Raw genomic sequence first — 133,256 nt, 5'->3', positions numbered from 1 at the left:
CCAGTAAGACATTCAAGATGCTTGGTATTCCCCAAATAATTTTTTGGCGCACAACCTTAACGCTTAACGCTTGACGTGCCGAAATCGCCTACTCCGCTGTTATTCGATGCGGTGTCACACTAGCGAAGGCTCAGTTCAGTGCGAGCGTTTTTCACTGTACCAACATTGCGTGCATCATTAGATGACGCTTGCCTCGAAATTTTATTGCCCCTGGCAATGCGTTCGTTTTTTGCAGGGCTCGAGCCAGCCTTCCTCTTCTTCTTGCTCATCACACACTATGCGAAGCATATTTTACATTTATGACGTGGAAAGAAAAACACACGATACAAATAACGCGAAAAACGAACTGGAAAAACCACACGACGATATCCAAGTTGAATTACCACTGGTGGGGTCCAATCTTAGATCGAAGCGCAGCGAAAGCAAAGTGAACTGGATTGCTCAACAGTCCGACGCCGAATAAAAGTTTGCCTCAGCGAGATCCACTGTTTATATTCTAGGCAAGTATTCCCCTTCATTCTTCTACTTTTCCTTTGTTCACGGAGACTTTAAATCCTACGATTTCCCCTCCGTTGGTCGTCGAAAAGTTGCTCGTTATTGACAGCTCTGTTCGGGAAAGCACACAAATGGACAGAACAAATGTATGAGAAAATAGAAACGCTTCGAGTTTTCATGAAATTTAACCATTTACAAACCAGGGAATTCTAATGTATAGCATATTAAACAAATCTTACGGTATTTCTGATTTGTTTAGTATGTAAATCGCCAAAATCCGTTCGCGGCAAAAATAGTTATTAACGTTAACTTTATTTCATAAAAAACGTGACCTGTTTTCTGATTTGGCACCCTTAATGAAAGACGTAGTTCTACGTCAAAAATGTCCGAAATTTGGCCTTTACATCAGAATACCCGGGGGTCTTCGTAACCACTTGGTTACGCGTTCGCTTACTAAGCGATCGATCGTGAGTTCAAACTCAGGACCCTCAATTGACCATCTTTGTGTTGTTATAGAATAACTACGTCCAAGCAACCATCATCAGCGATGGAGATCGATCCACGGTCGAAATAAGGTCGATTCATCCATACAACTGCTCTGCTCTGCAAGAAACATCGGGCTGCTGTTCTATAAATAACCCAACAATGATCAATATCAACTGTCTCCGCTGTCCGGTCTGCTGAACAATGGAAGAACAGAAAGAATACCCTTACGCCTAAATGGCTACTGCTGTGTAATTTACAATTTATAGAAACATAAACATATGTACATGTACACGATTAAAACTCGGCTCTGTTACAGCTAAAATGCTAATGAGCCTAATAAATAAATAAATGGGATAAAAAAAATCAGAATACCCCTTAAGTTTAATACAAGTTTTGGGCTCTATCCAACGTCCCAAAAACTCATATCAGTAACGCCACTATTTCCAAAACGCCGGAAACAGCCTTCATTTGTTTTTATTACAGCAATTGGTATCCGTGTGCTACACTCGTCTTTGAATTGAAACCAAAAAATTCCCGCAAGTTGTGAAAGCATATTGATCACAAACTTTGGTGTGGTAAAATCATACATTCGATGTACGATCCCAGTGAAGAACCCACGAATGAATGCAGCTTCATTTTCCAGTGCCATCCATTCATTGAGGTTCACTAACCCTTCAGCGAGGAAACTTGTCTACTATTCGTTGTCACAAGAATTATGAATGGGAATGAACAGTCGAATACATTACGAATGTGTGGGTGTGTATGCGTTTCGAGACCGCAGACCAGTTGTTGGTCATTTTGCTACAATCCGCTACAGGACTGGTTTGTACAGAATGAATGTGTGCTGTCAAAAATAACAGAGTGTACGAAACACAACAAGGAGCTATGTTGAATAGTTAACGATAAAGTTTCTAGTATATAGAGGTGAAAAATGCTGTCCTATTTGGTTACCTATTCGCGTCACATCATAGTCATTGGATTGGCCGTGCTGCTGTTTGTGTTTCTTTCCCGCGAGCCCAACGATCGGACCACCGACGAGGAAACTACCCACGTGGAAGGGACCAATGAGAGATTGTTTACGGAGCAGGAACTGACTCAATACGATGGCAGCGAAGGAAGTAAAGGTATCTTTCTCGTAATCCTGGGATATGTGTACGATGTGAGTAGCGGAATCAAACACTATGGTCCTGGTGAGGCGTATAACATGTTCGTTGGTACGTTCTGGTTTGGTACGTTTTGAGCTCGTGTTTCACGAATTGTTATTTATTTTATCAGGTCACGACGCCACAAGAAGCTTTATTACGGGTGAATTCGAAGAGTTCAGTTCCGAGCTGTCCGACGTTTCGTCGCTCACAGGAACGGAACTGATGTCCCTCGTCAAGTGGAAGTCTTTCTATGATAAAACATATCAATACAGGGGGAAACTGATTGGACGCTATTTCGACGAGCGCGGTGACCTGACTGAGTACCATAAATTGGTTCTCGAGAAAGTGGCAATCGCCGAAGCTGAGGACGGTAAACCGAAACAGGAGTATCCGCTGTGTAATGTCGAGTGGAAAGAGGAGACTGGAACAAAGGTTTGGTGTACATCACGAAGTGGCGATGGGCTCGAAAGAGGCTGGGTTGGGAAACCGCGACGATACGTGAAGCAAGAGGACAAGACACCGTTTTGTGTTTGTGTACCTGATGAGGTCGAGAGTGATGCTCTGGAACCATTTGATAACTGTGATCGGGAAGAGGTGGATTGTTATGCGAAAGATAATTCAGAAAAATAAAAATACTATTCAATGTACCGTTCTTTTTTTTTTGCTTGTTTGGTGTGGACAACTGCGTCCATTATTTTATGCCCCATTTTTTCTACTACGATTCACGTTTATCTACTGCTTATTGAAGAAGAAGTAGATTGAAAGCTATAGACGGATTTCGCGCCAATTCGTCTATGGGATTGGCATGACCGTCTCAGGACTTAATGAAACTTTTTTGGCGTAAAAACCTTACCTAATAAGGTTGCTCGGCATTCTTAGTTTTCCGGAAATTTATCTAGATTAACATATGGAAAGGGCCAAATATTTTTTACCAATATTTTCAACTTTTTCAATATTTTATTGAAATTAAGTTTATTTATTTTTTCATTGCAGAAATCCAACCCAAAATAAAAAAAATAAATAATATTTAAAATGTTGAATGGGTGTTTTGCAATGACATTATATTCATTTTTTTTCATCTGATCTTATACCATGTACATGTTAACTTATATTCTAAGAGATACAATCATCATATCTTTCCTATTTTTTCTTTTTATCTAACATTTTGATAATTTTGGGGTCATCTAAAGAATTTGAAAACCTTTTTTTCTGCGATTTTATTCTCATTTGCAGGAATAAAGCAATGAAATTTTTGTGTTTCCGATATTGGTTTCCGCGTGATTGAATAGTTCCTCAAGTTCATTCGCCTTTACATACATTTGTCACTTTGTTTAACTGCCCAATCATAAAGCTCTAGTGTTGTTTGGATTGTGTTTCCAAATCATCAATTTATGAACAAACAACTCTTCTGTTAGAGGACAGCGGAAAAGAAGAAATCGTTTCTCAACAAATAGCTGATGTCAATGAACGATTTTAAAACTAATCGATGAATTTGTGCCGTATTTCGTTGATATAGTAGACAAACTTATAGAGCATGACTTTATTTACAATCAGCAGACTGCTTTTTTGCGAAATAAAAAGGATCTTTGTGATTTTTCAGAGAATTATTCATTCATAATTCAAAATTCGGCACAGGGTTATCACTCGGATAGCTCGCAACTATTCACCCATTTGAAATATACTACAAAAAAAGATAGCTATACAACGTGAGCTTTATAGTTATTTCAGAAGTTTTAACACACGACACTGTGGCTATGCAGTTGTTCATAGAAAAATTGATAGAATTTGTCAGAAAAATAATCGATTTTACTAAAATGACTCTCATGTCCGCTGCATCGGCAGCACACTACAAAAACAAAAAGAATTTCGCCAGTCTGTGTCATTTCAAAACAGTTTACGGACTAGAAGCAGAATGGCATTACTATGCCACCTCCCACGGAAAAGGACCCAGTGAGGAGGGACTCTAAAACGAATGGCAAAGAGAGCAAGTTTTGTCCAAGATTACGGAACACACAGTCCGAACAGCACTAGATCTTTATGATTGGGCAGTTAAACAAAATGACAAATGTATCACGAAATTAAATTTTTGTTACGTATCCAAAGAACAGCACACAATAAAGGCAAGTGAGGAACTATTCAATCACGCGAAAATAATATCGGGAACACAAAAATTTCATTGCTTCATTCCTGTAGATGAAAATAAAAAAAAATTGAACAGATGATGATTGTATCTCTTAGAATATAAGTTAACATGTACATGGTATAAGATAAAATGAATTAAAATGAATTTAATGTCAAAAATGTCATAAGTTTTATTATATTTGGATTGAAATAAAGACCTCTAAAACACTCATTCAACATTTTTATTATTTTTTATTTTGGGTTGGCTTTCTGCGCTGAAAAAAAATTAACTTAATTTCAATAAAATATTGAAAAAGTTTTTGTGAGAAAAAATGTTTTGCCTTAAATATGCACAAGTTGCGATGTATGGAAGAGTTGTAGGGCACATATTTATCTACCATTTCATCAAAATATGAGATGACCGTTTTTAGAAAATCGACTTTAGTTTTTTTCAGTGTAGGATTTAAAAAAAAAATCAGTATTTTTTTCTGAAAATTCAATTATTTTACTAAATTGTACTGTATTGGCGCGAAATCCGTCTATAGCGAGGTAGGTGCCAGTCAGAAATAATCTGTTTGATGAAATTATAAGTCCTGATCGGCGACACAGATCTCCGCTCCTGATGGCCGTAACTCAGATTAGCCCTAACGACGATGGGTAGAGTTTAGTGCCATCTTTGGGCCTCGCTGTCGGTCACATGAGCGGTAGTGGTTCATTATCAAGTTTTATGGTTATGATCGTATGTATGCAGCTTTATTCGGTGGTATTCTACTCTGCAATGGCTTGGGAGCTTTCCTGGTGACCGTAACGGGTACCGTCGGTGGGTTCACATCGAGAAGTATAGTTGAGTCCTCTCTTTGGGATGCTTTTATATCGGCTATTGAAAACATACAGGTAATAAGCATTCACAGGCCACGACAAATTTTGGACACTGTTTCACGCAACGAAACCAGGAATATAAAACATACGAATATTTTTCATGCGCACGTCAAACCACCATAAAGGATATTCTAAGTGTATTAATTATGTAAATCATGAAAGCTACCGAGAGGTACACGGGACTCGTTATGTTTGCGAGAATCTCCCGTTATTTTTTTCGCGGTACCGGTTGGACGTGTGACGGTGGTTTAGTAACGAGTGTTTGATGACCACAGATTGATGTGAAAGGACTCAAAACGACAACCCAAATCTGGCTCGAGAGCATTCTCGGAACGTGGCTCGGGAACGGCGATGTTACTGGTTTTTTTTAATAAAACATATGGGAACCCCTCCGAAATTAGGGGAGTATTTAATATGGCTGGACAAAAAACACAAATTGCGCTTGGGCTAGCCACCAAAATGCCAACTTCATTTACTGATGAATGACGCAATATGTATCCTGCTTCCGCTTGAAAAATAATGACAATTTTAATCTCCCCGTGCATATTTTTATTCCGCCGATATTAAAGGTACTGAGTCCCTTCTATAAGGTTGAATGATGGATGATAAAATAAATTTGGGAATCATTTGAAACAATGCCTTCGAGTGTTTTCGCAGTGAGGCTTCTGTGTTGTTCACATTTGAGCTAGAGTAATTTTTTTTTCCAACAATAGATTTCTCAATGTACAGGGTGGCACATAAGTCACGCAATTTGCACAAAAAAATGTTCGTATAAAAAAAATGTCTCACGATACAAAATCTTTATTCTCGAATAAAAAACAATCGGCCTTATTCTGCGTGGCGTGTGAGGTGAGATGAAAATTGTCACTTATGTCACGCGATTCCACCAGGCGTATGCCGTGAGAAATCTCACTTGAATGAACTCTCACTTTATTCCCGCTCTCAAATATACGTGACGATTGTCACATGAACTGGGATTTCTAGGTGACAATCGTCGACATGTCTTGAGGTGTCGACAGTGCATGAAAACAAATGAAAAAAGGAAGAGGAATAATAAGTGTTTTTTTGGGTCGTATAGAATCGATAGTAATGGTATTATATGTATCAATAAATTCAATTTATCTTCAATTTTCACAGTACGAAAGACAAATTGCAAGTAGTTTGTTTTTTTTGTGAAAGCGGTAGTGAGTCTGTTATTCCTCAATTGGACGAATAAGCACACCGAAATTATTTTCATTTCATGAAATCTATTTATTTTCTCTAAAATATATCTATCATATGGGTTTTGTGTTTCATCTATCTATCCGCGAGTCATCGTCACCGAACTGCATATCCATTTCAGAAGCCGTGGTATATGCCCGAGCCGGAGCCAGAGCAACAATTTAACACTGAGAGTGCAGAGAGCAGCAGCAACTACGACCAAAACAAACAAAAATGCTAAACTTTACAGGATGCAATCAACTGTTTCACCAAATCTAAATCAAATACCTGCAAATTCGGCAGAATGTCCTGATACACTAACAACAGGCCAGGTTAAATCAGATCTATAGATACGGTACTGACTGCAGCAAAACAAATATCTGACCTCTCTGAGCGAAACAAATAAAATTTTGGGATGCCAGATGTTTTTTCTCAAATATATGCGATAAAAATCTGAAATATTTGTAAATATGTGCTAATGTCTGACATACTGACCAGCTTCGTTTATCATATGGAATCAATAATGTTTTGTCACTATTTTAAATAGCCTGCAGCAGGAATAAAAGGTTGTGATAAAAGTTAAATGTCTGCAAATTCGTGAACACATGTGCGAATGTGGCATCTCTGATCAGATTTGGCAACCAGCAGAATGAACGCCTTGTCACTTGCTGTTCATCCTCTCACATACATCAAAAGAACCTCTCACGGCATCCGAAACGACTGTAGGAATAGAGTGAGGAGAGTTGCGTGATGGTGATGTGACAATTGTCATCTCACCTCACACGCCGCGTAGAATCAGGCCAAATATAAAGTCGACAACTGAACCACTTAGGAACCAACACGCTCGATAGTTGCAGCGCGATCGTTATTTTTTACCTTCGGAGAGCGTTGCGTGACTTATGTGCCACCCTGTATATAGAGAAGAGCCAGAAATAGTTTATGAAATATTGCGTAATTTGAAGCATTATACTTCATAACCTACATATATAATATTATTATAATATTATTTACTTACATATATAATAGGTCATTTACGAGATCTGATGAAAAAGTATCGGGACTGTTGAATCCACAAGTTCGGTCATTTTGAATGTTCAATTAATTTTGAAAGCACGTGTTTTGGCTCGTTTCCGATTTTTTTGAGTATTCCAGTTCAACAGCTTACATTGGAATGATTGACCGATGGGTCCTTGCGAAAACAGCTTCTCAGTAATGTTAATGTGATGCTTTTCTTGGTCAAAATTATGTAATTATGCTACGAATTTTGCGGCGATACCTCTCAGGCTCAAATCATTGGCTAAAATTGAATGGCTCTAGCCAATCGATATGTTCAGGTCCTCAGCAGCTTCTCTAGCTGTGATTTGACGTTTGGGCAATACTATTCTCTTCACTTCACCCGTCCGGCACGTTTTTAGTCGTTCACATTTTCTCGGCTCTCTAAGAATATTTTGTACCACCGATAAGCATTGCTTCAGGCCAAGGTATCTTCACCATATGCCACAGACTACCTTCGGAATGCGTCCGTGTACTTGATTCCACAGAAAAATCATACAAATTCGTTTGATTCATTTGAATTCTAATCCAAATTTACAGAACATCCAAAATGCCAGAAATTGTCGGCATAGATGAGAGACATGAATACCAACAGGACATGGATTCCGAACAGTACTCCAGTTCGTTTCGAGCCTCCAACCAATCTGGTATCGTCACATACAGGAACATTGCCTCAAGGTACCCCCTGTCTTCTGCAACTCATAAATGCGCTGAACAACAACATGCAGTGAGAAGTGAGAACTTCTCTAATGTGAACATTCAACTTTTGATTTATTACCAGAACGTCGGAGGTATGAATAGTTCCATCGCCGATTACTATCTTGCCTGTTCTGATGCCTCTTATGATGTTTACGCCTTCACTGAAACGTGGCTCAGCAATAGTACACTATCACAACAAATTTTTGGCTGAGAATAGTAGTAAGCTCTCCGGTGGCGGAGTCATGCTGGCCATCAACTCCAAGATCAGATCTTGTGAATTATTCCCACCTGGTGGTCGAACTGTGGAACAAATTTGGGTAGTTCTTTATTCGAACATTCGTTCAATATACGTTGGTGTAGTTTACATTCCTCCTGATCGCACTAATGATGCAGCGGTGATAGATCAGCATGTTTCTTCACTTCGATGGATAACACAGCAAATGGAATTTGTTGACTACGTCCTCTTGCTTGGAGATTTCAATTTGCCCGGTATCAGCTGGTCTTTATGCTCAGCCAACTATTTGTATCCTGTTTATTCGCGTTCGACTATGACTTGTTTAAGCGAGCGTCTACTATATAGTTTCAGTACGACCGGCTTGTACCAAAAGAATGAAATTTTCAATTATAATAATCGCATCCTCGATTTATGCCTAATAAGTTCAGAGATCGTTCACAACACGGTAGTAACTCGTGCACCAGCTCCATTGGTGAAACTATATCGTCATTATCCACCTCTTCTGATTTCAATGCTCGTTTGTCTAGCTTTTTAGTAGCTATTGTTTCCTTAGTCTTTGGCCACCATACTAATGAGGCATAGGTTATCCTAGGCCGCACAATGGCAGTGTGGACCCACATAATCATTTTTGGTTTAAGACCCCATGTCTTCCCATCATTTTAGAACAATGCTGGCCTTACTGATAATTGAATCTAAGTGTGCGTGCAGTCTAGCATCAAGGATTACGCCAAGATTAACTGAAACTGAAATTAAAACGCTGCATTTTATTTCCTCTCCTTCAAGATGTAGAGACCGCAGATGCAGTTTTTTTTTTTCTCCTTTTGGTGAAAGGAACAATTGTTGTTTTTGACAGGTTTATGCTCAGACCTTCTTTGATTGTGTAAGGTTTTAGGCCATCTGCATCCTGCTCGATATCACATCGTCGAACTTGCCACGTACCATTATCGTCAGATCGTCAGCAAAACCCACGGTGACGAAACCATTTGCCTCCGAACTTATCAGAAAGTCGTCAACCACCAGTGACTAAAGGAGAGGTGATAGAACCCCTTCCTTGTGGGCAACCTTTCGTTGCAATCACAGATGTCGACGACCCGCCCAGCTCCGAGGTGATTTGTCTATTTGTTAGCATGCCTTTGATCCATTCGACTATGCAGTCATCGAAATATCTTCTTCTCATAGCCTGTGCCATTGATACATAAGAAGCATTATCGAAAGCCCCCTCGATATCAAGAAACGCACATAATGCAGTTTGTTTTGACGAAAGAGATTTTTCAATTTTCGTCACAAGCATGTGTAACGCCGTGATTGTGGATTTGCCTGATTGATAGGCAAACTAGTATTTAGATAAAGGACATTTGGACATGAACACCGACTTTATGTATTCATGTAGTACTTTCTCCATAGTTTTCAACAGTATTGATGATAAACTTATTGGTCTGAATGATTTTAGAAGTGATTTATCACGTTTCGCAGCTTTTGGAATGAAGACCACTTTAACGAGTCTCCATGTGGAAGGAAGGCTCTAGTATCAGACTTGCCTTCAAAATCTCGAATAGAGATGGAATAAGCTTAGATTCTCCTTTTTGAATCGCCGGCGTCCTTTTTGAGTGAACCTAGCCCGTTCGAGTGGTCTTTTGCAAGAGTCTTGCAACGATCGGGGTACTTTCAATGCTTCAGTTATTCACCCAGGATTTTCGTTTAGATCATCTCAGTTCTCTGTTATATTCATGTGTAACTTAATACTGCCGCTGGGAATCACCCAATGCACCCGGAGCACGAATGCACGTCTTACCTTGATGGCTGTTTGACTCTCTCGCTTACGAGAGCTGTGGTTGTGAAAGTTGATCGAGTTCAAGGCGGCATATAATGTAGAGGGGTATATGAGACGGCACGTCTTGTCTCACATAATTCGGTTAGGGCGCTCCTGTATTGATACCAATCTGAATTAATTTTAGTTCTGTTGAACAGTTTCTGCACTGTTTTGCGAAGCCGCTCAAGCCTTTTGTTCCACCAAGGAACTTTTCTTGTCGAAGAAACTCTCTTTAGTGGACAAACTATCGACAGAAACTATCATTTGTACCGTTGTACCGTTGTTACTTCACAATTATTCCTTTATTATTTGTGTTTTTTTTTAAACAGAGGTCTTGTTAGACAGTACTCAAAATTGAACGTTCACGTTAAAATCTGTTGGTTGCCCTATTATAATTTAGTCGTTATTTGATTATCGCTTTCTAATGCAACGACGCGCAAACAAAAACAAACCAAGCCTTCGACTTCGTCACTCTTTTTTTTTGCCTAATTCTAATCTAGCTCTTCTTTAATTCCCTGCGCTGACTGGGATGCCGCAGACCGTGGGTGGCTTCCCCCGGCCGGCTCCTCGTCAAACTCATCATCTAAACCCTGAAAGAATTGATTCAGTAAATCTCCGAAAATCCCACCCATTCCTTCGCTCTGTGGCCGCTGGGGCTGACTGGCGCCAAAAAATATCATACCAATTTTCTGGAGATACTTTTCGTAGGACGGATCTCGTTCAAGCGATACCTTGTAAAGCTCACAAAGCGTCCGAAACACTACCAGCTTTCGCTGGTTGGTTTCGATTGCTTGCAGCAGAAAAAAGATAAAATTTAGAAGCGGCGTTATGAAAGGCGGTTCACTGCTTGCTATCTTCGGATGATATTTTGTATAGGTAGCAAAAGTTTCCGCTGCAGTTGAAGTTTCTTTGAGACACAACTGTTGCAGGATAACCTGCGCTATGAACAAATCGATCTCCGATGGAAATCCCTTGGTCTGACTCAACTGGATCAACATGTGACCACAACCGCTGCCGTCCTTCGAGAGCAGAAAATGATGCCTCGCCTGAGCTAAATTGTCCTCGTTCCACATGATCTGCGCAATCAGCTTATGCATCAACGGGTGACCGACCTGTGAGTTCGATACGCTGGCGCTCCATTTTACAGCCTTCACCTACAAATAGACCGCTGCTCAAGCATAACCAACTTTCGAAGGCCACAGGTTACACTTACCAGGAGCGCTTCCCTCTCAACAACGTTTGGTTGAATTTTGCTCAGCAGAAGAGCTATCTTTTGCATCCACTTCTCGGCATCGTCCACAACATTACTCTTCTCCAGCGTATCGACAATGAGCAGCCCAAGATCGGCTCCACTTGTGTGCTGCTCGTGAGTCAGCAGGGTGAGAGCGCCTTTGTACAGCAGATTCAACAATTCCTCGTATTTTTTCTGCGACAGATACCGGAAGTAAAGCGTGCGATACATCTGGTGGGCTTCGTAATACTTCCCGGACTCTATCGAGGTTTCCAGCTTTGCGAGCACACGGGCAACTCCCCGAGCGGTGCCCGGAACGGTTCCCGTTCCCGCTGTGGTGGATGACTGGTTTGTTGATGTAGCCATGGTTGCTTTCTTCCTCAGCCGGAGGATTTGATCGATAATCGATTTTCCCTTTTCGCTCGGACAATATTGTCAATCGAGGAGCCAATTCGAGATAATCGAATTGCGCTGGAAATCGTGGTTTCCTCACCGCATGGAGCTGGACGTGATGTTACGCGTAGAAATGGGGCAGCTGAACCAGAATTGGAATATATATTTCCTAGGATTGATTGAGAACTTTCGAGAGTACCAATTTTGTGATGTAGAAACGTAGACCTTCTCGTGTGACACATGTAATTTGCGTTGATTGTTTGAGCTTCGTCCTACGTAGGCGTGAAGTGGAAACGGTAATGAATTTTAGAAAGAATAAACACACATTCGAAATTAAAATCATGAATGAAAAACAACTTGTTTGCATCAAATATATATTCTATTTAACAGAGTAACTTATTATCTGCAATTTTCATAAAAAACCTTGAACGAAAATTGTGTCTGATGACAATTTTTTATTATAGTAATGAGCTTTTAGTGGATAAATTAGAAAATTCTTAGTAGAATGGTTGAGTAAAGTCTGAATTTTGTATTCTGAGTGTTCAAAGAAAACAACATAATAATTTTTATTCACGCTTTAACAATTTAAATCCGTCTTCGGACACGCTAATCTGATAGAAAATATCTTCATGCACGTTAACTCGAAACTTTTGTAGATGACGACACAGTACCTTCCATATCGCGAAAATTTGTGCAATGGCTCAGAAGAAGGTGTTCCTTTGACATTCAATGTGCCGACATTCGGTATTTTGGAATAGTATCCTACACGATTAGTTCATTTTATTTGGTTTAAATTTTCGCAGCTACATAAGGGGAGCTCTGGTGAAGAGGACTGTCGTTTTTCTAGTCACTTATGCCGGATTTACAATCATCCACAATGAGCGCGATTTTTTTTTCTTCAATAGCGATTTTCATTCGTCAACCAATCAGAGCGCGAAATCACCCATGACCAGGGATGGTAAAAAATCACATTCAACGATCAATGAATAAGTATATCCCTCAGGTATATGACACGATAATCGCTATCTCACTCTACCTACCGTCACCGCCTATCTCACTATCCCTCTGCTGTGAAAGTTCATCATCGACATCACGATATGTCAGATGGTGGTAAATTCAGGGGTATGACTAAAACGTCAAATCCCTCATATTGCCAGTGTACCCAATATTGCTGCGGTTCACTGACATTTTGGTTCTGTCAATTACTGTTGTTTACAACTCGGTCAGGTAATATAGTCGAATAGTTGCTAACATTAAAACCCATGTTAAATGTGAACACCTCCATGTGAAACCGAAATAGCTCATGCAGTTAGAAAAAAAAAGCAGCGCATTGTTCTTTATTTTTACTATCTCCGTGATTTCAACGATTTCAATCCTTGCAAATGATATGTTGGTAAACAAATGACGCCATATTCATTTTGATTTTGGGTAGCCTATATTCAATTGATGTCTAACCCCTGGGTAAATTGGTAAATCGCGATGACGTCGACGTCTGGTGGCGACTTCAAGTTAGAGCCATAATTTGGGTCCCAAAATCGTTAGTGTAATCTCTACCAGATTAGAAGACACGGAGCCGGTTTTCAAATTGAATGAAAATTTTCACATTATGTTATTTAATTATTAGAAACACGTATTTCTGACTTTCATTCATCCATATGGTCATACAATTCCAACATTGTTGCTGATTTTTTTCTCTATAATATAAAGTTGTCTTCATAAACAATTTTCGTATGAGACTTTTTCCCCACCTGCAAACAAAAATGTTTTTAATTTAAACAGAATACTAATTTGATATGGAAAAGCTAATTTTCATTCATAATTTTAATTTTGAAAACGTTCACTACGACTGAAAATCAGCTGTTCTTTGACGCTCCCCTAAACTAGTAAACGAAGCTCACTGCCGTCAACACGGATCGCTGTTTTGAAGAAAACAAATACTTCTGACGTGTGAGATGTTGGCACCAAAAACATGGCGGGTGCCATACGGCTGATATCCCTCTAGTCGGATGTTTTTAAATCACCCCCAGCAGGCGAGACTCTTTTATTCTTCATATGTACACAGAGAGAATACTTGGAACGGTGAGCTACCAAGATCTCAAAAAAGCAATATGAAAGCGGAATCCCCACTGCTTGCACTCTCGAAGCATTACTTCTACTACTGAAGTTTTATCGTGAGTGCAAGCCACAAACGATTAATCCCATTCCATAGAGCGGATGATGAGTTCTTGATCGGAAAGTGTAACAAGAGACGATCAACTGAAATCTTACGACACTCATCGAGGGATTTTTAGTTCTCTATTGGCGATCTAACGTACAAATCTACACCTAGGCGGCGCTGCGGTGAAAGTGATGATGGTTTTAAATTTTGCCATGTGAGCTTATGGAAGGTTTGTAGCTTTTTCCATAAATTACAATGTTATAATCATAAAAGATTATTTGATTGCGATGAGTTTGTAAGAAATTTAATTCTGCGCAATTTTATATATAACATGTTATTTATTTACCTCTTTCAGTAGTGAAAACTATAAAAATGTTGACAATGGTTGATTTAAAGAAGGAAATTCGAGAGCACAATCAAACACAAGTAGAAAAATGCACGATTCCTGCATGTGAGAACTACCTAGGAAAGCCCGGAAGTAAAATATACGTGACTTGTTTTTGAGTTTTAGGTTATATTAGCATCATTTTCTTAATTCAAAAACAAAATCCAGATATCTCACCGATCGTTTACGTTTTGCGTTAGATCGCCAATTGCACAGACCGCAGTGAGTGGCTGACTCAGTCTCGTGTCGATTTTATTTTGCTGTCGTCTCCCGCCCGATAAACAGCAGACGGGTAATGGATGCAATTGATTAATTTTATTACCAGCAGATTTGGGCGAATCTCATCCCGCCCAAAATCGTTTTTAGATTCCAATAATTCTGAACATTCACATTTCTCTCCAAATAATTTTTCCAATAGTAATTCAATTAGTGACATCACGAAACACCTTTCGAATTCGATTGAATTTCAGACCCTTTTTTATTTTGTAGATAAAACGGATCACATATTTGATTAATTCAATTCTGTGTGGTTACGTTCTTCATTGCGAATAAATGTAATGAAATAGTATGGACGTATGATATTCATGTATCGTGGACTTCCGACATATGTGGCAGTAGATTTATCGAACGACTAATGTTTTTTTATATCCCTTCAAACTTGTTGCATCTCTCAAGTGTACATACTGCTTTGACCGCAGATTTGCATGGTTGAATCTGGTTAATGTCAGGTATTCAGTCTTCATATTGTCGAATGAATACTGTTGGAACAATAGGTATCGCAGCAAATGATTATCAACATCCTACCTTATCATCAAACGGTATGCGAATAATTTCAGTGAACTGACGGCATTGGAATATATGCTTTGTGAGGACCACACAATTATTATCAGAGCAAATAAACGTCCGACTGGAGTCATGAACATCAATTCCATGTGCCCAAGATAAATTTATCCTTTGAAGGTCATTAACCTTTTAAAGATGATCAGATGGAATATATTCCAATGTCGTCTGGAATAACCTGTCCAACACCTTATGATCGTAATATTGTTTTTGCTATTATTCTGATGTTTCATAACACGGCACTCTATTGATTATTCGCCGAAAATGAATAAAAAATATCCTTGAAGTTAGCCTACGGTTTTAGTAGCAGTGCAATATGGTGAGCCAGTCTCAGGATAAGAAAACATTTAAAAATAAAGCTTTTTTTTTGAATGAATCAATAGTAAAACAAAACGTCAAAAAATTTCTCAGCTTTGTGATAGCAGATAATCATTATCCATTTGAGTTGTATGAGTATTTCATCCCCCCACAAACTGTGGATAGTCTATCTGCATACAAATTATGTAGAGTTCCACAATCCAAAAAAAATTATGAGCAAATATTTACGTGCTTACACAAAAAACACATGTTGACATATTTGCGCTAATTTATGTTTTTTGATTAATTCAAGGTAATCAAGGTCTTTTCTAGACACCAGTTTACTCGGCCCCGAAAAAATTGGTTTGTATTTGGGCTGGCGGAAAAATATATCTCGCAAGACCACGTGTTCGATGTCTTAATAGCCTTGGCCAATAACGCATTTACATTTACTCATAAAATTAGTGATTTGAGGGGGATTATTGTTTGTAGTCTCTTGATTAATTTAAACACCATCTGAGAAATCCTCTGTGAAACATGAAACATTAAAGTCGTTCTATCTGCTGTAGCGCATTTTTTTATTTTACCCAGATTCATCGAAGTAAACGCGCTCGGAAAGGAAAATTGAACGCCCGGACGAGAGAGCGAGAATCGTTAAGCGTACGTCATAGAGACACTCATTCCCATGGAGCAAATTCTTGTTAGGAGTTGAAAACAAAACGAGGAAGAAAAGTAACTCAATTATTCGAACTAGTTTCAGCGGGGTTCTGGCAACCCTATCCCATCCAATGCAAATTGAGCGTAGGTAGCATAAAACAGGGCTCGCGCTTAGGGGGCTCACGTATTGTTTAATGTTTGGAGTCATATATGTTAATATTTGATTACGTTGGATAGTCTCCTTTGGCAAGCGATGTTTGGATACTCATCCGGAAGCTTTCTTGACGATTTGCAATTAATATCACAGCTGAAGAAACGCGCGGAGCATTTCATTTTTAATTTTAGGTTATGATTTCTATGCTCATAATTTTCTATGGTGGCTACTAAAAGGCGGCCATCTTAGCAATCCCTTGAGTTTCAGTCTAGCAATGCTTTGGTCAACTCAGAGTTACCAAGAGAAAATCATTTGGTTATGATGGGTGAGGATTAATAGTTAGTCGCAGTTTGCACAGATTGCGATCTGTGCAGTTAGCGATTAATCGTAAATCACATCATGCTCCCTTGTTTTCCATCCTTGCCCATGACAGTGCGAAAAAAGATAGAACTCTCCAAGCTTTGGCTGCAAAAATCGCGTTGCTTTGACAGGGGGTACTACATACATCAGACAGGTGGAACAAAGTATGCTAGATGGGTGGAACGATATATCGAAATAAATGTTCAGCTCTATACATATGAAACGCTTCATCAAGTGAGAGCTGAGTCGTTCACCTATTTCAAGCGTATTGCTGCATAATAATTATTAGTTTTACACATTTTTGTTAATATTCGATTGAATTTGTTAGTTTGTCAATTATTAATTATCTGGAATTTTATACTTACACTAGCTGACCCGGCAAACTTCCCTCCCAAAATTTGTTTTTCGTTATCAATACCTCCAAACATTCACGTTTTCTTACTAAGCGCAAGTTCATGAGTCCAATTCTCTATCGCATCTCTATCGCATTGGGCTCGCAGCAAACAATCTTTGTGATTGTGGCGATGGCTACCACGACATCGAGCATGTTGTCTGGTCGTGTATCCGGTTCCATGCTGCTCGCTCTCAGCTCTCTAGAGCACTGAGAGCACAAGGCAGACAATCGGATATCCCCGTCCGGGATATCTTAGGTAGCCGGGATCCTGATCTTCTGCTTCATCTATACCTGTTCCTCAGAAACGCCGATGTCAACGTTTAATGATGTTTCCTTCGTTGTGTCTCCGTTTCACATCCCTCCTATCCGATCGATAAACTTTTACTTAGTCGCGGCAATACATACACACACTCTTTACAGATGCACGGGCCGAAGGTTGTGCAGTCCACTGATCATTCAACAAGAGCCAAAGGTTGTACTGCTCATGACAACTCTACACGAGCTGATGTTTGCGCCGGCTAGTGACCATTCTATCCAGGATTCCTCGAGTCGAGAAAGACGCACCACGCTAGATATGGGGTACAGAATAGGGGGGCGTTGCTGATTAATGGTCAGCTGCATCCCAATAGGAAATATCCCGTGTCGGGCACACGTACAGAGCATCGAAGACTGCAACATACCAATTATGAGAACACTAACCTCTAGCCAACCGAGAGTAATCGGTTACATATTACTAACATAGTTGTAAGCAAACATTGTCGAAATATTGAACTCCCGGCCCCGTTAGGCTGACGCCATATGAGCCTTAATCTATCTTATATCTATCTATCTATATATATAAAAATGGAGTGATGTCTGTCTGTCTGTCTGATTCTTATAGACTCGGAAACTACTGAACCGATCGACATGAAAATTGGTATGTAGGGGTTTTTGGGGCCGGGGAAGGTTTTCGTGATATATTGAGACCCCTCCCCCCTCTCTAAGGGGGGCTGCCATACAAATGAAACACAATTTTTTGCATTACTCGGAAATTAATCAATCAAATGAAACCAAAGTTGGCATGTGAAAGTTTTAGGGTGCAATAAATGTTTCTATGATGGTTAGACAGTCCTTCCCCCACTCAAAGGGGGGGCTGCCATACAAATGAAACACAAATTTCTGCATTACTCGAGAATTAATCAAGCAAATGAAACCAAATTTGGCATGTGGAGGTTTTAGGATGCAATAAATGTTTCTATGGTGTTAAGATACTCCTTCCCCCTCTCTTAGAGGGGGCTGCCGTACAAATGAAACACAAATTTTTGCATTACCCGAGAATTAATCAATCAAATTAAACCAAATTAGGCATATGGAAACTTTAGGGTGCAATGAATGTTTCTATGGTGGTTGGATACCCCTCCCCCCTCTCTTAGGGGTGGCTGCCATACAATAAAACACAAATTTCTGCATTACTCGAGAATTAATCAAGTAAATGGGTGGGACGAAGTTTGCCGGGTTAGCTAGTAAAATATATATTTTGGTTAAAAACAAAAGATGAGTCCAATCGCAGAACTGTTCATTGATTGATCTTCTAATCGACCCCGTTGAATTTACCTTGTATGGCAGCCCCCCTAAAAGAGGGGGGTAGGAGTATCTAACCACCGCAAAAACACTTATTGCACCCTAAAACCTTCACATGCCTAATTTGGTTTCGTTTGTGTGATTAATTCTCGAGTAATGCAGAAATTTGTGTTTCATTTGTATGGCAAATAGAATCGAGGTTTTCGCATTTTATACGTTTTTAGATGTAGACAATGTATCCTTCGATCGACATTATATATGATTTTGATATGATAGAATATGCCAAGTTATGCGATTTAATGTTTGCTGGGAAGTTCTTCTTCTTCTTCTTCTTAAATAGCACTAACGTTCCTAGAGGAACTTCGTCGTCTCAACGTAGTATTACTTGCGTCATTTTTACTTGTACTTAGTTGAGATTTCTATGCCAAATGACACGCCTTGAGTGGCAAGCTCTAGAATACACGCGAATACACAGTGCAAGTCGGAGAAAATTTATTTGAAGAAAAATTCCCCTAACCAGAACGGGAATCGAACTTGAACCCCCGGCATGTTAGGTGTGACGCTGGACCACGGGAGCACGTGGGAAGTTATACAATTTAATGTTTGCTGGGTGGCCTCACTATTTTCGAAGCGTGTACCCAGGAAACTTTAAATAGTATAACCTTTGGAAATGCTAGGTTGCATAGAAATTCGTATCAAATTACAATCGTATAGAATATCAATCAATATTCTATTCATTTTATATAGCATTGTCGGATCAAATCGCATATCAATGTAAAAAGCATCGTGTATCATTATATACGGCTTTATATGCGTATAAAATATGGCATATGCGTATATCGCATCCACTTTTGCGTATATATGCCAGTTATATGCATCATATATTATCCAAACGTGTCTTGGATGTATGTATGTCACCTCTAATTATGGCTATTCATACGATTTAATGTTTGCTGGGTACATACTCTTAGATTACAGAATTTCCATGGAGTATCATCACCGTTACAGGTCACATTTTAGCGCATGGGAAAGCTCCTATTCAGTAAATGCACTGAATACACGCCACGCAGAAAGTTGGCGTAAACATATCACTGCTCTAAAGACTATTGAGATACACATAGGAAAAATCAAAATCGATGAACCCATGATTTCTGGTCATGTTAAGATTATTGAGGATGCGATTACCAGTGATATCAAAGATTGTGTAACTCATATTAATCTCGTCTCTGTATTCTGTAATACTTATGACAGACATACAACTGTACTAGCGTTGTACTTCGAAAATTGTATGTCTGTCACCATGTACAGCGCTAGAACCATGCAAGCAACTCAGTACAATCGCTGTACCTGTACCGACCTATTTTACCGCTGTACATGGTTACAGTTGTACTGTGCGCAGCGCCATAGACTGTTGGTGGTGGGTAGCATGAACAAACCGAATCAAAGCACTTGGTAAACGTTCTTTTCATTGATTTTCTCATAAGTTAATAACTCATATTGGAGGCTTTTTTGTAGCGTTTGATAGTTTAGACGTTAAATAAAAACCTTTTTCATTGAAATATGTGGTGAAAATTGGGAAAATCTCTTATTGTCAGTTTGACATACGGTACAATGTAAAACCAAAGTATGTCTGTCATGGTACGATGGTACCTGTACAACGCTGTACACGTACAACGCAAGTACAGCTGTATGTCTGTCCCTGGTATAACCCGTTACCCGACTCTATGGCTCACCTTAAGATAAAAGAAGAGTTTACACACCATCATGGTAGTTATTGGAACGCATTCTAATGCGAATACTAAGAAAATTCTAACGCAAGTGAAAATGTAAGAAATTCGACATTGTTTTTTATAGCCCACTAGCTGACCCGGCAAACTTCGTCAAACCCAAAATTTATTTTTCGATATCACATTCACGTTTTCTTACTAAGCGCACGTTCATGGGTCCAACCGAAGAACTGTTCATTGATTGATCTTCTAGTCTCCCCTTTAAAATTACCTTTTACTATGAAATTTCTAGTACTTCTATCAAAACTGGTCATTATAATATCAGATTATTTTCAGACACAATTCTCGTTCAAGATTTTTCAACCACTTATTTGCAAGTGGTTCTGCGTTTCTCCGTTACATGGAATAAATGTTTGATACAGAAAATATGATAGAATAAAGACAGCCCTAAATCGGACAATTCCTTTCTCGAGTTTTGCTCTTATCAACACATTCGGCGATCCCTTTTTTTTTTTAACAAAGATCAGTTTCGTTAGCGCAAGCATCAAATGAACTAATAACGCTTGTCAATATGTAACTGCAGAACATATGCGAATTGAATTTTCCGAATTTTCCCCTTTTCCATCAGAGTTTTCCGAAAAAATTCTATTGTCATGTTTAGTTGGAATAAGTTTGGATGAAATATGTGTATTATTTTTACGAGACCCTCTCTTCATTCCAGAGGAGCGAGGAGTGTCATACCATCATAGAAACATTTCTCGTACCCAAAAACCCTCACATCCCAAATTTGGCTCGATTTGCTTGATAAGTTCTCGAGTTATGCAGAAATTTGTATTTCATTTGTATGATAGCCTCCCCTTAGAGAGGGGGAGGAGTGTCGGTCCACCATAGAAACGTTTATCGATCCCTAAAACCTCTATATGTCAAGTTTGATTCCATTTGCTTGATCAGTTCTTGAGTTAATCAAACCCACCCCCTTTTTTGAGAGGAGGAGGAGTGTCAAAACCATAGAAACAGTTATTGCACCCTAAAACCGACAGCTGCCAAATTTGGCTCGATTTGCTTGATCAATTCTCGAGTAATGCAGAAATTTGTTTTTCTTTTGTATGACAGCCCCCCCTTAGGGAGGGGGGTGGAGAGTCTAACCATCATAGAAACATTCGGCCTTATTCTGCGTGGCGTGTGAGGTGAGATGACAATTGTCACTTATGTCACGCGATTCCACCAGGCGTATGCCGTGAGAAATCTCACTTGAATGAACTCTCACTTTATTCCCGCTCTCAAATATACGTGACGATTGTCACATGAACTGGGATTTCTAGGTGACAATCGTCGACATGTCTTGAGGTGTCGACAGTGCATGAAAACAAATGAAAAAAGGAAGAGGAATAATAAGTGTTTTTTTGGGTCGTATAGAATCGATAGTAATGGTATTATATGTATCAATAAATTCAATTTATCTTCAATTTTCACAGTACGAAAGACAAATTGCAAGTAGTTTGTTTTTTTTTGTGAAAGCGGTAGTGAGTCTGTTATTCCTCAATTGGACGAATAAGCACACCGAAATTATTTTCATTTCATGAAATCTATTTATTTTCTCTAAAATATATCTATCATATGGGTCTTGTGTTTCATCTATCTATCCGCGAGTCATCGTCACCGAACTGCATATCCATTTCAGAAGCCGTGGTATATGCCCGAGCCGGAGCCAGAGCAACAATTTAACACTGAGAGTGCAGAGAGCAGCAGCAACTACGACCAAAACAAACAAAAATGCTAAACTTTACAGGATGCAATCAACTGTTTCACCAAATCTAAATCAAATACCTGCAAATTCGGCAGAATGTCCTGATACACTAACAACAGGCCAGGTTAAATCAGATCTATAGATACGGTACTGACTGCAGCAAAACAAATATCTGACCTCTCTGAGCGAAACAAATAAAATTCTGGGATGCCAGATGTTTTTTCTCAAATATATGCGATAAAAATCTGAAATATTTGTAAATATGTGCTAATGTCTGACATACTGACCAGCTTCGTTTATCATATGGAATCAATAATGTTTTGTCACTATTTTAAATAGCCTGCAGCAGGAATAAAAGGTTGTGATAAAAGTTAAATGTCTGCAAATTCGTGAACACATGTGCGAATGTGGCATCTCTGATCAGATTTGGCAACCAGCAGAATGAACGCCTTGTCACTTGCTGTTCATCCTCTCACATACATCAAATGAACCTCTCACGGCATCCGAAACGACTGTAGGAATAGAGTGAGGAGAGTTGCGTGATGGTGATGTGACAATTGTCATCTCACCTCACACGCCGCGTAGAATCAGGCCGATTTATCGCCTAAAACCTCAATATGCCCAATTTGGTTCCATTTTCTTGATTAATTCTCGAGTAATACAGAAATTTGTGTTTCATTTGTATGACAGCCCCCCAACCCCCCGGCCCTCCCTATGAGCGGAGGGAGGATATAGAAACATTCATTGCACCCTAACACCTCCACATGCTAGATTTGATTTCATTTCCTTGATTAATTCTCGAGTAATGTAGAAATTTTTGATTTCATTTGTATGGCAACTGTCATAGGAACCTTCCCCGGCCCCAAAAATCTCTACATACCATAAGAATCAGACAGACAGACAGAAATTCATCGGTTGTAAATAAATTAATAGTAAAATTGAATAGTTATCAATAAATTCCTTTGTTATTCTGCATAACTTTTCGTAACAAATTAATCAATTCATTCTTCAATGCCTCTGTCTCAATAATCAATTCTTGAATAGTTCTTTCCAGATAAAGATTCTCTTTTAAAATTTTTCATAACTTTTTCCATACCAAATTAATTATGTTTTTATTTACAGAACGATGATAGGAAGCTAACATTCAACATATTTTGTATTCTCCTTCGCACAAATTGAATGGTAGTGGTAGTGCTTCTAGGCATACAAAAATCAATTCCATTCTCTTGACTTTTTTCTCTTCCATATGCATGATTGTATCAATCAACATCTCGACCTTTGATTTTATCACATGGGGTTGCTCTACTCCTTGGTGCAATATTTCCGAATATTTTCCGGTGTGTAATCCAAAATACGGCGCTGCTTCTTCCGGTTGAATTGCTTTTGTTTGAAGTAAATCTTCAGTGCGCCCTTCACAACTATAAAAACGAATCCGCCCACCAAGGCGCGCTGGAAGTTATTCCGAATTGAGTCAAAAAATAGGCGCCCCACTATCGAGGATATTGTGGGGAGCAGCAGTGCGCCACACAGCACGCGTGTTGCCGAAAGTGGATCCGATGCGATAATAACACCCTGTGGAGCAGCGTTCGGCATAGGCGGTTCGTTTGCGTCTCCTGGTCGACCGGAGGAGCCACCTAGAAGTCGATCATCATCAGCATTTCTGCAATGGAAAGCGTATTTATTTGACATCTATGTGCGCGTCAATATACAATACTCACGAAATCGGTAGAAGCAAGCTTAGCATGGGGAATTTTCGCACTTTGAATGATTTGGTTTGTAGGAATTTTAGAACGAATTCCTCCCAGCGTATCATTCGACCTAGAATGAGTCCGATCGAAATTGCTGGGAGTCCAATCAGCAGCACAACAGGTTCCGCCCTTTCCATCAATGCCAACCCTTCGTTATAGCCGACGGTCTGTAGAATGGTGACCGCACCGTACGTAACGGCCGTCCAATAAATGGATCCCACGATAACGCCCGCCGTCAGGAAAGGACTGATTCGCTTGATGAACGTATCGATTCCCTCGAGAACATTCGCCAGTGATCCCATAGAAGGCAGCACAATGATGTACTCGCTTTGACACTGTGGACAGCTGACTCGTCTGAATGTATTTCCCTTTTGCTTCTCATCGACCCACCGTTGGAGGCAAGTCTGGTGCACCCATTTGGTGGCTCCACGGCAGTTGCACGGCTGCACCCACGGCGCCAGTTTATCGTCCTCATCCGTCGCAAAACAAACCCAGCAGTAGCGATCATCACCTTCCATCGAAGGGCCACTTACTACATCAGAGGTGACAATCGAGTCCATTTTGATCTTTTTTTTTGCAAAACAAACCGCGGTTACTTTCCAAAGTACAACTTGTTAGCAAAATGCGGAGTTGACATTCATGGAATTAAAATAAACACCTGCCAAGCGCTACTCAATGTGTTTACAATTACTCACCAAAATGAAGAACCGTGCGAAGGATTTTTCTTTTAACGTGAGGCTAATTGCGACTGCACGACAAATTTATCAATCACTTGCTTTTGGGAATCTCTAAGCGCTCTGCCCCCTTCTCAATATATAAACTAGTCGAAGGTTTCACAATATTTTGGTCAATTTTCGACATTTGATGCCCTCTTCCATTCAATTTGATAGGCGTAGTTCTGACGTTTCATTGTGCAGCGAGTGCCACGAATTGCACAGCTGCAAGGTGTTATTTTACCATGCAGCGATTTTTTTCATGCGATACTTTCGCTCTTGTTTCTACAATTTCGTTCCACCTAACTTGATGATTTCCTCCCAATCCATGGTGGGATGGCCAGTGTTCCAAGCTTTATGGAGATAAATCGAATGCATTTAAAGCTTTTCGGAAACGTGGAACCCCTGAAAATTTTCAGACGTATTTGGACCTTGAAAATCAATTTAAAAACTTGATCCAAGGGAAAAAACGTGCTTATTGGCGAAATTTCGTGGGAGGTTTATCACGAGAAACGTCAATGAAAAAATTATGGAAAGTGGCTCGAAACATGAGAAATCGCTCTTCATCCAATGAAAGCGAGGAATATTCACATCGATGGATTTTTAATTTTGCACGAAAGGTTTGTCCCGATTCCGCTCCAGTGCAAAGAATTATTCGAGATATACCACAAGATAGGTGCGATCTTGATTCCGAGTTTTCGATGGTAGAATTCTCTCTTGCTCTCCTTTCATGTAACAATTCTGCTCCGGGATCGGATAGAATTAAGTTCAACTTGCTGAAAAATCTCCCTGATGTGGCGAAACATCGCTTGTTGAACTTATTCAATCGGTTTCTGGAGCATAATATTGTTCCAGATGATTGGAGACAAGTACGAGTTATAGCTATTCAAAAACCCGGAAAACCCGCGTCCGACTTCAATTCGTACCGCCCAATAGCAATGCTGTCTTGTATACGGAAATTGTTGGAGAAAATTATCTTGTTTCGCCTGATCGATGGGTTGAAACGAATGGCCTACTCTCAGATACACAATATGGGTTCCGCAGGGGCAAGGGGACGAATGATTGTCTTGCGTTGCTTTCTTCAGAAATTCAAATGGCTTACGCCGAAAAAAAACAAATGGCTTCAGTATTCTTGGACATAAAGGGGGCCTTTGATTCTGTTTCAATAGAGGTTTTGTCAGACAAATTACAATCTCGGGGTCTGCCGCCTCTATTGAATAATATGTTATATAACTTGCTTTGTGAGAAACATTTCAACTTTTCTCACGGAGATTCGGCAGTAAGTCGGGTCTCTTACATGGGACTCCCCCAGGGCTCATGTTTAAGCCCCCTTTTGTACAACTTCTACGTAAGCGACATTGACAATTGCCTTACACAAAATTGCAGCCTAAGACAACTTGCAGATGATGGAGTGGTGTCTGTCGTAGGATCAAACGAATCCGACCTGCAAGAATCCTTACAAGATACTTTGAACAATTTTTCAACCTGGGCCATTGGGCTAGGGATCGAATTCTCCACGGAGAAAACAGAGATGGTGGTTTTTTCTAGGAAGCATAAACCAGCAAAACCAAAGCTTCAACTTTTGGGTAAACCGATCACTCATGCTATGTCATTCAAGTATCTTGGGGTCTGGTTCGACTCTAAATGTACTTGGGGGGCCCATATTAGGTATCTGAGTAAAAAATGTCAACAGAGAATAAACTTTCTCCGTACAATTACCGGCACCTGGTGGGGAGCCCATCCCGAAGATCTTATAATGTTGTATCGAACAACTATTCTCTCAGTGATGGAGTATGGCAGTTTCTGTTTTCAATCAGCTGCCAAAACACACCTCATTAAACTCGAGCGAATTCAGTATCTTTGTCTCCGTATTGCGTTGGGATGTATGCCCTCAACGCATACCATGAGTCTCGAGGTTTTGGCAGGCCTACTCCCACTAAAAGATCGCTTCAATTTATTATCTCTTCGGTTCCTCATCCGGTGTAAGGTTATGAACCCATTGGTGATCGGAAATTTTGAGCAGCTGATCGAGCTAAATTTTCATTCTGGATTCATGAGCTCATATCATGAATTCGTCTCCATGCAGGTTGATCCTTCTTCGTATATTCCCAACCGTGTTTGTTTTCCTGACTACATCAATTCCTCTGTGCATTTTGATCTGTCCATGAAGCAGGATATCCATGGAACATCAGATTATCTTCGATCGAGGATCGTTCCAACGATCTTCGATGCAAAGTATGGGGATATCAATTGTGATAATATGTACTTTACTGATGGGTCCTCTATGAATGAGTCCACAGGATTTGGAGTGTTCAACGAATTTTTTAGCACCTCACACAGTCTTCAGAATCCTTGCTCAGTGTATATTGCTGAATTGGCAGCGATACACTGGGCGCTGGACAGCGTCGCCTCACGACCTGTTGAACACTATTACATTGTAACGGATAGTCTTAGCTCTGTCGAAGCTATCCGTTCAGTGAGGCCGGAAAAGCACTCGCCGTACTTCCTTGAGAGAATACGAGAAATTTTGAGTGCTTTATCCAGACGCTGTTATACCTTTGTCTGGGTCCCTTCACATTGCTCGATTCTGGGTAATGAGAGGGCTGACTCATTAGCAAAGGTAGGTGCAATTGAAGGCGATATTTATCAGCGTCAAATCGCCTTCAATGAATTTTATTCTTTAGTCCGTAAAAATACCATAGTTAACTGGCAACGCAAATGGAACGAAGATGAATTGGGCCGGTGGCTCCACTCGATTATCCCTAAGGTTAGCCTCAAACCATGGTTCAAAAGTCTGGACTTGAGTCGGGACTTTATTCGCACCTTCTCCCGACTCATGTCCAATCACTGTTCGTTAGATGCGCTACTCTTTCGTATTAATCTTGCCGACAACAATCTTTGTGTTTGTGGCCAAGGTTACCACGACATCGAGCACGTTGTTTGGTCGTGCGAGCTGTATCTTGTCGCCAGATCGAATTTAGTAGTCACCCTTCGGGCCCGAGGAAGGCAGCCCAATGTGCCGGTGAGAGACGTGTTGGCTCGGTTAGACCTTGATTACATGTCCCAAATATATGTATTCCTTAAAGCTATCGATCTTCGTGTGTGATTGTCCTTATACCCTTAGTTTTTCCTTTTCCTTTGTGAGAGATCGGATCCCTTCTTAAAAATAAGATGAAATGTAAATACATATTAGATATATGATAGGTTTAAGAATTGAGTGTGATGAGTGTGATTGAGAGTGTGAGTGTGATCATTGTCAACATATCCTCATATCCCCTCCTTTTCCTGAAGAAAATATGTCACCCTTCTAAACTCGAGTTGACCGCGAGTAATCGGTTTCCTATATTATTAACATTAGAATTAAGGAAAAATGTATATATACTAGTAACAATACAGTAAGGAGTTCGGCTCCTTTAAACCTATGTAACTGAGCCTGTAAAAATAAACGATTTAAATAAAAAAAAAAAACTTGATGATTATTTTGTTTTATTCGGTTTTATTTAAGAATATCTCATAACCTTAATGTCCTTAATGAATGAATGTTGGTGTTGAGGATAGTGCCAAAAATTATCAAAATTTATTCACGAACATAGAAATTAACTTTTTCCCAGTGTCGTGTGAATTCTCTTCTGTTGAAACCGTTAAAACTCAATACCATATCTGTCATAATGGGTATACCATAAGGCTAGGCACAAATTGAGAAGCGTATAGCGCTCGTAAGCTAACACGAAGCTACCAACACGACTTGTATGTGCTACACACGATGCATGGCGGTGCGCACATTGAGTCGCAGTTTGGTCTAAATAACATGCCAATTAGATACAATGTCTGACTCACACAGAGTAGCATGATTTTTTTATTTACTGAGACAACCACCCGTGCGGCACAACCATTCAGTGTCTGACTCACAGCGTTATATAATTGTTCACCACGCCCGCACCCGCACTATGTCCTCGGCCTAAGGCGATGCGGGTGCAGGCGCGGTCTCGTTTGCAGGAAAGCTCTTTCGATCACGAATGCGGAAATCAAATGCAAACCGCCCGGACCTGACATGGTAAACGCGATGCGAACGCGATTTTAATGCGGCGAATTCGTTTTTTAAACTGAGTTAGGCTAAAGTTACTTTGGTTAGGAGTACGCACGAAAATTTGATTGTACGAATAGAAACAAACAATTTTGTTCGATAGAAGCTGACGAATACGAACGAAGCAAGGGGGAAGCAATGTAACCACACCAATACAACTCAATGTGGTTGTTTAGCTTCACTATTGCATACAATTCGTACGACCTTTTTTCTGCATCCAGTGTCACCGCCGCCTTAAGGCCCATTTATACGTTGCTAGTAGCTGACTTCACAACGAGCAGCTACTGACCCGGTGAACTCGCTTGACAAATGGTTGACTCGCCTTGTCCGTTCACACAATGTGAGCTGCTGACAAGAAACTAGATACTAAGTACGGGTTTACCAGAGATGCCAGACGATTTTTCAAATGTCCATCAAATAGTCAGAAACAGCAATCAGGTCCGAATTTGACAGATGATTGATCCGAAATCAACTTATTTATTGGCTGTTTTCGGCTTAGGTTTTCAGTTGAATTTATCATTACACAATTTTAAATTTTATCGCGAGACACACGCTGGCCGTGTTTACAAATACTTTGTGCTGAATTTCTTTGAACTGAGGGTACTATCCGAAAAAAGCAGAAAGAAAAAAGGATTCGGGCCAGGAATTGGATGCAAAGAAAAGGAGTAACAAATACAATACTGGAGTAACTCCACGATGATGATCCCCGAGAGTACAGAGCAGTGTTGGAAATAACACCTGAAAAAGTGAAAAAACTGTTGGATTTAATTGCTCCACAAATACAACGCCAATATACACTCATGAGTGAAACTAGAAATGATGTGCCTTTCTTCTGGAATATGGAATATATATCAGATTATTGTCGCTATTTTTTAGAACCTCGAAAGCATCCATAGCTTAATTAATTCCGAAAGTATGTGGTGCTACAAATGGCAGTCTAAAAGATTTTTCAAAATTTGATTTACTTCGCGTTGACAGCAGCTTCGTGTACCAATTTGTGAAATGAAAATGATAGTAGATTCGCCGGAGGAATAAATACGTCTCAAAAACTAAAATAATGAATGAAAATATACTTTTTTTCAAATCGAATATGTATTCTGTTTCTTAGAACAATACTTTTTTTTGCAAGTTGTGAGTGAATTTTGAATGAAAATTGTGCCCGATGATGATTTTATATTTAGATTCCCAATAAAACTGTCTCAATAAGAAAACGTGCCCCGCCAGTGTGCCAAACAAAATAACAACGATTCCGTTTAGAAACTATTAGGGTTTTATTTGTTTTTCCAATATTTTTCAAGTCTATAAATATCTTCGCATATTTTCAAATATCTTAAAAATAGAGACATTTGTTTACATTTGGCATCCCTGATTCGAACGCTAAATTCTGTTTTTTGACGTTTTGAGGGATGCGAGTGCGAGTAAATTCAAAAAACTTTGAAGTAGCTCGCACGCCGAATCACACATGACACTAACTGGCATGATGTGTTCACACGGTGTGAGTAGCTGCACTGCAGTAACTGACTAGATCGACTCGTATGCTTACTCGCACCGTCTGAACCCGGCTTTAGTTCCCAACTGACTCTGCAATAAAAAAAAGTGTTCAGTTTCACGAATGCGGCGGTTTGTTGGTGTGCGTTATATAGTCTGATTTGTTTATCTTTGCGATGACAAATGTACAGTGTCGACGTCTGTTGGTGATATTAGTGCTTGATCAGATCAGAAGGGCCAAGTGCAGTGTAAAAATGTAAAAGTTTGAACAAAAATTTCTATTTCATATTGTTGGATTACCTAACACATGTAGTCCTGACACTCACACTACCATTTGTCGATGTATGTTCTGTTTGTTCCACAAATAATTACTCTTACAATATAAAATCATCATCAGACACAGTTCTCGTTCAATATGTTTTTGCAAATTCGGAAAAAAAACTCTTATTTCATCACATAAAATAAAAAAAAAACGATACGTTAAAGTAAATTTTCATTCATAATTTTGATTTTGAAATTTATTCCACCTGAATATCCATCATTATTTTCACCTCCCAATGAAAGCACACGTAGCTTAATGCCGTCTACTCTACTCTTCAAAATCAGAATCCGAATTGGATTACGATTCCAATAATACAAAAGCAAAAGCAGCAGGTTTTCCATTTTCATAGTCTTTATTTTTAGATTTTCCAAAACAATATTCGAAACTTGACAGTTCAGTATAGTTGTATTGGTGAACCCGAGTGCCAACCCGTGAAACATCTCAGTGCGAAACTAACAGCTTTCGGGGCGAACTAGTGCGCCTAGAAGTAAATCCTAAGGTGAGGCCGTGTCATCACTAAGTTGGTGAGGGGAGCGGTATATGAAAACAGTACGGAAGAAATCAGAATGGGAATTACTTGCCTGTAGCGTGAAAAAGACAGACTGATCACGAGCGAGCTACGACACTAGCGTATTGTGTTTTGTTTACAAACAAAACACAGTAGACTTCCAAGATGGCTGAAGAGTGGTTTTAGTAAATTGGCCCACCTATATACTTCTAGGCCCCTTTGCCCAAACTAGCGTTGGCAGAAAACATTTCATCTTTGGCAGAAAAGATCCTGTCTCCTTTTTCGCTCGCTCATATTGACTCTAGCATATATATTATACAAATGATATACATGTATTGGGGAGTAGAACATTTTATGTTACCTTTCAGCTCATTTAATGTAATAAATAGGGATGCCAGAACATGTGCTAGAAATTAACTTAGGGTGTACAGAACAATATTTCATTACAAAAAAAATCCTTCGTTGCCTCGTCGGTATTATCCTTATCTGGAACAGCGCCTGTGATGGGTCGTAATAACTATATCGCAACTATCTAATTCCAGCCATAAACTAACAGACACATAATTGGGGAGAAACGGCTTGTCAAGGATAGTCTAAAGATAGTTGGAATGGCAAACAATTATTGTTGCATATTTGATTTATATTTCAAACAATAGAACCACATAATAATTCATATTTGTTACACGAAAGCGAAGCACAATTTCTGGTTTGCAGTTTGGATTACATGATTTTTTTTTCATTAGCTTGTCGTTCCTTCCCAATTATTCGGGTTTTTGACGATAGAGGGTTCCCCTATCAAACTCCCTCCCGGTTCTTCTACTTGAGCTTTTACTTCGGAACGTATGTGGCAATCAGAGCCGAACGCGCTGACAATGGGACCGCTTTTGATGAGACTTTGCTCCTATAAAAATTAATAAATATATAAATAAGGATTTGCAATCCTGTAGAATAACCAAAAACTTACTTTGCGGCAACATCCGGGACACGGAAGTTCTCACTTGTGAGAACGATTGTGAGCTCCTCTGCGATGCCTTCGACCCCGCTGAAATCCGCCTCCACGTGCTGGTCGGCCAGGTTCAGGGCAACAAAGTATCCTGGATTACCCGATTTTAGCCTGCGCACAAAATGAATAAGCATTGCGTTACTAATGGTGATCATGAGCAATCGATTAACAGTTAAGTGAGACTAATGCTTACCATTCCCTGTTAGTTGTGTTAACAAACATGTCGAATGTTACGATGTTAATGTGAGTTAGTAGTGGTGGGCGAAAATAGCAATAAGTGAGATGAGAGCAGTTAACGTTATTCATATGATTGATGTTTTTTATGATGAGTAATCAAACTTACCGAGTGTATCCAATAGACGTCTCATTCGCATCGGTGTAGATAGCAAATGATCCATGTTGATACGAAGGAGAAGCACGATATTTCTCTAGGAGATCGATAACGGTGTGACTATGATTTCCATAATTAAGAACATCTAGCGGAACAACGGGAACACCCGGAAGCAGAAACATAAACATGTTATACTCCGAAGCGGCCACATTGCTCAGCGAGTCCTTGCCGTATGGCCATTGGACCCAAGGTTTGCCACCCTCCACTGATCTGTAGGTTTCGATCTCCGAATATGTCTTACGTATGTCATCCCGAATCAGTTTAGCCGAATCGGACCCAATCGATTCACGCAAAACGCTCTCCACGTTTCCGAATTCGGGCAGATCCACACCGAACTTGCCGCCGACGGTAAACACCTCTGGGCGGGCAATATCTTCGTTGACAGAGAGGAATCCATCGCCTCCGGTAGCATTCCTAAGGTCCATAGAAAGTTCGTGCAACAGTGCACCCAGCCCCTCTTGATAAGTGGTGTGGGAATGTGTCCAGAAGCCGTAATCCGTGTGCGAGAGAGTTTTGTCTTCGACTTCAGCGTTTACATCGTTCTTTCCCTCCGGGTCAACGATGAAATGCTTTGCGTTTGCCAATCTGAATCCACGAACACCGAGCTTGGCTAGATGTCTCAGGGTGAGCTTCAGTTTCTCCTTAGCCAGCGCATTGCTGAGCTGCAGATCGTACCGATCGGCACCAAATTGGGACAGAACAAACTGCTGGGCTGTAACCTCTTTCCAGGCCGATCCATCGCCAACCACTGCTAGCCAGTTTGTGGGAGTGGATCCCGACTGCTTCCAGATGAAAGCCGAGCGTGAGGGCGAGTCGGGTGTCTCCAGGGCATCCTTGAACAGCTGATCGTCCTTGGTGACGAAGTTGGGCGTGAGGTCCAAAATTACCTTGATATCCTTGGCACTGGAAAAAAAAACCGAAGGGGAATCAATGTTAATTGTTGGGAACATGGACATCCCTAACGATCGTTACCAACTCAAACACAGCTGAGCTTACTGGTGACAGCAAAAGGCCGGTTCAGAGTTCCCGTGAACGTGAACATGAACAGGTGGTAGGATATTACGATCATTTCACGGTGAACGACATTGCGAACAAACAACTCAAGAAATCGGGGTGAATATAATGTTTCTGTTCACGTTCACGTTTATTATAAATGTCCGCCAGTAAACGTGAAGTAAATAAACACCGAGCTTAAATAAAGTAATTCGGATAAAATATACAGTTGTTCACGAATCAACCCGAAGCAATGAAGTTCTTCAACCCGTGCAGAGATCCGATTGAATGAAATTGCATCCATATCAAAATTTTGATTGAAAACTCGAGAGTTGCTAAACATATCCTTTTACAGTTCACAGCGAACTAATTTTCAGAATGCCTTGGGACAATCAAACTTGAACATGAACGGGAAAATATTTTGACGTCCATATTCACCACTGTTGTCACCAAAGTCGAAGTGAGTTCACCAACATCTCGATTCCACGGTGGAAATTCAGAATCGTTGTGGAATATTGAATTAATCCACTTTCGTCAATATGAATTGTGTTTAAATATTGTTTCAACTAGAAAATGTTTCTTTCTATCGTTTCAAGATGTTTTCCTCGCGTTTTATATATGAACTGATGAATTATTAACAAAAAAGTGTTTGTTCACATTCACGTTCACGGGAACTCTAAACCAGCCTTGAGCTGTCAACCGTAGATGCGCACATCAGCATTGAAAAAAAATATTCAATTCTGTCATCGTTTCATGTACAATATGCTTTTAGTCTATTCAATTGTTATGTTTTTAATTTGTTTGTATTCATGTTCGTGTGTGTTTTATTTGTATATTATGTACACGGCCACGGTCACGACACGTTACAACTCCTTAGTGCTCAAAATTACTATTTTTAACTTAAATTCGAGGAACACTTTTTGCAAGTTTTATCAATAAAATGTTGTTCTTCCGTACATATTCCTCTATATCCTCAATTTGCACTTCTATATCATACTAGAAATCATCAGCAGCGATTGATATACTTGAATCGTTCATGTAACTTAATGTTGATCAATTTTCTGGATAAGCATCTATTTGTTCGACATTTTTAATGAGAAAAATTCACGCACTTTCTGAATGAAAACACGGTAAAAGCTATGACTTTAAGTTAGATTTTTTAGATTATTAAATGAAGATCAATTGACAACAATAACACATGCCAAAGTCATATTCAGCCCTATTCTGTGTTTCGATCGATTCGAAATATTTCGAACGACTTGATAAAATTCCATTCTGTATTCCGTTCGAGTTGTTTTTGCATTTCGTTCGATTTGTTTCTCTTCGAACATTAAATGGGCGAAACGTTCGGAATAGGGAATGTGAAATTATAACTCGAACGAAATAGCGGTTTCGAACGAAATGGAAATCCGTCGGAATATAGAATAGGGCTGATTATATCAGGGGTATGACTAAAACGTCAAATCCCTCATATCGCCAATGTACCCAATATTGCTGCGGTTTACTGACATTTTGGTTCTGACAATTACTGTTGTTTACAACACGGTCCGGTTATATAGTTAAATAGTGGCTAACTTTAAACTCCATGTTGAATCTGAACACCTCCATGTGAAACCGAAATATGAAAATCGCTTATGCAGTTAGAAATAAAGCAGCGCAATTTCCGCGATTTCAACGATTTCAATCCTCGCAAATGGTATGTTGATAAACAAACGACGCCATATTGATTTTGACTTTGGGTAGCCTATATTCAATTGATGTCTAACCCCTGTATTATATGGGTTTCGCAAAAAGCTGCAGTATAAACCATCCTTTAAATTAATAAAAAGTATAGTATAAGCCAAGACGGGTTTATGGTACTAGGTGAGGCCGTTTCGTCACTAAGTTGGTTAGGGGAGCGGTATATGAAAACAGCACGGAAGAAAGTAGAAGGTGAATTATTTGCTTGTAGCGTGAAAGAGACAGACTGATCACGAGCGAGCTTCGGCAATAGCGTATTGTGTTTTGTTTACAAACAAAACACAGTAGACTTTCAAGATGGCTGAAGAGTGGTTTTAGCAAGTTGGCCCACCTTAGTATATACCTCTAGGCGACTTGGTATAAGCAATATATTGATATGGTTATAATTTTGTTATTTTTCTACATATCCTATAGTTACACTTAGGTGCTTATTTCATTGAAATCCGTTTTAAAAGTCCTATTCAATTTGAACGAAAGTGTTAAATCAGTGAATCGATCCCTACGCGGTTTAGAAAATCGATCCATCAAGATCGATCTTTTTCTGAAGATCGCCCAATCCTAATATCGTCCCGTTCTACTATAGTGAAAATCGCTGCACAAATCATCTGACTACCCTTCCCTGAGCCTCTATCTAGCTAAATAATCACAAAGTTTGCACTCTCTGAGACTTATGGAACAGGATCAGCTACATTAGTTGAATAGGAATCATTCGCTTTGCGTAATCCGTATGTTCCTGCTGTTTCATGATGCATGGAGAGATTCGATATGTATATGTAGAGGCAAACAACAAAATAAACTTTCTGTACCGAAACCGTACATGACGGTTTTGGTTTGTTGGCTCGTGTGTCATGAAGTGCGAACCGAAGTAGGGTTGTCTCGTTTTCTTTTGTGTCATGATTTGTAGCACGTAAAAACAAAAAAAAGACCGTTCTACCCATGATGTTCTTCCCGCGCCACAATATTTCTAGCTTACAACACTTTTTCTGAATGGCTGTTTCTGTTGCAGTTGTTTTATGTTGCGATTTATTCCGGGAACCGGTTTATCAATACAGAAATCATTGAACTATCCATTAAACTAAGTCGTGTGCACTAGTGATCAGATAATGTGAAAGCCATGACCAAAACAAAAGAGCATGATCCTACAACTCACTAACAAATTCCAGGAAGGTGTATTTACGTGTTTGTTTATTTCATTTGTACATTATGTCCGGCCACCCCGAAACCGCGCACATAAAATTAATATAAAAAGTTCTCTGATCTTATATAATATGAGCCGATCAACCACTACAAAGATGATTTTATCGAACATATTATCGTCACCGCTGTGTCGTGCGAATACAAGGTTTTTATTTGTGGAATTCCCATTTCAAAACCAGTTTGAGAGCAAACATAGCTTCTCTTCTCACAGGCTCAATTCAATTCCTTCGTTGTTTGTTGCCTTCCACATTTCAACTGGTCAATCATTGAAACCAATCAACTTCAATTTGCTACCCCCTCAAGTAATACGGTTTGATATGAAAAAAAGCACTCACGTGAATGTTCCAACAAGCTCCTTAATCTTGTTCTCGACCGAGGCCGTGTTAACGAGATATGTCTCATCCGATGGCAGGGCATAAATTACCCCCTTTGCGCCGTACTTTTTCACACTCTCCGACTGGGCTTTATAATTTTGTTCGTCGATCGTCACAAGTGGACCTTCCTGCCACCAACTCAGCGGAATCGGGGCAGCACATTTTGGAGCGTCCATGATAATGTATATGGCTCCGGCCAGCATAGCTATCCAGAGTCCCCAAAACACGATGAACAGGAACCAGCGCAGCCGTATCCAGAACGGATCGTTCGCGAATTTCATCAGCTCATCCTTGGTCATACCGGAGAAAGTTTGCTGCGGGAATAAAAGGCGATCGTTAGTAATTGATAGCTACTATGCCATTGGGAGGACAGTCGTTCCGTTTAAATAGTTTTCCAACTTTCAAACTCAATTAGCACCCCGGCGCTAATTTGGTGGTTACTCACCTGATTCTCCAGCTCCATATCGATCCGGGCGTCGCCATTCTGCTCGGAGATAAATTTCACCTCGATTTCCTTCTCGGCTAGTTTATCCTTCTCGTTTCCAGCGTCCCCTCCGCCTCCTCCATTGAGCATGCTTTCATCCTCCCCCTCCTTGCAGTTACCGTTTTCACGCACCATTGCGGTACCTGTTGGATATTGATGTTTTTTGTAGCTGTGTGACTGTGGATCAAGAGATGTTGTTGCGAGTTGCGAACACTTCAAGCGCTCACCGTTGAATGCAACGCTTCGAGGACAAAAGTAGAAAGCGTTGGCTGGGGATGTGTGTTATAGAAATACGCACACAACAACAGGTTTTCAACGAAATGAATGACGGAGTTTGAGCACAATTTGAATCTGTGTTCATATGAGTTCGTTATCGCCAAAACCGGGATAAGATTGTGTCTTGTTATTATAATCTTTTAAGTGAACAGACACTAGCTCGTTATCACAGATCATTTTTGGGAAGATTATGGCATAGGCGTAAAGCGAGAACATGGTTTGTGAATGTACCATATTTTGATCATATCCCGAACAATTTTGAAGTAGTTTTTTTTCTGTTCCAAAAACGTTACGTCAATCGCGGATTCACATGCGGGTGATAAAATACCGCTGCTGGTAGGAAGACAAAAGCATTTATTCGAGATCTGTTAATTAACAGCACAAACACAAGCCAGCTACCGACGTCAGTTCCAGTGGCTTTTTGCTTCTCTATTTTGTCTTAAGACGTGTTCAAAATATGGACAAGCATTTCAAGCGGAATAATAATTGTTCTGTCTCATACTAGCTGATCCCGCAAACTTCGTCCCGCCCTGAATAGATTTTTGTTATCAAAACCTTCAAACATTCACGTTTTCTCACTAAGCGAACGTTCATGGGTCCAATCGCAGAACTGTTCATTGATTAATCTTTTAATTGACCCTTTACAATTTCCTTTTACTATGAATTCCCTAGTACTTCTACCAAAACTCGTCATTTTAATATCAAATTATTATCAGACACAATTCTCGTTCAAGATTGTTCAATTATTTGCAAATAACATGTTTTTCCCATACATGGAATACATGTTTGATACAGAAAATATAATAAAATTATGACATCTCAAATCGGATGATTCCTTCTTCGGGTTTTGCGCTTACTCCTTTGCTTGATTAGTTTTCTCGACTTATGCAGAAATGTGTGTTTCATTTGTATGGCGGCACACAAACACAGCCACCCATTATAGTTTAACTTCGTTAGTAGCAGCTAGTTGCTTCAAGGATAGAATACATTCCCAAACTAGCTTTGACTGACATGTATGTTCTCAATGCATTGAGAGTTTCTTTGCTACCTGGGTAGATACAGATATTGGCATTGGCTGCCGAATCAACATCCGTACATGTGAGAATAACATGTATTTCTGCTTGAAAAAAATGGAGGTCACATGACATGTCGATCCCTGATCCAGTAATCCCAGCTCCTGTAGATTGACCAATGTTAGACCCATCAGTATAAAACACGAGTGATCCTAGACGATTTTCAGGAGCCTTTTCTTCCCATATGCTGCGTTTGAATTCGATCACTTTGGAGGAATTCTGAAGTTAGTCTTTGTTTCATGTTTACTATAGTGTTCAGTTGAAAATCTTTCAGTTGCACATATTGGTGTAAGAGTAAAAGGCATGAAAGAGCATTCAGGGCTTTGAAGGGTGCGCTGGGCATTGCTCAAATTATTGTTAAACATGCCAGACGTTGTAGTTTATCGAGCTTTTTCTGAGCTGATATTTGTGTAGATTTAAGCCACCTCACTAACGAAGCATATGTTAGTCTGGGTCTCACTATTGGCAAGTAAATCCAGTGAAATCATTCTCGGTTTTAGTCCCCACTTTCTCTCGAACATACTACCACAAGTCCAGAGCGCAGTCTGGGCTTTAGATATTGTATATTTCAGTCGTTCCAATTTAGCTTTTGGTCAAGCAGGGCACTTAAATTTTTGATTTCTTTTTCTGGTAAATGGAATTATGACTGTTTTTGAAGAATTAACACTAAGTCCTTTCAAGTTGCACCATTCGAATGTGTATCCAGTTGGAGAAGCACATGCCAAAACCACATTTTTTTCATAGCTTTATTTCTAGAATTGTGGGATGCATTGTCCAATGCTCACTCAATATCAGGAAAAGCTGTAAGCATGATTTCTTTAACATCAAAAGACTACTTTATTTGCTTGGTGGGCAAAGTGAAATTTGTTCAATGTCTCCTGTTCAAATATGATGATTTCATATGGAAATCAAAGATCTTTTCCATCATTTCACGATGACAAATTTTAGACTAATGTTCGAGTACAACGTTAGACTAATGTTCGTACGTCGAAGTCCCCTGTGAATCCCAAACGATTGCGGTCCGAGATCCACACACCGTTCATCGTTAGCTGAATCAGTTTTGAAATCGACACTGGAGGCACAACCACCGAAGTTCCCTCTCGATTGTGGAAGCCAAATTACTGGCCAAAACATCACAGGCCCTTCTTGCGCTTGAAAGAACCGTTGAAAAAGTTTTATCGAGCAATCTTGCTTGTACATGTTCGAGCACATAGGCCCATTTGTAACAATAACTTAAGTTTTTAGTCAACAGCTGCAAATTAAATTTCCTAATAACTGGAAAGGGACACGTTCGAAACAAACTGATGTGAAAACATTACAGAACCGAGCACAGAAACAAAGACTAAAGGTGATTTTTTTTCCGTCGAAGCGGAACATGAGGGACGACGAGACGTATTTAATGCTGAATGGCAACGACTGGAAAGGAAACAGCCACTTTACGTCCCCTACCAAGAAGGAAAGTCTCGACGTGAAGTACAGCTCTCACACCAAGTTCCCAAAGGTGCTATTGTTGCTAACCATCAGCGAAAAGAGGATGTCAAAGCCGCTCTTCTTTCGTTCGGACAAAAATTTCGTGGTGAAAACGGAGAAGGGACTAATAAAGACAATAAAGAACTGAAAAACATGTCAACGAGTATGTTATCCCACGTCCCTCGCGAAGCAGGGAGACTGTTTTTTTCCCGGCCAATCTGGAACGGATGTTTCCAGCTTATAATACGAAGAAACCAATGTCAAAAACTGATAAAAAATTAAATAGTTGATTTAAATCCTAATCGTTGACAATTTGCATAATGCACAATCAATATTCAAATAAAATTAAGGCAAAGCTTTTCTTCATGCTGCAATAACACTCAACCGTCCCATGTAATAAAGCAGTTTCAGAAAACCTGTTTTCTTATTTACAATGATTTCCAGCGATAATCGATTGTGCTTTATCGAAGCAAAGTTCGATCAAGAAAAAAAAATCACGAGACGCTTGTCGTCAATTGCAAATCACTCCTACTACCTCATATTAGGCTAAAGGACATTGTGAGAAATCATATGAATGTGTTTCACATTCATTCATAAGCGCACAATCGCGTACTTGATTCAAAGGTTAACCCCACGATGACGCGAAATTTTCGACATGATTTCGTCATCCATCTTGAATTTATAGTAGCAAGGCAACGCGAGACACGTTTTCAGTTTCACTCTCAATCGTCTGCATGCCTCTTGGAAAAATTCTACCCACGCAAATTCCCACAGAAAGAAATTAAAAAAAACCATATGTCCCCGAATGAAACATACCGTTTACGTCCGAAACAGGGACCGCTGTTGCTACTGGATTGGGTTGATCAAGCTCCGATTCGGATAGTTTCTTGTAGGATTCCTTGGCTTCCTGTTCCTGTTTGTCTTTCGCTGTCGCAGCGGACTGCAGTCTGGCAGCTTCGATATCTAGCTTCGCACTATTTCTGTTTTTCTCATCCATGGCTTGTGCGGGGCGGTTTTTACTACACCTATCAAGCACCTACGGATTTCGCCTATACCTATACCGCTATGCGAGAATTGTTTTCATTATTAGATACATAAATATCAGTCCGATTGTGCGTTTGTACACACGGTATGTTGGTGGAATGTGAGCCGCTAGACGCTGGCTCTAACGGTTTTCAATGGTGTTAGTATAGTATTCGTCGTTTGAAACGGGAAATTACCTGTGCTTCGATTCCACAAATTGGAAACTTCTTTCTCAGTAGATCTTATGCACTCGGGCGGCAAGGGTGTGGCAGATTCCAGTTTAAAACTTTCTACTCTCACCAAGGGCTGAAGGACGAATGCAGACATAACGTGACTAATCATTACAGCAAGAGAGGAGTGCGCAGATGACGTTTTCATGAGGATGAACTCATCCCAAGAACTTTACCGGGTGTCATAAATCAAGAATGGCAATTCAAATTCACGCCTATCTGTTCAAATGAATTTGGGGTTCTATATAGTTTTTTTTTTATTTTCTATGGGGTAAGAGGAATTTCATTTAGAGGAATGTTAAACAACATACGAAATATCAGTTTCCTTTTTTTATGCAGCTATCTATAACAAGATATATCTTATTAAAAATAAAATTATTTAAGAGAAAAATTTGAGATCTATATTAGAGGTGAAACGAATATCCGGTAACTATCCGGTATACGGCCAATATTTGCTATCCGGCCGGATACCGGATATTGACTCACTATCCGACCGGATACCGGAAATTAGAAAAAAAAAAATCTTAACATGAGACAAATCATAGCACAATAGCATATAAACATAATCCACACGCAATTAAAAATAAAGTGTGATTACTCGATTAGTGAATGTTTCGTCGGTTATAATAATTTAAATTTGTAGTGGAGTAAGTGTACCTTCTCTCAGAACCATCCCTGAAGACGGCTACAAGTCTCAATGAAAATAGTTCATTGCTGTTCTTGAAACACGTAATTCTTACTCGTAGTAGACGAATATTAGAATTATTTTAATACTTCCACAAAAATTCCATTATCTCTATAAATAAAAATGTAAGGCAAAATCTGTTGGTATGCGGAAAACCCGAAAAAGTCGGAAAATTCGGAAAATTGAATTCCCACATGTTCGAAGATTACATCATAATAAACGTTGTTAGTCCATTCGATGTTTGCGCTATCGAAATTGTTCGTAAGTGGAAATGGATTTTCAGGCGGAATAACGCATTTCCATATCTTATATCTATATAAATAAAAATGGAGGGCAAAATCTGTTGGTAAGCGGAAACCCCGAAGAAGGGATGGTTCAATTTGAGTCGTCTATATTTCGTTGTATTCGTCTCTTCCCGTAGATCAATATAGCGGAGAGAAAAAAAAATTGAATTCCCATATGTTCTACAATTAGCTAAACGTTGTTAGTTGGCGCTAACGAAATTGATTTTTGTTCGAAAGTGGAAAAGGATTTTCAGACGGAATAACGCATTCCTATATCTTCTATCTATATAAACAAAAATGGAAGGCCAAATGTGTTGGTGTGCCCTAAACCTGAGGAAGAAATGGTCCGATTTGAGCTGTCTTTATTTTGTAATATTCTCTGTATCAAACATGTATTCCATGCAACGGAGAAACATGTTATTTCCAAATGCTTGAAGAATTTTGAACGAGAATTGTGTCTGAAAATAATTTTATATTATAAGGACGATTTTTTGTAGAAGTACTAGACAATTTTGTAGTAAAAGTAAATTGTAAAGAGTCAAAGGGTAATCAATCAATGAAGAGCTCAGTGATTGCACTTGATACATTTTTAAATAGTATATCAATTCTTAACGAAAATTTGAATATTCGTTCATAATTTTTTATTGAAAAATGTGTTTATTGAACAACATTAGAAAAAATTATTCGTTTGACATTTGACGCGACTGTGCTGCCGTAAACATTGACTGCATATGTGAATTGATGGAGACGTTGACAGAACGTGGACATTCTTTTCGTAACGTTCTATGTGAATCGCACATTATGATCCTACGCAATGGCGTAGGGATTGATTCACTGATTAAATTGGTACCAAAGAATCGATCTTTGCTGAATCGATCTTTGAAAAATCGAATGCTTTTTTTTCAATTTATTTACTTATCCTATATGAATGTCTGCTTCTCTTGAACCCTAGATTCATTCACTATATTTACGGTTATATATTACCGTTATATACGGTTATTAATAAAAACCTAGAAATAGTGCTTAAAGACAGAGGAAGGTACTGAGATGCATGTATTTGCATCTCTTTTTGCGCCATGCACTGCAAGAGTTCTTTCAATTGAGGGTGTATGAGAGTCGTGTGTTTATGAACCTAGGGATAAACATGCAATAAATATTTTACATTTCTATTCAAACATCAAAGGTATTTTATTTTAATTCTCATCATGAAGGTTACAAATAAAGTATTTTTCAGGTCATTCATCTTGTACCGTAATTATGTAATTATATAAATTAATTGAAAATTATTATTAGAATTTCAACAACTGATATACTTACAATAATCCCTAATTTGATAATCTTGAAAGCGATCCAATGTTTATGAAACAGGTGGTTTTTGTTGGGATTAACCGCGACTTTCGTTGACTATGCGTCTTCGAATTTCACGGCTGTTGTTGTTGGCTGACAGAATAGACGGAATAGTAGTGTCTCCCAGATTCCAGAGTTCCGTAAAGATTCTAACCTAATCGACATATGAAAAAGTGGCGACATTGCCTTGACGCGAAACAAACGTCAAAATAATTCATCCATATTCGTGAAGCTTGTTGCTCTCTATCTCATTAGCTGGCCCGAATGCAGTTTTAAATTGTTGAAATTCGAATAAAAATGATTACTTGATGTTATTTAAATACTTTGAACACTTAGTTCTTACCCTTACTTAACTATTTTTATATAATTTTCTTAACATTGCCGCTCAAACTTTGTCAATAATATAGAATCATCATAAGACACAATTTTGTTTTGCGCCAAGGCAATGTTACCACTTTCGCATTTGTCGATTGGGTTTGAATCTTGGGCGGATTGCAGAATGCAACGTCGATCTCGATCTGTTAGCGGAAGATGATGGATTTCTCTATATTAACCATTTTTCGAAATCGAAATCGAAATCTCTTTAAGATTGATGAGATAGCCGGATCAACGAAAATATGTTATTTCAAACCTATGACTGCTTATAATTATAGTCATAGAGGTCCACAAGCAGCATTTCGACAATTTGTTTCGGTGGAACTCTACTTTTTGTGAACCGTTTTATCTTCAATTACTACAGGAATCTAAACTTTCAGTTTGAAACGCAAACTACGCATGGGCACGCTATCTTCTTGCAAATTAAACAAATCTGGAAAAGACTCAGGCAACTGCGGGAGTGTAATCTCGCATAAAATGATGTGTAACAGCGCTTCTCAACGTCATCCTGTATAACATTATCGGGCCTTATATTGTAACATTACTTGATATGTTCAAATTCACTGTTCTAAATCATAGTCTATGATTTGGAGCAGTGGCTGGCTTGAGATATATTTTTTCAGTTTCACTTAAATCAGGAATAAGTTTACGCGCTGAATTCACCACTACATCAACACATTGATACACCCTAACCTGTTATAAATCTTACAACGGAGGGCGTGCCTTGAAGTTGTCATTAGGACTGTTGCTTTGCTTGTCGATTCATTCAGTCAGTACCTAGTTAAATTACAACAAGAAACGAAAACAAGTTATTTTTGCTGGTTCGATTCCGTTCTAGCTGAAACATTCGATGTTCTAAGTAGTTAAAGGTAGTCCAAGTATCCTCCAATCATGGATTCAACGAAAATTGTGGCCGCGTTGATACTAGCATTTTCACTTTTCAATTCCTGTAAGTATACGGAAATTTCATTCGCAAAAATGTTCCATCCATTAACATTGTAAACAAAACTGGTCCTGGCCGTTCGCTTAATGTTGCAACTATTTCAAGGTTCCGCCCTAGAGTGCTATGTGTGTTCTAACCAGACAGGAAACACAGAGAAGTGTTTGAATACGATCAAAACGTGTGGACCGGATGAGGAAGCCTGTATGACGCAGATTCGATGGGGAAGTATGCCATACTTTTCGCTCGGTGCACTGAAACAATTCTACGTCTCGAAACGATGCGCCTCGAAGAAGGTTTGCGAAAAGACTCGCACGAAATATATGCCATTCTGTACCCACATTTGGTACAACGATTGGGCCTGTTCCGAGTGCTGTTTGGGGGATCGGTGTAACTACTACGTCATTGTAAGTATTATTCTCAGCGCCTGATTGAGTAATTCTAACGCGTCGTCTAATGGGTTGGCCTTTTTTTCAGAGTGGTGCTCCTCCAAAATCTATGCCTTTGATAGCTTTCCTAGGAACAATGGCAAGTATTATGATAGCGAGATATCTCTACAACATGTGAACAGTTTCATAGAAAGCTAACAAGAGCTGTATGTGCCTTCATATTCTCAAAAGCCTGTTCAGAAGAGAATGCAATCAATGCCGTCCAGGAAGCAGTACTATTTTTGTTTTAGGTATAGTAAATAACAATCATTCCATTCTACGCCTATTATTAAGAAAGACAATAAAATGATTTTTTAAATTAATATGCCATCGAATTACATTCTTGAAGACATGCTTTTTCCTAATCCAATAAGTTTTATGCAACTACAACTCAATTACTATATTCGCTTGGTGGTCATGTAAAAAAAAAAGAATTTAAACCACAAAAGTAAATTGTTTCCGCCCGGGTTCGAACCGGGGACCTTCTGCGTGTGAAGCAGACGTGATAACCACTACACTACGGAAACAGCTGAAGAGACCATTTACAAATGCCATCTTATTATGAGCAAGGTTCTTCATCATGTCTTATACCGATATATTTATTTAACCGTAGAGCAATTCCACGCCAAATAAGCTGAAAAAGCATATTATGACGCGACCGTCTCCGATTTTTTTAAACTTGGTACATTTGATAGAAAGTACCTAAAATCACAATAATTTTATGATCAATTTAAATTACGACTGATTTTTTGAAAGAGCGTTTTCAAACATACATGCTCTGTTTCAATATCTTATTAAAAAATTTAATTTAATATTAAAAACTTCTCAAACATCTCGAAATACCCTCCATTCGCAATTTGTTTGTATATTCTTATTGGAAAACTCTTCCAATTTAACAAAGTTTGACGTAAAATGGTGCCGTGGCTAACTCACCAACAGTGTTTGGATTTCGATCAAAATCGAATGATACACAATGTGTCATGCAAGTAAACATATAACCAAATATGAGAGGATCATTCAGATACTTGTATGAATGTCAGTAATCACTTGTGTAATATTTAGTGATTAAACTGAGAGAGGAACGAAGACTGTTGATTGCATATCCGATCTGTATCAAACATCGCATACCATTTTCGAAGCCTGCATACAAGTTTGAACCGCATATATCGTCCCATTTTACTATAGCGAAACCCACTGCACAGAAAAGTGCAAAGCAATAAATGATACAAGAAAAATTACGTCATCATTACGTCACCATTTGCGGAGAGCAGCGAATGGGAAAAGAGATGAAACGCGAGAGTTTTTGCTTCTCACTGGAGCGGTGTTGCTAGTAAAACTATGCGGTCTATATGAATATACACATTTCAAGGGATAGAGGCGTTAAAAATGGAAAATATAATCTGACTACCCTTCCCTTAGCCTCTATCGAGCTAAATAATTATATAGTTTGCACTCTCTGAGACTTAAAAATCAGGATCTGCTACATTAGCAGAATTTGAATCTTTCGCATGGAGAGGTCGGTATGCATATGTTAGAGGCAAAGAAGAAAATAAGCTTTCTGCACCGAAAGCGTATATGATAGCTTTGCTTGCATGCTGGTGTGCAATGAAGTGCGAGCCGATGCAGAGTTGTCTCGTTCTCTTTTGTGTCGTGATTTGCATCACATAACAACAATAGAATACCGCTGGGGGAAATATTTCCTGAAAGATCATATTTGAACGAACGAAAGCGATTTTTTCAATGAGTGGATCATTTGGCAAACACTGCTCACCAAAGATTGGAGTAAGATAGATAAACAAAAATAGGATAGGATGGAGATATCAATTTTTGAAAATTATGAAATATCAATACTTTGTAAAACAGTTTAAAAAAAGTGACTTAGATATGGAGTCTACTATATATGACGTTTTATCCTAGGTCTAACCGTTCGCGATACAACCATGTTTTTATAGTGAAAATAAAATTTCGATACGATGTCGGAACCTTAGGCGTTATCTCCAGCAATAATGTGCATTTTCTAATGTTTCTCGAACATGATTTCTATTAAAGCACACCGGGACAAGTTGAAACACGGGGTAAGTTGAAACGGAAGCCCTAACTACTACTAGGAACGATGGATTGACGTGATATATTTTTTCAGTAAACAGTACTTTTTAACCCACCTAATGAGAACCTGATGATAAATTCAAAAAATATGAAATATTTTTATCTTGCCCCGAGGTACTTCATATTAAACTAGCTGACCCGGCAAACTTCGTCCCGCCCAAAATTTATTTTTCGTTATGACATTCATGTTATCATTTCACGTTCATGGGTCAAATCGCAGAACTGTTCATTGCTTGATCTTCTAATCCACCCTTTGAATTTACCTTCTACTATAAAATTCCTAGTACTTCTACCAAAACTCGTCAATATAATATTATTATTAGGGGATTATTTTCAGACACAATTCTCGTTCAAGATTTTCCATCCACTTGCAAATAGCATGTTTCTCCGTTACATGGAATAAATGTTTGATGCAGAAAATATGATAGAATAAAGACAGTCCTAAATCGGACAATTCATTCCTCGAGCTTTGCTTTTATCAACACATTCGGCGATCCATTTTTATTTATATAGATGGAAGAAGCTATAGGAGTGAGTTTTATCACATTAAAATCAATTTCCACTTTCGAACAAAGATCAATTTCGTTAGCGCAAACATCAAATGACAACGCTTGTCACTATGAAATTCTAGAACATATGGGAATTGAATTTTTGCAAATTTTCCCATTTTATTTCGAGTGTTCCGAAAATTGTCAATTGTCATGTTTGGTTGGAATATGTTTGATTGAAGTATGTGTTTTAATTTTTTGGAATAACTGGTAGTTCTAGGATAAAGCGTTATATGTATATAGTTTTTCATGTAGAATAACATGTAGATTACATTTTTTTTGTTACTTTTCTTCAATGGTTACGATTGTATCGAAATTTCATAAATTTTCAAAAAATATCTTCATTTCGACGAGTTTGCCATGGCACCACTGTACGTCAAACTTTGTTAAATTGAAAAGGTTTTCAAATGGAAATATGCAAAAAAAATATTTAAGGGGGGTTTTTTGAGATACAAAAATTTTAAAATTAAATTCAATTATGGGGTAAGATTTTTTAAAAGTGCATTAAAAATGTTATCTTTCCTAAATGGTTCACAAAATTGTTGGAAAATAAACTTTGTCAAACAACATGTTAGGTTGGGGAAAAACAAATCAATTATTTTTTCGATGAATGGCTGTAGTGATTGATAATTCGTGCAGTATCGATTAACACTAAACCTACCACGAAGGGTCAAATGACCCATTTTAAGCTTTTTGTTAAAATTTTCTTGCAAATTACATTGTAACAACATGATTTGTCTACACTACTTTTCTTAAAACATACATCGAATGTATTTTTCAGTGTTTACTCCTCTCTTGTTATTTTTTTTTACTGAGAAATATATGTAATCTGTCCTAACTACCGCAACGGGTCATTTGACCCGTGCAAACATTCATATGATATCAGAAAGATTTGTATATGTGGTTGTGATACAAAACCATTGCATTACACATTTCTGGTATTGCTTTATATGTTTTGTTGAATTTGTGAATGAATAGTGAATGATTAGAACAAATTGTATTGCTGACTATCCAAGCGAGTTAACAGTAACCATTCCATGCCAAACCGATATAGTGGTTCTCAGATTTTCGTCAAAAGTGGTAATTTTGTTCTTTATCACAAAACATTAAACCTATATTTTTCAATTTTTTTTATTAGGGTGGCCCGAAAAATCATTTTTTCCACGGTAGTAGCCATTTAGGCGTAAGGGTATTCTTTCTGTTCTTCCATTGTTCAGCAGACCAGACAGCGGATACAGTTGATATGATCATTGTTGTGTTATTTATAGCATAACAGCGCGATGTTGATGGTTGTTGTGTGGATCGTGAATATAATCTTCCCTTTACATCTAATATATTCCGCTCGAAATGCGCAGCCCACCCTTTTATACATACCGTGCCAACGCGACGCAGCCCTGTCATTCATATTTCGCCCGCTTTGAGGATGGCCTCAGCCCTGCATAATCCAACCCAATCACGCAACACGAGTGCTCTGCCTCTTTCGTATTTGGACTGCGGACAAGGTAAGTTGTGTTCGCTGCGACCGTCTAAAACATCTCCAAAATGGCTGGAGTCAGAGTGGCTTAACTGCACATTGGGTTGGATTATGCAGGGTTGAGGCAAACCTCAAAGCGGGTGAAATATGAATGACAGGGCTGCGTCGCGTTGGCACGGTATGTATAAAAGGGTGGGCTGCGCATTTCGAGCGGAATATATTAGATGTAAAGGGAAGATTATATTCACGATCCACACAGTTGTTGCATGGACGTAGTTATTCTATAACAATACAAAGATGGTCAGTTGAGGGCCCTGAGTTTGAACTCACGATCGATCACTTAGTAAGCGAACGCGCAATAGTTTATGCTTGTTGTCAAGGTTACATTTCACACAAAAACAATCTTTCGCCGCTTTTTATTTGTTCCTTTCAGTTGTGAGTTACAGTGTTAACAATGAAAGTCAACAAAGAAAAAAGTTGGTACATTTTACAGTGTTTTATTATAGAGGCGTAAATGCAAGCCAGGGTATTGAAATTGTGAATGGTGTTTATGGTGCTGATACTGTAACAGCTAATTACGTGCAATGTTGGTTTCGTTGATTACGTTCAGTCATTTTTGATGGGAAAGATACAACTCGCAGGTCCGTCGTCGGAAATGTCGATAATATGACATAAATAATCGAACTTGACCGGCATGATATTAGTCCTAGCTTCGCCCAGGAGCTAAAGATCTTACATAAAACAGTTTTAAACTATTTGCCCAAAGTTGGAATTAACCCCAGAAGACGATGGATTGAATTTCCATCTGCGAAGCCATGGTGAATGGAGATGAGGGATGGGTCACATACGACAATATTGTAGGAAAACGATCGTGGCCAAAGCGTGGCGGAGCAGCTCAAACGGTAGCCAAATCAGGACTAACGACCAGGAAGGTTCTACTGTATATTTGGTTGGACTTGGAAGGAATCATTTGTTATGAGTTGCTTCCGTATGGCCTAACACTAAATTCAACAGATGAGGTGTTGTGTTCCATCAGGACAACGCAAGGCCACACACGTCTGTAGTGACTCATCAAAACACCGGGAGTTTGTTCGGGAGGTTTTAATGCATCAACCATTTAGTCCGGACCTGGCACCAAGCGACTACCACTTTTTTCTCGCATTGTAAATATTCCTGAGTGATAAGAAAATGGGATCAAGAGAAGCTTATGGAAATCGATTACTAGAACTTTTCGCCAATAAGTGCCAAGACTTCTATGAGAGACGCATTATGAAGCTACCCTTAAAATCGCAAAAAATTATACAACAAAACGGTACATATTTGACCCAAATCAGACAATCGGTTTTGAATTTCACGCAAAAATAATGGATCAATTTTTCCCCAACTTAATATTTGCATCAGTTTCTCAGGGGTTGCTTTAGGTATTTTTAACTTGGTACTCTTCTATCTCATGATTTTAAGCGTTGTACATTTTCGATTACTTCGGAGTCCACCGCTCGAGTCCTCGTAAATTAACGTTAAGCAGACTACGTACCGTGTCAAAACAGGGTGTCTTAGACATAATTGAAGCCGTACAGGATTTTATATATTTGAGAAACCGCATGCGTCCATAGAATTGACACAAACCCTGTAGAACCCTGTCGGTCGTATTATACGACTCGATCGAAATCGACTTTTGCATTCTGAAATCCATTCAACTCAAATGTAATTGTTAGATGAAACAACCTTCCCTTGACGGAAAACAAACGTCAAAATAATTTATACGTATTTCTAGAGTAATTTACTTTTTAGCTGGTGTGAAGACCCCAAAACAATTTTAAATTGTTAATTTTTGAATGAAAATTATTTCTTGATGTTATTTATATTGATAAAAAAAAATCATCATTTGCAATCATTTGAAAATTTTTCATCATTTGCAGAGAATGTATTAATCTGTTACATAGAGCACATAATAGAGTTAATTTGCTTGTATAACTTTAGTTTTGAAAGCATCCATTATCATTTTTGGCTGCACAGAAATGCAACACGATGTTCAATGTTGTATATGTCGATTTTCGTGGCAATGTTGTCACATTTTCATAACTCGATTGGACTTGAGATGAACGGATCACAGAATGTAAAAAAAATGCAATTCGTTCGGGTAACTCTGACTTGATCGGAATTCAGAATACAGATGAATAGTTGATCAATAGACGAATCTGGAACTCCCGAGGAAATTATATGATCGATTCCCTCAGGGCGTATTTTGTCGACTAACCAAACTTCAAATGCGTGGGACCGGATGCTGTATGTTCATGATATAATATAAGACCTACAGTAAGTTACATCTAATTCGACATCTAGCTAATTGGACAGACCTGTAATGCGACACGTTTAATTGGACATTTTTACCTCTAATTGGACATTTTTGTAAACATCGAGATCGGGGCCCAAATTATGGCCCCACATTGAAAGTCGCCACCAGACGTCGACACTCTACCACTGTCATCGCGAATGTCCAATTGGCGATCTAACGCAAAACGTAAACGATCGGTGAGACATCTGGATTTTGTTTTTGAACTAATGAAATGATGATAATGTAACCTATAACTCAAGAACAAATCACGTATATTTTACTTCTGGGCTTACATGCGAAGTAAAGATATGTGAAGACATTTCAGTATTATAGTGTATGTGAATTTTTCGGAGATATTTGTTTCATAAAATTGGCCAAAAAAAAATAAAACTTTTGTCTTAGTGTCATCCGCTTACATTTTATCCGTGTCACTTGCTTACTTTTGTCCTTAGTAATCAATCGAGAGTTTTATCTCGGTGTAATTCACTCGCTTGTTTTTCACGATCACAAATCGAAGGTTTTCCGGTTACATACCGTTTCACAACAATTAGCCAAAACTTCAAAGCTGAAATAAACAAATTGTGTTATTTTTTAAAAAATTGACAAATTAGAGTTATCCATTATATTTTTTGCCATTTAAATCTATTTAGCCCACCTTCATAGAACATTTATTACTTTCTTTCCTATTTTAGTTCGTGTTCGCGCAATCGACGAATTTACGCAAAGCTGAATCAGCTCATGCGACATCTACATTAGAGCTCAGAACCACAAAAGTGAGGGTGTTTGTTTATTTTACGCACTGAAAAGCAAGATTCGGTGGTGATTATTCATTTTACTTCAATTTAGATTCATTTCAGCCATTGATGGTCGTCAGTATATGGTAAGAAAGTTGGAGTTTTGTATATTTACGATAATTTCAACACGCGATTTGACCAAAGTCATAGATAATCTTCGAAAATTTTAAGTTTGATAATGCATATCGGTTATTGATACTATGGATAATTGCGATGAATTCGATATCATATCAAATTGGCTGATATCATTGATTATGTAGGGGCTGATATGAGAAGGATTTGCAGTATTTTTAGCGCAAAACACCCTATTCATCGTTTACTTAGTTGAAAAAAATTAAAGTTACAATACTTATAACAAGCCATTCCTCGTAATATACATAGCACGTTGTAAAATGATGATTTTCTAACCTTTTCAGCGTGGAAAGAATACATGAAACCGGGAAATTTGAAGATAAATTCTGATTTTTCTAGAAAATTTGAACGAATTTCATACCAAAATGACAAAACATCCTCATTTTACTCGCTGCGCCATCTGGTTGTAATTCCAACGTAAATTCGTCAATTGGCGATCTAGCGTAAAACGTAAACGATCGGTGAGTCATCTGGATTTTGTTTTTGATCTAAGAAAATGATGATAATATAACCTAAAACTCAAAAACAAATCTCGTATATTTTATTTCCGGACTTTTCAAAGTCGTTCTCACACGCAGAAACCAAGTATTTTTTAAACTTGTTTTTGATTGTGCTCTCGAATTTCCTTTTTTGATTCAACCATTGTCAACATTTATACGGTTTTCACTACTGAAAGAGGTAAGAAAATAACATGTTATATATATATAAAAATGCGCAGAACTAAATTTCTTCCAAACTCATCGCAATCAAATAATCTTTTATAATTATAACATTGTATGTTATGGGAAAAACTACAAACCTTCCATAAACTCACATTACAAAACTTAAAACCATCATCACTTTCACCGCAGCGCCGCCTAGGTGTAGATTTGTACGTTAGATCGCCAATTACAGGTCAAAATCGCCTTCAATGCGACAATGCGATTAAAGTTATGTGAAAGATTTCCCACACAAATTATAATATCATCCTCACTCCCCATAATTATGGCCAGTATTGTATATGTGATGTGATGAAGCATGTAAAGAAAATTTATGTTGTTGCTTTCGAAAATAATCAACCAACTCAATTGGCGATCTAACGTACAAATCTACACCTAGGCGACGCTGCGGTGAAAGTGATGATGGTTTTAAATTTTGCCATGTGAGCTTATGGAAGGTTTGTAGTTCTTTCCATGAATTACAATGTTATAATCATAAAAGATTATTTGATTGCGATGAGCTTGTAAGAAATTTGATTCTGCGCAATTTTATATATAACATGTTATTTATTTACCTCTTTCAGTAGTGAAAACTATAAAAATGTTGACAATGATTGAATTAAAGAAGGAAATTCGAGAGCACAATCAAACACAAGTAGAAAAATGTACGATTCCTGCATGTGAGAACTACCTTGGAAAACCCGGAAGTAAAATATACGTGATTTGTTTTTAAGTTTTAGGTTACATTAGCATCATTTTCTTAGTTCAAAAACAAAATCCAGATGTCTCACCGATCGTTTACGTTTTGCGTTAGATCGCCAATTGGCGATCTAACGTACAAATCTACACCTAGGCGGCGCTGCGGTGAAAGTGATGATGGTTTTAAATTTTGCCATGTGAGCTTATGGAAGGTTTGTAGTTCTTTCCATGAATTACAATGTTATAATCATAAAAGATTATTTGATTGCGATGAGCTTGTAAGAAATTTAATTCTGCGCAATTTTATATATACCATGTTATTTATTTACCTCTTTCAGTGGTGAAAACTATAAAAATATTGTCAATGGTTGAATTAAAGAAGGAAATTCGAGAGCAGAATCAAACACAAGTAGAAAAATGTACGATTCCTGCATGTGAGAACTACCTTGGAGAGCCCGGAAGTAAAATATACGTGATTTGTTTTTGAGTTTTAGGTTACATTAGCATCATTTTCTTAGTTTAAAAACAAAATCCAGATGTCTCACCGATCGTTTACGTTTTGCATTAGATCGCCAATAACAGCAACTGAAATTAAAACAAAAGTTTCGTTTCAGTGTATATTCCGTTTCACATCGTTCCACGCCTCAGCAACGTACCGGGATTTTCCTACCCTCTTTCGCCGCTGTTTGACAGCTCATTCACTTCCGCCTAGATTTGACAATCGTTCATCTTTCTTTTTCATTTGTGCTGTGTAGGAAGTGAGTGTCGTGCTTTGGTATACTCCCGAAATTTCGGCTATTTCTATTTGTTTATTCTATTTTTGCTATCATTAACTCGAGGAAAAACTGTACTAAAACCATACAAGATAATTTGATGTTCTCAAGAGGCTAAATTAGAAGAATATTGACCAACAATGGGTGTGAATTCAAGAGAGTGCGTCTCGTGCACTTAACAAATCTTGTGTATTGCAGGGTAGCCTGTTTGGATTGTGGTGTCTTAAATAGTACAGCACTCTACCGTGTATTATATTCTCTATATTTGCGAAAAGCAATGAAAATAGTTCAAACGCGTTCAAAGTAACGTATTTTCTTTCTTTTGTAGCAAAGTTCAAAATGCAGCTGCATATTCGTGGACTAAACACTCACGTTCTGGATTTCCAGGCCCAGGAAACCATCGTCGAAATTAAGGTAAGGTTATATTACCTGTGTTGACCAAAATACGGAGAAAATGTCTCGAAGGTGCGAATGCAACGGACAGTAGAATCTAAGTCATCGCCAATGATTTTGATTTACTGGAATCGCTGCTAGAGTAACAGCTGACAGTTTGAACTTACCGTTCTCAATTATTAGGAACGGGAAGCTAGGTTAAATCAGCACAACATATATAGACAACAGATTGGGTTTTGAGGACATGAACGGCAAAGAATTTACCAAGCTGGCGTTCTGAAGTTTTTCAATGGTGAGCGTCCAGCTTAAGCTCATTTGCCAGAATAAACGAGAAAGGAGTTCTAAACTCGTACCTGCGTCGATCTGTTTTGATGATAGGTTGAATATGAACTCTTACAGAAAAAAATATTTTTCTATTCATGTAAACAAAAGCAGCAGTCACATTTGGCCCGGTTTTGCGTGGAATATATCACGCACTATACCACTAGAGTGATTGCTAGAGCAATATCAGCCTCTATGACTCGTCTGTCCGGAATCACTAGGGCAGATGAGGTTCAACGGCTGAAACAGTAGCCTAATGAAATTGTTCCCGGTCATGGCAATCATATTTGGCCCGATCTGTGCGTCGCACATCGCACTGAATCTCTAAAATGATTGCTAGAGAAAAATATTTCAATCACTATGACTTGTTCTGATCCCCATTTAATGATCTGGACGAGGTTCAAAGGTTGAAACATTTCCGTATTGAATCCGGAGGATGATATTGAACCATGAGATACCAAGCAGATTCCAGCGGATATTCATTATTTTACCTCGGATGATTATCCTCCAAATCTACTTTTCTCTGCGATATAAAAACGAACCATGAGAATCGTGCTTCGCAAAACGATGATGAGTTGCATGAGGTAAAGTTTGTTCGAACATATCAATATTCGTAAACACTTTGAGACATTTTCCCCGTTAAATCAGAGATGCAGATTCCAGCGGAATGAACATTCATTGCCAGATGTTCACTTCCTCCTATCATAAAATTCTGCTACAGTAACGTAGGAACAATGAGACTTGAACCGTTCAAACAACAGCGGCTCGAGGTGCTTTGTTCCCAACATTGAAAAATGCGTTATTTTTAAGTCGAATGCAACTAATGTGTCACACTTCTCTTCACTCACACAAAATAGGCTCGCGTTGCCGAGATTGAAAATGTGGAGGCCGCACAGCTGGTTCTGTCGTGCGAGGGTGCCATCCTGGGCGATGATTCCCTCGTGGGATCGCTCTCGTCTGCCGAGCTTGATTTAACCATTCCACTGCTCGGAGGTAAAGTGCACGGTTCGCTCGCGCGTGCCGGCAAGGTCAAGGGTCAAACGCCGAAGGTCGAAAAGAAAGAAAAGAAGAAGAAGAAGACCGGACGTGCCAAGCGTCGCATTCAGTACAACCGGAACTTCGCCAACGTTGTGCAGGCCTTCGGACGCCGTCGGGGACCGAACGCCAACTCAACGTAAGCGTGAAATGTTTGTAATAAATACGGAAGGGAAGGATAAATAAAGTAAAAGGACGTTCTTTATAATGTAAACTGTAGCGACATGTATCGTTTTCTTTGGAGGAAAGTAAATAGAGTCCCTGTAAATCCCACGAATTTCCGAATTTCATTTCATTTTCACCCTGACTACCTCGTATTAAATTAATTACCCACCTGGTCCATGCTATGAGATGCGCATCTAGCAAGGAGAGGTTGAAAAACAATGCTTTAGAAGGAACATTCTGCATTCCGATCGACTCGAAATATTTCGATAGACTTGACTCATTCCTTTTTTTAGATCCCATTTTTGATTTCGTTCGTGTGATTCCGATTTTTTTTTGTTTTGCAGTCAATAAAATTAGCTGGAAATTCAGTACTCGACACCATGTTAACTTTTGTTTAGGTTCGTTTTGCTTTTTGATGTTAGGAATAAAGTAAAGTGTTCGGGTATTTTGGTTATTGTTAAAGGTGTATTTGAACGGTAACGGTATTGAATTAAAGAGACTTTAAACTCAGAGAGTTCATTCGTCTCTTGTATTTGAAGAAATATTTCCCATTTTTTGAATGCACGAATAATGATTATTACGCTGTTGGCAGCTGGATGCGTAGATGTTGTCTGAAAATCAGTACATTATTGGTGGTATCGGTTTTGAAGCAATGGAGTGTCGCAGAACTAATTCCAATGTATATTTAGAAACTTTAGGACAATACCTAAAGCGTTACATAGGGGTTTTTGAAATTTAGTTATTTTTTATGAAAAACCGCTGTTTAGAAGCTCATAAAAAATCGAGAAAATGAGATATCAAAAAAGGCTATGTAACGCTTTAGATAATTCATTTTTACATGCTGATAAAACATTTCAGCCAAATCGGTCTATTAGATCTGTTTTTTCACCAAGCAGTGGACTGTATTCTGCGATCATGTTTGTGCGTGTTCGATTGCAAATTTTCCACAGCCGCCCATGCGGCTGACACGCAAGATCAACGAATCTGCAAATCTCAACCAAAGTAGCAGTTATGCTACTTAGGAGAGAGTGCGTTTCCACGGAATGATTCCGAGCGGCCCAGTGCCGCGTGCAATGCGAGGTATGGAAAATTCCATACCACTTTGGTCCTGTTAGGGACCAATCCAAAACACAAAACTGTACCACGGACCGAATAAGGGATTAACTAGTTGATAGCAAATTAAAGTATTTATTACTTTGTACACATTTTATATTTACAGCAAAATTTACAAGATCAAATATCAAACTTTCTTTTAAGCTCTTTCTTCTATCGTGAGTTCAGCACATAAAATAAACCTCTTCCTTTGGCGGTTGAAATAGAACTCCCTCCCTGCACGCAGTGCAGTTTGCTTGCGCTCGCAATGCACTCTCCCACGGGTGGGGCGTATGTTGGTGTTTGTGTCCTCGCGATCGTCCTTTCGTTGCGTTCCTTCCTCTGCCATCCTGTCGGTCGTACTTTCAGTGCGCTGCGCTGAGCGGTGGACTGAACATACTCCCACGGCAGAAGAAAAGTCATTCTGTTGAATTATCCTTGTCCTCAATCGATGCGTTGTCCAAAATAGGTAGTGGCGCTGGTTTGTGGATCGGTCTTCTAAAAGTTGAATCGCCAACACCTATATCCACGACTTGAACTAGGCCATCAAATCCAAGGTCGGTTCGTGCGACTCGGCCTATCTCTCTTTGTTGAGTTGGAACCTTGTATTTCTTTGGGAGGACGACTGTATTGATAACCACGTTGAATTCCTTTTTTGTCCATTTTGCTCTCAATAGGAGGTCTACCAAATGTTCATGAGACCAGCGATTCCAGAAATACTGTCTCAGCTGCTGGATGCGTTGCAATCGGTACAATCGATTTATGGGAATATCTTTATAGGAGAGTTCGAGTATGGATATTAGAGAGCTACCAATAACCATGTGTTCAGTTATCAAAACTTCTGGGTCTTTTGGGAACAATGGGAAAATAGGGGTCATGAGTTCCTAATAACATAAAAGAGTCGCAAATTCCATTTTTTAAGGATAGTTTGTTTATAAACATGATTTAGAAGAATCGTTAAACTTTTTATTCCGGCCTCCCAATGAAGCGCACTTGAGGGAAAGGATGTCCATTCTTTTGCTCTAGTTTTTCGCTTGCGTTTATTACTCCTAGCATCTCTTGATAGTACATAAGTTTTGATATTTTTATCATTCTTCTTTTCGAAATTTAACTTTTGCTTGCAAAGTTGCCACTTTAGAATCCTACTTGCATCTGGTTTCTCATTTATTTCATAAAAGTGTTCTGAGCGTACAAACTCTTCTATGAACTTATCATATTGTTGTTGGCCTTCCTGTTGCTTGTATAGCTTGTATTTCTTTAGAACTCTATGCTTAGAATCTTTTAGCTGTCTATATGTCTTCTGCGATGGTAGTTGAACCATATCATAACCTTGAAAGTTGCGACGCAATGTAGACTGAGAGTGAGCTTCGCACTCATCAATCTCGATTGGCACACATTGCTTAGTGGCCACGTGATCCAATTTTCCAAAATTATGAATCTGTTGACTTAATTGCTTTGTTGAAAATGTTACTGTATGTGAATGAAAGGTAGAACCAGATACAGATTCGCTTTTAACCTTTCCACCAATTAGCCATCCAAATTGCGAGTCCATCAAAGTTGGCAATTTTTCTGAAAACTTCACTCGTCCGGGTTTAATGAGATCATCGAACCACTCCATTCCGATTAGCAAATCTATTTGTCCAGGTTTGTAGAATGAAGGGTCAGCCAATTGTGTTCCGGGCGGAATGTTCCATGAGGCTATATCTATCTCGTAAGTTGGCAGAATACCAGTGACTTTATGAGTAACCAAGCAATTCAAATCGATTTCGAAGTTGCTATATTTAGAGCATACTTTTATCCTAGCTTTGTGTTGAGCTTTGGATTTGATGTTGCTAACTCCGTTTACTGATATGTTTGCCTTTTCTTTCTGCACTCCTAGCCTATCAAGCATTGACTCTGAAATGAAGTTGATTTGCGAGCCACTATCCAAAAGTGCTCGACTTGTATGCGGATTTCCGTCTTTATCCAAAACTATAACTTGTGCTGTTAGCAAAAGCACTTGCTGAGCTGGTTTTCCATGCGTGTTGGAATAAGCAGCAGTAATATCCTGCATTGATGAACCTCTCGAAGTGCTGGGAGTGCAATGCTGTTTTTGATTCTCTAATGCTGTATGTCTTTTACCCATATTTGATGAACGAACTCCTTCCCTGTGAAGCAAACTGTGATGTCTACGCTGACACTTTGAGCAACATTTAGATGATGGACAATCTAACCCACGGTGACCTCTTCTCAAACAATTGAAGCAAACTCGTTTGTCACGCACCATTTTGAGTCGCTCATCAATATCCAATCCATGAAAACTTGAGCATTTGAATGCGAAATGGTTACCTTCACAAAACTCGCAATTAGCCGAAACCGTAGCTGTGTTTACTCGCGAATTTGGTTGTTTGTTCGATACTTGATTTCTTTTATGTGACATAGAATCTAACAGTTTTTGATTGTTACTTGTATCGGACACCTGACATCTTTCAAGAATGGAAATGCGATTTTTAAGAAATGAGATTGTATCATGATAATTCGGAAGCGACCCATGTTCCATTGTTGATTCCCATGCTCGTTTGCTCTCTTTGTCTAGAGCGCTAGTAAGGATGTGTACGACAACCAGTTCGGACACACCTGAAAATTCCTGACCCAGAAATTTCAAATTTTCGACATGACCCACACATGTATCAACAAGCTTCCGTAATTCGCAATGATCTTCTTTAAATATCTTCGTTATGCTTAACAGACCAACAATATGCATATCAATCATGCGCCTCTTATCCTCGAACCTCTCTCTTAAAATTTCCCATGCGCGATCATAATTGCCATCAGCAATTGTTTTCGCATCAATCAAACCGGCAGCATCCCCAATCAATGCTTTCTCCAAATGATAGAGCTTGATTCGTGGTGGCTCATTTGACTTGTTCACCACATCCCCGAACATAATCTTGAACTTTTCCCACTGCTCGTATTTGCCATCAAATGTAGGAATGGCACGAGGAAGCGATTGTTGCACAATCAACGGCTGTTGACTTACTGGTTGACCAGTAGCAGGACGAGAGTCAGGTGCGGCAAAATTCTCGAGCCACGTCTCGAGAAAAATCGACACATTATCGTATAGCGTCTCGAATTCAACGTACTCACAGTCTTGATCCTCTTTCCGATCATGCGCCACCACCGCCACGATCCGTTCATGGTAGTTGTGAAATTCCTTATAGGCAGCATCTAGTTTCTTTATGTACACCTTTACCTGTGGCGATGTTAGCTGCGTTTGTTCCTCTTCCACTCTCTCCAACATGTCGTATAAGCGGATGATTTTCCCTTTCGCTAGTCCTCGAAGATTGGACAGCGTGTTGTACTCTGCCATGTCGGCGCCATCGCCGCTACCGGATTGCGCACCGGTCCCGCCAGCAGCTCCACCTTTAGCATGCGTGTTCTTCATTCTGTAGCACTTGAAATCACTTCCACTTTAAGCTTTAATAGTTTTTGTTGCACATTAAATGTTTTCATAAATTTACCAATGTCCAATATCTTTTTCCACTAATCCAATATTCACTTTTTGCAATTTGCAAGCACTTTTTCCAGTCTTTTTGCGATTCACTATTTCAATTTTGTTTGCTACCAACCAGCTAATCCACTCACTCAAATCCATGGCACAGTTTGCTTGCCAAATCGTTGACCAAAATCCAAACGCCATCCATATGTCATCCGGCCTCCATCCGGTTCGAAGGATCAAATGTTTTTTCACCAAGCAGTGGACTGTATTCTGCGATCATGTTTGTGCGTGTTCGATTGCAAATTTTCCACAGCCGCCCATGCGGCTGACACGCAAGATCAACGAATCTGCAAATCTCAACCAAAGTAGCAGTTATGCTACTTAGGAGAGAGTGCGTTTCCACGGAATGATTCCGAGCGGCCCAGTGCCGCGTGCAATGCGAGGTATGGAAAATTCCATACCACTTTGGTCCTGTTAGGGACCAATCCAAAACACAAAACTGTACCACGGACCGAATAAGGGATTAACTAGTTGATAGCAAATTAAAGTATTTATTACTTTGTACACATTTTATATTTACAGCAAAATTTACAAGATCAAATATCAAACTTTCTTTTAAGCTCTTTCTTCTATCGTGAGTTCAGCACATAAAATAAACCTCTTCCTTTGGCGGTTGAAATAGAACTCCCTCCCTGCACGCAGTGCAGTTTGCTTGCGCTCGCAATGCACTCTCCCACGGGTGGGGCGTATGTTGGTGTTTGTGTCCTCGCGATCGTCCTTTCGTTGCGTTCCTTCCTCTGCCATCCTGTCGGTCGTACTTTCAGTGCGCTGCGCTGAGCGGTGGACTGAACAAGATCCTTAGATATCGATACCACCAGGTAAAAAACATGGTTTCGAGAAAAAACGCACTTCAAAACTTGTACTATACGTAATACTATATCCCTTGAGGTTACTTCGTACTTTTGTGTATAACTTTTCAACGAAATCAAATGTCGAAAAATCCATTTAAGAAAACATTTCTGAAGGCATAAGCTTTCCAAAAACTCAAAAAACAAAAATTCGATTTTTTAGACCGGGTCCCCACTTAATTTGCAATATAAAATAGAAGTAATGTAGAAAATTTAAAAAATGAGTCCAAGAAGGTAAAACTATTTTTGACGAACTTTGTGCAACATCGATTTTTTATGAATTTTCAAAACTTCGAATTTATGTATGTTAACAATCATTTTCAGCCGCAAATTATGAATCCTGATGCGATTTAAAATGAAAAAGCTATTTATCAATCTCATTCTAAATGCTACCATTCTCGAGATATTTTAAAAACCATTTCTAATTTATTGTCTTTCTTAACCCTTTCTTTACGGCAGTGTGCTCCGTCGGAGTGTTACCGCTGTACGAAGCACTGCGCCGAAGAGTATGCATATCGCGCTGGTGTGATCGAAGTGCAGTATCACTCTCATGTCGTCTAAAGACGACGCTCGTACACACAGCTCATCGCGCGGATGTCGTCTATAGACGACACTCGTAGCGAAAGGGTTAATTCTAATTTGCCATACCATTGAAACACAAATTTCTACATTACTCGAGAATGAATCGAGCAAATGAAACGAAATTTGGCATGTGAAAGTTTTAGGGTGCAATAAATGAATCTGGTGGTTAGACACTCTTTCTGCATAACTCGACAATTAATCAAGAAAATGAAACCAAATTTGGCATGTGGAGGTTTCAGGGGGCAATACATATTTTTACGGTGGTCAGATATTCCACCCCCCTTTCTAAGGGGAAACTGCCATACAAATGAAAGACTAATTTGTGTATAATTCGAGAACAAATCAAGTAAATGGCAAACGGAACCAAATTTGGCATGTGGAGGTTCTAGGGGGCAAGAAACATTTCTAAGGTGGTTCAACACTCCTCCCATCTTTCTTAGAAATTTCTGCATAACTCGAGATTTAATCAAGAAAATGGAGCCAAATTTGGCATGTGAATGTTTTAGGGGGCACGTTTCTATGATGAATACACTCCTACCACCAATGAAATACAAACTTCTGCATAACTCGAGAACTAATCAAGCACAATTTGGGATGTGAGGGTTTTTTGGTATAAGAAATGTTTCTATGATGGTATGACACCCATCCCTCCTCTGGAATGGAGAGGGGGTCCCATAAAAATTTTAAACATTATTGGTTCCAAATGATAAACGAAACTGGCCAGTTTTGCAGACACTAGCACATATTTACAGATATTTCAGATTTTCATCGCATAAATTGGAGGAGAAAAAATCTGGCATCCCAAAATTTCATTCATTTCGCTCAGAGAGATTAGATCATTTGTTTAGGATTTAGTTCGCCCAACAAGCAGACGGAAACGGTTGTTTGCATCCTGCAGAGTTTTACGTTTGTTTTGATCGTAATTGCTACTGCTCCCGAAAGATAACAATACTATTACTTTCACAAGAAATACAAACTGCTTGCAATTCGTCACACGCATTGTGAAAATTAAATATAAATTGAATATATTGATACAATACTATTACTATTGGGTTATTTACGACCAGAAACGATGCTTACTTTCCATATTTGATAAGTTTTCATGCGCAGTCGACACCTCAACACATATCGACGATTGTCACCTAGAAATCGGGGTTTATTCTGATAGTCGTTTCACAACGATATAATACGTCCATCCATGTTTTTGTATTCTGAGAGTCGGTGTAAACGTAATATGTTTCACGCGATGAACTCCGTTCATTCGTCGTTGTATTCTCGGAGTCGCTTTTTAGCTATAATTGGTCCAAACGCGTGAGGGTTTGAGTCGGTATTACTATTTCTCGTGACGCTGTTCTGTTTGCGTTAAAAAAGTGCAATGAGCTCGTATAATAGCGAAAATATAAGTAAGATGACAGAAAACATGTTAGTTGTTATACTCATGTATTTATATTTTTACTGACTCAGGTTTTATTCGAAGCAAAAACGAATAAAAAATAGTTCAAACTAATGGTTCACTATGCTGAAGTGCTATCGATTTTGATATAGGTGATAATCCTTACATTAGTTCCATCTACGCATCTAAGCCTGGGAAGTCCGTATTGCGTTTTCTCTACGCAATTAACAACTTACAATTTGAGCAATTAACACGTCAATCCCCGGCCGAAAGAAGGAACCGAGAGTGCATTTTCTGTCTAGCCCCGGGTAGTTCCTGTGGGCCAACAGACTTTTTCTAAAAAATATTTCCTTGCTGTGTTACTGCCGTTCCTCAACTTTCTCCTGACGAAAAGTCCACTGTCAGGCCACAACGACTAGCGCGAATCAGAGGAAAATTTCAATCCCTATCCTAAAATTATTCGATGCTTATTTTCGAAGCAAATTCCACAGATTCTAGGCAGCACTTAGAATACCTAAGACAGTTATAAATGTGGATAATGTAAAAGATTTCAGGCTTATGATCTAGGTTCCGGACTATTTTTATAAATAGTACTGAAAATATTGTCCGCCTGGCCCACTCCTAAACATAAACAGGTATATAATAGGTAACATTCAATTATATTTGATGCCAGTGCACTGGGGCCTTCCATTTCGTATTAGGAATAGAATAAGAACCCGAAAACCTAACAATCTAAACACAGGAATAAAAAAAAATAATAACTTGTTTCTCAATTATAATACTGTAATTCCATCATCATCGGTTGTCGTTAGATTAATCTGCTTCGTAACCCGTTCTGAAGTATGTCCGGCAAGTCACTGGTAAACTTCAGTTATACCATCGGAAATTCTCCAGCCAAAAAAAGCGATTCCTGTTTCCAGGAGCTTGTCAGAATTGAAAAGCTGCATCCAAATCCTTCGCAGCTTGTTCCTCTTTGCATGTGAGTGCAAAGTCTGCGATTTGTCCGTTCGTTTGTTGTCATTCCTAGAAAAATCATCTAATACATCTAACACCGTGAGGTAATGATCGAATTCCAGAGACCTACTAACAAATGAAATCAATTTAGCATTTTTGTATGAATCCTCCACCGAAATACAAACCTTCGTTCATGTTAATTCTGCACGTATACATTTGCTCCGCTGTATAGCGTCTAGCGGCATTCAACAAAATTCCATTAAGTATTTGTAATAATTACCGCTTAAAAAAATTATAGGAGGTTGTGTCCAAGATACGATCGCATTGTTGACGTAAAACTACGCTGTTATTTCATATAAGTCGCTTGTTTATAACTTCGGATATTGTTCTATAATGCTGTGAAATTTTAGAAACAACCGCTTAGTAGAATAACCTCTGAAATGGTTTTTTCATTGTAGAATCAGTTGACGATAATTGATTGATGATTCATTCTTGTCCTCGCTGAACAATACACTAACTGATCGTATGTCGCAATTTATTTCATGTCAATGCATTGAAAATTTACCTCGAACGCTATTCCGGTGGGCTTTTTCGCAATTGACATAGACTCGGCTACAGTCGATTATATACATGTTGCACCAGCACAATTAATCCACATCTCATAACTACATCAATATATCTTTGGCACCGCATGGAAACAACAACAATGACAACACTTGCAAGTATCAAATGGTCGGTGTTAAGTCAGAGGGGACCAAGTCGCAAAATTGAAAACTTCGAGTTATTGATTACATTTGATTAAGCATTATGTAAGCTACATACCACATTTCTCAGTTTTGGAAAATCACGCATACAGCAGGAATAACGGATCGAAATTGTTATGATTGATCAACGAAAATCCCTCATAATATGCAGTCAGAGCGGACCATATACCTATTTACCATGGCGAAATGGCTCTATATCATGTGCAGACAGAGTGGACCATGTGACAATCATTTGTATATTGAATTTAATGAATATCCAAGCGCCGAGTTCAAACCAACAAGACATTTTCTTGAAGCTAATAGGTACCTTGTCGAAATGTGCTTGAACCCGTTAGTGTAAAATGTGCACATTCTGAGTATATTAAAACATTAACTTGGTCCACTCCGACTGAACGGATCAGTGAAAAATGCTGGTCTCCAGTGTGAATGATCGCAAAATGTACTATTTCAGAATGCGATTTAGGCTGTAGCGAAGACAATGAAAAATTGTATCATTCTATTGACGAATACTGTTTAAGATGATTGAAAATGGGAAGTTTCTGCTTTAACTTGTTTACCGTGCAATCATATTCAGATTATGCAGTTCCATACACACAATCCTTCTCGCTCTAATATTCATAGCAGAATGGCACACTTTGACTCAACTGTTAATTGATTGAGAAATATTTCGAAATTGTTCAGTCATAGTGAACCAACTCTTAAAAATGCTTCATTTGGTTCAGTCAAAGTGGACTATGTACGTATAGGCAACCAAATAACTGCCTTTTTCGGCATGATACTTGATGTTTTCTACAACTATCATACGTCAAAGTATTGCCAGAGAGTAGCTAACATTTCTGAGAACAATATGGAACAAAAAAAATTAATGCTTTGAAAATTGAAACTTCATATTCGTTTTTCTCGGAATCATAAAAATGTCACTTGGTCCGGTCTGACTTAACAACGACCAAATATCATGCTACATGTTATTTAGTTTGCCTTGGTGAAATCGCATCTCTAGGCATCGTTCGTACAACGTGAACCAAGCGCCAAACAAGCGTTCGCCATAGCATGCATGCAGAGCCATGTATTGGTGGCTTAAAACTACTAGGAATATAAACACTTCTCATCATTTTGCGCTATTCTCAAAAGAAACGCTTCTGTTAGTACTATTGGCTCCGGATAAAGTTGCATTACTTTCTCATGCTCGAGACAAGCGCAGCTGTCATCCTTAGTGGAGGAAGTTTTGCTACCGGCAAGCGAAACCTAATCACATACAAAATTCCAGAACGACATCTAATTTCTTGGTGACTAAATAAGCGAAATAAACTCTTTTTTGTTAACCCTTTAACGGGTGCCGGCATCTATATTGCCACCAACGATTTTATTTTTTTCTCTTCTTTAACAATAAATTATCACTTCAAACCTTATGTAGTAACTTGTTCTGATGTCTAGCAACATGCCTGATTTTTTTAAGCACGAAAAAATCAAAAACTATTCATTTTTGAGCCATTTTTGTGTTAACAACTCTCGATTTATAGCAGCCACAGCAAATTTCCCGTAAAGTCATTGAAATACAGTCTTTTTGCTTAAGTTTTCAATGCATATGAATTGTTTAGGACCTGTTGAGTCTGATCATGAGTTTTATTAGTTGTTTTTGTTGAATCTAACATCAAAAATTCAATTACAAAAAGATAATTTTCACCATCAAGTGTTTTCCGCTAGACGGGCAGGTGGCATCTATATTGCCACCAACATTTTACGCTAACCGGGCAGGTGGCAACTATATTGCCACCAACATCTAACACTAGCCCTTTTACGGGCAGGTGGCAGCTATATTGCCACCAACATTTTACGCTAGCCGGGCAGGTGGCATCTATATTGCCACCAACATTTTACGCTAGCCGGGCAGGTGGCATCTATATTGCCACCAACATCTAACACTAGCCCTTTTACGGGCAGGTGGCATCTATATTGCCACCAACATTTTGCGCTAGCCGGGCAGTGGCAGCTATATTGCCACCAATTTTTTCAACTGTTTCAATAGTTAAAATTTTTTTTAATGTTGATATGTGTTATTCCTCATGTAAGGATTATGTTCTCTGAAGCTGGAGTCGATTCGTTAGCTAGTTTCCACGGCCCGTTAAAGGGTTAATATCAACAACCTCGAAAACAGTACCGTCATACGAAACCAAATCACAGGAAAAGTTCCAGAACATTTATTTTCTTGGTGAGCCGACGATAGCCTAGCTTGATGATTCCCCACACAATTGTGTAGCTCAGGGTGCTCATACACTGTTTGACCGAAGCCAAATATTTGACTCTTTTCGACAGATACTATTTGATCAACGTGTACTGATAAAATATATTCGACACAAAACACGACGAGCAAATATTCTATTATTGGATGCCTAAAATATTTTTTTCGTCCTGTTCGTCAATCCTGTTGGTACATGGTTAGGTTACCTTAAATATTTCAGTCGAACTTTTTCCATGTATGATGTTTGACATTGTTTGCCAATCATCATTAAAGAATGGCAAACAAAATAGTATTTGTACTTTGTACAAATTAAACTTCATCTGTCAAAAAATGTCAAATATTTGACCTCCGGAAAAACAGTGTACGGCTACCTTCAGAAACATTAATGCAATGGCGTCAGTTTGATGCAAAGATTGCAATGCCAGAGACATCAGCGAGTTAATAATTTGGTGGCGTCCACAGCTCAACCCGAAACGAAGACATGTGATGACGCAAAACAAAGAAGAACAAGTGATGTTCATTGGTTTGAATACAGAACTAGAGATGTGCCATCCGCTCATGAGCTGTTCCGAAGAATCGACTCTTTGAAGTGAGTTGACGCGGAACAGCTCGCAAAACAAATCAAACAGCTCTTCAGCTCACTTTGATGATGATGAAGGAGAGAAAAGAGCTGTAGAATTGAAGAGAGTGTGTGAGCTGTAAGATTCAAATGAACTGACCGTCTCTCGCTCTTCGTGTTAAGACATCAGTTTAGTTTCATTTGTCCCTCGTCTTTTCAACTGTTATATTCGCGTTGACGGCATTGAGCTTTGTTTACCAGTTTAGGGGGCGCCAAAAATAATAATTGGCTCTCAGGAAGAATGAACACGTTTTTAAAATTCAAATTATTAATGAAAATTAACTTCTGTGTATCAAATGAGTATTCTATTTCAATGAAAAACACTTTGTTTGCAGGCGGTGCAAAAATCTCATAAGATTTTTTTTTTGAAGAAAACTTTCTATTGTAATGTAAAGCCTCAGTAAAAATGTCGGAAATGTTGTACTCGCCGAGTCTGTTGTAAATAATAGTCTGGAATACGTGTTTCAAGTAATTAATAATATGGTGTGAAAAATTTCATTTGAATTTTAACCAAATTGAAAGTCGGCACTGACAACTGAGCTGAAGAGCTGTTCATAAAGAACAGCTCATTTAGATGAGCTGATATGATCAGAGCTGTTCATCATGATGAGCTGATTTGCACACCTCTATACAGAACGAGACTGACAATTTGCCTCAGCGAGATTCACTGTTTATACTCTAGGCGAATATTCCCCTTCATTCTTCTTCTTTCGTTTGTTCATGGAGACTCTAAATCCTACGATTTCCCCTTCGTTGCTCGTCGATTATTGCTCGTTATTACAGCTCTGTTCGGGAAAGCACACAAATGGACAGAAAAAATGTATGGGAAAATGGAAACGCTTAAAGTTTTCATGAATTTTAACCATTTACAAACCAGGGGATTCTAATGTATAGCATATTAAACAAATCTTAGGGAATTTCCGATTCGTTTAGTATGTAAATCGCCAGAATCCGTTCGCGGCAAAAATAGTTATTAACGTTAACTTTATTTCATAAAAACGTGACCTGTTTTCTGATTTGGCACCCTTAATGAAAGACGTAGTTCTACGTCAATACACAAGTAGATGACTACAATCAATCTGTATATGGAAAACATAAACGATTAGCATAAAAACAAAGGGCCTATGTGGACATTTTCATTATTTGAAATGTTCGGGTTTCAAAAATGTGTGTACAGGATAGGTTTAATCATGTAATCTGATTATAAAATGATATCGAAGTTGCGGCATTTTTTCCGTATTATAAGTCGCAGTCAAAAACATTTCTAAATAATCAAATTTTGGAAATTTGAAACTTGCCTTTTCTAATTCACAGTGAAATACTAATTCATGCATCGGCCCTTTTGGAAAACGCGTATGACTTGACGTTTCTAATAATGAACCGGTTTTCATTTGTGGTTTATCTGTTTGTATGGTCGAATGAACTCGTCTCATCACCGTCGAACGACCGTCAGAATGGCGCGAGTGACACCGACGCGATTAATCTCGCTTACATCGATGCGACTCCCGGAATAATCCCCATCGTCACGTAGATTTAAGAGCGGGAATACGGTGAGAGTTCATTCAAGTGAGATTTCTCACGGCATACTCCTGGTGGAATCGCGTGATATACGTGACAATTGTCATCTCACCTCACACGCCGCGTAGAATCAGGCCAATTTTTTTTACAACACTGACTAGACTATTTAACAATGCTGGTCCCAAAAAAAAAGATAGAAGAAATCAAGAGAAGTTTAGGGAAACGTAGGAATGTCGCACCGAATATTTTGGCTATTGAACTTATTGCTGTCGGTAAATAGATCTATTGTAACCGGGAATGGGGATTTAGAAACATTAAATCAAATAAACAGCCTCATTACTTTTTAGAGTATGTATTTTAAATTGACTTTCACAATCAAACGAACTGTTGCTCTTCTGAGCAAATCATAAATCTACAACTTCTCTGTCGAATTAGCTATGCGTTCACCTACATCATGTACATGATGTAATCCGTAATCTGGGCGTAGGAGGCCTAAGACTTTTTATGAATGCTTATGCTTAATGGTATGTATTTCCCCCCTTCAAAACGGAACGGAACGTTCTCCCTCTGGGGGATTTATGGGCTATTGGTTAACTAAACTATGCTACCATAGAACTAAACACCTATAGGGAAATATTTACACGCATATTTTGCAAACGATGTAACGATACGATGAAGGACACCACCCATATCACTTCCCGAAACGCTGCTCGCACTTGGCGTATTGATACAGGCATTTCAAAAAGTGTCCCGCGTTTAGTTCCGCTAAGCTGCCAACGTCTAGACGAACAAACTCCGTCAGTCTGATCTGCCAGGGAAGCATCCCGTACGTTGAGAGTATATTACCAAAGTAAACGGCTAGCTCTGGATCGGGAACCTGGTGGTATCGGTGCTGTAGCTTTCGGTTAACCATCTCGATGGTTACTTCCGCTGGCGCCGATATGAATCTGTTCCGCAACGCACTGGCGATAGTCCTGGCGGTAGATGCCAGCTGGTGTTTGCCATCTTCTAACGAGTAGAAGCTGACCACAACCCGACGGCGATAGCCATTCCGTGGGGGAAGAAACCCATTGCTCGTTTTTAGCTGAGGGGTCCAAACAATTTGTTCGCTATCACCGCGGGGTCGTTTACTCACATAGTTCAGCATTTGGTGATGATTGCGTTTTAGTGTACCTGCAATGGTAGTAGAATAAACGCAACTTATCGTCGTATTGTAGATACGCAGAATTTAACTAGACACACGTGATAGATTAAGGTCGCGATAAAATGAAAAACCATGTTACTCACCCCTATGATCGTAAAAACTCACATGCCCAACACCAGCAGCCATACCCCAGAAAACAAAATTAGCCAGTTGTTCGTAGTCTGCTATCTCTGGACCAAGCATTACAACCAAATGCGAAGGAATCTTCTCCAACTTTCGCACTCCATACGATATATAGGAATCACTGTCCAGCTGGAGCTGCTGTGTGCTGCGATACTCCCCACTTTTCGCCGGCTGTCCCTGAACGGGTACATTCTTCCGCCGAAGGATGCCGAATTTCTGCCGGATCCAACGTCCGGCGAGGAATACACGCTCCACCAAGGAGCAGAGCAGATGAACTAGAAGCAAAAGTGCCCCCGCCGGTGAATTACTGAGCTGCGGTTTTGACGACATATTCACTCCTATCTAAGCGCTATCCCCATCTAGAAGGAATCAAACATTCCGGCAAGGGTCCATCCACTTATAAATGGCCCATAATTGGAAACCGTCCGGGAGCTCGCGACAAGCACAAAAAATTTTTCACGTCTATTCAAAGGTTGTTCTAACTCGATATTCTTGTTTTTTGTGTAACTGGGTTTCGGTGGACGTCAGCGCTGCTGACAAATGCAAATACTGTCATGGCCGTCAGAGAAAGCGTGCAGGGCTGGGATTCGAGATTGAATTTTGATACACTGAACACAAAGTACGTAGAATAGAATGTAAGGGATTTATTGTATTTCTTGTGTATACACTAGGATTGGGCGAACTTTAGAAAAAGATCGATCTTGATGGATCGATTTTTTGAACGGCGTAGGGATCGACTTACTGATTAAATAGGTGCCAAAGAATCGATCTTTGCTGAATAGATCTTTGAAAAATCGAATGCCTTTTTCCAGTTTATTTACTAGTTCTGAATAAGTATTGTCTTTTTTTTAAACATGAAATAAACATTTCACATTTCAATTCAAACATCAAAGGCATTTCAGTTTGATTCTCAAAATGAGGGTCACGAAAAAAAAACTTGAAAGCCAAGAAAAAATGTATCTTCCATGGCATTCATCTTGAACCGTCATGGGATTATTTAATTAAATAAATGAATTGAAAATTTTATTATAAACTCAACAACTGATATTCATCCAGAACTACGCTGACAATAATCCCTTTGAATCCCATCGTATCATACGACTGGCATTAAGTCGAAATCTTGGTAGTAGTCCCAGTTGGTCGGTGTTAAGTCAGAGGGGACCAAGTCACAAAATTGGAAATTTCGAGTTATTGATTACATTTGGTTAAGAATTATGTAAGCTACACTTCACATTTATCAGATTAGGAAAGTAACGCATACAGCAGGAATAACGGATCGAAATTGTTATGATTGATCAACAAAAATACCTCGTAGTATGCAGTCAGAGTGCGCCATGTATCAATCATTTGTATATTGAATTTAAACAATTTCCAAGCACCGAATTCAAACCAACAAAACTTGTGCTTAAAGTTAAGCGTTAGTGCAAAATGTGCACATTCTGGGTATATTAAAAAAAACTTGGTCCACTCTGACTGAACGGATCAGTGAAAAATGCTGGTCTTCAGTGCGAATGATCGCAAAATGTATTTTTCAGAGTGCGATTTAGACTGTGGTGATGATAATGAATTCGAATTTGACGATTCTATTGACGAATACTGTCTAAGGTGATTGAAAATGGGAAGTTTATGCTTTAACATGTTTGCCGTGCAATCATATTCATGCCTGTAATAGATGGCAAAGACTATAATGCTGCACGCAACCAAATGTTATGCAGTTCCGACATCACATCCCTTCTCGCTCTAATTTTCATAACAGAATGGCACACTTCTACTCACATTTATATGATTGAGAAATATTTCGAAATTGTGAATCAAGTCTTAATAATCATAGTGAATCAAGTCTTAAAAAATGCTTCATTTGGTTCAGTCAGAGTGGACTATGTATGTGTAGGCAGCCAAATAACTGCCTTTTTTTGGCATGATACTTGATGTTTTTTACATTTATCATACGTTAAAGTATTGCCAGAGAGTAGCTAACATTTCTGGGGACAATATTGATAGAAAAAAAATAAATGCTTTGAAAATTGAAGAGCACTAAACTTCAAGTTTGTTTTTCTCGGAATCATAAAAATGTCACATGGTCCGGTCTGATTTAACACCGACCAGTTCTAGAAAACACGGTTCAGCTGGACCTGATGTAACCATCCCATCTCGTCACAATTTTCACTGTTAGCCTAGTGAATGCGATGGTGTAAATATAACTTGTGACCACTTGTTTTGTAATGACCAAACTTACAAAACTGCTTCTCCTAATGTTACGACCACTAATTTGACAACCTTGAACGGGATGCAATGTTTATTAAATTTGTCAAGTGGTTTTTGGTGGGAATCAATATTCAGTGAAAACAAATTTAATGTTTTTTCTACGATCTAAAAGATCGGAAAGATAGGGAAGAAAAGATCGATTTCCGCGATTTTTTCTTGAGTAGGAAGAATCGTTCCGAAAAATCGGAAATCGGAGAGGAAAAGGTCGATCTTCTAAATATCCATCCAAGATCGCCCAATCATATTTACTATTACTAATTTGACATCTTCGAAAGCTATACAAATGTTGACATCATGTTTATAATATTTGTCCGGTGGTGGGGTTGAAATCGAGGTACATTGCAAAAAAAAACTCTAAGATCGAAAAAATTGATGAAAAAAGATCTATCTTTACGATTTTTTCGGGTACAATGAATCGATTCAAAAAATCTCGAATCGAAATGGAAAAGATCGATCTTCTGAAAACCGTTCCAAGATCGCCCAATCCTGGTATACACACAGAGAGCGCATGTGTTACATGTCAAAAAAGAAATTATATACCGCCAGTATATAATCATTTCTGTGGGAAATTGAGAGTTCGAAATGATTGAAATCAAAATATCCATAGTGGGTTGAACGAAGTTCGTCAGGTCAGCTAGTTAGGGTTTTTCTGATCGTGGCTGGAAAAAATACAAAAGAAGTAAGCCTAACGGAAATAAACTTTGAGAAAAAAGTGCTACCCTGAAAAAAGTGCAATTTTTATTACGATTTAGTTTTTTGAGGGGCATTCAAATGTAATTTGAGATGTTATAAAAATTAGCGTGACCAAAACATTGATTGAATTACACAAAAATAATTTGCCTAAATCATATTTCATACCAATGCAATGTAAAAATTCCAGTGGTAATCTTGTATTTATCCAATTTCACGATACAGTACACAGTTTTGACGTCTAGTGGCGATATTCGTGTTTAGGACCCAAACAATTTTCTAGCATATTGAGGGCCCTAAAGCAGATTGGAATTGCTGAAATTTGAATGAAAATTTTTAGTTAGCGCATCACATGCAGAAAAAAGTTATTTTCTTTTACATAGAATACAGTTTTTACATAGAATGAAATTTGACTCACAATTATTATTTTAAAAGTGTGTTTATTCCACCTGAAAATCCATTATTGGCATTGTCGCTCCCTAAATTCGAATACAAAGCTCAATGCCGTCAACGTGAATCAAACAATTAATTGAATGTCCTCTTGATTTTATTCGACATTTTACATGCCAATCTAGTTAGCAAGCGAATGCCGTTAACTGGGTTTCCTTCGTCGTCTAGATACCGAACGACCAATGTAATGGGGACGAAGTCCCCATCTAGCCAAGATAAACAACCGAGGTGGCATCACAAGGTGATGCAATCCAAGTCCGCCGCCGACCAATCGTCAGAAGCAGCGACCTCTTGAAAGCAAACCTGTGTTTCAAAGATTGCTCGGTTAGTTTGTGCCGACATGTGCTTCTACACTACTTGATTTGAAAAAAAGAATAGCAAATGTTCGTTGATTACTATTAGAAGATTATAACAATCAAATTTAATCTTCAGCTTTCGTATTGAGCTTTATATTCTCTTGCATTGCATCAGAGTAACGTGCGCGTGACGCGAGCGGGCGTTATCCACGCTTACGATTGATTATGTTTTTATCAATGTGTCATTTCAAAAATTGCATGTTTTACAGAGCATGTTAAATTTTTATATTGTATAATTGCAGGGAATGTCGAAGCAAAGTTGGGTTTTTTCTACTTTATCAAAATTAAGTAGACGTTGAAACTCGCAGCAATGTGGAAAAAGTCGAAAACACATCCGCTTAACAACGCTGACACCACGCAAATGATAACATGATCCTTATGTCTCTAGCATAAATGATTTAGCAGTGATGATTTGAATTGCAACAGAAACTACGCTTAAGACAGAAAACAATGAATTGCTAGTACGTTTGGACGTCATGGGAAAGAACCAAAGGAAAATGTGGTGGCACACTAACATAGCTCGCATGAAAAATTCTTCCTCATCCAGCATTTTCATCATGCATACCTTTTTTTAGGTGGCTTTACAAGACTAGAGGCGAATGCAATGTTCAGTATAAAATTTCCAAACAAGTAAAGAAGAAACAATATTCATATCATTGTAATTCGCGCATCATCATATTCAAGCAAAAAGAAACAAAAGCATACATAACCGAGGTAATAAATGATGTCTTTGCAATGAAGTATCAAATTAAATGGGTATATATATGCCTAAAACATCTACCGGACAATTATAATTCGTTCACCTGGTTGTTGATAATTTATTGGAGGTTTCAACAGCACAAATAATCACGAAAATGTGTTACTTTTTTAAATTATTTTATGGTTCCATGACCACATGACCACACGAGGAATAACTGGAAACATAAATATTGAAATCACAAATTGAAGAGAATTTAACAGATTATTGCGCAATAAAAATGTATCGTGTATGAATCACCCCTCGATCCTTGTAGCGCAAATGATAAATGTGTCAAAGCCTACCCGAATCTATTTTTAGAAAAATCGGTAAAGTAGTATCATTGACATACAGAAAGGAAAATTGGTGTAGCAAAACTGTTGTATCATTGCGTTTTTTTCTCGTTTGTAATTCGAATTCCACTACAATGCAACATAGTTATCCAATGCAGGTTGATAATTTATTATACAAATAAGTATTTGTCGCGCAGCTTTTCAAACGCTGTAATGCTTGTTTATGTTGTGCTTCCGTCACGCCTAGCGATGTCCGGTAATTGTTCGGTCAATCGATTAATAATTCAACGATTATTAACACTCCTATACTCGCGCATAGGTCTGACAGACCGATAAGGTGGCTGAATTAAATGACTATTTAAACTAAATCAAGTGAATAAAAAATATTTTCTGAAATTTTTCCATTCGATTATATCTTTTTTTTTTAATATCAATAACGCCTAATATATCAACAAGTCTAGTCAGTTTATCTGCTTCGCCGACGACGTGGACATAATCGGAAGAACACATGCGACGGTAGCCGACTTGTATACCCGACTGAAACACGAAGCAGGGCTGATTGGGCTTGGGATCAATGCGTCTAAGACTAAATACATGCTAGCAGGAGGGACTGATCGCAACAGAGTTCTTCTTGGTAGTAGTGTTGTGATCGACGGCGACGAGCTCGAGGTGGTAGAGGAATTACTACCTTGGCTCGTTGATAACAACTGACAACAACAACAGCCGTGAAATTCGAAGACGCATTGTCAATGGAAGTCGAGCCTACTATGGGCTCCGTAAATCCTTGAGGTCCAACAAACTCCGACCCCGCACGAAGTGTACCATGTACAAATCCCTAATTCGACCGGTTGTTCTCTATGGGCACGAATCATGGACGATGCTTGAAAAGGACTCACAAGCGCTTGGAGTTTTCGAACGCCGAGTGCTCAGAACAATATACGGTGGTGTACAGGAAAGCGGAGTATGGAGAAGGAGAATGAACCACGAACTGGCGCAACTCTACGGCGAACCCAGTATTCAGAAAGTCGCCAAGGCTGGACGAGTGCGATGGGCAGGGCATGTTGCAAGATTGCCGGACAGCAGCCCTGCAAAGATGGTGTTCGCATCGAATCCGGTAGGAACAAGAAGGAGAGGAGCCCAGCGAGCGAGGTGGTTGGACCAGGTGGAGCAGGACTTGGCAAGAATCGGTGCAGCCGGGAGTTGGAGAACTGCAGCCATGGATCGGGATTATTGGCGAAAAATTGTGAAGAAGATCTAATCTCTCAATGGGATGTAGTATCATTAGAAATAAATTAAAAACGCCTAAAATACACACGAGTTACGATTTTGCACGCGAGTATAGGAAGGTAAGGCAAGTCATCATCGAAGCGGACGTATAATCTGTGTCGAATAATCTATCCAAAATTCATAGTGAAAAACAGCATGGACCTTAACACTAAACCCAGCAGGATTTCATGTAAGGTACACCGGGGCAAGTTGAAACGTTTTTTTCAAGGTTCAACTTGAAAGTTATCTTAAAAACAAAAGACGTCTAGGTAATGTCGTTGACATATCCGGAGAGACGTGGAACCTGCTCACTCCTTTTCTTCAGCTTTCTTTTGGCGGAAATATCTCTATGCTGATTATGATGGATCCCATCGTCGCCGCCGGAAACTGGTTGCTTGCTGACTGACTGTCGAATTATAATTGCTACTATAAATATAAACCACAGTACGGACGATGTACTGGGTCTTTCAAATTAAACCCCCAACCAACAAATTTTAATAACTTCTACAAAAGTAAACTGATTTTTATTTGCAAAAACGAAAATAAACCTTATTTATGACATTTTCGATGTGACTACCCTTTTTTCGATAACGTGTTTTAAACGGTCAAAATCATTTTGAAGAATCGAAAAAAAAATTGGAAACAATCGGTCTATGATTGCAACAAAAACAAATTTTAACATTCCACGCGCTGAATCGGACTCAAATGCTAAAGCGGTTTTAAATCTGTATACTGAAATCTTTGGAGAGTGTAAATAGAGTACATTGAGTTCCCTTGGAGTGGCAGCTACTCAATGCCGAAAGCTGTCTGTAATCCCACTCAGGTGGAAGCCACCTTTTTTTTTATACCATCCACTGACCCCCACGCCAAAGGCTTATAAGGAGCCCTTTTGTAGTTGACACTTACTAACATAAATTTAAAAAAAAATTAAAGGAAAAAGAAGAAACGCGGCGGGTAAACTAATAACTATTAAACTGAGTGGAATCCCAGTGGAACTTAATTACTTTAAACAGATTCAGTCAAAATAGAAAAACAAAAAAAAAATAAAAAACAGTGATAACATTGATGGCTTTGGAAAAATATTTTAAACTGATTTACAATAAAAGAAAAAAAAAATGAATAAATAAAATAAAATGAACCGAAAATTTTACAAATTTAACAATACGAAAATCAAAATGATAGAAGTCTAAATTGGTTGGCACATTCAAATAATATGCTCATTTACGTTCCTAATTATATGATGTTTCAGCTTACTTTTTACTATACTGTCATTGGTTATTGCTTGGCATTATCCTTGGGAAGTGAGTTAAATTTAAAAGGACCGTAGCTCATAATGCGCTTAACCCAAGTTTGTATATGCTCTACTTTTTGTTAATGCATTCGCGTTTCTCGTATTCCTCGTGAACCTTCCGCACTCGGGTTAAGAAATTTATGTTATGATGAAAAGTACTATTGTGTACAAACATAATTGTTAGAGTATTACACAATCCTAAAATAGGAATAATTCTGTGGTGTAAGCTAGTATACAGCGCAACTGTCGGATATAGGAATGGAAGATTGAAGATCACTTTCACACATCTATTCTGAAGTGTCTGATTTTTTTTAAATTTTGTTCTAGCAGCATGACCCCACACAATAATTAAATATTGGAGTATAGAATGAATACATGCGGAATAGAAACGCAGCAATGCTTCTTTGGGCACAAAGCATCGTACTCTTTTCATGAGGCCACATTCAGTTGACATTTTTCTCGATACATGGTATATATGAGTGACCCATGAAAGACAACAATCCAAGTGTAGCCCTAAGCATTTCAAAGATGTGACCTTCTCAATTGACAGGTTTCTGACATTCGGATCATGATGGTGACGGATTGTTTTCCGTGGCGAATGGAAAACCATGTACTTTGTTTTAGCCAGGTTTGGGGTAAGATGATTGCCGATAAAATATTCCATAAGAGCCGCTAGATCTGATTCTATATCTGCTACAATGGACTCAACATTAGGGCTAGGGTAGAATAATGCCGAGTCATCTGCAAAAAGTCTCGGTGTGCCATGGGGCTTTGAATTTTCTAAATCATTAATGAAAATCAAAAAGAGCAAAGGACCAATGCTACTTCCTTGAGGAACTCCCATACGAATTGGGCGCAAACAACTGCGAACACCGTTAAACATAAAAAATTGTTTTCGATCAGACATATCGTTAATTCATCAACGAGCTCAGTAATGGTAGTTATTGTTCTTCAGCCATCTCGAAAACCATACTGATATTTGTACATAACATCGTTGGTACCTAAGAAGTGTACAAGCCGTGAAGTTATGAGTTTTCCAAAATTTTGTTGAAGACAGATTATATTGAAATCGGTAATCGATAGTTCGAAGTATCGCAAGCGTCTCCGGATTTAAATACTGGTGTAACTTTGGCGATTTTTAAAATACTTGGATAAATTCCAGTTACGATTATTTTATTGAAAATTCTTGAAATAATCTCGTTAATCAACCTATGTTTGCCTTCATTAGGTCTGCCGGAAAATTATCATAGCCTTTACTTTTCATCGAGCTGACTTATCAAAATGCTAACTTCGTTCACGCTAGCGGGTCTCAAAAAGATAGAGCTACTCATACACTTTACAGGTTTAAGAAAATTAAAATTATTTATTGGTAATTTACTGGCCAAGTTATTGCCAATACTAGAAAATTAGCGATTGAAAACATCTTCATTAGAATCTACCCTTATCATGATTCATGAAAAACACGTCTGAAGTACTTCTTCACAAAACCTTTTGCGACTGACATGATCATGTCCATCTGATTCCTGTATTAATATGATTATGTAGAGATGGAAGTTTAAATCAAAGCGAAGCAACTTCTTGTGGCTTAGAGGCGAATGAACTGAAAAGTTTAAAGCCTCTTTAATTCAACATCATCATCATCATCTTGTGGCTGGCACACTGGTTAACCACGTTCGAATTGTTTTAAGCATAGAGAACCGATTCTGAGCGGGGAATGTCGAGTGAGGACTTTCAACAAGGCCAATAAAAGTTTGAAAAATACTAATCGTGTTCTTTTTTCTTTATACTGAAAATACGGTACAAATTGATAAAAAGACAGAACAACCAAAAAAGGTCGAAAAAACGGTACGTTTGGTCAGCCTACACAGAAGTCAAAATTTTATTTTTTTAAAAATCGAAAAAATCACCTAAGAAATCAGAATTAAAAAAAATGGATGCCAAATGTCTTAAAATTGAATGAAACGCTGGGATTTATATTCATTCATTCGGGATGTACATACATTCATTGCCCCCCTAATAGACACTTTCGACATGGGATTTGTTGACAGTTAATTTGTTTACAAGAAGTTACATTCATAAGAATTAATGTTTCTTATTGGAGTATCATGATTCCGCGTTTGCCATAAACCGACTGTTTGTAACTGTTGCCTCCAATGTTCGATACTATCGAAGCAGTCGGGCTGTGTGCAGGTTTTTGAATCGCTTTACCGACCCGCTTGTCGGCAGCTCCAGTGGCGCAATTGGTTAGCGCACGGTACTTATAGAGCAGTAACTGTGAGATGAGCAATGCCGGGGTTGTGAGTTCGAGCCTCACCTGGAGCAATTTTTTTTGACTATAACGTTGTATTATTTCATATTTTGGATGAATGTTGGTGATTTCCCACGGTCTTCGCAGAAGACTCAATAGCTCTTCCACAATCTTTGCTGTTTCCTTCCATATTGACTCCCCACCGCTTTCGTCCGATTTTACAACCATATTACATATCAATTTTACTTACTTCCCTACCGGGTTGTTGGCTCCCGCAAGAAACTCGGCCGAATCGGCCGAATGGGCGACGAACATGTTATGATGTCCGTTCTCTGATACAATGTATCATGTGCTAGATTCTTCAATATGCCTTCTCAATTCAACAAGCAGGTAATAATTTAAGTTGGAATGAATAGTTTATTAGTCAATAGAATTATCTTTAAGCTACGGTTACCGGCTTGGGAGTGGAGCCGCTGGCTGGCTGTGCCATTAGACTAACCGCATTTTTCAACACCTGACTTTTGACAAAATCCGTCGTTGTGGTGCTTAAATTTGCGTTTGCTCCAAAGTTACACTTGATGTAACCATACAAATTTGCGCCATTCAACGAAAGAGCAATCATGACCAGAAGCTGAAATAACAAATGCAACGTTGTGACAAATTTCATCGAGTACCAACTCCGATCGCATCATCTTACCATCCACTTGAATTTGAATCCGAACAGGGCCACCACGAAGAAGAGAGCCCACAGCAGCGGAAACACAACCAACGCGACCCAGAAAATCTTCACTTCGTAGGGATTGATGCGGGTGTCATAGTTTTCGCCTTTCTTCGATTCGAATACCCAGTGGGATCGGCCCTCATCATCCACGTAATTCCACCAGCGCATCCCAACCAGCAATCGCCCGCTCAGGTTTTTAACGAGATAGAAATCAGCAGAGAGCCAGAAAATCACCAGCAAGAAGCATTTGATGAAGGAATCGTTGAACAGACCCCAAAAGAGATAGGTTCCTATGGCGGCTCCACGGAAAAATACGTGAAAAAATGTAACATACGGGTGGCTGTAATTAAATTTTTTTTTTCTCTCATCAAAAAAATATATGCGGTAACAAAATAAAACTCACGATAATTTTTTGGCTGCTGAGCCCGAGTTAAGTTCTTCCTCATCACCAAAGGGTACCGTATCTTCTAGAAGCGGAACCTGCAAAAAAAACCACTGACAATGTTGTTTATGTGTTACACTGCGGAATTATTACTGTTGCTGATGTCATTTCTGGTTTTTATGCAATTTTCAATCTCAATAATTGACGAGTTAGTTTTTTTCTCCTCGATAAGATCGGCTATGCAACGACGTGTAAACAAAACCGACGATGATAGATTTGCGCAAGGCGCAAGGCACCATAATAATAAACCGGTTCAGGTTGAGCTGTAATGTTTCGGCTGCCCTGTGGTTTTTACTCGCAAAGAACGGGTTTGAAACGTTGCGATAAAATAGAAAATTTTATAACTGAACGCTATCAATGAAAATATTTGTTTTATTTATTTTCGTGTTCAGAGTCATTGGGATCTGTAATTTATTCATTTATTGTCGACAGGTATAATAACCACCCCAATGACCCCCCCCCCCCCCCTGTTTGTATTAAAACAGCCTAACAGCGAAGTGTAGTCGATGTTGCCTTGAAGCAGATCCCAAAAAAAGCATGCCATCGCGATGTTACGTCTCACCTCCAGTAGTTCCTGGTGTACGAGCATACAGCGACTTTCGTAGCTGGATAAATTGTGGATATCATTCCAAGGAAGGCACCTCAGAGCGAGATCGGATAAACTTCCGTTGAATACCTACGATGCGGCTTATCTCACGTTGATAGTATGGACACCACATGACAGCCGACCTAGTTCACGGTAGGTCGCACCAAAGAACAGTACAAGGCTTTCAGGTAATATTAGGCTGTCAAAAAAGTCCTGCGGTATTTCCGCGAGGTGTCGTTGTAAGCGCGTAGTTCTAGTTGTATTCATTGTATCGAGTCATACTATAGCTTGTTGGAAAGGTATTTATAGTATAGTCCATGACAGTGTTTTGTTTGGTTAAGTCGTTCGTGAGTTATAGTGTCGCAAATATGGAGCAAAATACTACTACTATGACAAAGGCAAAAATGCATCTCAAGCTGCCAATAAAATTTGTGCAGTTTATGGACCCAATACAGTTTCCATTTCCACCGCACAACGATGGTTTCAACGTTTTCGTTCTGGTGTAGAGGTCGTCGAAGATGCGCCACGCTCCGGAAGGCCTGTCGTCGAAAATTGCGACAAAATCGCTGAATTAGCCGAGAAAGACCGCATCGGCCAGGAACTGGGGATAAGTCATCAAACCGTTATTGACCATTTGAAGAAGCTTGGATTCACAAAGAAGCTCGATGTATGGGTGCCACACACGTTGACGCAAAAAAACATCTTTGACCGTATCGACGCATGTGAATCACTGCTGAATCGCAACAAAATCGACCCGTTTCTGAAGTGGGTCACTTACGACAACGTGAAGCGCAAACGGTCGTGATCGAAGCCCGCTGAAGCGGCTCAGACGGTGGCCAAGCCCTCATTAACGGCCAGGAAGGTTCTGCTGTGTGTTTGGTGGGATTGACAAGGAATAATCTATTATGAGCTGCTTCCCTATGGCCAAACGCTCAATTCGGCCAACAACCTGTACTGCCAACAACTGGACCGCTTGAAGGTAGCACTCATGAAGAAGAGGCCATCTTTGATAAACAGAGGCCGCATTGTCATCCATGAGGACAACGCCAGGCCACACACTTCTTTGGTGACGCGCCAGAAGCTCCGGGAGCTCGGATGGGAGGTTCTTTTGCATCCGCCGTATAGTCCGGACCTTGCACCAAGTGACTACCACCTGTTTTTGTCCATGGCGAACGAGCTAGGTAGTCAGAAGTTAGCCACAAAAGAGGCCTGTGAAAATTGGCTATCCGAGTTTTTTGCCAATAAGGAAGCGAGCTTCTATAACAGGGGTATTATGAAGTTGGCATCTCGTTGGGAACAAGTCATCGAACAAAACGGCGCATATTTCACTTAAAACAGATGATTGCAACAAATTTTATGAACAAATGAAAATTCAACAAAAAAAACCGCAGGACTTTTTTGACAGCCTTATATGTATCTTTAAAATCTTTGGCGAAGCGAAATATAAACCCGAGCCTGGATGAAGCTTTCGTCACCATATAGGTGAGACGAGATGGCTCGATCCAGTTATCAAAACTGCGGCCTCGATAAACTCTACAATTTTTGTCAAGCTACCAAACTTTAGTCAACCAAACCGCCAATTTCCTCAATTCATTGAAGCATTGAAGCGGAGGACTGAAGACAAGCTTGATGATTTGAGTGTTGAACACCAAAAGGAGACATCAGACGAAAAAATATTATTTCGTATATATATTTGAACGAAAGGCAAAATAATTCCAACGGAAAACAAAATATCCATTAGTCAATTTATTGAGAATTGATTCAGATGCAACTTCAAACAAATGATTACTAAGGTAGTCCTACGTGTCGCGACCGCCGATATTATCCATTGTGATCAATGGATAGGCTTCAAATATGAAGTCTCAGTCTAGAAGTTTCTTTGCTAGCTACAGCGGGGAAAACTCATTAAAACCCTTTCTGAAGCTAGTCAATACGTGGGTGCCAATCACGTAATGCGGTGTTGATTCCACACTGCGACACTCTCCCGGCTCAATGGAAGCGCGTCCTCACGCTATCAGCGGAGAGAGAGTGCCGACAATGTTCAGCTCGCGATGTTACTGCTGCTGCTACCGAAGTAGACCGATGCGAGGCAGAGCTCGATTGTTGGTTGTCCGGATGAACTTCGATGTCCGTTGCTACTGCTGCTCCTGTTGCTGCTGCTATTGAAGCAGGCCGATGCGACACCTAGCTTGATTATCGGCTGCTCAGGTTAGCTCCGTTGTTCGCTGCTGCCACTGCTGCTGGTTTTCCTTCCAGATGTTGCTCGTATCACGTCCGTTGTCAGAATGCCGGCTGCGCGGAATGGCTCGCGCTTTTATAGCCTGGCTCATATTGTCCTTTTAATCTGATTGGTCTATAGTTTTCATGGCATGTTTCTCATGCTTTTTTATTATTATTATTATTACTATTATTTCATTTGGTATTATGTCAGCCCTGTACTCTACACTACGTTACCCTTGCGGTTATATCACAGATATAACCCACTCCTAGTTTTTCCGTTTCGGGTAGGAAAAGTTGCAAATTTGAATAACGACATCCTTCAACAACTGGAAGGTCAGGATTTAGTTTTTAAGAAGTCCCCTTCGCAGGCTATCGATCACCCCAACTATGGCAGTATCAAATGAAGGAATTCAGGTTTTGTCGAGAAAGCAACACAAATAAGCCGTATCCATAGGGATTGTAGACAACTCTTTGGGCTTACGAGGACAACATAATTTCGCTAAGAATCTACAGTGTGTGATATTATTAGAGCTGTTTAATCTGTTTACTTGTTTTTCGCAGCTTCAACTGATCCCTGAAAAATGTTTCTGAGCCACACAGGTGTATTGTTAAAAGAATTAATTCTAATGATGTCATTAATGAGATTGGATTGGATGTGTTACAGTGGTGTTACATGAAATGGGACTTCTATAAATCGTTTCCAAATTTTACAGTGAAATTGAAACTGTTTCTAACTGTGTACGTTTTTGTGGAATCTTGTGGAGAGATTTATCAGAGTTGAAATTAATTAAGAATTTGCCGTCAACAATGGGGCAGATATATTTAACACGTTGAGCCCCGTATCGTTATTGCTGCGCATTCATTGAGCCCGCAACAAGAGAGCGAAAGTGCACATAACGAGAAGCATTTGTACAATATCAGTGTCGGTCTCAGCTCCCAAAGATATTTATTTGATAAGATTTATTTGAGTCACATTCCGACATTCAAAAATAAATCATAATTTATTTATTCTCTTATTTTGTAACTGCCAGTTTTAGTGACCAACGCGTGAAGATTTTGTGATTTCTTGTTCGTTCTATCTAATATTACAATAAATACGTTTCTTTTGTTTTACCCCTTTTGTTTATTTTAGGCTCATTAGCATTTTAGCTGTAACAGAGCCGAATTTTAATCGTGTACAGGTCACATATTTATCATATCTATAATTAGCACATTACACAGTTGCCATTTTTCGGTGTTAGAGTATTCCCTTCTTGCAAATGGTACACATTTACACAGTAGCCACATTTAGGCGTAAGAGTTTTCTATCCATTCTTCCATTATCCAATTAAGACTGGACAGCGGAGACAGTCATTGATCCATTGTTGAGTTATTTATAGAACAGCAGCCCGATGTTTCTTGCAGAGCAGAGCAGTTGTATGGATGAATCGATCTTATTTCGACCGTGGATCGATCTCCATCGCTGATGATTGTTGCGTGAACGTAGTTATTCTGTAACAACACAAAGATGGTCAATGGATAAATACGTTTCATGTTTAGTTAATTTGGACGGGTGACACCCTAGTGATCCGCCCCGGGTGTCGCCCGGTCACGCTACGCCACTGTGCCAATCAGTGATTTGCGCTCAAGAGTGAACCCGAGAAAAAAGTTTCAGAGTTTTTGGCTCGATCAGCTGTCATTTTTGACATCACGCAAACATTTCCATCGGAGAGAGGCTTGTTAAAATTCTCTGCATACAATCAACCAGCAATCAACGAGTGAGAGCCTATTCGGAGGAGCAGAAGGCTGGAGAAGTTTTGACTGAACGGGCAGAAAGAGAGCACACAGCGCGATCGCCAGCAGTGGCAGAAAAGAAGTATACGTCCTTTTGCGGTGTGGTGTGTCGAGAGTGTATGAGAAACGATGATGACAAATTTTTACTAATGGACGGGTCTATTAAAGTTGTGTCGCTGCTTTCCTGTGTCGGAGGACTTCGCCAAGTCGCAGTTTGCCTCGCTTGATGTTTATTTTAAACCATCCGATAGTAGCGCACGGAAGAAAGATAAGCCCTGCCGACGGGAGTGGTGGACCCTTTGTGTTGTGACGGATTTGGATTAATCGATGGCGAAATCGCGAGAAAGCACAGGGCGAGTGCCGTGAAAGAAAGAAAAAAAACCCCAGAAGGAACAAGGATGCTGGTCATCCGTGGTGGTAGGAAGCGCCTGCCAGTACCATTGGAGCTTATTTGAGAGGACATAGCATATATAATAACTAGACTTAGATCCTGATTTCTCTAGTCGACGTTATATTTGGATCGTAGTAGCTTTGCAAAATCTATGACTATTTTTCAAACACGATTCACACGGCACAGTGGGTGAAGTTGTAACCGCCGCGAACAAAAAAGTGCAAAGATTGATGAAAACATCAGTGCTACGCAATATTGCTGAGACGTTTCAAGATTCGTTTTCTACCAGATTAAAAAGCTGTCAGTGGCGAAACCTTATTCTGTGCGTAATTTGCAGGTCCGAATGTGTTGTCATTGTTCGTCGGAAGTAGCGTTCGACTTAATGCACTGTGCAATAGTGGGGCTCTTTTTCTCTTAGAAGAAAATCTGCTCTCTGTATTGGATTGCGCTCCGGTGTGGAGGTGTAAGCGCGAGAATAATAATAACAATCACTGTCATCTCTAATCGAACGCACACAGTGGAGAGATAGCGAGAGCAGAAGTGAACGCGAGTGCTAACAAAAGCAAAAAAAAAAGAAGAAACAAAAGTGCTCCCCGAAGTGGTATTCGTGTGCGAGGTGCAATACTTTGTGTTTCAAAAAGTGGGGCCTCCTTTTCGTCAAAAATTCAACAATAAAATAGGATAGTAAGGAAAGACGGACGACTATCAGCTCGTGAATCCTGCGTGAATTTCGTATACGCGAACCGCTTTCTGGATTGCCCGTGGGAAGTCAAACCTGCGTTGGAACAGTATGAGAGTTGCCTGCTACGACGTTGAAAATTCGATTATGGAAGTCGGGCTGGTTCTGGTTTCTATTATGTAGATCTCGTTATTTTTTTGTTGTTGTCTTTTTACCTTGTGTCTTCGGAAGTCGCAACGTCTGATCGTGTTATTTGCGCTGTGTCGATTCATTCTGTATTCCGTCGCGTATGTGTGCTATAAAGAAGTGGGATTTCTGGTTCAATTGGTGCGAGAACAGCCAGACACAAGTCTCAATAAGTAAGTGCGTGAGAAAACTGAACACAGGCAGCAGCAGAAGGAAGCTCTTTGTAGTCTAGCAGCGTACTTTGCGTGCCCTCCCGGAAGTAGCTGAGCGCAACAGCAGGAGTTTTTCTGGGAACAACAACAACAACGAGAAGATCAACAGGAAAGAACGAATCCAACCAAGTGAACGACCGGAGGAGTGTAGGAGCCGAGAGTGCCGTCATCGTCCAATATTCAACACTCGAAACATTCATGAGAAGAGATGGGAATAAAGGCCAGCACAGCAAATGGTGGACAGTCGAGTCCTAGAGCTAGAACCTTCTCCACCAGTAGCAGTTCGGACGTGGTGTCCGCCGGTGCAGGTACTACTACTACCTCCTCAACCACTAGCAATAACAGGCTAAGAGCTAGAAGCTTATCTTCTGTGCCCTGCTCCTCGGCAAGCAATCAGCAGGCAGCTATCATCAGTAATCATCATCAGCACCAAAATATTCCAAACCATCTCAACCACCACCCGTACTACTATACTAATCATGACGGCATCTCCCTGTTGTCTCCCTCTCCCTCTGTTGTTGCAGGAGCGCCGTACGAAATATCCTCCGCCAGTCCGGAAACCGACAGCAGCTCCGCCGAAGAGAACGCTGCAGCGAGTGCTGCCTCACTAGCACTAGGTAGGGTCTACGCGGCCACATCCTTGCCAGCGCACATCTGGTCGTTGAACGGTAAGTTGATAGACACTTGTTGCTGCACCAAGTTGGAGTTGGCTTTAAATATGTCGAAATTTTTCCGCATTTTGAGCAGGCCAGAGGCCTACACGGTGACGTGCATTGGTGCTTTATTCCAGCGGCTCGCTCTGCTGGGAGTTACCACTGTTTGCGGTTTGATTGTGTTGTTGGTTCTGCTGCATTTCCGGTAATTATCCGAGATGAACAGCTGCCCAGCAGGGCACGGGGTCGAGCAGATGGTGATTATTGTTGGCCAAGGGAATAACGATCCTTTTTTTTCGATCGATTTGCGGATATACTTTTTAATATATTTACCTCTAGTGTGCTTCATGCTGGAGGGGTAATACACCTGTATGCTACAAGGCTGACAATACCTATGAAAAATGTTATGCGGAAATGATATATATATATATATTTTTTAAGATATTGTTTTTGTACCCTCATATCGTTTGTCTTCGACGGCACAAAAAACCAGAGCTGGGCATGATTGGTATTTTTTGAAAATGGTTTGTTGATGGTGATATGTTTATATAGGCAGACCAAACGTACCGTTTTTTAAAGGGACAGTACCGTTTTTTCGACCGTATTTGATTGTCCCGTCTTTTTGCCAATCTGTACCGTATTTTGAGTATAAAAAAATATATTTATTTCTTAATCATTACTACCAATACTTTTCTTTCGAATTAACTGATTGGAATTTGGATTTTAAATTTGCTCAGAGTGTTCGCAGGGAAAGAGTACAGAGAGAGAGGTGTAGAATAATTTAAGTGTTTTTGGCGACTTCGTCGGTGAACATTATGCAAAATTGTTATTCTATTCCGTTCTCTTGGACATTCTATCAAGATTATCAGTATTTTTGTCCAATAACCTTCCTATTTTTATTCACAATGAGTCGGGAACCCGGGTCTCAAACTACATTTACTTTTCACCCCAGATCGTTAGTGTACTTTCGAATATAACTTGGCCTTGTTCAGACAATCGAATGAAATCGTTCATTCTGAGAGTCGCGTAGCATTTTGTACTTCTGGTACGATTTGCGATTAAATGCTCCTCTAATTTACTCCAAACGGCTAGAAAAAACGATTAAACGTGTGAATATGAAACGTTTTCAGATGTTTGAGGAATACACTAGGCTACAAACATAAGAACTTACTGAAATATCTGCAGTATTACAGCAGATTTTGTGAAGCACTATAAAAATTCTGTTTTCGATGCAAAAAATAAGTACATTTTTCGTCGTCAAAGTACACCCATACCTTGCTTAACGGCCAAGATACGTTCTACGAAATTCGGCTGCAAAGCGAAAAGCCGTATAGGGAATCAATTATTCTAATACAAATTCATACAAATTCAATCAGATCGATTCCAAATTTGTTAAATATTTAACATGGTTTATCATTCAAAATGCATTTCATCTTTTTATTTTTATTTCATTTTAATCAAAAATACATACATAACATCAACATAAAACATACGATACATACAACATACATACATAAAGACCAACAATAATCTATAAACAAATTAGAGACGAATGAACTCTCAGAGTTTAAAGTCTCTCTAATTCAATACCTTCCTTCCTTCCTATAAACAAAAATGAAACAACTTCATGTTACATGGAATATGTGTATGTATACATACCTTATTTTTATGTTGCTTAAGTTATTGTCTCGCAAATATTATTTCCCTTCTGTACAAAAGTGATTTTTGAACCAATCCTCGATTTTTTTTGTCGTTATAACGAAACATTCAAGGTCGTAAATCGAAAATGTACCTGAATTGAAGAGGGCCGTTATAGCCGAATGCCGTATAAAGAGCGGCCGTATAGCGAGGTATGGGTGTAACTATTTATTCTTGTGCAGCATTTATTGGAATTTTCAAAACCGCCATTCGATTTGCGGTGCAAAGATTATTTATCGAATTATTCATCATCAAAGACGAAGAGATAATTTTTCGTTCAAACTGAAATATCATTGTAGGGAGGCGTCCTACAGGAACGTTCTAGGAACTAAATGAGAGCTGAATAATAAGGTGAACTGGATTTGCTGTTGAGTTGGTTAACAAAAAATTGTGGTAGTCCACAAAATCTTTGAAAAAAAAACGATTTTTTTATTTCTTCTCGGTATTGTTGTCCACTACACCTACACACACCAAGATAAAAATATGTACGTTAAATATTCTAATACCTGAAAGTTGTAGCTTTAAATTGATGTACATTCCATCGATATGCGTTAATTTTTCACGAAGTTACAGCATGCCAAATATCACTTGAAACTTCCGACTTCGCGTTCTGTTTCTCTATTTTTCTTTGTCGAGTGTAGTTCAATTTTTACTGCGTTGAAAATAGGGATTGTTCACCGGTTTTACCGGTAATACCGGGTCTTTTACCGAATTACCGGTAATTTTACAATCAATAACCGGTGACTTCGGTAATTTCCATTTTTACACCATAAATAAGATTTGCCTTTATGCTGCTTCGAAATATTACACGAGAATCAAAATAAGATCGAGAAAACACAACTGACAGTTGTGAGCCGATTCTACGACTTCCGAACCTCAGTTTAAAAAAATCGCTGCTCGATCTGAAAACGGAATACAGGATAAGCTTCAGCGAAGAAGAACTGACAGCGATAAAAGATTTGGTTGATGCCCTCGAACCAGTTTTGGTCGCTGTTGAACTGCTATGCTGGAAGAACTGCGCCATTTATGAAGTTGACGTCAGTTTGCAATTTATGCTAGAACAGCTATCGGAACAACCATCAGAAATTTCGAAGCAGCTGCTTGAAGCCCTGATTGAAGGGATTGCAGAAAAACCTTTCACATATGCAAATTTGTTATGATACCATCGGATTTAATGATGACTACGGCGTCTTCTATCAGACATCACGGACTGCAATGATCAAGCAGGCATTTGAAATTGTTCGTGATTTGATGAAATTTGAGGATTATGGTATTGATTCAGTAACTGGACAACGGGAGGGGAAAAAATCCACCGGAAGATGCAGAACCTGCAGAACAGTTGAGCATCAGGGAAAACTTGAACGACGATTGCGGCAATCAAAGGTATCAACGTCCAGCTCAAGCTCATCGTTTATAGACGAACCGATGAAAACCCTCAGACAAGAGTTTCCGTACAGAGGGCATCAGAGGCAAATACATGGCAATGGTATTCGATGCTCTTCATAGTGAACGCCTAACATCATTGGACTCTGAATGTGCGTTTTCCTCTTCTGGAAATTTTGTTAATGAGATCCGATCTAGATTGGAAGACGACAAAATAAGCATTGTATGTGTCCTTGAGTATTACTTTAACGAACGCACTAAGTAGCAAAAACTTACAAAATCTTTCTAATGATTATCAGTAGTAGCCGTTACTTCAAGTAAATGGTTTATTTTAAAGTTTTTTTTACCGGTAATAACCGAATAACCGGTTATTGAAATTTTGGCACGGTAATGCTATCTCTAGTTGAAAATGTCGAGTTTCGTTGCAATTGACCATCACTAGCGAATTTTTTTTGATTTTCTGCTTCCATTGGTGACTTGGATAGAATTCGTTAGGAATGATTTGGAGGATTCAAGAGTGATGATTTTGGTGTTCGAGTCAAAAAGTGTTCGGATCCGCTGATCCTTTTAAAGCGAGCTATTGTAAAACAACGTCCAGATTATGCGACCAGACACGAGTCGATAATATTCCATCATGGCAACGCTCGGTTTCATGTTGCGGTTCATGTTAAAAACTATTTGTAAAATAGTGGGTGGGAAATTATGGTTCACCAGCTTTATAGCCCAGACCTTGCCTCTTCCGACTACTAGTTGTTTCAATGGATGTAGAGTGTGTTGAGTGGAATACGCTTTAATTCGGAACAGGGTATCAAAAATTGGCTGGATTCGATCTTGGCTGCAAAAGATGAACGCTTCGTTCGCGACGGAATTCGATGAGAAATAGAAGTGGCTTGCATATTGATTTTATTATTTATTATGCATTTTATTATTCAAATAAATGTGTATTTCATGTAAAAAACAGAACAAATTACGTTGCACACCCTATGTTGTGATATAAAAGTTTTCATGGTTTACATGTCCCCTGAACTATTTGGTCAGCCTATGTTTATAGCTATACTCGAATCAGCTGTTCAGAAGAGCTGAATTCGTCAAATGAAGCCAAATTTCAAGAAACGAACAAGGATAGCTCTGAAGATTCACTTTGTGCTGTGTATGACTGATATTCGTACGTTGTGAAAACAGAAACATTCGCTTTTTTCAGATAAAACTAATAAAACTAATTGAGGGGCTTAGAATGAAAGGGATGTAAGTGACTCGATCGATTTCTCTTCATTAACTTTTTCTTTCGTGAATAACTCAGCGCAAAAAAAAAAGTTCCAATTTGATTTTGCTATAGAAACCGAGAATTGAGGTTCTGACCTCTCGTCCACATTGTCAAATAAGCTGGGAATGTGTTTGCAGTTAAGTTATGATCAAAAGAGTAAGTTGATGAAGAGAAATCGATCAAGTCACTTACACCCCTTTCATTCTAAGTCCCTCAATTAAATTTCATGGTGTCTATTACTTGAGAGAACCCCTCCGGAAATTTCTGTCCAGTTCAGGGTATTTTTGAATCCGATTTTAAATTTTGTGTTTTTTTTTGACCACGTAAATAAAAATAATAAATAAGAATAAGGAAGGTGGGGTCGGAGGAATGAAAACCCCTTTGTTCGATCGGATGTCAATTCTCCTCCACAATCTTCGCTGATGCTGTGTGTTTGATCCAACAATTCTTTGCTGGTCTCTACGAAATTGGTGCCAATGTTCGGAAACGACTCCAACGGCGACCTTCGATTAGAGGACGAAACGTGTAATCAAAAATAGCAAACGCAGCGTTCGCTCTACTGACAAAGTTGTAGAAAAATGTTGCAATTTAAGCGTTTTTTATTTATTGAGCATAAACATGTTATTCGCATTTCACAGCGTTCATGATTCATCAGTTATCCAGTTAGTCACCAGACGGCAGCGAGATTTTTCAAATGGCCTCAAGGCCGAAAGATTAGTTGGGTTTTCCAAATTGGCCTTTTTCAAGGTTAGAGACAAATGAGCTGAGAAATTTTAAAACCTCTATAACTCGAACCGTGATCATCATTATTCAAGTCACAATCTCGCTCCAGCTGCCAGACAGCTGTCATTCTCAATGTTGATTTTAGACACAACTGTTCGATACAAAGGAGAGTGCTTCTGCTTTGTTGTATTAAATCATTTTTGAATCTGTTCTGTGGTATAGTTTAAAAATTTCGAAAACGAGAGCGTTACGATTGTTTATACCGTTTTGCCAGCAGAACGAAGTGGTATGTTTCGTTTATTGAAAACAAAAGAAGAATTTAATTTTTGATTCATCCTTAAAGTCAGAAAACACCTTTCTCACATGTAGAAAATATATTTCTCGAGAATCTCTAAGGAGGTGATAGACGATAACATTTGTAGAAAAAAAACCTTTTACGCGTATGTTCGGATTTGAACAACGACAGAGTTATAGAACTTTTTTTGTTTCGGACTCTGTTGCCTCAAACTGGCTCTACACTGAAAAGTACGCTACGTAAGCCAATTCTGTTGCTTTCATTTTAAAGATGAGAAAAATTTGGTTTTCTGTCTACAGCTGCAAATCCCTTACCAAATCAAGAACATCCTGGCAAATTTATCAGCGAAAACAAACTTAAATATGCCGGGGACATTAAACTTATAAAATTTTAGGCCTGGGAGCTGTCCAAAATCCGTCTTCACGTATGTTTCGTCATTCATTACCAAGCATCCTTCTTCCTTCGTCAAAATCTTCTTGTACAACTTTTCGTTCCTCTCTCTCTCTCCCATGTATCATGTATGCATGCATCGATGCTACGTGGTTCAACGTGGTTTGACAAACGCTACAGGTGAGCTAGTTTTTTTTGTATCAAACACGAAAATTACTCACACGTATAAAATAGCGTGCAGTATGTGTGCGTTATTTTGCATACTTGATAAATGTCTAAGTTCGTTGGTTTGAGTTCACGATGCGTAGGCAATAAACCGTCCATTGATGGGGTAACTACTTTTTTGCATCAGAAATCAAGTTTTCGTTCCTCTTTATATGGACGCAAAAATAAAATTGCGTACGCGGGTAACAATTTCGTTCCTAGGGGGTAGAAATGTGGATTAAAGTCAGTTGAATGAAGAGGCTAATTTGTATTCATTAGTCGCCTCAGTTAGAGTAACCCCTGACTGGACTAGTTCATCAGTCATCCTCGCTAGTCAACGCTAAAGGGTGTGTCACATCAAATTGCATCACGGAAAAAACGCTGTAGAAATTTAATTTTTAGGAATTATATCTTCAGCTTTCGCTTATAATCAGATAAGAGTGTATAGATCACGTTGGCCATGCTTCACTGTCAATTTTTCGTAAATTTGGAAAAATGTCGTCGAACGAAAAAGAGCGTCGTGAATTAATCCTGTGCACTCATTTCGAGAATCCGGAGTTGTCACATCGGGACATCGATAAGATGCTGGGAATCGTCCAATCCACGGTCAGCAGAGTACTAAAACGATACTTCGAGAACCTAACCATCGACCGGAAGGTGAAGAACGGCAAAAATGGATGCTCCGTCAGTGAAAAAGATCACAAGCGCGTAGTTAAGCAGTTTAGACGTGATCCGAGAAGTTCGGTCCGGGATGTCGCCAATAAACTGAATTTGTCAAGTTCATTCGTCCAGCGGACCAAGCAGCGGGAGGGCCTGCGTACATACAAGGTTCAGAAGGCTCCTAACCGCGACGAAAGGCAAAACATGGTGGGGAAGACGTGAGCCCGGAAGCTGTACACCGAAATGCTGACGAAGCCGCATTGCCTGGTAATGGACGACGAATCCTACGTCAAAGCGGACCTTCGTCAGCTGCCGGGCCTGTTGTTCTTCTCCGCAGAGGACAAATTCAGCGTTCCGGAGGAGATTCGCAAGCAGAAACTATCCAAGTTTGCCAAAAAGTACATGGTGTGCAAGCGATCTGCTCTTGCGGAAAGCGGAGCGCCCCCTTCGTGATGACCGGCACGGTAAACGGGCAGGTTTACCTTAAGGAGTGCCTACAGAAGCGCTTACTACCACTATTGAAGCAGCACGAGGGCCCGACCATCTTCTGGCCGGATCTCACTTCGTGCCACTATTCAAAGGACGTGTTGGAGTGGTACGAAGCCAACGGGGTCACCTTCGTGCCAAAGGAAATGAACCCGCCCAACTTCGTCCAACAGAGAAATATTGGGCGATTATGAAGCAGGCCCTCCGGAAGAACCCAAAAGTTGTCAAATCGGAGGCGGACTTCAAGAGAAAATTGGTTTCTTGTTCAAAAAAAAATACAACCTGACGTTGTACAGAACCTTATGGACGGGGTAAAGAGGAAGGTGCGAGCATACGGGCTTGGGCTCGAAGTATGAATAAAAAGAAAATGCCAAAAGTTGTTTAATAGTTTTTATTTTACTGTCTAAAATTTTCAAAAGGATCGGTCTACTGGGCGAATTTCTACAGCGTTTTTTCCGTGATGCAATTTGATGTGACACACCCTTTAGTCAATTATTTTTTTGTTAACGGCGACTGCCGAAGCAGTTCTAGTCGAAGCGGAACTACTGAGAGTAGAGTCGGTCTTCATTTCTGACCTTCGAAGATTTCGGGCTCTGGTCCTTACATAAAGGAGGCTAAAACGGTTACAGGTCCTAATATTACTTCATGTCACATCGAAAGACGTCTGAGTTTTGCTAAAGCTAACATGAACCGATAGTGAAACATGGTGTGTCATGATGAAGAATGTTTTCAAAAAAATACATTTTGCTGTATACAATAACGAAAGGTTCTTCAATGTAAGACTGCATTTTTTACTTTTAACTTTACCAGATTATCAGTGACGAAAAACGTTCAATTTGGATGGTCTTTATGGGTTCAAAGGGTACAGGCATGATTTACGGAAGGAAGAACAGTATTTTTCAACCAGGAACTTTGGTGGAGGTTCGTGCATGGTTTGGACGAGATTCTTCTTCTTCTTTTTGGCTTTAAGAAGCTTTAATGGGCAGGATTCTGTGCAACCGGAAACTCAAGATAGCTTTCACATCCTACAAAATGGATAGCGAGGATTACATACATATTCTGGAATCCTCCCTCTTACCGTTTTTGCGTAGATATCGTCGTAAAAAAATCACATTCCAGCAAAACAATGCCGCTGTTCATACCAGCAAGGAAACTAAGCGATTGATAAGGGACCCAAAACTTGACTTATTGTACTTGGAATCCTTTTTAAAATCTTTGGATGATCCCAGTACGCAGAATCTATGCTGAAGGAAAGCAGTACACCACGGTTGATGAACTCAAAGTCGCAATTTCGGAGACATGGGAAAATATCGAGAAATCCGTTCTGCAGAATTTGATAAATAGTATGCCAACACGAATTTTCCAGGTTATTAACCGAAATGGCAAGGTTACCAATTATTGATATGTAAATCTGTCGATTGTTTTGAATTTTTCATTGATTATACTTTAAAAATGGTCTTACAAAAATTGGACAGTTGATATTTTCAAACCCAATAAATGAATAAACGACTCTTTTGAACAGAATTGACGTTAAATAAACTTCATTTTGAGCATTCAACAATGAATGAACATGTCTTGTTGAAATTCTAACTGTTTGTGTTACAACCAACGAACGAACGTGATGAATTATAGAGGCTTTGAACGTATCAGTTCATCATGATTTTCGGCCAAAAATCTTTTGTCGAGATGACACCAGATCTAGATCTCATGCATTTTTAAGTCATTTGGCATCGAAAAAATCGAAATCGATTTTCCAAATTTCCTTTACTCCCCCCTTGGATGATTTTCGAGGATCAAAAAATCAAAACTTTGAGCGCTTAGAGGCATCTCTGAATCATGTCCGATTGAGCTGAAACTTTGCACAGGTATTTTTTTTTGGGCCAATAAACAAAATGTACATGGTCGGTTTTTGAAATTTGACATGACCATTTTCGCTGCCACCCTAATATTGGTGTTATAGAAGTTGGGCAGAGTGTATAGTATAGTTCGTATACGAACACGAGTGATACGATTTAGAGGGAAATTGTTTTGCAGTTTATGCAGATCTTGTTATCTTTGGAAACAGAAATTCGTCAATAACTGCCAAATCTGGGAGCATGTATTTAATGTTCGATAGTTTTTTTTTGAATCATATAAAAACATAACTTTTGTAGACCGATTTAACTTACTGATTGTTTTACTTTCATAAGTGATTGAGCAACTCCAAACTTTAGAGGTGAATTTGTACACAAGCCCCACACAACGTTTGTCGGTCCATGGTAGGGATTGCATTACCGTGCCAAAATTTCAATAACCGGTTATTCGGTAATGAAAATTTTATTACCGGTAAAACCGGTAAATTATCGGTAAAAAACCTACTAAAATTTAAAATGAAGGAACGACTTTTATTTATAATGATCAGTTTACAAATAAACATTTTGCAAGTTTTTGCTGATTAACACTAGGTTTGCGGACGTTTCTTATATACCTATCTCTACGAACACGCGATCAATTACTTACCTCGATCAATTCATAAAAGTGGAATATGTGGAGATGGAATATAAATGCAGCCGATTTTTGTAATTTTCCATATACAATTCGAAATGCGTGAAAATGACGTGTAAACCTAGTGTTAAAGTAATACTTAAGGACACAGAGAATGTTAATTTGGTTGACTTCTAATCTCGATCGGATCTCATTAACAAAATTTCCAAAAGAGGAAAACGCCCGTTCAGAGTCCAATTATGTAGGGTGTACCGCACGAAGAGTATCGAATACCATTGTCATCCGGGTTGCAACATATACAGAATATTCTGTATTTTACAGATTTCTCGCCAAATCTCAGATACAGAATCTGTAAATACAGAATTACAGATTTTCAGCAAAAATATAGAATTTTTTTAAATTCAATTTTAAATATTGAATTTATTACTGCGCATACATTGATACCTTGATTCACAAAAAAAAAGTAGAACACAACGCAACAATATGGCTTTCATTGGAGGCAGTTGTTAAGCGAAATCTTGAGCGAATCGAAGAGCTTAAACTATTCTATTCATTCCAAGTCAAGTATGACCATAATCAATCCACCATACATCCACCATACACCATACACTCATTTAAACTGTCCTATGACTAAATCGGTTATGCTGTTCCTAAACATTGTTCTATCGCTCATCAATGAAGTCATTCCACTTTTCAATCAGAAAGTTCTCAATTTTGCGAACTTTATAATGAGACAAATATATTATTGTTGATCATGTCGGGTAACTTATGATTTCAGAGCTACGTGCAACGATTCGTTAATGCTGATTATAATGTGAAAGATTTTGAACACGTTCTGAAGAAGCCTGAGAATGTTTACGTTGGTATCGGGAAGAAGAAGCTGAAAAAATATTGGATGTAGCTAGGAAGCTGACCTTCAATTCGATTTGTTGTGATTTCTATATTAAACTCGTGAAACAGATTTCAAAGAAATTTCAAATTTGATTTCAGCGATCCGGTTATCAAAACTACGGCCTTGATAAACCCTTCAAATTTTCGTCAAATTACCAAACCTAAATAATTTGATACGCCAAATTCCACAATTTGTTGAAGTAATAGACTAGGCTTGGGGAACGAATTCAGGCTACTCAAGACGAATCTTATTGGGCAAAAATTGAGTGAGTCAGGAATAATTTGGTCCCAGCTGTTGGATGTCGAAAGGCGCCTTTTTGATAACATTCATCAGCGTCTGTAGAGCAAGTATTTTCGCATGCCAACGAAAACCGGAAATCGGTTTGCCCCCACAATTACAGACACTATTTTGGAAGCGAAAAACTATGTATCGGCTCAAGGAGGAGCTTCAAGGATGATATGGACGAAAAGTTTTAAAGCAAAGTGTATAAACAACATACAATTCAGAGGATTAGAAGAATAGAACCTTTTTATGATTTACTTTGTTGAATTGATACGACTTCAACAAAATAAACCTACATTTCATTTTTGTTTTCCTTAATTTTTCGATACAGATTTTTTATGCAGATTTTTTTTGCTAATAATACAGGTATACAGATTTTTACCAAAAAAAATACAGAGTTAAATGTGGCAACCCTGATTGTCATGTATTTGCCTCTGATGCCCTCTGTACGAAAACTCTTGTCCGAGGCTTTTCATCAATCCGTTAATTGACGTTGAACTTGGACTGGACGTTGATACTTTTCATTGTTGCAATCGTCGTTCAAGTTGATGCTCAACTGTTCTGCAGGTTTCGCAGGATTTCTTCCTCCTGTTGTCCAGCTACTGAATCAATATCATTATCGTCAAATTTGATTTAGTCAGGAACAATTTGAAATGCCTGTTTGATCAATGCAGTCCGTGACATTGGATAGAAGACGCCAAAATCATCATGAATTGTGTTACCACCACGAGCAGAATGATTATTCATGTACGGAAACAAATCTGCATATACGAAACGTTTTTCTGCAATCCTTCCAATCAGGACTTCCAGCAGCTGCTTCAAAGTTCCTGATGGTTGCTCCGATAGCTGCTCTAGCATAAAGTGCAATCTGGCATCAGCTTCATTAAGGGTTCAACAGCGACCAGAACTGGTTTGAGGGCATCAACCAATTCCTTCATCGCTGTCAGTTCTTCATCACTGAAGCTTATCTTTTGTTTCGTTTTCAGATCGGGTAGCGATTTTTGAACTGAAGTTCAGAGAACCTAGAATCGGCGCGTTTTTTTTCGATTTTATTTGATTCTCGAGTAATATTTCAAAGCGGCATAAAGGCAAATATTCTTTATAGTGTAAAAATAAAAATAACCGATATTACCGGTTATTGATTGTAAAATGACCGGTAATTCGGTAATGGAAAATGGCCCGGTATTACCGATAAAACCGGTAACGGTAAAACCGGTTAACAATCCCTAGTCCATGGTCGAGGGGAACATTTGTCTGCGGCAAGTATCTTCCCGATTTTTTTTTCTGATGCAGTACTTCTATGGTGTGCGCCTAACAAATGATGATAACAAAGAGTGACTGAGTACAAGTGATCGTTTTCTCCGGTCTCAGTTTTCCTACTCAACACCGCATTTTGTTTTCTATGTGTTGTTGTTAGACGCTTTTCTCGACTATCCTGTGCTGTGTTTGGAATGATGTGTAGTAGTAATCAAAGAAAAACTTCATCATTCGGCAACCAGACAAATACACAAATAGAAACTGCTGCATAGGGTAGGCTCTTCAAGCCCCTAAGTTGTATCGGTTGTTTCGCGGGGAAGAACTGGCCGCGCGGGATAAATTTGCTTCTGCTTGGTGCTCGTGGGATCTGTCGGCGGCAAGCAGGGAACTTCAGGCAGCTATAGCTGTGTGGACGAGCCTCACTCAACGGCACGAATCGTCGTTGCGCCCCCATAGTCACAAGGTAGGAAGCAAATAATCGCACACAATCTCTGGTTTTGCCGTTTACGTTCTACTTTTTTTTCGGTATATACTATTGTCGCCTGTTCTCCTTTTTTTTTTTGCTACTGCAAATATTGTTATTAGTAGCCCAGTTTGTGTTCGGACCCATTTCGCAGGCCTGGGTACCAGTGAAATATGGCGACATGGTTTTCCGACGGCGACAGGGCTCTGAGACACGGATTCATTATCCATTAGAGCAGGGCTGCACCTATGCGGGGTCCGATACGATCCGATCCGTGCATGTAAAACATTTTTCCTGCTGCTGCTGCAGATTGCGATGCGCATGGATTACTAGAAAATAGGGGAGTGAAAGCGATTGTTTTGCGTTCATTGACCATTACTACTGTATGAATGGATGGGTGTAGTGTTTAGCATCTGAAATATTATTTATCTGTTGTTCAGACATAGATTTTCTTCTTCATATAATATATATGATGCGAAGAAGTTTATTACACAAACTGCCTTTTGTAACTTTTGTAACATAGAAAAGATCAAACTTTTGAGCAATGCTTGCGTTTATTGAGACAATGTATTTGAACTGTATTTCAACTTCAAATCATTCAGTGTTGGACGAAATGAAATACACACTTCAATTTCGTGCAAGTTTCAAATGCTGGGTGCATTGATTTTACTTTTTGATGTAGAACTACGTCTTTCATTAAGGGTGCTAAATCAGAAAACAGGTCACGTTTTTATGAAATAAAGTTAACGTTAATAACTATTTTTGCCGCGAACGAATTTTGGCGATTTACATACTGAACGAATCGGAAATTCCCTAAGATTTGTTTAATATGCTATACATTAGAATCCCCTGGTTTGTAAATGGTTAAAATTCATAAAAACTTTAAGCGTATCCATTTTCCCATACATTTGTTCTGCCCATTTGTGTGCTTCCCCGAACAGAGCTGTCAATAACGAGCAACTTATCGACGACCAACGAGGGGGAAATTGTAGGACTCCTTGAACAAAGGAAAAATAGAAGAATGAAGGGGAATACTTGCCAAGAGTATAAACAGTGAATCTCGCTAAGGCAAACTTTCATTCGGCATCGGTGTGTTGAGCAATCCAGTTCACTTTGCTTTCGCTGCGTTCCGATCTAAGATTGGACTCCACCAGTGGTAATCCAACTTGGATATCGTCGTTTGGTTTTTCTGTTCGTTTTTCACTGCAGTGTCACACTCGCACTGAACCGAGCCTTGGCGAGTGTGACACTGCATCGAGCAACAGCGAAGTAGGCGATTTTGGCGCGTCGGTCGAGAATGTAAACGCCGTTACCCAGGCAGCAACCAAAATCAAGCTCCCCCCGCTGGTGGTGAAGGCGGTCGCTCTCGACAAACCCATCAGCGAATTCGCATCGATGGGTGTTACAGCAGAGTACAAGCTGTGTGGCATAATTCAGTCTATCTCCAAGCAGTTAACATTGTTGGTTTTCCGTCATCCTAAGGGCTTCGTTGGTGCCTTTGAGAATACATCAATGCATTAAACTGGCGTTATGGCGAAGCAGGCGTTAAGGTTGTGCGCCAAAAAATTATTTGGGGAAAACCAAACATCTTGAATGTCTTACTGGAACGTTATAAGTTATTTAGGTTCGCGTGCCAGTCGCAAAACTGCCTTCAACTAGGATTGCATTTGCGCTAATATTGATCATAATGAAGCATTGCTACTGTTTTCGAGGTTGTTGATATTAACAAAAAGAGTTTATTTCGCTTGTTTAGTCACCAAGAAAGTAAATGACGTTCTGGAATTTTGTATGTGATTAGGTTTCGCTTGCCAGTAGCAAAACTTCCTCCACTAAGGGTGACAGCTGCGCTTCTCTCGAGCATGAGAAAGTAATGCAACTTCTTTGGAGGCCAGTAATATTTACAGAAGCGTTTCTTCTGAGAATAGCGAAAAATGATGAGAAGTGTTTATATTCCTAGTAGTTTCAAGCCACCAATGTATGGCTCTGTATGCATGCTATGGCGAACGCTTGTTTGGCGCTTGGTTTACGTGGTACGAACGATGCCTAGAGTTGCGATTCCTTTGAGGCAATACTAAATAACATGTAGCATAATATTTGTGTTGTTGTCGTTGTTGTTTCCATGCGGTGCCAAAGTCGGAATTTTGTTTTGATTCTTTCCGCTCTTCGATGGTTATGATTAAGTTGTTGTATAAAACAGCGATTTTGCTTTTCGTTTTACGACGTATGAGTTTCTCAAATCTCGGAGCAAACAATAATATCAACAAACCACCGGTGCGAAAAAGAAAGTACTGAAATGGCAACCATGATAGCAACGACCGGTGCAAAAATGGGTTGCTATCCAAAGTAGCAACGATTAAAGTTGTCAAATTACCAATGCTTCTAGCAACCCATCGGTGGGGTGCTCTAAGCAGTTGTTTCTAAAATTTCACAGCATTATAGAATAATATCCGAAGGTATAAACAAGCGACTTATAAAAAATAACAGCGTAGTTCTACGTCAACAATACGGTCGTATCTTGGACACAACCTCCTATACTTTTTGCGTAATCTGCGAACGTATTATTTAAAAGGGTGACAGAGACATAATCGAAGTCAATTTCTAGATATTTCTGCGACCTCCAAATATTACGGTAACGGTTACGGGTTTTAGTGGAGAGGGGTACGGATCAGGATTCATTTCCGTGACTTCTGTGGTCGCGGGTTCTCCACCTCTTGACGAAACGGAATCCCAAGAATCTCATGTGTTTCAATTCGCACTGGCAGAGGTTATTTTTGGGATACTTGGAAAGGCAATCGAGAGAACTCCTCTTTAATCAATAGAACCGGAGATATATTTGATTATTCATCGTGCGTTGTTCGTTTTATCGTGTTTCAACACGCGCTGTCAGAGGTTGTCTTTGGACAGTTTGAGTGGAAAACCGTCTTGTATATTCTGAACAAAGAATTAAGTGTTAAAAACTTATTGACAAGATCTCTTGAGACTTTTTTTTTATCTGAGTTTTGTTTGATTTGCTTTACATAACAGTCCCCTAGTCTGGGAGAAGTCTAAATTAACGAAAATTGGAAGCATTCCGATTCGACCATGCTGTTTTTTTCTGTTTGTTCTGTTCGTTTCTGTCCATGCTGTCAATTACAAGCAACTAACGTAACGGCGAGGTACAATATTTATATGGCATTTCAAAATGGTCGCTAGAACGTAAATGCAGGGAACAAGTACTGCCCCAAGTAACGGACACTATAGAGTAATAAAATTTTGCAATACAGGTCGGACTCGATTATATACAGACTCGATCATATACAGTTTGAAATTTTTTTTTTACATTTCAGATATGACTTGTTTCAAGAGAAAATGTAACCTTTGAACGTTAAGGTGGAATTCAAGTGGCTATTATATGTACAGTAGGGTGAAAATCGTGATTTTTGCAGATTTTGCTTGAATTTTCACCAGTTTATATCGATATTGCAGCGAAATTAAGAAAGATAGAAGTTGGGTGCCAGAGAACAAATTGTAGAGTGGTTTGAGAACTTTGACTTTATTGATGAAAACAATCAAGTTAAATATTAATTTTTGGAATAAACTTAATAAACACACATTAAAAATTACTAACTTTAAAATTTTCGCTTCCAAACAGTTATTTGAATCCACTAATTTAGATGTTCCATTACTATATCCTGTACTGAATTTTCTCATCTTTCAAATGAAGGCAACAGAATTGGCTTACGCAGCGTACTGTTTAGTGTAGAGCCAGTTTGAGGGAACAGAGTCTGAAACAAAAAAAAAGTTCTATAACTCTGTCATTGTTGAAATTTGAACATATGCGTAGAAGGATTTTATTCATCAAATATGATCATCTATCACCTTCTGAGAGAATCTGGAAAAAAAAATTTTTGTGAGAAAGGTGTTTTCTGATTTTAAGGGGATGAATCAAAAATTAAGTTCTTCTTTTATTTTCAATAAACGAAAAATATATGCATAAAAAACGAACAGAAAAAAATTTTCTATGCCAGATAATCGAAAACTGCATATAATCGAGTCCGCGCTGTACAAGCTCTGTCCGCTTTCAACTCATACAGTGTCGGACAAAACATTGAGATAACTGCTCAAGCAAAAAAGAAGGTGACAAAACTTCGAGAAAAAATAATCCAATCCAGTGCTTCGATCCATTTACAATCATTTTTTTGCATTGTTCGAAAAAGTTTATAACATCTGTACTGCCGTTCTACGCATAGTTGTCCCATGTTACTTTTTGAAAATTTTCACTTTTCTTCATAAAACGATGTTTAAGTTACAGTTTGTTCCCAGTTCCCAAACAACACCAAGCTCAATTGTTCCATGTTGATATTTTATTCATATAAATACATGGTGGGACAATGTATTTTTGTAGATCCATATCAAAAATCGGTTTAAGTACAACAATTTTATGTCACGCCTTCAGCTAGGCTAATACACTCATTACTGGTTTGGAAGAACGAACTAATTCTCAAACAAATAAAAAAAAAGTTTAACAGAACACGTGTATACTTTGTTAGCAGATGCCCAATAACAATGAGATTTATATTCGGCAAAGGTGTTGCAGATCACTACGTTCTTCATAAAACGATGTTTTCATTGTTTGTTCCCTGTATTTCAAAAAACAACATCAAGTTCAATTGTCCCATGTTGATATTCTGTTCCACCATGTATTTTTAAAACGTAATCAAGCTTGATTGATTCAAGTGAAGGGAACTTTTCTCATTTCATTAAACAATAGTGTATTGTTTGTAAAAAACTCGGTATACTGTCAAACTGAAACGCGTAAAGCTTTTGGTAGACAAATATGTTAGAAAACTTTGAATGCGTTTTTCTCATTTGCTGATTTTGGAACATGGGACAACTATGCGTAGAACGGCAGTGTAGTTAAAACAATAGTCATTCATTGAAAAACGCGTTTTAAGCATACTTAACAACTAAAATGTCGCGACGAAAATTAAGACCGGTTTCAAAATTCATGGTTAAAAAAAAAAATCATTCCGTGAATAGCTTCTAGGGTTAGTACTTGATCGTGTAACGTTTGTTACGCATCACTTCACTTATGGCACGTGGTGACCGGGATGCCGTACCAACAAGCTTAGATCCTATCCCACAGTTGCTGCTTATTCTTCGACTTCTCCGTGTACACCAACCTTTTCACGATTCCTCATAGGTTCTCTATAGAGTTCAGATCCGGTGACTGCGCTGGCCACTCCATGACGTCGACTTTGTTATCCTGGAATCACTTTTCGACAGTCTTGACGATGTGGTTCGGATTATTATTCTGCATGAACTGCCATTTCAGGGGCATCTTCCACACGGCGTGTGCCAGCATAACATCCCTTAGGATTTGGACGTAGAGGAACTGATCCATGGTCTTATCCACCCAGTAAAGGGGGCCAACCCCGTACCAGGAGAAGCACTCCCACACCATAATGTTCCCTCCTGCATGTTTGAATGTCCTCGTGGTATACTGTGGCATGTAAGCGCAGCCTATTGGGCGATGGACCCAAGTTTTTTTTCCGTCCGAGCCGATGAGGTTTACCTTCGTCTAATCCGACCACAGTATATTTCGCTACTGCTTTTCTTTCTCCAGACCGATCCAATCGAAGTGGTCTTTTCGAATTTCAGCCGCGCATCTGCATCTGAAGCTTCGGCGTCAGCATCGGAACCCTTCGGGGTATTTTACAGCTTAGCCCCTGCTCCACCGCTGAACTGTCCGGGAACTCACGGACAAGTTCAGTTCGTCTCGGATTGTTTTCGAGACCTTGAAGCGATCTTTCTTGGGAGCTCGCTTCATGGCGAAGTCATCCTTCGCGGTCGTTTTCCTTGGGTTAATTAGGATGGGATTTTTTGCGGTCGTGGAGGGCATTAAACACGAAGGTTTCGGATCGTCCCAAGTACTCTACGATTTCGCGTTGTCTGCTGCTTGCTTCGGACATTTTGCGAGTGACCATCCGTTGTGTTTCCGTGCAATTATGTGCGCGATCCATTCTCGTTGACTGCAACAAAAATTCGAGAACTAGAACCTTAAATACTTCTTGTTTACATGATAAATACTTACTAGGATAAGAAAAAAAAAAAAATATCCCCTAGAAACAATCAACTTTCATCAAAACTCGGTCGAAACAACGAGGAATTGGTCCTAAATTTTGTCGCACCGGTTTTCAATTTTTGACAGCTGTCAATGCGTCTTGCTAAAACGGGTTGCTTTGATTGCGTTAAACTTGCGGGTTTCAAAGTTGTCATACTAGTATAAGTGCTAGCTGCTAGGTTTCGCATATACTATATTTGAATTGGTATTTAAAACTAATTTAATTGTTTTGCAGTAGAGTGTTCTTAATGTTTTGTCCGATACTGTATCTTTCAAAACCAAAGTATTGTGAATGAAGTTGAGCGTGATTCGATCGAAGAGGTTGTTATCCATGCTGAAAAAGAAGAAAACGATTTTTTTCACGTTTCACGTTTTTTCGTCTCTACAATTTGAAGATATTCCAGAGAATGTTATATCCACATTTGAAACATGCTACTGGAGTAATGATATTTGGATTAGTAGCTTCTAATGGTTTGAGAATGTAATGTTTATTGACGTTGACATGAAAATCAATCTTGAGGCTCGAATTTGGTTGGTATATACGAGGGCAGTCCGATATGTACTTAGCCTACAAAAAAAAAAAACAAAAAATTGGAAAAGTGGCGATTTATTTCTCAACATAGTCTTCTTTTAGTTCGATACATTAGAACCAGTGATACTCCAACTTCTTTAATCCATCTGAAAAATACGTTTTCTTGATATCTGCAAAGTAGGCCTCCGTGGCGGCGATGACCTCCTCATTCGACTTAAATTTCTGCAAGTTTGGAAACAAAAAAAAAGTCGCCCGGAGCTAAATCTGGAGAATACGGTGGTTGGGGCAGCAGTTCGTAGTGCAGCGACGGCGGAATTTCCATTTTTTACATTTTTCTAAAATCCGCGGACATGCCCGCTTCTTCCACACACGGTCAAAACAAAACTACGAGTCTGATTCGGCAGAAATTTTGACAGTAGCCGTTTACGAGAATGTACTACACAATAAGTAATCTCTCTTGCGGTACTGACACCATCGGGCGATGAGGCTAAGTACTTATCGGACCACCCTCGTACATTCTATTAAACATATACCGTAATTTTTTGTAATTTTAAATCTTCCCTATAAACATTTTTTTTTCTTAAGTTGGCACTACTGTTAGTAACCTCGCTATTTCTTTAGTACGTTCAGCACTCCAACATTTGTGCTCCTTCTTGTATGGTATTAACAGTGCGCCTACAGCATTCACACCCACTGGGCATCCGTCACAGTAGGCGGCGAGCAATCAATCAAGTGACGAATGCCGCGGCTGACAACATCAATTGGGCGAAAAGTAGTAGCAGGTACACACAGAAGGTCATCGCTAGCGTCGAAAGAGGTCAATCGATAGATCCATATGTAATTCAAGGTCATCGTTTCGGCATTGATTTTCGGCTTCGCATGAGTCCCCGCTAACTTAATACACACATAACAACACTTTATAACTACGAAGCGTGCGATGAACGATTGTTTTACTAAGTCTTCCGAAAAATCATCAACGCGCCATCGAAGCGGAAGATGGATCATTGGAATGCCGAGTTTTCTCGTCCACCAGTTTCCACTGTTTACTCCGACGGATACAATTTCATTCGTATTCATTATTCAATTTTAATGCAAACAGTTATGTATATGATATTCGTTTGCTTTTTCCTAGCTCGCTAAGGCGTGTCAATTGGGGGACGCAAATTTAATTGTTGTTTCTTCTCCTTCCCTCGGTGACCCTTCGGAGTTTTTGACCAACGGAGAAACATTCAACAGCAAACACACTAAATACTTAATGAGACGTAGAAAGTAAACATTGCAAAAATTATGCCCGCCGATGAGATTCGGAATTTCCACACGCCACCCCCACTTCTGCCCCCCACTCCATATCCCCATGGCAGTCATATTTTTGCCAATGTTTGTTCTCTGTCCGTTCCATTAAGCATTTAATCACTTTCCGTTGATTAAGCAAGCCATTTCTGCCCGACTTTTGCTTCTCTGTCCGAATGAAACTTTGCTTCTACGATACGCAGCGCTCTGCACGCTGGTAAGGCTGCTTCCTGCTCTCCGTTCGATGTGGGAAGGCTATAGGTAGCACGCGGAGCACCACTGCCGCGAGTCAGGAGGCTGCACGTGACACAGTGCTGTTCGGTGGCTATATTTACATTTCACTTTTCACACCCACCGTTTGGTTAGTTTAACTGCTCCTGCTGCAGTTAAACGTGTGCCCTAGCTGTCTCATGGTTGCCGGTCGGTGCATAAGCGATCTGATGTATACCACGGGACGAAATAGGGCCGAAACCACTTTGTGAAACCTCAGAACGGCAATATTTTTTTTTGTCGTTCTCACAAATGATAAACGGATGTGTATGATAACTGGATTACAACTCCTCATGCCAGTGTTTTATAATACTGTAAATGGTTGAAAACCACATTTGTATTGCTCCTTATATCAAATTTTTACCAACATAATATAAATATTGTCGAAATATTGAACTCCCGGCCCCGTTAGGCTGACGCCATATGAGCCTTAATAAAAGAATATATTTTGGATAAAAAAAATAATATAAATAGCACCGATATTATAACAATTTATTAAAACAAAGAAAATTATAAATCTATGAAATTAACTATCGATAAATTGGAAAATAGCGAGCATTATTAAAAAGAAAATTTCACGTTCTTATTGGTCAATTGGTTCCCGGTAGCCCGGCGGGCTCTTCTGGTTGACCCATCTGGTGTTACTTTATTATAACCTATTTTGTATGCGTGTCATGAACGAAAACTTAGGGAAATATTAACTATTTTTCCTTAACGCAGGACTACGTCTAGTGCCAAATCAGAAAAGAGGACATGTTTCTCTGAAATAGAAATATCAAATGTATCGTTCGTTCTACGGACAATATCGATAGACAAAATATTCCAATTTAAGCTCCACCCGTTTTCAATTTGTGGAGTATAAACAAGTTATTCGCTATTTCACAGCGTTCGCGATTCTTCAGTCATACAGCTAGCGAGCAGACGACAGCGAGGATTTCCAAATGACCTTTCTCAAGGCGGAGTGTTTAGTTTCGAGTTCAGTATTCCAAATTAGCCGTCTGGTGGAGAGTGCTTCTTTATTTTTACACCACACCAGGGTTGCCACATTTAATTCTGTAAAATTTTCGGAAAATCTGTACAGGCAAACCTTTTTTTGTGCGGGGGATAGGGACCGCATAGAAAAAATCGTGCAAAACTTAACCAGCAGCTTTAAAAAATCGTGTTCGTTACACAAAAAAACTTTTTTTTGTGCGGTAGAGAGGGATTGCATAAAAAAAGTTTCCCCCAAGAAAATAACTCAAATTCACGCCGCTCACGGTTCAATTTCCTTTTGTTTCCCTGCTTTGCGATGGGACACTGCCTTTTCGGTTGCGCGTGGCTGTTTTGTGCTTTTAGTTGCATGTCGAAACGTGTTGCTGTTAGAAATCATGTCATGCAAAAACTTAGAGCATTTGATGAGAGGAGGGGAATGATTTCAGAAGTGGATATTTGAGACGCAAATATGCTTTTTTCGCACTGAAATGCATATAAACCATCGAAAAAAAAACTAAATGGACGATAACTTCGTCAAATATGCTTCTTTTCATACACCGCACAAAAAAAAATCGCACAAAAAAACCGCACAAGAACAGAAAATCGCACAAAAACAGGTTTTACTGTATATCTGTATTTTTAACAAAAAAAAGGGATCTGTTTAAAAAATCTGTATGGAAAAATTAAAGTAGAAAAAATGAAAAAAGTTTTTCTTTCATTTAGAATTTATTTTTCTTATTTATGAGTTGTTAAAGTCGTGTCAATACAACAAAATAAATCATAAAAAGGGATTTCCTAGTACTCCTAATCCTCTGAATTCTACTATGTTTCTACATGGTTTTGTTGAATTTTGCGTTCAAAGTTTTCGTCAATGAAGGTTCTTCTTGAGCCGATACATAGTTCTTCGCTTTCAAAAAAAAGTCTATAATTGTGGGTGCCAACAGATTTCCGGACTTCGTTTTGTTAGCATTGTGAAGCGAAAATATTCGCTCAACACTCACTGATGAATGTTATCAGAAAGTGTCTTGCAAACGACATTAGCAATGGATACAAAAGTTTCTCATAATGCCTTTTTACATCCAACAGCTGGAACCTAGTTATATCTGAGTCACTCAATTTTTTCCCCATAGGATTTGTCTTGAATTGATTGAATTCTTTATCGAAGCCTTGTCTATTACCTGCTTCAACGAATTGTGGAAATTGGCGCATCGAATCAGCAATTTAGCAAGGTTTTGACAACCGGATCGCTGAAATAAAATCGCTTTGAAATCTGTTTCACGAGTTCAATGTAGAAGTCACGACAAATCGATTTGAAGCTCAGCTCCCTAGCTGCATCCTATCCCTTTTTCAGCTTTTTCTGCGTCGATACCAACGTAAACATCCTCAGCCTTCTTCAGAAAGTCTTCAAAATCTTTCACATCAAGGTTAGCATTACATAGCTCCCCAAACATAAATTACTCAACAAGATCAACAATAACATTCTTGTCCCATTATAAGTTCCCAAAACTGAGAATATTTTGAAACTTCAGGACAATACCAAAAGCGTTACATAGGGGTTTTTAAAAATTAAAAAAATTGCCAAAATGGCGGCCATTTTTGTTAAAAATGAGTTATTTTTCATGAAAAATCGCTGTTTAGAAGCTCATAAGAAATCGAAAAAATGCGATATCAAAAAACGGCAATATGTAACGCTTTGGATAATCCATTTGTATATGCTGATAATAAATTTCAGATATCGAAAAATCCTGTTGGGACAACATTTCTGATAAGCTTCCCAAAAATGCAAAAAACGAAAATTCGATGTTTCGATTTTCTAGACCTTGGTCCCCCTTTGAGGGTGGTCCGAAAAATCATTTTTTTCTCATTTTGGGATGTTTAAATCATCGCGTCACGAAGTAAAATCTGGTGTCGCTATGGATGAGGAATCGTACTGCAAAGCTTCTTTCGAACAAATTCCCAGACAATAATTCTATACCTCGTTCGATCGGTAGTGTCCCGGTAAACTTCAAAACAAGAAAGAGGACGAAGTTCCCGACAAAGTTTCTCATTTTGCAAATAATCTGTTGTTTCAAACTGCAAAGTGACGTTTTTATGACTTCTGGAACCATAAACCAAAAAGTTTATCAATAGAAGTATCTCCAGAAAATGTTATTGCCTTTTCTGGAGCAGCATGACATTTGATTGCAAGCTGTGATGATGAACCGTATTCGGGGAAATAATTGCATGCTGGTAGCAAGATCTACACACGATAGATTTACGCATTGAGCGTGGAATGATTGGACATCATTCTAATAAAATCTTTATCGTGGTTTAACTATCTAAACCAGATTCTCGTAGAAACGTTGAGGATTATAAGGTGTACTCATCTTCTAAGAGTATCTCTGCTCCATTGATTCAGTCAATTGGTGAGTGCATGCTGTCGGCAAACGTGATCTTGGCCTTTTAAAAACTATGCCTTGCATACTGCCCATATTTGCGGGTTATTTCACTATCTCATTATCGGGAATGGACATACGAGAAGAAATCTGAATGAAAGTGATTCGTGAGCTTTCATTGACTGCGTTCTTTAGCTCTAATTAGATTTCTGAATCTGGTCTATATACAATTCATACTCATTGAAGTCACGCTTAATTTTTCGATTGGACCTATCTGTTTTGATCGGTTCTCTTTATTGTCTTTTTCTTTAGATAAAAACTGCCTTGTAGACGGATTTTGCGGAATTTCTTGTCAGATAGTTTGATAAACGAGGTTGTCTTCTAGAATCCAGATCGTTGAACATATCAGGAAATGTTTTTATCGGTGAGTTATAACCGGTAGTGGATGTCGATGAAGAGAATCGATCAAAACAGATAGGTCCTATTGAAAAGTTAAGCGTGAAGTTTGCCATTGAGCCATTATTACGAAAAAAAATTCGAAGCAGCAGAATGATCGAAATAACCGTTCTAGCACTCTTTGTTCCATCAAAGGGTACCAAGACCTCGGGGAAATTCCGCACCAGGGAAACGATTCGTCTGGGCTTAATTTGCCGTGTTGGAAACTTAGTTAACAATGGAATCATATCCTTCTAGAAGTGGATGTTCGGGTGTCAAATCGCTGCGTTCTGATATAGTTTTAACGGTTCCCGGAATAAATCGCCACAGAAAACGACTGCAACAGAAACCACCGCTTATAAAATGTGTAGTAGGCTATAAATATTGTGGCGCGGTATTGTATTTCAAAACAAGAATTAACCGGGCAAACGTATCGCCCCAGGCAAACGTAACGCCCCGGGCAGACGTATACCGTCCGACGCTCGCTAGAGCTCGGTCGGACATTGCTAAAGGATCGTATCCTATGTTTCAAACTAACCGGGCAATCAGTGGATCCCAGGTTTGCGTGCGAGACACCGCCGCTTCCGACGGCGGGTCGGCGGTGGACTCGGATTGCGTCATCTTGGCGGCATGGGCCGCCTCGATTCCTTATCCTCGCCAAATGGGGACTTCGTCCCCATTACATTGTCCTCAGAATAAATTTCGAAAAACGAGAACAAGAGAATAAATTTATAATAGAAATGTGAGGCACATGATGTTTTTCCCGCGCCAAATATTTCTAGCCTACTACACTTTTTCTAAGCGGTTGTTTCTGTTGCAGTTGTTTACTGTGGCGATTTATTCCGGTCACCAGTTTTAACAATAATTTCCAAGTCAATATTGTGTGTACATCTCATTGGCATGTGGGCACCCCAAGGATGTCCGAGTGATCGCTACTGTGAGGGTCCTCTGTTATTTCACGCATACCACCAACGATAAAGCGGACGAATAGAAAGACAAATCAAGGCATAATATTACTCTTACAAGAAAATCCGATTTTTCTCGTGTTCAACCTTTATAGTGTGAAGAAAGACTGCGGGTACAGACTTTTATTTAAAGCCTGTCCACGTTAAATTTCGGACACTTTTTTTTCAGTGTAGTTTACTGAATATTTCACTTACATGACAGCTGAAAATGGTAAAATGGCGCCGAATCAAGTGGAAGTACGCAAACGCATTTAGCGCGAACGGCAGCAAAATCCAACACTGTCGGTACGCGATCTCACCAAAAAAAAACTGTCGAAGAGTACCGTGTTTAGTGTGTGCAAATCGTTTGACCAGCGCTTAACTGTGGATAGAAAGGTTGGAAGCGGAACAAATCGAAAAGTATGCTCCCGACAGATGGACCGGTTGCTGGTGGAGAGATGGAGGTGGTTGCCATTATTGAGAAACATCCCAACCTTTCAGTTAGAAATGTGGCTCGAAAGGTTGGAAAATCAAAATCATATGTACGAAAAGTGATGCAGAGGCATGGACTGAAGGCGTACAAAATGAAAAAGGTGATAAATGATAAGCAAAATTTCACTGCAAAAAGCCGTGCTAAGGTGCTCTACACCCAGTTTTTGCAAAAATGTTCATGCACCATAATGGACGATGAAACTTATGTTCTCGAAGACTTCAAACAGCTTCCGGGTCTCGCTTTTTATACTGCAATGCGAAGGAATGCCGTGGCCGAGTGTTTCCGGACCAAGAAGCAGTCTAAATCCCCGAAAAAGTCCTAGGTTTGGCAGGCCATGTGCAGTTGTGGCCGAAAATCCAAATCTTTCGTCTCTACCGGCACTATCAACAAAGATATCTACGAGAAGGAATGTCTCCAGAAGCGATTGCTACCATTCATAAGAAGCCACGACCCTCCAGCGTTGTTTTGGCCAGATTTGGCCTCTTAATACTATGCAAAATCCATCCTGGAATGGTATAATGCACATGAGGTCAAATATGTGCCAAAAACAGCAAATCCACCGAACTTTCCAGAACTCCGCCCAGTGGAAAAGTACTGGGCTCTGATTAAGCGAAAACTGTTCGAAACTAAGAAGAAAGCGAATGACATTAATGATTTCAAGAGGAGATGGAAAAGCGCCGCCGCCAGCATATCTGAGGATACTGTACGGAACCTAATGGCAGATGTTCCCAAGAAAGTTCGTGAATGTTACAGACAACGTAATTAACATCGAAGTAAGCTTTCCTTGTTTGAGATATAAGTCTATTTTACTGAAACAAATAATCGGTTTTGTTGTATTACGTGAATTTTTCTTTTACTTGCATCATCTTGGTGTCCGAAATTTAACGTGGACAGGCTTTATCAATGCGATTAGTACTGCATTCGGAAGCTGTCATTCGTTAGCTTTACTTTGCTTTTTGTGTTAAACTTTGCGGTTCATTCGCCTCTAGTAATTCGTTGACGTTTGATGCTTTTTTTTATTTAAATCGTTTATTTTTACAGACTCAGTTACATAGGTTTAAAGGAGCCGAACTCCTTACTGTATTGTTACTAGTATATAAACATTTTTCCTTAATTCTAATGTTAATAATATAGGAAACCGATTACTCGCAGTCGACTCGAGTTTAGAAGGGTGACATATGTTCTTCAGGAAAAAGAGGGGATATGAGGATATATTGACAATGATCACACTCACACTCTCAATCACACTCATCACACTCAATTCTTAAACCTATCTTATATCTAATATGTATTTACATTTCATCTTATTCTTAAGAAGGGATCCGATCTCTCACAAAGGAAAAGCAAAAGGAAAAACTAAGGGTGTAAGGACAATCACACACGAAGATCGATAGCTTTAAGGAATACATATATTTGGGACATGTAATCAAGGTCTAACCGAGCCAACACGTCTCTCACCGGCATCATGGGCTGCCTTCCTCGGGCCCGAAGGGTGACTACTAAATTCGATCTGGCGACAAGATACAGCTCGCACGACCAAACAACGTGCTCGATGTCGTGGTAACCTTGGCCACAAACACAAAGATTGTTGTCGGCAAGATTAATACGAAAGAGTAGCGCATCAAACGAACAGTGATTGGACATGAGTCGGGAGAAGGTGCGAATAAAGTCCCGACTCAAGTCCAGACTTTTATTCCATGGTTTGAGGCTAACCTTAGGGATAATCGAGTGGAGCCACCGGCCCAATTCATCTTCGTTCCATTTGCGTTGCCAGTTAACTATGGTATTTTTGCGGACTAAAGAATAAAATTCATTGAAGGCGATTTGACGCTGATAAATATCGCCTTCAATTGCACCTACCTTTGCTAATGAGTCAGCCCTCTCATTACCCTGAATTGAGCAATGTGAAGTGACCCAGACAAAGGTAATGACATAACAGCGTCTGGATAAAGCACTCAAAATTTCTCGTATTCTCTCAAGGAAGTACGGCGAGTGCTTTTCCGGCCTCACTGAACGGATAGCTTCGACAGAGCTAAGACTATCCGTTACAATGTAATAGTGTTCAACAGGTCGTGAGGCGACGCTGTCCAGCGCCCAGTGTATCGCTGCCAATTCAGCAATATACACTGAGCAAGGATTCTGAAGACTGTGTGAGGTGCTAAAAAATTCGTTGAACACTCCAAATCCTGTGGACTCATTCATAGAGGACCCATCAGTAAAGTACATATTATCACAATTGATATCCCCATACTTTGCATCGAAGATCGTTGGAACGATCCTCGATCGAAGATAGTCTGATGTTCCATGGATATCCTGCTTCATGGACAGATCAAAATGCACAGAGGAATTGATGTAGTCAGGAAAACAAACAACGTTGGGAATATACGAAGAAGGATTAACCTGCATGGAGACGAATTCATGATATGAGCTCATGAATCCAGAATGAAAATTTAGCTCGATCAACTGCTCAAAATTTCCGATCACCAATGGGTTCATAACCTTACACCGGATGAGGAACCGAAGAGATAATAAATTGAAGCGATCTTTTAGTGGGAGTAGGCCTGCCAAAACCTCGAGACTCATGGTATGCGTTGAGGGCATACATCCCAACGCGATACGGAGACAAAGATACTGAATTCGCTCGAGTTTAATGAGGTGTGTTTTGGCAGCTGATTGAAAACAGAAACTGCCATACTCCATCACTGAGAGAATAGTTGTTCGATACAACATTAAAAGATCTTCGGGATGGGCTCCCCACCAGGTGCCGGTAATTGTACGGAGAAAGTTTATTCTTTGTTGACATTTTTTACTCAGATACCTAATATGGGCCCCCCAAGTACATTTGGAGTCGAACCAGACCCCAAGATACTTGAAAGACATAGCATGAGTGATCGGTTTACCCAAAAGTTGAAGCTTTGGTTTTGCTGGTTTATGCTTCCTAGAAAAAACCACCATCTCTGTTTTCTCCGTGGAGAATTCGATCCCTAGCCCAATGGCCCAGGTTGAAAAAATGTTCAAAGTATCTTGTAAGGATTCTTGCAGGTCGGATTCGTTTGATCCTACGACAGACACCACTCCATCATCTGCAAGTTGTCTTAGGCTGCAATTTTGTGTAAGACAATTGTCAATGTCGCTTACGTAGAAGTTGTACAAAAGGGGGCTTAAACATGAGCCCTGGGGGAGTCCCATGTAAGAGACCCGACTTACTGCCGAATCTCCGTGAGAAAAGTTCAAATGTTTCTCACAAAGCAAGTTATATAACATATTATTCAATAGAGGCGGCAGACCCCGAGATTGTAATTTGTCTGACAAAACCTCTATTGAAACAGAATCAAAGGCCCCCTTTATGTCCAAAAATACTGAAGCCATTTGTTTTTTTTCGGCGTAAGCCATTTGAATTTCTGAAGCAAGCAACGCAAGACAATCATTCGTCCCCTTGCCCCTGCGGAACCCATATTGTGTATCTGAGAGTAAGCCATTCGTTTCAACCCAACGATCAAGGCGAAACAAGATCATTTTCTCCAACAATTTCCGTATACAAGACAGCATTGCTATTGGGCGGTAAGAATTGAAGTCGGACGCGGGTTTTCCGGGTTTTTGAATAGCTATAATTCGCACTTGTCTCCAATTAGGTTTAGGTACACGTGTTGTTTCCTCAGTGTTCAAAACGGTTATATTGAAGCTGTTACAAAGGTCATATATCAACGATGAACGATTATCGTCGTACGGTTCCCCCCAGGTAGTTCCGTGAGAGTTGAAGTCTCCCAAGATCAATCGTGGCTCAGGAAGGAGTGAGCACATGTCAACAAGTTGCTTGCGGCTAACCGCAGCTCTCGGAGGCCAATACAAGCTGACTATACAGAGGTCTTTGCCTCTGATGTTTGCATGACAAGCAACAGCTTCGATCCCTCCAATAGGTGGAAGGTCAATTCTAGAAAATGAGTGACACTTATTGATCCCCAATAGTACCCCTCCGTATCTGTCATCGCGGTCCAAGCGTATTATATTAAAATCGTGGAAAGAGAGATCATTTTGAGAAGAGAGCCAGGTTTCGGATAGAGCAAAAACATCACAATTGAGTTTATGAATTAGACATTTGAATGTATCCAATTTAGGGATAAGACTACGACAATTCCACTGTAAAACAGTGATATCTCCGACCTCTCTATTTAAATTAGACATCAAGAGAGATAATCATTGCAAGGAGGGGCCATGTTTGCATCAATTGCTGCAAAATTGTCTTTAGTACTGGAAGCATTGCGGTGACAATGGTTCTGATGGAGTCGGAAACATTAAAACACGTGAAGATTTGATCCAAAAGGTCAGACAACTTTATAAATCCCGATTGGGAAGTTGAACTTGACGGAAAAACAGGGACAGTTGGGGTTTTTGATGTCCCCTCGAGTGCTGGGTCGTTCGAAGGTGAACTATTACCACGGAGGCCAGGAGGGACCTGATTTTTCTTATCCGCTGCACTCGATTTTTTGGGCAAGCTAACAGGGGGTATCACCGGAGGGACTTGTCCTTGAACTTTGGGAGTGGTCACATTTTTGCGCCGGGGATTCCCTTGAGAAATAAACGGCGTGCCCCCGTTAGCTGTATCCGCTTCCATTTCGTCAACTGGCAACGTAGCGAAGACATTGTGTGTATTGATTGGTTGTTGTTCTTGAGCCAGTGGAGAAGCGCCCTTCAAAATTTCTGCGAAAGTGCGTTTAGAGCGTTCCCTCAAAGAGCGCTTCTGTTTCTCCCAGCGAGCCTTGTATGTTTCACAAGCTGAGAGCACGTGTGGGGATCCCCCGCAATATGGACACTTATGCTCAGTCGCACTGCAGGATTTCCCCTCATGTTGTTCTCCGCAAGTGGCACATTGTTCTTTATTGGCACAATAAGCAGCCGTGTGACCAACTGACTTGCACTTTAGACAAGTCATTGGCTTTGGAATAAAAAGTCGCACGGCTAATCTCAATTTATCTACCATCACGTAGTCAGGGAGAGCTGAACCAGCGAAGGTGACTCGAAACGAGTTGGACGGCGTAAATTTCTTTTCTTCTCCTTCATGGGAGACTGTTCCGAGCTGGCGGCAACCCAAGATCTTAACAGTCGTCGAGGGCAGTTTTTTAAAACGGCCGGTACCTTCACTCGTAATGTATTCGCACGTCAAGCCCGTTTCGATTATCACACCCTCAATTTCGACCATGTGAGAGGGAATGTAGACCCGATACTCAATTGTAAAATGCTGATCGACAACAATCTTGTTTGCGTCTTTTCGATCATTCACGACAACTCGCAATTTGTTTGGTCTAACCTTCGAAATTTCCGAAACGGAGGTATACCTTGCCAGATCTTTCGCGATCTGCATGACTCTCAACGCCTTTCCATTTGGCTTAGGCCTGAAGAAAACAACCCAGGGACCAGTTCCGGGCGCATCTTCTGGATAGACCTTTACACGGGGAGTGTGAATAACAGGGGGGGAAGGCGAGGACGGGGATTGAGAGTGGGAAGGCGAAGGTTGAGAAGGAGCGGGAAGAACAGAGGGAGAAGACGAGGTTGAAGGTAGAGTGGGATCGTTAAGGGCAGATGGGAGATTTGCTAGTTTTTTGGAGGGAGGCTTGGTAGGGTTAGCTGACTCGTCCCCAGAAGAAGTATCTTCCGTATTTGGTACGCGTTTGAGTGACTTTTTTTTATCACTTAGGAGGGAACTAGAGTCAGAGACCTCGATATCCGAAGGTCCCCCACCCGACGTTTGATGCTTCGCATTTACCGAAAATATTACGGAACACATAGGGGAGATGGGGGTAAGACGGACATGTTAAGGAAAACTTCAATTGTATCTTTGGAAACTCATGTTTTCCAAAATTTTAAAGCAGTTTCTTACAGTTCAATATACTGGTTTTCGAAATAACTGGCCAAATGTTTTATAAAAATGTGTTTTTCATGTTTTTTACTGAAATTAAAACAAGCCGAAAAGTAGAACATTTATATCGGTGCGGGTATAATTGACATGTAGTGGGGGGAATATGGACAGGTTGATGATATATGAAGTGTAGAAGTTTATCGCTCGCAAGAGGAATAATTTCGCTCTCTCTCAGTGTTTGTGTGTCCAGTAACTGAAATAGAAATAAAAGAGAAAGCAATATACAAAGGAGTGGAATATTCTTCCCTTCACTTTCCATCATACATTGGATGTGGTTATGGATGTGACTGTCCATTTCAATTTCACCAGTGCAATTATTTTAATAATTTAAATTTATAGCTTACGAAAGAATTTACTTTTCCGTACATACGTAATATCGCTTCTCTGCTAACTCATAAACTGAAATAAAACCATCAGCGAATTCAATTTTGCAATTAAACTACTCAAAATGCTTAATATCGAAGCCGCAAAAGTTACATCCACATGCGGAATCATGTTCGATTTTCGGTTTTTGTTTCTCTATTCCACTTTTGATCAGTGTTCATTGTCATAGGATGGTTTAAATATTATAGAATAACATGTAGAAGGGTTTCCCATCAACAGAAATTTGAAATTCATAATGTAATTATACAAATCAATCACCTGTCCATTCTACCCCCACTGTCCGTCTTACCCGCGACTCCCCTACCATGTTGAATTTTATTAACTGATGAGTGTAATTATTCATTCGAAATGGCTACAGTTCTTATCCTGAGATAGTTGGCTCAAACAACACAACAAATAGAAAGCCTTCCCGCGGACAGATTTATTGTGCACACAATGTTATTCCTGCGCAATTGTTATTATCAGTTTTCTGTTACGCTGCCAGTCAGCTCGTCACCGTTCTGACGGGGTTGACTATATCACCGCTCATCATTATTTGCATTTCTGCTCTTCCCTATTCGATAGTTGCGGCTGGGATGGGATGATCATTACAGCAGTGACAGCAACGAGAGGAGAGTACACATTACAATCAGACTTTCCTCTTCCACAATCGCTATCATTATCAGTGTTTTGCGTGTTTGTTGTGTATTCCTCTATGCCTAGGCTGCTTTGCTGCTACGTTCCATACAAGATCAGCGGCACACTTTATCATGTGTTTTTGACATCTCCGCTGGGTTCGTGACTCGAAATTGAACCTTAGCCACGGGAGTGAATCATATGGTGGTGACTTTCGGGCGCACCAAAGAGAAATTAGCGCGGGAAGAGGGAGGTTCATAGAGGCGGACCAAAACACCTCGTCATCCAAGGTTTATAATTAAATTACAACAATCGTAAGCTCGCGAGCAGAACGAAAATAAAGCTCTCTGCTGCCTCCGTTGCACGTCGCTGTCCTCGTGGTTCGCATTTTTCAGCTGCCACCACCTCGACAAGGGGACCGTTCGTCGTTGTGTTTTCTTCCATCGGTTCGTCGATCAGTGGCCATTTTGCTCATTCGGCAAAAAATGTGATAATAACAACATTATATTTGAGGAACGTACGTCATCGGGTAGCACGAAGAGAACACAATATAAACACGAAGAAAGAATGATGCGGGAAATTGTGGCCGGCGGTACGAAGGTATCATTATTTATTGATCCACCTAGTGATCCCCGATTTTTGAAATTAATCGTTCATCAGCTAATCGAATAGTTTTCAGCAGTTCGTTATTCGATACGATTAATCGACCCAAATAATCGATTAATCGATTAATCGCAATACTGAGAGAAATAATCCGTCAGACTAATATTGCTCATTTGCTAGAAAGCCATATGGAATCAAAAATATGTTAATTCCACCTGAAAATCAATTATTATCGTTTACGCTCCCCTAAAGTCGTAAAGAATGCTCAATTCGCGTTGACGGCATTGAGCTTCGTTTATGAAGCGTCAAAGATAATGATTGATTTTCAGTATAAAACTGCAACGGTCGTACGTTTTTTTCTCTCAACGTTTAGATCGATTAATCGACGTAAATTATTCGTTCGCTTCGATTATTGGTTGTGCAGTATTCGTTCGATTAATAATCGATTTCTGTAGGAAGTATTCGATTAATCGATTAATCGAACGATTATCGGGGATCACTAGATCCACCTAAGGAGGGGGCGAGATACATTAGAGAGGTGTATGCGTTTCATCAGCTGTTGTGTGGAACGTTACTAGTTCACCTACTATATGTGCTAACTTTTCCCAGACAAATCGTTGCTTATCTTTTGTTTCCTTCCCCAAGGTGGTGCGAAATTATTACACGAGGAAGCTTGTGGAAATCCCTTCCAGTTTCGCGCTGGTGATTAGCGCGTTTACCCGGTAGAACTGATCACTCCTTCGCGAAACTCATCGATGTTTTCGTTTCAGTCACCTTCAACGTTCGGGTTTTCAGGAAATGTATGAGACAGGGTTCAAATAGCAGACATCGGAATTTTTGCGCGTTATTTGGACGCCGATCATGAATACGAAATGTGTAGCACAGAACACAGATGGAAATGTTGACACAACGTGGATGTAAGAAGTGTTGTTTCTAAATCGCCATATCGTTCGATTATTTTATGCGACATTCGACAAACATTGTTTGGTTTGATCACTCGCGGACAGATCAGTCACGTTTAGTAACACCATGGAACAATGGTGTTTTGCACATCGACAAACGCTAGTATTAGGAATTCCATTCCTAATTTCAATAATCTACTTCGTATTGGGTCCCTTTTCTTCGTCGTCTTTAACACTTGACGAAAAAATATTACGATCGATTGGTCTTGAAAATAACTCTAGAAAACTCAATATCTTCTACTGTGGCGCAAAAAAAAAAGAGTTTGAAGACAATGTTTTGATATATTAATTCCAGATTTCCCTAATCAATTATCTCGCCGTTTCGGTTTATTGAAAAATCCGGTCAGGCATACTCTTTACCACATTTTGCATTCTTCTAATCTACCCTATATAATTACTTTTTACTGTAAAATTCCTAGTACTTCTACTAAAACTCATCATTATAATATCAGATTATTTTCACACAATTTTCGTTCTAGATTTTTCAACCACTTGCAAATAACATGCTTCTCCGTTACATGGAATAACTGTTTGATACAGAAAAAATGGATTGTGTCAAATTTATCCGAAACCCACTCACCCGAATGTAACATCTACCCGAATCGACACTTACCCGAATTCGACATTTACCCGAATGTAACATTTACCCGAATGCGACAGTTACCCTAATGTAACAATTACCCGAATGTAACATCTACCCGAAAGCGACACTTACCCAACAGAAGGATATATTCAAATAATACACAAATTTTACTATATTTGTATTATATACAAATATTTAATTCTGATCAGTGTTATATAAAGATCATATTTGTCTCATACTTTCATTTCCATTCAAAAAGTATTTTTCGTGCGAAGTACAATTCGAGAAATACTGGCATTGAATAACATCCTTTTCAAAATAATGAAAAAGTGAAAGTGAAAGAATGCAGTTTTATAACGTATTATTAAGTCCATCCATTCTTATGGATGACGCAGCCCGTCTATGAGCGTCGGACGCCATACGTTTATCTGGTGCATCACGTTTGCAACCAGGCAATCAAAATGCATGACATGCATAATTAACCGGGCAAACGTAATGCACCAGGTAAACGTATGCAGTCCGACGCTCGCTAACGCTCGGTCGGACCTGACTAAAGGATCGTCTCCTATGTTTCAAACAAACCGGGCAATCGGTGGAACACAAGTTTGCTTGCGAGAGGCCGCCGCTTCCGACGGCGGGTCGGCGGCCTATTCGGATTGTGTCACATCGGCGGCTTGGTGCCGCCTCGATTCCTTATACTCGTTAAATGGGGACTTCGCCCCCATTACATTGATCTCAAAAAAAAATTTCATCACGAAACAATAAACTCATGATAAAAATTGCGCTGCGGCGGCAAATACATAAGTACCATTTTTTCTTATCTATTCTTTTCACATTTTCATTAAAAAAATTGATGTTAAAGTTACCTGTTTAATTTTCGGAATATTTCATAACCCATGCTCATTTCTGAATGATCTCTTGGTCCTAAAGAGCAATACGGAAGGAAAGAAGACAGCATGTCAATTGTGCCTACTCTAATTTCTAAAAATAACACAGCGAAGTCTTCAACATCTTTTTTGAATTTCCTCATTACAATTTTTCAGTTTACTTCGTAACTTCCTAACAGCAGATTCGACAAAACTCATAAACTTTGTCGGAATTTTTCCTTCTTCATTCGGGCAAACATCCCATTCGGGTAAATGTCGCATTCGGGTAATCGTTGCATTCGGGTAAATGTTCATTCGGGTAAATGTCCATTCGGGTATATGTTGCATTCGGGTATTTGTTACATTCGGGTGAATGTCATTCGGGTATGCGTTACATTCGGGTAAACGTGTTTCGGGTGAATGGGACACAACCGAACAAAATAATGGAATAAAGACAGCCCTAAATCGGACAATTTCTTTCTCGAGTTTTGCTCTTATTGTGAAGCATTCATATATTTACTGTACAGGTTCCTCAATGTAGTCGGTATAAACCTACAGTGAAATCACCCGACACAGGGAATAAATATTGAGTATGACTTACCGGCTCGACAGTTGTCTGTTGTGAGAGGAAATGATGCCCAATGCATGGCTAACTAGTGTTGCCAGTATATAATATCAACATCACTGTTATACTGTCAACTGCGAGGGATAGGACGTTGTGTCTTTCACGCACCTCACATCTTCCTTCTCCCTTATTCTTTTTATGTTATTTTACTTTTTTTTGTCATGATTTGTCATTTCAATTTATTTTAATTTCTTCAATCAACGCTATAGAATACTTGAAATAGTGTGAACGGATTAAAAAAATGTACAGCTGCGTGCATTTTGTCTGATTACAATCCCAACGGTATATACTGATCTGCCAACTCTATCTATTCTTACCATTTGCGTAACACTTGTAGAACGGTTTATAATTCAGAAAGGTGTTTTGTAACTAGCATGATTTTTGAAAGGAACGAAAAATGGCGGCAAATTCTCTGGGTGATATCCATAAATGCAGTTCGATAATGCTGACGTATTATGTTTACATCCAAATTGGATGTCTACTTGCGGGAATGGACTGCCTTGTTTTGTATACTTTGGCTAGTGCCTATATATACCAGATGAAGCAATCATGTGGCATTCTCGAATTTATGTGAAAGAGAAGGAAGGATTTTGTAGAATTTCATTCTCACACAGTTCATCTCTCGTATCTCGCTCTCGCATGTGAAAATGCGTAAATGGCATACCCGAGCAATAACAAAACAAACAACCCCCGCTCGACAAACCGTAATCCTCTTCCTATTGAAGTAATGATGTTGCTTCACCTGTATATATAATCATGGGCTAGATCTAAGTAAGTACTGCACGCACTCAATAGATATAAGCAAGTACTGTACGCACTCAATAACACGCAACTGTCAAAATTGTTCATTGCTTGTGTTTTTTTATTCTTTTCTTGTTCCCATTTATTTAGATGATAAATTTCCACAGAGTCAAATTATAAATACTCGCATACAGAAAAACCTACCAGGAAATGGCAACGAAAATATCCGTAGTTTCTCCATACGCTGCACACCGGAACAAATATCCACGTTATTAACGGGAGAAGATACATACATTCCAACTATCTTAATAAGAAATGGAAACAGAATTGAAACCTTTCTTGGTGCAGGCATGTCAGTTGTGGATACATGATTTAAAAATATATATACTGCTCGCTAAAACCTCTACTTTAGGTTATCCAGCTGATTATCATTTATGAAACGGTGTACAATGCTCTCCACAATGTAACGTTCGGTGTCAAATCCGGAACTTCCCCTAGTTTCAGACTGTCACTCGACCATTACACTGACTATGTGCTCCTCCACGGTCTAATAGGGGCGAAAACCTTTGGATTTTCCTTCCCGCATTACTTTCTCTGGAGAAAACCCTGCTGATTGAGTTGGAGGCTAATATTCTATCAACCCAACTCGCATTATCACTTCTGCAGCCATTCCAACTCGCCGACATTGGGTGGCTGTTCCGCCACCATTCTTTTGCTGAAGCGGTTGTCCCGACACGCCACTTCCAAGCGGTTTCCCAACACGCAGTTTTCAGGCGGTTGTCCCGACGCGCCATTTTTCCAAGCGGTTGTCCCAACACGCCTATTTTTCAAGCGGTAGTTCCAACACGCAGTACCTCTGGCGGTTGTCCCGACGCGCCATTTATTTTCACAGACGGTTGTCCCAACACGCCATATTTTTAGAAATTCTTTTATCTATGTCGGGTGATTTCACTGCATATTTAAATATCCGGCAGGATTGCCAATGTGAAGCATTCATATATTTACTGTACAGGTTCCTCAATGTAGTCGGTATAAACCTACAGTGAAATCACCCGACACAGGGAATAAATATTGAGTATGACTTACCGGCTCGACAGTTGTCTGTTGTGAGAGGAAATGATGCCCAATGCATGGCTAACTAGTGTTGCCAGTATATAATATCAACATCACTGTTATACTGTCAACTACGAGGGATAGGGCGTTGTGTCTTTCACGCACCTCACACTTATCAACACATTCGGCGATCCATTTTTATTTATATAGATAGAAGACAATATAGGAGTGTGTTTTATCACATTAAAATCCATTTCCACTTTCGAACGAAGATCAATTTCGTTAGCACAAGCATCAAATGGACTAACAACGCTGGTCAATATGTAATTGCAGAACATATGCGAATTGATTTTTTTTTAAATTTTCCCATTTTTCTATAGAGTTTTCCGAAACTTTTCAATTGTAATGTTTGGTTGAAATATGTGTATTTTATATGGGACCCCCTCTCCATTCCAGAGGAGGGATAGGTGTCATACCATCATATAAACATCCCTCTTGCCCAAAAATCCTCACATCCCAAATTTGGCTCCATTTGCTTGATTAGTTCTCGAGTTATGCAGAAATTTTTGTTTCATTTGTATGGCAGTCCCGTTGCCCTTAGAGAGGGGGTAGGTGTGTAGAACCACCATAGAAACATTTATTGCTCCCTAAAACCCCCATATGCACATTTTAGTTCAATTCGTTTGATTAGTTCTCGAGTTATGCAAACTTCCCCCTTCCTCTGAAACCTCCACATGCACAATTTTGGTTCCGTTTGCTTTAATTCTCGAGTAATGCAAATTAATCACACTCTCCCCTCACCATAAAAAAGTGTGGACAGTTGCCGATGAAACCAAGTGGCAACCGGAAAAAGTTCTGGTCTGAGATATTGAGCGTGTGGGATCGAACGTTATCATGATGGGTCGCTTATTTTGGTCATTTTTCGGTCAATAGGCACGCTTTGTTGCCATAAAATAAATGTTCATGGTTGTCCTGGCTTCAAATGGGGGGACTGCGCTGCGGATTCCCGAATTGATACATTTTTGTCACCAGTAATAACTCATTTCGATGCAGAAACGACTTCCTTTAATGGCACACAAGCAGTGATTAGGATATACAACATATTTATTAACAGTGTTAAATAAGGATTTATTTTCGCATGATCTATAAGACTTGTGTTAAATTCCAAGTAAAACGAAATACACTTATACTAACAAAACATTTCCGTTTTCCTTCTCTTATTACAGGCATCAAATGTCCAGTATGCAGCAAATTTGTTATGCCCGACGATATAGAGTGTCATTTAGTAATGTGCCTAACGAAACCTCGTTTATCATACAATGGTAAGCACAAGTATATCCTTGGTAAATGCCGCATTAGGGCGACATGGAGTGACCTTGATGAACCGGTGTTTGATTGTCCGGTTGGTCTGGACTGTCCATCGATTAAGATCGATTCTCGTTTTAATGGATCGTCACCGCACCGGAAGGGACGGGGACAGCGTGAGACGTTCTGTTAAGCGAGAATCGTCCTTCACTCTTTTACCAATCACAACGCGTGAAATTTTTTACGTTACTCACACATCGGTTTTTTTTATCCTTCCTTTGTGCCACTTTCACTGGGAAACAAACAAACGCGAACACAGAGGACTGCTTAACGGATGCCAAGGGTGAATGTGTTATATGTTTAGAAGATTTATGTCCCGGTGATATCATCGCTAGATTACCATGCTTATGCATCTATCATAAAGGGTGAGTGTACTCCTGTTGCTTCTTTTTTTGCTCCTTTCGTTCCGATATTGATTTTAACTGTTCTGTTTTTTTTTCTTCCTTGCAGGTGTATCGACAAATGGTTCGAGGTGAATCGTAGCTGTCCCGAGCACCCAGGGGACTAGTGAAACTAATGCAAATTGGGCAGGATCCTTTTTTGTACTAAGCGCGAAGGGATTATTCTAGTGGTAACTAACCTTAAAAAACAATTAAAAAAATCTTAGAAAAGCAAACAGAAAAAAACGAAAGTGATCAACTGTGAATGTGCGCGGAAAAGCGAAGAGAGCGAGGAAATTGCACTTGTCAGAGACAGTTCAAAACGAGTCTCGCCGCAAGAAGGCGTGAGCTGCCTGGGTTATTTTTTACCTGATTTTGAAATCATGAGACACTGAACGCATCGTGAGAAGCAAATTATAAATAATAAAAAAAGAATACTAGGAAAAAAACATCATTTGGCTCCTTTTTTATAAGACCATAAACGAAATCGATTAAGAGTAGAGCGAATAGGCATTAGGAGAACACTCCCGAACAAACAAACAAAAAAATATCCGATGTGCGTTTTCTTTTTGTGAAACAGAGTGTCGATTCGCGCTATCGCAAATAGCGAAAAGAAAAAAAAAGGTACCAGTTTTTATTTTAGACGAATCAGTGGTCAAATCGGGAGAAATCGCTTTGTATATAAAAATGAGTAAACGATCCCCCAACCAGTTGAGATATGTTATGAAATGATGAATAAAATCAGCTAGATTAAAAGCAACAACACATCTTCAAACTGATTAAATAGTTAAACAAAGAGAAATTAATATAAACTATCTGTAAGTGAAACAAATGTAGTGATATAAACGATTAATAAATACGAGGAAATTCAAGGAATAACTGTTAACAATCTGCGCTACACCCTCAGAACTAGAAAAAAAAACGAGTAGAAGATCAACAGTGCAAGCGAAGCAAACGGGCAGTAGGACTTTAGGACTACTATCTCACCTTACTTTATATTATGTTTTGCTCAGTCATTATTTCAGCATCTTTTAACTGTGAAGAATTGAGATAAACAAAACAATGAAATATTTGCAGCTTGTGTCAGCAAGAGTAGCATGTAGCAGCGAGACAGTGTTAAGGTTGTTGTAAATATTAGATGGTATCTCTTTTGAGAGGCGCGAGACGAACCAACCAGGAAACCGGAAAGGGGCAGGATTCTTCGAATTCGTCGTTTTCATTGAATTCAACTAGACAGAGAGACGGAGAACATTTGGAAACAAGGGCTACTAAATAAACACAGAACACATACATACAAAAGAAAAAGAAAAACACTAAATGAAATGGTTCCCCAAGAAACCGGAAACAGGAAGCACCACGATGATGTTGAGAATGAGGAGCTTGAAACGCCACCGTTGTTATTACACATTGATAATACCGTCGTTAAGCCTTTGGCAATTAAGATTTTTTTACACTGCAAAGTTAGTTGATGATGACCCGACCGACCGACCAACAGAAGAGAGACAGAGATTAAAAGCGAGAGGGGGGAAGTATGAAGTTAATGAGGTGGACAGATTCGATAATGTCTAGACAATAGATATGGCCGAAATAAGAAGAAGTGACGAGAGAGCGAGTTGAAACTCGGCAAAAGAAAACAGAACTGAAAGAAGGGATCCATCGATTGTGTTAAATGCGCGAACAAACAAAATGAAAGAAACAAATATCACTTTAGGTAGATAGATCAAAATCAACGATAAACCATTCTAAAAGACAAACCGTGGGAATGAAATATTATGATGTCGTTTAGTGCTGTTTAAGTTCATCTCGTGGTGGTTTTCTGAAGTTTTCAGGAAAGATTCATTTCTCAAACACACATGTAAAAACGTTTATTCTTTCCATATTTCGCTAGGTCACGAATTCAGTACTAACAAAAAAAAAACAATAGGATAAAGTGAAGAATGTAACAGCATGGATTGGAGATTTTATAAAGTCATGCTGTTTGTGAACAGTAAAAAAATAATTTATTCTCATTTTAGGATTGGCAGTAAAGTTAAATGGCACAGTTTCCTGTAGTTGAGAGGTTTCGTAATGTGTGAACGGTCCTCTGTTCGCACGTTGTACACGACATCTATCAGGTGTTCATTTGCAACTGCTCCTAGTGCAGTAGGCCTTGGCGTAAACTGGATCGTCTTTGCTTCAAAACAATGGCAATGGTTTATCTGATTTTGTCGTTATTTCTGGCTAATGAACCGTTGGTGGACGAAGTGATTCAAGGTAAATGCGAAAACAGAATAGAAACATACGGTATGAGGCATGATGTCGACGCCAACCTCTCTCATAGTGAATTCGTTTTTAAAACTGAGTCAGTGCCAAACTGACTCTGTAATAAAAAAACGTTTTCAGTTTCACGAATGCGGTGGTTTGTTGGTGTGCGTTATATAGTCTGATTTGTTTATATTTACGACGGCAAATGTACAGTGTCGACGTCTGGTGGTGATATTAGTGCTTGGGAGGTAAATTGTTCTCCATCAGATCAGAAGGGCCAAGTGCAGTGTAAACATATAAAAGTTTGAATGAAAATTATGTTTGATTACCTAACACTAAAATGAATTGTTTGATTACCTAACACATGTAGTTCTGACACTCACTTAACCATTTGTCGATGCATTTCCTGTTTGTTCCACAAATAATTACTATTATAATATAAAACCATCATTAGACACAGTGTGGAGGCGATCTGGCGTAGTGGTAACATCCATGCCTCTCACGCTAAAGGTCACGAGTTCAATTCTCACTCCCGACATTCTTCCAAAAAATGGAAGTAAAAAGTGACGAACCAGCCAAATGAGTTGAAAGTCACTATAATACAGATTAGACACAGTTTTCGTTCAATATTCTGCGATGTCGAAAAAAAAACTTTTATTTAATCACATAAAATAAATATTCGATACGTTAAAGTAAATTTTCATTCATAATTTTGATTTTGAAATTTATTCCACCTGAATATCTATCATTATTTTCACCTCCCAATGAAAGCACACGTAGCTTAATGCCGTCTACTCTACTCTTCAAAATCAGAATCCGAATTGGATTACGATTCCAATAATACAAAAGCAAAAGCAGCAGGTTTTCCATTTTCATAGTCTTTATTTTTAGATTTTCCAAAACAATATTCGGAACTTGACAGTTCAGTATAGTTGTATTGGTGAACCCGAGTGCCAACCCGTGAAACATCTCAGTGCGAAACTAACAGCTTTCGGGGCGAACTAGTGCGAAACTGAGTGAATAAAAAAACGTTTTGACAGCAGTTAGTGCGGCACTGGGGTTGAAACTGAACAAAAACGAATTCGCTATCAGTTTCTATTCTGTTTTCGCATTTTCGCATGACAATTGTCATGACAAATGGTTTGCTTGAATGAAAATGGTGATTTTTTGAGCGACATAGCATGCGCTGCCATAGCTATTTCTTAAATAGTGACGTCAGTCGTTGTGTTTATATTCGATTGCTTAGCACATCCATGTGAAAATGCTATTTTCAGTATGTGTTTTTTCAATGAAAAACATACATTTCCTTAAAGTTCCCGCTGATTATGAATATAATATGACAGCGTGCAGTGTAACTTTGTGAAATTACGTTGAAAAAGACGAATAAAAGTGATATTTCAGTAAAACTTTCTCACTCCCCCACGACTATAGAAACGAACGAAGTTTCGTTAGTTCACCGTACCATATATTACTATGGTTCTCAGTGTTAGTGCGTTTGATTTGGGAAAATAGTGTTCAATTAAGCAGCATTTCACCGAAAATGTTGATACTTCCGAGGACTAAGAATACGACTGCTCTCTGGACCTTTTTATCATATAAATAAATGCTCCCGTGGCCGAGTGGTTAGCGTCATAACTAACATGCCGGGTGTTCGGGTTCGATTCCCGTTCTGGTCGGAGGAATTTTTCGTCAAAGAAATTTCCTCCGACTTGCACTGTGATCACGCGTATTCTAGAGCTTGCCACTCAGAATGCATTGCAAGGCGTGTTATTTGGCATAGAAATCTCAGCTAAGTACTAATAAAAATGACGCAAGTAATACTACGTTGAGACGGCGAAGTTCCTCTAGGAACGTTAGTGCCATTGAAGAAGAAGAAGAAATGCTTATAAATAAGTAACAATACGATTGCCATCTGTTAAAAATAAACCGTTGCAAGATTTCATGAGAAATTGGGCTCAAATCATCATGAAACTGTGAGTATTTTGAACATTGTTTTGTTTCTTCCATATACATGTCATA

The 133,256-nt window shown here is 39.2% G+C and overlaps 10 protein-coding genes and 2 non-coding genes across 20 annotated transcripts; 5 read left to right on the top strand and 7 right to left on the bottom strand.

Annotated features, from left to right (window-relative positions):
- The first annotated feature begins 1,746 nt into the window (after positions 1–1,746).
- Positions 1,747–2,778, top strand: LOC129761901 (neuferricin homolog). Of its 2 annotated transcripts, XM_055759746.1 has the most exons (3): positions 1,747–1,844; positions 1,904–2,195; positions 2,257–2,778. In XM_055759746.1, the coding sequence occupies exons 2-3, from the start codon at positions 1,913–1,915 to the stop codon at positions 2,754–2,756; spliced, it is 783 nt and encodes a 260-aa protein (XP_055615721.1). In that variant the 5' UTR covers positions 1,747–1,844; positions 1,904–1,912; the 3' UTR covers positions 2,757–2,778. The 2 variants fall into 2 exon arrangements, with proteins under 2 accessions (XP_055615721.1, XP_055615720.1); XM_055759745.1 differs by having other exon boundaries at positions 1,760–2,195.
- A 7,608-nt stretch (positions 2,779–10,386) lies between these two features.
- Positions 10,387–12,022, bottom strand: LOC129776407 (Golgi to ER traffic protein 4 homolog). Of its 2 annotated transcripts, XM_055782045.1 has the most exons (3): positions 11,947–12,022; positions 11,337–11,889; positions 10,387–11,277 (listed from the first exon to the last, which is right to left on the bottom strand). In XM_055782045.1, the coding sequence occupies exons 2-3, from the start codon at positions 11,718–11,720 to the stop codon at positions 10,615–10,617; spliced, it is 1,047 nt and encodes a 348-aa protein (XP_055638020.1). In that variant the 5' UTR covers positions 11,721–11,889; positions 11,947–12,022; the 3' UTR covers positions 10,387–10,614. The 2 variants fall into 2 exon arrangements, with proteins under 2 accessions (XP_055638020.1, XP_055638011.1); XM_055782036.1 differs by having other exon boundaries at positions 11,337–12,014.
- Positions 12,023–23,092: 11,070 nt separating this feature from the next.
- On the bottom strand, positions 23,093–24,718 carry LOC129768976 (E3 ubiquitin-protein ligase MARCHF5-like). 3 transcript variants are annotated; one of them, XM_055770952.1, is made up of 3 exons: positions 24,470–24,718; positions 23,745–24,369; positions 23,093–23,686 (listed from the first exon to the last, which is right to left on the bottom strand). In XM_055770952.1, the coding sequence occupies exons 2-3, from the start codon at positions 24,332–24,334 to the stop codon at positions 23,329–23,331; spliced, it is 948 nt and encodes a 315-aa protein (XP_055626927.1). In that variant the 5' UTR covers positions 24,335–24,369; positions 24,470–24,718; the 3' UTR covers positions 23,093–23,328. The 3 variants fall into 3 exon arrangements, with proteins under 3 accessions (XP_055626927.1, XP_055626918.1, XP_055626910.1); XM_055770943.1 differs by having other exon boundaries at positions 23,745–24,384; positions 24,470–24,717; XM_055770935.1 differs by having other exon boundaries at positions 23,745–24,340; positions 24,470–24,712.
- A 6,790-nt stretch (positions 24,719–31,508) lies between these two features.
- Positions 31,509–41,248, bottom strand: LOC129768958 (uncharacterized). 2 transcript variants are annotated; one of them, XM_055770923.1, is made up of 7 exons: positions 41,111–41,248; positions 40,707–40,953; positions 37,033–37,214; positions 36,549–36,901; positions 32,236–33,186; positions 31,854–32,003; positions 31,509–31,790 (listed from the first exon to the last, which is right to left on the bottom strand). In XM_055770923.1, the coding sequence occupies exons 2-7, from the start codon at positions 40,885–40,887 to the stop codon at positions 31,718–31,720; spliced, it is 1,890 nt and encodes a 629-aa protein (XP_055626898.1). In that variant the 5' UTR covers positions 40,888–40,953; positions 41,111–41,248; the 3' UTR covers positions 31,509–31,717. The 2 variants fall into 2 exon arrangements, with proteins under 2 accessions (XP_055626898.1, XP_055626891.1); XM_055770916.1 differs by having other exon boundaries at positions 40,707–40,945.
- Positions 41,249–44,563: 3,315 nt separating this feature from the next.
- Positions 44,564–45,525, top strand: LOC129768991 (uncharacterized). The gene is made up of 3 exons (XM_055770966.1): positions 44,564–44,783; positions 44,883–45,181; positions 45,252–45,525. The coding sequence occupies exons 1-3, from the start codon at positions 44,726–44,728 to the stop codon at positions 45,339–45,341; spliced, it is 447 nt and encodes a 148-aa protein (XP_055626941.1). The 5' UTR covers positions 44,564–44,725; the 3' UTR covers positions 45,342–45,525.
- A 131-nt stretch (positions 45,526–45,656) lies between these two features.
- Positions 45,657–45,729, bottom strand: Trnav-cac (transfer RNA valine (anticodon CAC)). Its single transcript has one exon. It is a non-coding gene; the product is annotated as a tRNA-Val (tRNA).
- An 8,984-nt stretch (positions 45,730–54,713) lies between these two features.
- Positions 54,714–56,729, top strand: LOC129768997 (FAU ubiquitin-like and ribosomal protein S30). Of its 2 annotated transcripts, none has more exons than XM_055770989.1 (3): positions 54,714–54,746; positions 55,090–55,175; positions 56,333–56,729. In XM_055770989.1, exons 2-3 carry the CDS (start codon positions 55,101–55,103, stop codon positions 56,651–56,653), a joined length of 396 nt encoding a protein of 131 aa, XP_055626964.1. In that variant the 5' UTR covers positions 54,714–54,746; positions 55,090–55,100; the 3' UTR covers positions 56,654–56,729. The 2 variants fall into 2 exon arrangements, with proteins under 2 accessions (XP_055626964.1, XP_055626954.1); XM_055770979.1 differs by lacking the exon at positions 54,714–54,746 and adding an exon at positions 54,887–54,905.
- Positions 56,730–58,186: 1,457 nt separating this feature from the next.
- Positions 58,187–61,191, bottom strand: LOC129761599 (uncharacterized). The gene is made up of 2 exons (XM_055759336.1): positions 58,914–61,191; positions 58,187–58,614 (listed from the first exon to the last, which is right to left on the bottom strand). The coding sequence occupies exons 1-2, from the start codon at positions 61,189–61,191 to the stop codon at positions 58,187–58,189; spliced, it is 2,706 nt and encodes a 901-aa protein (XP_055615311.1).
- Positions 61,192–70,558: 9,367 nt separating this feature from the next.
- Positions 70,559–72,084, bottom strand: LOC129778540 (dehydrodolichyl diphosphate synthase complex subunit Nus1). Its single transcript, XM_055785504.1, has 2 exons — positions 71,510–72,084; positions 70,559–71,395 (listed from the first exon to the last, which is right to left on the bottom strand). The coding sequence occupies exons 1-2, from the start codon at positions 71,877–71,879 to the stop codon at positions 70,914–70,916; spliced, it is 852 nt and encodes a 283-aa protein (XP_055641479.1). The 5' UTR covers positions 71,880–72,084; the 3' UTR covers positions 70,559–70,913.
- Positions 72,085–81,121: 9,037 nt separating this feature from the next.
- On the top strand, positions 81,122–81,218 carry Trnai-uau (transfer RNA isoleucine (anticodon UAU)). Its single transcript has 2 exons — positions 81,122–81,159; positions 81,183–81,218. It is a non-coding gene; the product is annotated as a tRNA-Ile (tRNA).
- Positions 81,219–81,541: 323 nt separating this feature from the next.
- Positions 81,542–82,537, bottom strand: LOC129762146 (uncharacterized Golgi apparatus membrane protein-like protein CG5021). Its single transcript, XM_055760138.1, has 4 exons — positions 82,401–82,537; positions 82,269–82,345; positions 81,842–82,205; positions 81,542–81,775 (listed from the first exon to the last, which is right to left on the bottom strand). Exons 1-4 carry the CDS (start codon positions 82,413–82,415, stop codon positions 81,584–81,586), a joined length of 648 nt encoding a protein of 215 aa, XP_055616113.1. The 5' UTR covers positions 82,416–82,537; the 3' UTR covers positions 81,542–81,583.
- A 4,346-nt stretch (positions 82,538–86,883) lies between these two features.
- Positions 86,884–131,893, top strand: LOC129761803 (E3 ubiquitin-protein ligase znrf2-like). 3 transcript variants are annotated; one of them, XM_055759582.1, is made up of 6 exons: positions 86,884–87,303; positions 87,615–88,662; positions 88,879–89,022; positions 128,475–128,570; positions 128,873–128,978; positions 129,064–131,893. In XM_055759582.1, exons 2-6 carry the CDS (start codon positions 88,563–88,565, stop codon positions 129,119–129,121), a joined length of 504 nt encoding a protein of 167 aa, XP_055615557.1. In that variant the 5' UTR covers positions 86,884–87,303; positions 87,615–88,562; the 3' UTR covers positions 129,122–131,893. The 3 variants fall into 3 exon arrangements, with proteins under 3 accessions (XP_055615557.1, XP_055615563.1, XP_055615572.1); XM_055759588.1 differs by having other exon boundaries at positions 86,893–87,003; XM_055759597.1 differs by having other exon boundaries at positions 86,950–86,968.
- The last annotated feature ends 1,363 nt before the right edge of the window (positions 131,894–133,256 follow it).

The sequence above is a fragment of the Toxorhynchites rutilus genome, chromosome 1, assembly GCF_029784135.1.
Source record: "Toxorhynchites rutilus septentrionalis strain SRP chromosome 1, ASM2978413v1, whole genome shotgun sequence".
Taxonomy (NCBI): Eukaryota; Metazoa; Arthropoda; class Insecta; order Diptera; family Culicidae; genus Toxorhynchites; species Toxorhynchites rutilus.
The sequence above is the reverse complement of the archived record's forward strand: the minus strand, read 5'-3'. Positions and strand labels throughout refer to the sequence as shown.

Coding starts and splice junctions, on each gene's coding strand:
- LOC129778540 (XM_055785504.1), bottom strand. CDS start 71,879: ATGTCGTCAAAACCGCAGCTCAGTAATTCACCGGCGGGGGCACTTTTG. Junction 71,396..71,509: donor GAGTTTTTACGATCATAGGG/GTGAGTAACATG, acceptor CTACCATTGCAG/GTACACTAAAACGCAATCAT.
- LOC129768997 (XM_055770979.1), top strand. Junction 55,176..56,332: donor AAACCATCGTCGAAATTAAG/GTAAGGTTATAT, acceptor CACACAAAATAG/GCTCGCGTTGCCGAGATTGA.
- LOC129768991 (XM_055770966.1), top strand. CDS start 44,726: ATGGATTCAACGAAAATTGTGGCCGCGTTGATACTAGCATTTTCACTT. Junction 44,784..44,882: donor ATTTTCACTTTTCAATTCCT/GTAAGTATACGG, acceptor AACTATTTCAAG/GTTCCGCCCTAGAGTGCTAT. Junction 45,182..45,251: donor GGTGTAACTACTACGTCATT/GTAAGTATTATT, acceptor CCTTTTTTTCAG/AGTGGTGCTCCTCCAAAATC.
- LOC129768976 (XM_055770952.1), bottom strand. CDS start 24,334: ATGGACTCGATTGTCACCTCTGATGTAGTAAGTGGCCCTTCGATGGAA. Junction 23,687..23,744: donor AGCTTGCTTCTACCGATTTC/GTGAGTATTGTA, acceptor TTTCCATTGCAG/AAATGCTGATGATGATCGAC.
- LOC129761803 (XM_055759582.1), top strand. CDS start 88,563: ATGGGAATAAAGGCCAGCACAGCAAATGGTGGACAGTCGAGTCCTAGA. Junction 128,571..128,872: donor ACCTCGTTTATCATACAATG/GTAAGCACAAGT, acceptor ACGCGAACACAG/AGGACTGCTTAACGGATGCC. Junction 128,979..129,063: donor TTATGCATCTATCATAAAGG/GTGAGTGTACTC, acceptor TCTTCCTTGCAG/GTGTATCGACAAATGGTTCG.
- LOC129761599 (XM_055759336.1), bottom strand. CDS start 61,191: ATGAAGAACACGCATGCTAAAGGTGGAGCTGCTGGCGGGACCGGTGCG. Junction 58,615..58,913: donor AAATGAGAAACCAGATGCAA/GTAGGATTCTAA, acceptor TGTTCCCAAAAG/ACCCAGAAGTTTTGATAACT.
- LOC129762146 (XM_055760138.1), bottom strand. Junction 82,206..82,268: donor TCAGCAGCCAAAAAATTATC/GTGAGTTTTATT, acceptor ATTTAATTACAG/CCACCCGTATGTTACATTTT. Junction 81,776..81,841: donor GATTCAAATTCAAGTGGATG/GTAAGATGATGC, acceptor TTGTTATTTCAG/CTTCTGGTCATGATTGCTCT.
- LOC129768958 (XM_055770923.1), bottom strand. CDS start 40,887: ATGGATGAGAAAAACAGAAATAGTGCGAAGCTAGATATCGAAGCTGCC. Junction 36,902..37,032: donor ATATGGAGCTGGAGAATCAG/GTGAGTAACCAC, acceptor TTATTCCCGCAG/CAAACTTTCTCCGGTATGAC. Junction 32,004..32,235: donor ACGTCTATTGGATACACTCG/GTAAGTTTGATT, acceptor TTTTGTGCGCAG/GCTAAAATCGGGTAATCCAG.
- LOC129776407 (XM_055782045.1), bottom strand. CDS start 11,720: ATGGCTACATCAACAAACCAGTCATCCACCACAGCGGGAACGGGAACC. Junction 11,278..11,336: donor TTGAGAGGGAAGCGCTCCTG/GTAAGTGTAACC, acceptor GTCTATTTGTAG/GTGAAGGCTGTAAAATGGAG.
- LOC129761901 (XM_055759746.1), top strand. CDS start 1,913: ATGCTGTCCTATTTGGTTACCTATTCGCGTCACATCATAGTCATTGGA. Junction 2,196..2,256: donor GGCGTATAACATGTTCGTTG/GTACGTTCTGGT, acceptor TTATTTTATCAG/GTCACGACGCCACAAGAAGC.